General features: G+C 40.6%; 1 protein-coding gene, 1 non-coding gene and 1 pseudogene across 5 annotated transcripts; 2 read left to right on the top strand and 1 right to left on the bottom strand.

The window, feature by feature from the left end:
• The first annotated feature begins 47,322 nt into the window (after positions 1-47,322).
• LOC111750546 (small nucleolar RNA SNORA11) lies at positions 47,323-47,449 on the top strand. Its single transcript, XR_002785650.2, has one exon. It is a non-coding gene; the product is annotated as a small nucleolar RNA SNORA11 (small nucleolar RNA).
• A 12,717-nt stretch (positions 47,450-60,166) lies between these two features.
• Positions 60,167-113,475, top strand: LOC100656107 (zinc finger protein 14-like). Of its 4 annotated transcripts, XM_064282501.1 has the most exons (7): positions 60,167-60,651; positions 89,056-89,300; positions 93,823-93,882; positions 96,058-96,271; positions 108,455-108,581; positions 109,536-109,686; positions 110,043-113,475. In XM_064282501.1, exons 4-7 carry the CDS (start codon positions 96,263-96,265, stop codon positions 111,487-111,489), a joined length of 1,734 nt encoding a protein of 577 aa, XP_064138571.1. In that variant the 5' UTR covers positions 60,167-60,651; positions 89,056-89,300; positions 93,823-93,882; positions 96,058-96,262; the 3' UTR covers positions 111,490-113,475. The 4 variants fall into 4 exon arrangements, with proteins under 4 accessions (XP_064138571.1, XP_064138570.1, XP_023403176.1 ...); XM_064282500.1 differs by lacking the exon at positions 93,823-93,882; XM_023547408.2 differs by lacking the exon at positions 96,058-96,271 and having other exon boundaries at positions 60,168-60,651.
• A 7,024-nt stretch (positions 113,476-120,499) lies between these two features.
• LOC135230896 (KH domain-containing, RNA-binding, signal transduction-associated protein 3-like) lies at positions 120,500-121,288 on the bottom strand (annotated as a pseudogene).
• Positions 121,289-128,767: the final 7,479 nt, after the last annotated feature.

Below are 128,767 nucleotides of genomic sequence, written 5' to 3' on the forward strand. Positions count from 1 at the left end.
TTTCATAATCCCTCCCCTTCTCCTGGAAATCTCCACCCATCTAATGAATAAAGATAATGCCTTTTTCCCACCTAACAACTTTTATAAGCCCTACGGAATTGTTTGTTCAGTGAGAGACTGGAGGCTAGCTTAGGTGGAAACCCCTCTCCCTCTCTCCCTCACAAGCCTTTTACTTTCTATCACTAATAAACCTTTGTTCGTGTGGACACTCTGAGCCTATCCTGGTCACTCTTGGTCAGAAGAAGGTAAGAACCTAAGCAGGGCTTAGTCCCGAGCTGGAAGCCCTGCCATGTAATAGTTCCAGTCTTGGGCTAACAGAAGGTCTGGGGACCATGACCTCCAGGGTCTTTATAGTCTCAGTCAGACCATTAAGCCTGGTCTTTTTGTGAGAATTTGAGGTCTGCATCCCAATGCTCTCCTGCTCCCTCAGGCGTTCTCTGCTGTGTTCCCTGTCAGGGCAGTCATCAGTTATAGCTGGGCATCATCTAGTTTTCTGGTCTCAGGTTGATGTATTCTCTAGTTTATGTGGCCCTTTCTGTCTCTTGGGCTCATAATTACCTTGTGTCTTGGTGTTCTTCATTCTTCTTTGCTCCGGATGGGTTGAGACCAATTGATGTATTTTAGATAGCCTCTTGCTAGAATTTAAGACTCCAGATGCCACTCACCAAAGTGGGATGCAGAATGTTTTCTTAATAGATTTTATTATGCCAATTGACCTAGATGTCCCCTGAAACCATGGTCACCAGACCCCGCCCCTGCTACTCGTGGCCTTTGAAGTATTCAGTTTATTCAGGAAGCTTCTTTGGTTTGGTTTAGTCCAGTTATGCTGCCCTCTGTTGTGTGTTGTCTTTTTCACCTAAAATAGTTCTTGTCTACTATCTAATTAGCGAATACCCGCTTCCTCCCTCCCTCCCCACCCTCATAACCATCAAAGAATATTTTCTTCTGTGTTTAAACTATTTCTTGAGTTCTTATAATACTGGTCTCATTACAATATTTGTCCTTTTGTAACTAATTTCACTCAGCTTAATGCCTTCCAGATTCCTCCGTGTTATGAAATATTTCACAGATTCATCATTGTTCTTTATCAGTGAGTAGTATTCCATTGTGTGAATATACCATAATTTATTTATCCATTCATCTGTTGATGGGTACCTTGGTTGCCTCCACCTTTTTGCTATTGTAAATAATGCTGCAATGAACATGGGTGTGCATTTATCTGTTCATGTGACAGCTCTTACTTCTCTAGGATATATTCCAAGGAGTGGGATTGCTGGATCGTATGGTAGTTCTATTTCTAGCTTTTTAAGGAAGCACAAAATCGATTTTCAAAGTGGTTGTACCATTTTACATTCCCACCAGTAGTGTATAAGTGTTCCAGTCTCCACAACCTCTGACATTTATTATTTTGTGTTTTTTTGGATTAATGCTAGCCTTGTTGGAGTGAGATGGAATCTCGTTGTAGTTTTGATTTGCATCTCTCTAATGGCTAATGATCTTGAGCATTTCCTCATGTATCTGTTAGCCCCCTGAATGGCTTCTTTGGTGAAGTACCTGTTCATATCCATTGTCCATTTTTTAATTAGCTTATTTGTCTTTTTGTTGTTGAGTTTTTGCAGTATCATGTAGATTTTAGAGATCAGATGCTGATTGGAAATGTCATAACTAAGAACTTTTTCCCAGTCTGTAGGTAACCTTTTTACTCTTTTGGTGAAGTCTTTAGATGAGCATAGGTGTTTGATTTTTAGGAGCTCTCAGTTATCTAGTTTCTCTCCTAGTGTCTGTGCATTGTTAGTAATGATTTGAGAACTGTTTGTGCCATGTATTAGGGCTCCTCCTCCCTATTTTTCCTTCCATGATCTTTATCATTTTAGATTTTGTATTTAGGTCTTTGATCTATTTTGAGTTCGCTTTTGTGCATGGTGTGAGGTATGGGGCTTGTTTCATTTTTTTTACAAATGGATATACAGTTATGCCAGCCCCATTTGTTAAGGAGACTGTCTTTTCCCCATTTAGTTAACCTTGGGTCTTTGTCAAATATCAGCTACTTATATGTGGATGGATTTATATCTGGATTCTCAATTCTGTTCCATTGGTCTATGGATCTGTTGTTGTACCAGTTCCAGGCTGTTTTGACTCCCATGCCAGTATAATATGTTCCAAAATCAGGAAGTGTGAGGCCTCCCACTTTGTTCTTCTTTTTCAGCAATGCTTTACTACTCTGGGACCTCTTTCCCTTCCATATGAAGTTGGTGATTTGTTTCTCCATCTCATGAAAAAATGTCTTTGGAATTTGAATTGGAATTGCATTGTATCTATAGATCACTTTTGGTAAAATAGACATTTTAACAATGTTGAGTCTTCTATCCATAAGCAAGATATATTTTCCCACTTATGGAAAAGGTCTTTTTTGGTTTCTTCCAGTACTGTCCTGTAGTTTTCTTTGTATAGGTCTTTTACGTCTCTGGTTAGATTTATTCCTAAGTATTTTATCTTCTTGGGGGCTACTGCGAATGGTATTGATTTGGTGATTTCCTCTTCAATGTTCTTTTTGTTGGTGTAGAGGAATCCAACTGATTTTTGTGTGTTTATCTTGTATCCTGATACTCTGCTGAACTCTTAGTTTCAGTAGTTTTCTTGAGGATTCTTTAGGATTTTCTGTGTATAAGATCATGTCATCTGAAAATAGAAATACTTCCTTACCAATCTGACTGCACTTTATCTATTTAGACTAATTGCTCTGGCTAGGACCTCCAGCACAGTTTTGAATAAGAGTGGTGATAAGGGGCATCCTTGTCTGGTTCCCATTTTCGAGGAGAATGCTTTCAGACTCTCTCCATGTAGAATGATGTTGGCTGTTGGCGTTGCATAAATGCCTTTTATATTTTGCTGAGAGTCTTTGTCAAATGCTTTTTCTGCGTGAGTTGCTAAGATAATGTGGTTTTTGTCTTTTATTTATATGATCATTACATTAATTGTTTTTCTAATGTTGAACCATCCCTGCATACTTGGCATGAATCCCACTTGGTCATGGTGATTTTTTTTTTTTTTTTTTTTGATATGTTGTTAAATTATATTGGCTAGAGTTTTGTTGAGGATTTTTGCATCTAAGTTCATGAGGGATATAGGTCTGTAATTTTCTTTTTTTGTGGTGTCTTTACCTGATTTTGGTATCAGGGATATGCTGGCTTCATAGAACGAATTTGAGAGTATTCTGTCCTTTTCTATGCCCTGAAATACCTTTAGTAGTAGTGGTGTTAAGTCTTCTCTGAAAGTTTGGTAGAGCTCTCTAGTGAAGCCATCACGGCCAGGGCTTTTTTTTGTTGGGAGTTTTTTTTTTTTCCCTATATTTTCAACCTCTTCTTTTGTTATGGGTTTATTTAGTTGTTCTACTTCTGTTTGTGTTAGTTTAGGTAAGTAGTATGTTTCTAGAAATTCATCCATTTTGAAGTTGAGAATTTTTCCCCCAGATAAATTGTGTTTAAAGAGATTTTATTCAGCTGTCTAGAAACTTATTTATTTCTGTCATCACCTCTAAGATCTTTCATCCCACCTGACTGACAGGATACTTTTTGGAGAAAGGGAAGATATTTCAAAAGGAGAAAAATGTAAAACCTGATTAATAAAACAAAATGCATTAAAAAAAAAAAAAGATTATGGAATAGTGCTTGGTGCTCAGACAAGGTAGGAAATCATGCATGCTCCCACCAGCCAGACTCAGCTGTTCACAATTCAGGGGGCAACTGACAGAGTACTCTGGAAGGTTGTGCCTCAGTAGTGGGAAATAATCAGTCCTACACTGGTAACTATTCCTCTCTCACATAAAAAAAATCATAAAAGCAAAGACCCAAATGGATCAAACTGATCCCAAGTCACTTAATTGCAACACAGCACAAAATTCAAGAATATTTGTAGGAATACCAAAACAGAAAGTGACCAAGAAGGTAAAATTCCTAATGTCTGACATTCAGTCACAGAATACCAGAATACTAGGCATGTGAAGAAGCAGGAAAACATGATACTTAATGAGGGAAATCAGTTGAAACTGTTACCGCCAAGGGCACGGAGGCTCTCCGAACTCAATGGGTCCTTGTCTTTCTCTTGTAAGAATACACAGAGACAGTTGTAACAGGTTTATTTTACTTGTGACAAGTAAAAGGAGTCAGTGGGGGCTCATGCCACTCCAGAAGACTGACTCAAAAAGGGAAGCAAGGCGAGGGCTTATATGGGTTCAGTGGGGACAGTAGAGCAATGAATATTCAGTGGGTTTCTTTGAAGGGGTGGGCCCTTTCAGAATGGCAATGCATACTAATTAGGCTGCACATGCATCTGGAATCCAAGATAGAACCCGCTAATATTCAAGATGGAGTCTTCTCGACAGCCCTTGGCATCACTTATTATGGGATATAGCGCAGGCACACTGATCTTCTATGCTACATCGCCCCCATTGGTAGGCCAAGGAGGTCAAACAGCAATCACACTTTGTTCTTCTGCACATGCGGTGCTTGTAAAGGGGGAAAGGACTAGAAAAACACTAAGAAGGAAGTAGTAATTCACAGGTTGTTTTAACCTTATCTCATGTTGACAGGATGTGGTTCCTGTTTACCCAACTTCTAGGCGGTAATCTTTCAACAGCTCTTCTATTCCACCAGCACAGTTAACCCTATCTGTCTCAAAACCAAACCAGAATGGACACCACACTAAGATTGGCAGAGAATAACTTTAAAACAGTTATTATAACTGTATACCATATGTTCAAAGAGTTAGAGAGTGGAAGATATAAAAATAGTCCCAATCAAACTTTAGAGATGAAAACTACAATGCCTATGATGAAAAATGCACTGAATTGGATTAACAGCAGTTTAACATCGCAGAAGAAAAGTCTAGGGCAATTGAAAATACCTGAAATGAAACTCACAGACAAAAAGTATTTAAAAAAGGAACATGGCAGGAGTCAACTTTAGGACAACTTAAAGAGGGCTAATGTACAAGAAATTGGAATCTCTGAAAAAGCCAGAGGGAGAAGGAAAAAGTTTTAAAGAAATGATGGCGAAAATTTTACAATCATTCTGAGAATTATAAACGTACAGATTCGAGAAGGTAACTGAACCCAAACACAAGGAACATGAGGAAACCTACACTTAGGTATATCATAAACAAATTCCTCCAATTTAGTTAAAAAAGTGAAACATTTTAAATGCAACCAGAGGAAAAAGACATACCGAGGGGCAAAGGTAGAGATAACATCGGAGTTTTTGTTGAAAGCCATGCATTGAGAAGACAGTGGAGCAACATCTTTACAGAATTGAAGAAAAAAAGAGTCACCCTAGAATTCTATGCTGAAAAAATTAAAATAGTTCAAAGACAAAGGTGAAATAAAAAATCTTAAGACATGCAGAAACTGAAGGACCTCATCACCAGCCAACCCACACTAGAAGAAATGTTAAAGAAGTATTCCAGGCAGAAGGAAACTGACACCAGATGGAAATCTGTGTCTACACAAATGAGCAAAGAACAACAGAAATGGTATTTATGTAAGTAAATACGTAAGTTCCTTTCTTGCTATATAAATTTATTTAAAACGTTTGACCATTTAAACAAAAGTAATAACAATGTATTGTGGGGTTTACAGCATATGTAAAAGTAAATTGCCTGACAACAATAGCAGAAAAGCCAGCAGGGGAGAAAGATGAAGAGGTACAATATCGCTTGAAGGACTGTGAAAAGTTAAGGCTGTATACTATAAACCATTATAATATTAAAATAGCAAAAGCAGAAGTTATAACTAATAAGCCAAAAAAGGAGGTAAGATGCAAGCATAGAAAAACCATGTAAACACAATGATAGAGCAATTGCTCTCTGAAGACTCTACCCTATAGAAATATTTGCACAAGGGGCCAAAGATATGTGTACAAGAATGATGACTGCAGTATTATCTGTAATGATTAAAACCACAAACCAACTTAATTTCCAAATATATGGAAGGAGTTATATAAATAACCATTTGGTTTTATTATACACAAGGTCCCTATGATTTCAGGAGCTGACTGGATGGCACCTGCATAAGTAGTAGTACAAGCAAACGATGGAAGACAAATGGGTGTCAAAGGTACTTCAAAGGGTAGTGATGATGATCTTACTCTTTCAAGCAGCTCTTGGAACCAAACACCACTCAGGTTCTTGTCCTGTCCTATTAGCCGATTGAAATAAGATGGACACTAATTGCAAGGGAAACAGAAAGTGGCAAGTTTATTGTCTGCACGTACAAGGAGCAACCGGGGTCTGGTGACCATAAGGCCATATAGTCACTGTCTGAAGGGGCTGGGGAGCTTTTTATTTCCAATGGCGTCAGGGGTTGGGTTTGGTACCTGGAACTCTCCACCCTTAGCCCTCCCAAGCCCATATTTGGAGGTCCGGATGTTAAATCATCTTCCCTCGGATGTCTATGTGGTGGGACCCTTTGCTTCTAAAATGGAATCTGGTGAAATCAGGGGCTGGGAAATATTGTTCTTTCCGGTGACAGTCGGGTCCGGGGTTGGTTGAAGGACGTGATCTCTTCCATCTTCTCATGGTTCAGGGTGTAGCTTGGGCCAGTTCAGTGGATGGAGCCACTACCTGCTGCAACTTCCTAAAAACTGTTGCTCAAAACAAGCTGGTGGTTAGCAAGACAAAGAAAGGAGGGGAAGAGGTGTTGATTGGGGTTTCACTCCGAGTTCCCAAGCTATAATCCTAGATTGTTCTCAAAGGCTTTATGTGGGAAAATCTGAGAGCATCTAGGTTTAGGTCCTCCTGTTGTGGAGTAGTGAGTGCATCTAATGGTTTCTCAATTTTGTTGACATTTTCAATGAATCAAATTTTAGTTTATTGTTTTTCTAGTCTCTTTTTTATTTATCTTAACTCTGTTGTTGTTAGGTGCTGCCGAGTCGGTTCTGCTACAACAGAAGGGAACACTGCCCAGTCCTGCACTATTTTCACAATCATTGTTATATGCTTGAGCCCATTTGTTGCAGCCACGGTGTCAATTCATCTCATTGAGGGTCTTCCTGTTTTTCACTGACCCTCTACTTTACCAAGCATGATGACCTTCTCTGGGGACAGTTCCCTCCTGATAACACATCCAAAGTAAGTGAGACAAACTCTTACCATCCTTGCTTCTAAGGACTATTCTGGCCGTGCTTCTTCCAAGGCAGATTTATTTGTTCTCCTGGCAGTCCATGGTATACTCAATATTCTTCATCAACACCACAATTCAAAGGCATCAATTCTTCTTTGGTCTTCTTTATTCATTGTTCAATGTTACCTGATTAGACTCTGTGCCCTGGAGCAGTTGAGGCAAGGAAACATACTCCAAGTCAGAAGGAGTGAGAAAGTTTATTCAGGGGATGTATACATCACCGGGGACCCGGCAGTAACACAATCTGTCTCTATGGAGTCCCAAAGAGCAATTTTACATTAGACCTTATATAGAAGTTTACAAGGGTTAGAAGTGTCTTTGTAGTCCTCAGACGGCCTGGCCTGAGGAGTTATTCATTACAAGATAGTGACAAAAGATTCTTTATCAGGCTAAAAAATACATGCCTGGATATCTCTTTTATCAGGCTAAAGATAGACATATCAGACACCTGGGCTCTGATTTTCCTGTAGGGGGTTGTAGGTCACTGGTGGTCCATGTAACAAAACAAAGTTATTTGCATCAGATTAAACAAAGAGCAAAGTCATTAATGTTACCGCAAATTGTGGGCCGCAAAGCCAATACTGAGACAGGAGGAGGTAAGCAGTAAGAGGATTTTTTTGAATACCAGTATTCCAGAGACAGAGGGGGTTAAATTTCTCCCAAATTCTAATTCTAAAGAGCTAGCTGGAGAGTTTTATAGGGGGAAGGCCGGGGTTACCTGATGTTCTGAGCACGTAGTCTACAAATGGTCTTATACATCACAAAACAACTACAAGAAAATTTTATTAAACTAAAGATATGCCTGTCAGACATCTGGACTCTAATCAGTATGTTTGTAACAGGCTGAAAAAACTCACATAAGAATGTCTCGGCCAGTGGAACTGTTCTGCCAAGTCTACTCTGGCTGAGATAGGGAGCAAGAAAGAAAGTTATAGATTAAAAATGTCAGAGGCTTTTCTAGCTGCCATCTTATAGGTTGATGGCCATGTCTTCAAGAGAACAAAGAAGAGAAGAGAGACCAAGGCCACAGGAGCTGAGAGAGCTCCGCACCCCTCTGGAAGAGACCGGTGCAGTTGGTGCAATAAAAAAATGTTTTTAAGAAATTACTTAAAGCATCATTATGGCATTAGTTATGTCAGGTTCTCAATCACCCATTGTGAACAGGAGAAAACATGTTGTAAGGTATTAGTGTGTGTGTTAAGAGTGGAACAGGCTGCTCAGCTATATCTTGAGCAGAACCTGCACCATTTTCTGAAGACTAGAGATTAATCACAGCTTATACAACTATACTAAAACAAACGAGGAAATACATTCTCTCTACTTTAATATTAAAACACTGGAGAAAAATGTATTTTCTCTACTTCATTAATAGGGGTATGTGAAGGAGGAAGCAGGGAGAGAAAGGAGAAGTTATAGGTTCGTCATGGCTTTAGTTATGTCAAGATCTCAGTCACCCATTTTGAAACAGGAGAAAAGATGCTGGGAGTATTAGGGTCACGTATTCCCCCCTTTGAAACTTGGGTGACCACATACACCTATCCCAAGTTTGAAACTATTTTTTTTTTAGATCAGAGAGTTTCAGGCAAAGGATTAGGCCTCTGTCTGCGAAGAGTTTGAGCCATCAATTTGACGCTCGACTCAGGACACTAATGAATAAGGATTTTAGCCAGATAAAATCTGGCAGCCAAGAGGTCAGTCAAGAAAAACCAAATCCTTCATGAATCTTATAATGGGCTCCCAGCTATAAATATCAGAATATTGTAACTCTGTGTGTGTTTAAAAACGGTGAAATATCTCAGCCTCTAGGCAAGTACAAACCCCGAAGAGACAGGACTTGAAGGTCGAGTTGGCATGCAACCCCCTGTCCAGACAAAAATCTGTAATGTTAAACACTTCTCTAGCAATATAGTTCTAAAAATTTTTATCTTTTAACAAGGGGTCGCAGGACTTTTATCTCAGGGACAAAGATTCCCTGGCAAAAGTCTCTGGCTGCTAATAGGAAGCCCATCTAAGCTAGCATTTAAAAAAATTATACTTTTTGTTTAATCCTAGAAAGTCTTAACTTCAGGCTGTCAATGGGCTGGGCTTTCCACTCCGTCTCGTCACTTTAAACTGGGCAGGGCTTGACTAGGGAATGATGGCTCCATGGTTTGACTCCTGCATGCTTCACAACTGTGTCAGTGCTGAGTGGTACACTGAAGGATCCAGTCCACTTAGGCTGTAACAGAAGGTCCTTTTACTTTCGGAGTAAAGGTCACAGCTATCTTGAGATGGAACTTTTACCTGATGTAACTGGGAAAGAATTTTGGTTAGAGAAAGCAAATATTTAGACATCATTGCATTAGGTGGCTGGGTGGAGGATTGAGGGAGAGAGTTGGTTGAGACAATATGGTCTCCTAATAAAGTATCTTAAAAGGACTAATTTTAAGTTTTCCCCGGGGTGCAATATGGACTCAGAGGAGGGCCAGTGGCAAAACATCTGTCTAGGACACAGTTTACTAAGATGAAATTTTATGGTCTGATTCATTCTTACCCATTCCGCTAGATGGAGGTCTCCATGTTGTGTGGAGTTTCTACTTTATACTTGAAGCAGTGGAAACCTGTTGTACCTCTCTCTAGCTGTCTCTGTCTGGCAGGGAAAAGTCTCTACCCATCCTGAAAAAGAATCTGCACACACCGGTAAATGTTTTATCTGATGTTTAGTTTTGAACACTTCACAAAAGTTAAATTTGATTTCTCTCAAAAGCTGGGTTTGATATAGTGTTCGCCGATTGGAGGTGAGTCACAAATGTCATTTTTGTTCCAATACTATAGTCACTGCATGGGGACAAATGCAATAGTATCATGTTCCAAAGTAAATTTATTAGCCTCCTTTATGATAATGCTAACTGTGGCAACTGCTTGGAGGCCAGCCGGCCAGCTTTTTGAGACAGTGTCCAGATTTTTAGAGAAATAGGCAACAGGGCGTCTCCAAAGTCCCAACAACTGGGTTAATACGCTAACAGTTACTCCTCTTCTTTCATCTATACAGTCAAAGGGTTTTTGATAATCTGGCAGCCCTGTGTCTCGGACTTTCATCAACTGGGAGTTTAAGTCACAAAAAGCTTGTTGACACTCGGGAGTCCATTTGAAAGGATCGCTCTCTGCTCCCTGAGTAGCCTGAGACATTAGCTTGTAACTTTCTTAAAGACACTGGGTCCAAAAAAAATTTAAGACAGTCATAGTATTTGTAAAAGTCTTTCTCAGACTTGTTCCCTATCAAGATGTCCACATATTGCAGGACCACTCCTCAGTTGAAGGGAGGAAATCGCTGTATATCTTGGGCCAGCACTGTTCCAAGAATAGTGGGGGAGCTCTTAAACCCTTGGAGGTAGCATAGGCCAGAAGAGCTGTTTCTTTCTTTTGTCCCCTTCCCATTCTAAAGCAAAAATCAACTGGCTCTCAGCAGTCAGAAGGATACAAAAGAAAGTGTCTTTAAATCCAAAACAGGAAAATGAGTACTAGACGGTGGAAGTGAGACAGACAGGGTTAACTGTGCTGGCAGAACAAAAGAGCTGTTAAAAGATTACCATCTAGAAGTTGGGTAAACAGAAACCACACCCTGTCAACATGAGATAAGGCTGCAACAACCGGTGAATTACTATCTTCTTAGTGTTTTTCTAGTCCCTTCCCCCTTTACAGGCTCCAGCATGGCAGAAGAACAAAGTGTGACTGCTGTTTAACCTTCCTTAGCCCTCCAAAGACGGTGATGTAGTGCCAAAGATGAGTGCGCTTGCACTATATCCCATAATAAGTGATGCCAAGGGCTGCCGAGAGGACTCCATCTTGAATATCAGCAGGTTCCATCTTGGATTCCAGATGCGGCACACAACCTAATTAACATGCACCGCCATTCTGAGAAGTACCCGCCCCTTGAAAGAAGCCCGCTAATATTCATTACTCTATTGTCTCCACCGAACCCATATAAGCCCTAGCCTTGCTTCCCTTTTAGAGTCAGTCTTTTAGAGAGGCTTAGATCCCCACTGACTCCTTTTGCTTGACTCAAGCAAAATAAAGCTTGCTGAAGGTAAAATTTGTCTTTCTCGTGTATTCTTACTCAGGAAAAGACAAGGACCCTTTGTGTCAGATTGGCGATTGGTAATAGAAGGGCCGACAGTAGGGCATCTGGGATCAGGACTACCAGATTATAGACTCACATTATCTGAGATGGCCCTTCTGCAGTGGGGATTGGCACCTCCTAGAGTGGGTAAAGAGCTCCTGTGGGAACTGGGCTGAACTATACCCCACCCCTAGTATGGGGTGGAGAGTCCATATCTGTCCCACCTCCTCTGCCCCCCACCCCATTCAATGGCTTCCCGTCCTCATCTTTTGATACCACCAGGATGGGTCATGAATGGGTGCCAAGAGGGTTTTTCAAGGTGGGAAAATGAGAACATCCTCCAGTTCTTCATCTCTTATCTCGTTATCGTCATTCGCCTGCACAAGAGGGGCTAAAACAGAGGCTTTATACTTTTTTCATGCCATGAAGTCATAAAACATTTCTCATCCAGCTTTTCATCTCACTTGTTAGTTTGAGTACAGACCAGATCAAGCTTCTTAAAAGTACCAAAATCTCCAGAACTATTTACAGACCACACTTAATTACACAAAATATTAAGACGTCTCTTAGTTAGGGAATCACTTCCTAAGTAAGTTCAGTTCCTACTGGACTCTCAGCTTGAATCTTACCTTCTGGGTACCCACTTGCAATGGGGAAACTCACCAGTCTTTCCTCCAATCTCATGGGACCTAGTCACCATTTCTTGGAGGCAATCTATGAAAACCGACACCCCTACTGCTTTTACAAAGGATTTACCACCTTATGTCCCGTTACCTACTATGGCCAACAGAAAATTTCTCCCTCTGTCTGGAGCTCCATGCTGTAGAGTCATCCCGCATCACCAGACCTCTGGGCAACCACAGGTTGAGAGACCTCCGGGCCACCACAGGTTGAGAGACCTCCACAATTCAAGGAGGGGCACACCTTCTCTCTTCCTTGCTCCATCCCGGGGGCTCTGTCCTTAGAGAGACAGAACCAGGGCCCGAGTAATTTGAGCTCCATGTTGGGCACCAAAAATTTGTTACCTGATTAGGGTCCGTGCCCTGGAGCAGTTGAATCAATGAAACATACTCCAAGTCAAAAAGAGTGAGAAAGTTTATTAGGGGAATGAGGGGGATGTATACATCACGGGGGACCCAGCAGCAACACAGGCTGTCTCTATGGAGTCCCAAAGAGCAATTTTACATTAGACCTTATATAGAACTTTACAAGGGTTAGAACTGTCTTTGTAGTCAGCAGATGGCCTGGCCAGAGGAGTTATTCATTAAAAGACAGTGACAAAAGATTCTTTATCAGACTAAAAAATACATGCCGGACATCTTTTATCAGGCTAAAGATACGCATATCAGACAACTGGGCTCTGATTTTCCTGTGGAGGGTTGTAAGTCACAGGTGGTCAGAACAAAAAGTTATTTGCATCAGATTAAACGAAGAATGAAGTCATTAGCATTAGGTCAAAACAAAGCAACAGAGGTATGTGAAGGAGGAGGCACACAGAGGAAAGAGAGCTTATGGGTTCATTATGGCGGTAGTTACGGGAAGCTCTCAGTTGCCCATTTTGAAAAAGGAGAAAATATGCTGGAAGTATTAGGGTCACATCCAACTTTCTCAAGCATACTAAGCAACTGAAAACACCATGGCTTGAGTCAGGCGCCCCTTAGTACTTGAAGTGACTTCTTTGTTTTATAACACTTTACATAGGTCTTTTGTAGCAGATTTGCCCAATGCAATGAGCCTTTTGATTTCTTGACTGCTGCTTCCTTGGGCATTGATAGTGGATCCAAGTAAAATGAAATCCTTGACAACTTCAATCTTTTCTTCATTTGTCATGATGCTGCTTATTGGTCCAGTTGTGAGGATTTTTATTTACTTTATGTTGAAGTGTAATTCGCACTGAAGTCTTTAGTCTTTTATCTTCACCAAAAAGTGCTTCAAGTCCTCTTCACTTTCAGCAAGCAACATTGCATCGTGGGCATATGGAAGGTTGTTAATGAGCCTTACTCCAAACCTGACGCAGTGTTCTTTTTCATATAGTCCAGCTTCTATGGTTATTTGCTCAGCCTACAGATTGAATAAGTATGGTGAAAGGATACAACCATGACACTCACCTCTCCTGATTTTAAACCAAGCAGTATTCCCTTTTTCCATTTGAACTACTGTCTCTTGGCCTACGTACAGGTTCCTCATGAGTACAATTAAGTGTTCTGGAATTTTCATTCTTTGTAATGTTATACATAATCTGTTACGATCCACACAGTTGAATGCCTTTGCATAGTCAATAAAACACAAGTAAACATCTTCCTGGTATTCCTTGCTTTCAGCCAAGATCCGTCTGACATCAGCAATGATATCCCTCATTCCACATCCTCTTCTAAATCCAGCTTAAATCTGGCAGTTCTCTGTTGATGTACTGCTGCAGCCCACTTTTGAATGATCCTCAGGAAAATTTTACTTGTGTGTGATATTAATGATATTGTTACATAATTTCCACATTCTGTTGGACCACCTTTCTTTAGAATGGGCACAAATATGGATCTTTTCCAGTTGGTTGGCCAGGAAGCTATCTTCCAAATTTCTTGGCATAGACGAGTGAGCACTTCCAGCACTGCATCTGTTTATTGAAAAGTCTTAATTGATATTCTGTCAATTTCTGGGGCCTTGATTTTCACCAATGCCTTCCATACAGCTTGGACTCTAAGGTTCCTTTGGATCCGTTTTGACACATGCAAAACAAAGATAACTTCTCATAAGCTCAAAGAATCTCCCAGTGACCCCCTGCTGGCCCTTTCTGCTAACAGATGGAGAGGATGGGTGACAGTCTGAGGTAAATTCAGCTGGTCAGGCACCTCCTGCAGCTGCTCAGCATTTAAGGAGCTTAGTTTTGACACTCCCTATGTTAAGAATGCAATGGGTTCACTGCTTGCACTCTCGTTAATAACTAACAATCAAGCAGATTGAAAACAGACATAGTTTATTACTTTCAGCAAGTAAGGAGACAAGGGGATCAGTCTCAAAGCACTGTTTCCCTGAACAAAGGGCTGGAGGAAGTTTTTATGCTACATGGCAAAGGGGAACTCATGCATATTCATTAAATTCCTGGTCCAGACAAAGGGCTGGAGGAAGTTTTATGTTAGGCGTGAAAGGGGAAGTCATGCACACTCATTAAATTCCTGGGAAGTGGCATCTATATTTATTGTGGGGCCAGGTTAGGAATTAGCACAGAAGTAGCAGATATCTGGAACCCCGCTTCTGAAGTCCAGTGATTTTTAGCTTCTTGGTATGAGTCTCAGAGCTCATACCAAGGTCACTGATTGTCTAACTTCAGGTCACTGATTGTCTCACAGCACATGTGTGTGGGTTTGGTTTCAGCTGGTTTGCCTGAAAAACATTTGTAAGCAGGGAGATTAGAAGGAAACAGGATGGGGGGCCTCACAATCTTGCCTGCAATCTGCTGCCTAAAGTTGTCCTGCAAAATCCTTCACTGGCACAGCCCCCAGCTCAGGGCCTGTCTGTTTCCTAACTGGTCTCACCTGGGGGAAACTAGTTCTCTCTGGGTCTCCACCACTGCTGCTGATGGTGTGAGCTGAGGAGGAAGCAACCTATTCACACTGGGTGGATGTTCTGGAATGTAGCCCCTCACTGTTACTCACCTTGAAGCCTGGGCTTTGCCAAGGCTGTCCTGGATTCCTGGTGAACTTGGGACAGGGCCACGGAGGTTGAAGGAGAAGCAAATGCTATGTAGGCCCCTGATCCTAGATCAGATAGACTGCCCAGAGCATTGTGGATGTTGCCCAGGCCGAGGCTGGCCTTCTCCAAAAGTAGGGTGGAGGGGTTGCTGCACACGGGAGGGCACAGGAGTAGTCTTCCACTCCAGGATGGATAGGGAGCTGGCAGGTATGTCAGCTGTGTATCTGGCCTTCCACCCTGACTTGTGGTCCTCCTCAGACTACTTATTTTTCTGTGTTCTTTTCTCCCAATGGTAATTGTAGGTGGGAATGGCAGGCTCACTGTACCTACATTTCTTGCATTTAGCACAGATGGTAGGATGTACCTCACGGGATGAGAAAGGATTGTGACTGTGCAGTGGGCTGAAGGCTGGGGTTACAAGGTCCTGGTGTGGCTCTTCAGTTCAGATGCCACGTGGCCAGGATCAGATAGGTGGTCATCACATCACTGTACTTTTGGTTTGAATCTCTTCCCATGTGTAACACATGTTCACCATCACCTCAATGCATTGGGGGTCATTGTAATCTGGGAGTGGCTCCATACATGGATTTCGTTCTTTATCTTCATGGCCCGCCTTCGCCTATGGATGTCCTCAAATGTGCCAATCTTTCCAGAGTCATGAATGAAAATTTTCTCAGCAGGAGTTCACACTGCATAGATATGTGGAAGGGAATATGATGTTGGTACTTCAATACCTCCTCCTGCACTTTCATGAAGATATTTCACCAAAAGGCAGAGATACACTCACCATCAAACATAGGATGACTTCCAGGCTCCACACATCCATCAGGGGTCTATCATACTTTTTTCCCTGGAAAAGTTCTGGGGTAGAATAAGAGGGACTACCACAGAAGGTTCCCCGTGGTGAATTCACTTCTGAAGCCAAAGCCTGCAAATTTGATGTTCATTTCCTTCTCCAAAACTGGATTTTCTGTTTCCAGATCCCTATGAACAATACCTTCGTTGTGGCAATACTACAGCACAGACACTATCTGGTAGAATTTGGCTTGGGTCTCCTTTTCACACATCCTGCCATGAGCAGCTAGGTGATAAAACACATTCCTTTCACTTGCATAGTCCATCACCATGTAGAGAGTGTTCTCATTTTCAATGACTTCAAACAGCTTTACAATGTTTGTATGCTTGAGGGCTTTCATAAGTTTTACTTCTCAGGATGGCCTGTGGAGGCTAGAGGAGGTCTTTTGGGTCTCGTCAATTATGTTAGTGGCTATCTATTTGCCAATGATAATATGCCTGCCCAACCTAATCTTTGCAGAAGTCCTCTTGCCAGTGGTTCTAGGAGGGGGTAGTCTACCACATGGGTCTCCATTTAAGCAGCAATTGCTAAGAGGCTTTGCAGAATGTTGGATGTGGGGTCAAGGCCTGCTGGACATTGGGACAAGAGATGCATTTTTGGTAGGATTGAAAATTAAAAAAGACAATCACGGAGAGGCGGGGCCAAGATGGCAGAGCAGTAAGACGTCTCTGGTGAACACTCTTACAAAAAAGACCCAGAAAAACAAGTGAAATGATTATATTTATGACAAGCTAGAACTCCTGAAGATCAAAGGCAAAGTTAGAAAATGGGCTGAGCGGCAGGGGAAGGGAGAGACAGTTCAGAAGTGGAGAGGAGTTGTCAAAACTAAATCACCGGGATCCCTCAGGCACCATTCCCAGAGCAACTACTGTGGTAGTGGTAGCCTTCAGCCACAGTTTCCTCAGGAAGAAACAGACAGCCGCACAGCCTACTCACACTTCTGTAGTCAGAGAATAATGATCGTCTGGGCAAAATCTAAGTACTTGCGTATATTTTACTGCTCGCCCAGCCCCCAAGCAAGCTTCAGTAGCTGGCAATTTCCCTGGGCCTGAGATAGGTACTGCTGAGCACCCTGAGCTATTCTCCCAGCCTTGGAGAAGGAATAAATTCACAACTGGGAGAAAAGATAATCTGCCAGCTCCACTAAACTAGGGAGCTCAGGACAGAAGTGGCTCCAGCCTAGGCATAAATGGTCCATGGACTTTGAATAACTTTCAACCCTGCATGAACCTGTGTGGGCCTATTTCAGGAGAATAGGCCGTTGTTGGCAGACTGCAACAGCTTCAGCAGTGAGGTAGAAAGTTGGGTGTTTGATGTTTGACACCACTTTGCCTATTAAACAAGGTCCTCACCTACCCACATCAGGGGCCTAAGGACTGGTGGCTCCACTCACGTCACCCAGCCACTCACAACAGGGGTCCAGCGATAACTGGTACCTTCCAGTCCTTACAACCAAAAGGACTGGGTGCCCATGGTCCATCTGCAGAACCTACTCACCCGTGTGCTCTAGGGAACAAGGATGCGCTTTCCTCACAGTCACTCAGGGAACGGTTGTCAGCCCCCTGCCTTGTTCAGAGCATGACCTTCTGCTGCAACCAGATACTGGTACCTACACCAATCACCCCTGCCCCTCTAAGACTGTAGGACAGACCCTGTACAACACACTTGATGACCAAATAACTGGACACCTGAGCTGAATCAATAAAAGTAAAGAGAACGTTCTTCTAGGCTGATACGCCTGATAACAGTTCTAGCCATGTGCGGACAGAACTTCAATCAAGAGCTTCAAAGGCGAAAATAATCAACCTAGCTCACTCAAGCAACCTATTTGGACATATCAAAACAAAACACAGCAAAAAGCTGGGATACAGTAAGCAAACATAAAATAAAATAATACAACGACTTATAGATGGCTCAAAGACAGGAATCAATATAAAATCACATAAAGAAGCAGACTATGATGGTTTCAACAAGCTCTCAAAAAAAGTATCAAGGGATCTTCTGGATGAAGGTGTCTTCCTGGAATTACTGGATGTGGAATACAAAAGATTAATATACAGAACTCTTTAAGACATCAGCAATGAGATCAGGAAGGATATCAGGCAATGCGCAGAACAAGCCAAAGATAAAGCAGTTGAAGAAACTGAAAAGGTTATTCAAGAACATAATGAAAAATTTAATAAGCTGCAAGAATCCATAGAGAGACAGCAATCAGAAATTCAGAAGGTTAACAATAAAATTACAGAAATAGACAACTCAATAGAAAGTCAGAGGAGCTGAATTGAGCAAGTGGAAGGCAAAATTGGTGAGATTGAAGATAAAGCAATTGGCACCAATATATCTGAAGAAAAATCAGATAAAAGAATTTGAAAAAATGAAGAAACCTTAAGAATCATGTGGGACTTTACCAAGAGAAATAACCTACCAGGGATTGGAGTACCAGAACAGGGAGGGATAACAGAAAATACAGAGAGAATTGTTGAAGGTTTGTGGGCAGAAAACTTCCCTGATATCATGAAAGATGTGAAGATATCTATCCAAGATGCTCATCGAACTCCACATGAGGTAGATTTAAAAGAAAGTCACCAAGACATATTATAATCAATCTTGCCAAAACCAAAGATAAAGAGAGAATTTTATGAGCAGCTAGGGATAAACAAAAAGTCACCTACAAAGGAGCGTCAATAAGAATAAGATCAGACTACTCAGCAGAAACCATGCAGGCAAGAAGGCAATGGGATGACATATATAAAGCATTGGAGGAAAAAAATTGCCAGACAAGAATCATATATCCAGCAAAACTGTCTCTCAAATATGAAGGCAAAATTAGGGCATTTCCCAATAAACAGAAATGTAGGAACTTTGTAAAAACCAAACCAAAACTACAAGAAATACTAAAGAGAGCTCTCTGGTTAGAAAATCAATAATATCAGATATCAACCCAAGACTAGAACACTGGACAGAGCAATCAGATGTCAACCCACATAAGGAAATCACACACACACAAAAAAACGAGATAATAAAATGCTCAAAACAGGGAAACAGCAATGTCATTATGTGAAAGAAGACAACATTAAAACAAAGAAGAGGGACTAAGAAATATAGTCACAGATCTTTCATATGGAGAAGAAGACAAGGCGATATAAAGAAATAAAAGTTAGGTTTAAACTTAAAAAAATGGGGTAAATATTAAGGTAACCACAAAGGACACTAACAATCCTACCCATCAAAATAAAACACAAGAAAAAAATAGGGACTCAGCAGAAACAAAATCAACAACAACAAATCAGAGGAAAAGACAATATATAAAGATAAACTACTCAGCACAAAAAATTAAGTGGGAAAAAGAAACTGTCAAGAGCACACAAAAAAAGACATCAAAATGACAGCGCTAAACTCATACCTATCCATAGTTATGCTGAATGTAAACGGACTAAGTTCACCAATAAAGAGAGAGAGAGTGGCAGAATGGATTAAAAAAACATGATCTGTCTGCATGCTGCCTACAAGAGACACCTTAGACTTAAGAGACACAAACAAACTAAACCCCAAGGATGGAATAAAAATATATCAAGCAAACAACAAGCAAAAAAGAGCAGGAGTGGCAATATTAATTTCTGACAAAATTGACTTTAAAGTTAAATCCACCACAGAGAATAAGAAAGGACACTATATAATGATTAAAGGGACAATATACCGGGAGGATATAACCATATTAAATATTCATGCACCCAATGACAGGGCTGCAAGATACATAAAACAAACTCTAACGGCATTGAAAAGTCAGATAGACAGCTCCAAAGATCTAGTAGGAGACTTCAACACACCACTTGTGGTGAAGGACAGAACATCCAGAAAGAAGCTCAATAAAGATCAAAGATCTAAATTCCACAATCAACCAACTTGACCTCATTGGCATATACAGAACACTCCACTGAACAGCATGCCAGTATCCTTTCTTTCCCAATGCACATGGAACATTCTCTAGAATAGACCACATATTAGGTCATAAAGCCAGCCTTAGCAGAATCTAAAACATTGAAATGTTACAAAGCATCTTCTCTGACCATAAGGCCATAAAAGTAGAAATCAATAACAGAAAAAGAAATCAAACACTTGGAAACTGAACAATACCCTGGCTCAAAAAAAGACTGACTTATAGAAGACATGAAGGATGGAATAAGGAATTAATAGAATCCAATGAGAATGAAAACACTTCCTATCAGAACCTTTGGGACACAGCAAAAGCAGTGCTTAGAGGTCAATTTATATCAATAAATGCACACATACAAAAAGAAGAAAGGGCCAAAATCAAAGAATCATGCCTACAACTTGAACAAATAGAAAGAGAGCAACAAAAGAAACCCTCAGGCACCAGAAGAAAACAAATAATAAAAATTAAAGCAGAATTAAATGAAATACAGAACTGACAAACAACTGAAAGAGTTAACAAGACCAAAAGCTGGTTCTTTGAAAAAATGAACAAAATTGATAAACCATTGGCCAAGCTGACAAAAGAAAAAGAAGAGAGGAAACAAATAACCTGAATAAGAAATGAGATGGGCGATATTACAACAAACTCAACTGAAATTTAAAAAATCATATCAGATTACTATGAAAAATTGTACTCTAACAAATTTGAAAACCTAGAAGAAATGGATAATTCCTAGAAACACATTACCTACCTAACACAAAGAACAATTAAATAAACCCATAACAAAAGAATAGATTGAAAAATATAATTAAAAAAACTCCCAACAAAAAAGCCCTGGCCTGAGGGCTTCACTGCAGAGTTCTACCAAACTTTCACAGAAGAGTTAACATCACTACTACTAAAAGTATTTCAGAGCATGGAAAAGGACGGAATACTCCCAAACTCATTCTATGAAGCCAGTATATCCCTGATACCAAAACCAGGTAAAGACACCACAAAAAAAGAAAATTACAGACCTATATCCCTCAAGGAAAAAAAAAAAAAGAACTTAGATGCAAAAATCCGCAACAAAATTCTAGCCAATAGAATTCGACAACATATCCAAAAAATTCACCATGACCAAGTGGGATTCATACCAGGTATGCAGGGCTGGTTCAACAGTAGAAAAATAATTAATGTAATCCATGATATAAATAAAACATTTATATTTTATTTATATCATGGATTACTTTGGTTTTATCATATAAATAAAACAACAGACAAGAAACAGATGCAGAAAAGGCATTTTATAAAGTTCATGGTAAAAACTCTCAGCAAAATAGGAACAGAAGGAAAATTCCTCAAGGTAATAAAGGGCATTTATACAAAACCAACTGACAACATCATCCTAAATGGAGAGAATCTAAAAGCATTCCCCTTGAGATCAGGAACCCGACAAGGATGCCCTTTATCACCACTCTAATTCAACACTGTGCTGGAGGTCCTGGCCGGAGCAATTAGGCTAGATAAAGAAATAAAGGGCATCCAGATTGGTGAGGAAGAAGTAAATGTATCTCTATTTGCAGATGACACGATCTTATACACAGAAAACCCTACAGAATCCTCAAAAAAACTACTGACTAACAGAAGAGTTCAGCAGAGTATCAGGTTACAAGATAAACATACAAAAATCAGCTGGATTCCTCTACACCAACAAAGAGAACATTGAAGAGGAAATCACCAAATCAATACCATTTACGGTAGCCTCCAAGAAGATAAAATACTTGGGAATAAATTTTACCAGAGATGTAAAAGACCTACACAAAGAAAACTACAAGCCAGTACTGGAAGAAACCAAAGAGACCTACATAAGTGGAAAACATACCTTGCTCATGGATAGGAAGACTTAACATTGTAAAAATGTCTATTCTGCCAAAAGCCATCTATAGATACAATGCAATACAAATCTAAATTCTAATGACATTTTTTAATGAGGTGGAGAAACAAATCACCAACTTCATATGGAAGGGAAAGAGGCCCAGCATAAGTAAAGCATTACTGAAAAACAAGAACAAAGTGGGAGGTCTCACTCTACCTGATTTTAGAACCTATTATAACCACAGTAGTCAAAACAACCTGATACTGGTACAAAAACAGGTACATAGACCAATGGAACAGAATTGAGAATCCAAACATAAATGCATCCACATATGAGCAGCTGATATTTGACAAAGGCCCAAAGGCAGTTAAATGGGGAAAAGACAGTCTCTAACAAATGGTGCTGGCATAACTGTATATTCCTCTGCAAAAAAAATGAAACAAGACCCATACCTCACACCACGCACAAAAACTAACTCAAAATGGATCAAAGACATAAATATAAAATGTAAAACGATAAAGATCATGGAAGAAAAAATAGGGACAACGCTAGGAGCCCTAATACATGGCATAAAGAGTATACAAACCATTACTAACAATGCAGAAGAGAAACTAGATAACTGGGAGCTCCTAAAAATCAAACACCTATGCTCATCCAAAGACTTCACCAAAAGAGTAAAAAGATTATCTACAGACTGGGAAAATGTTTTTTTGCTATGATATTTCCAATCAGCATCTGATCTCTAAAATCTACATGATACTGCACAAAAGACAAAAAACCCAATTAAAAAATGGGCAAAGGATATGAACAGGCACTTCACTAAAGAAGACATCCAGGTAGCAAACAGATAAATGAGGAAATGCTCAAGAGCATTAGCCATTAGAGAAATGCAAATCAAAACTACAGTGAAATTCCATTGCACACCAACGAGGCTGGCATTAATCCAAAAAACACAAAATAATAAATGTTGGAGAGGTGTGGAGAGATTGGAACACTTACACACTGCTGGTGGGAATGTAAAATGGTAAAACCACTTTGGAAATTGATTTGGGGCTTCCTTAAAAAACTAGAAATAGAATTACCATACAATCCAGCAATCCCACTCCTTGGAATATATCCTGGAGAATAAGAGCCTTTACAGGAACAGAAATATGCACACCCATGTTCATTGCAGCATTGTTTACAATAGCAAAAAGAAGGAAGCAACCAAGGTGCCCATCAACAGATGAATGGATAAATAAATTATAGTATTTTGACACAATGGAATACTACACATTGATAAGGAACAATGATGAATCCATGAAACGTCTCATAGCAGGGAGGAATTTGGAAGGCATTATGCTGAGTGCATTTAGTCAGTTGCAAAAGGACAAATATTGTATCAGACCACTCTTATGAGAACTCGAAAAATAGCTTAAACGGAGAAGAAAATATTCTTTGAAGGTTAGGAGAGTGGGGGGGAGGGAGGGAGGGAGGGAAAGAGAGGGGTTTTCACTAATTAGATAGTAGGTAAGAACTATTTTAGGTGAAGGGAAAGACAACGTACAATACAGGAGAAGTCAGCATAACTGAACTCAACCAAAAGCAAAGAAGTTTCCTGAATAAAATGAACTCTTCAAAGTCCAGCTTAGCACAGGCAAGGGTTTGGGGACCATGGTTTCAGGGGACATCTAAGTCAACCGTCGTAATAAAATCTGTTAAGAAAACATTCTGCATCTCACTTTGGAGAGTGGCATCTAGGGTCTTAAATGCTAGCAAGCAGCCATCTAAGAAGCATCAATTGGCCTCAAAGGGGCAAAGGAGAATGAAGAACACCAAGGACACAAGGTAATTATGAACCCAAGAGACAGAAAGGGCCACATAAACCAGAGACTACATCAGCCTGAGACCAGAAGAACTAGATGGTGCCCAGCTACAACTGATGACTGCCATGATAGAGAACACAACAGAGAACCCCTGAGGGAGCAGGAGAACAGTGGGATGCAGACCTCAAATTTTCGTAAAAAGACCAGGCTTAATGATCTGACTGAGACTAGAAGGACCCAGAGGTCATGGTCCCAGACCTTCTGTTAGCCAAGACAGGAACCATTCCCAAAGCCAACTCTTCAAACAGGGATTGGACTAGACTACAGGATAGAAAATGATACTGGTGAAGAATGATCAAGTAGACACACGAGACTATGTGGACAGCTCCTGTATGAAGGGGAGATAAGAGGCAGAGTGTATCAGAAGCTGGCTGAATGGGCTCAAAAATAGAGTGGAGGGAAGGAGTGTGCTGTCTCATTTCGGGGAGAGCACCTAGGATTACATGGCAAGGTGTATCTAAATTTTTGTATGAGAGACTGACGTGATTCATAAACTTTCACTAAAGCACAATAATAATTTTTCAAAAAATAAAAAAGTTTTGATTCCTAAAGTTTTGTGACAACTTGGCTAGGCCATGATTCTCAGTGGTTTCTTAAGATATAGTTTGGAAGTCCTATAATGATTTAATCACTTCCATGATGAGATCTGATATAATGTGATCACCACCATGATAGGATCTCCTGTGAGTAGCCAATCAGTCGAAATGGAGTTTTCTTGGGGGTGTGGCCTGCATTCAACATAGGTAGACTTTCTGGCAAGGCTCATGTGATTTGCTCATTCTGGATCCTGTAGCTGACTCCTGTTCATATGACCTCTGGTTCTTGGGCCTTGAGCTAATAGCTTATCTGCCATCATACCTGCAGATCTTAGGATTCACTGGCCTCCTCAGCTTTTGAGCCATAGGCCTGCTATCTGATCTTCCGATCTTGGATTCACTAGCACCTGTGGCTACATGAGTAAGGAGAAGCCTCCAGCCTGACCAAAGGACTTGGGATTTTCCAGCCTCTAACAGTGTGTAAGCCATTTTCTTTATATAAATGTTTCTATATATTTACATGCTCCACTGGTTTTGCTTCTCCAGAGAACCCAGCCTAAGACAAAGGTGGTGACTAAAAATTTAATAAAACATGGAAAAGATGAGAAAGATAAGTTAAAGCATAATAAAAAAATTAAGTTTTAAAAAAAACAAAAACTTGTGAAAACTAAAAAATAACTAGAGAAAATAACAAAAAATCAAATGAAAGTGACAAAAATTAAATGAGAAATGTTGATTAAGAGTAAGGTTGCACGGCCAACTATTGCAATTGCTGTCAATAAGTGTACGTCTGTAAAAAGTTGAATTAGCAAAAGTTGTGTGATATATTTATAACAAAAAAAAAAAGGAAATAGCAGCTGCTGAGGCTGCTTATGTACAACTAAACTCCTCGTGGGATTTGGTCCTTTTGCTTGGAGTTTTAGGATCATGGTTTCATAGGACATCCCAGTTAACTGACCCAATAACAGGTTTAGTGCCTCTGTTCTACCTTCTAGTTTGATGTGTAGTGCTTTGGTATTAAAAGCTTGGAAGTGGTCATTCAAGGCACAAAAATTAGTCTCTATTCAGGTGGAACAACAGGGGAAGAAGGAGAGTCAGGAATAGGAGGAGGAAATGGAATGTGTGCCTAATTGCCTCCATGAACAACTGTCCCCTTTGCCTTGAGACCAGAAGAACTGGATGGTGTCCAACTACCATTACTGAACATTTTGATCAAAGATTCCATAGAAGACTCCTGATCAAAAAGGGAAACAGCAGAAAAGAATTTCAAAATTTCATGGACACCAGAATTCCTGGGGCCATGACGGTTGGATGAATGCTTGAAACTATTGCCTTGAGATAGTCTTTGAACCTTAAACCAAAAATATCCCCTGAAGTCTTTTGAAAACCAAACAATAGCTTGACTAGTAAAAAATATGTTTGAGCATTATGCTCATTTAAGAACTATGTATATGAGATCGAATTGACAATAGTAACTAGAAAGATTAGATAGGAGCCTCAGGGGGCAGTGAATTTATGTTAATAGGAGAGAAAAACTCAGAAAAGGAGGGTGAGAATGGTTACACAACTCAACGTAATCAATGTCTCTAAAAGGTACATGTAGAATCTGTTGAATTTGTGTATTTTTTAAAAGTGTGCTTTAGATGAAAGTTTCCAGAGCAAATTACTTTCTCATTAAACAATTAATACACAAATTGGTTTGACACATTGGCTGCCAACGCCATGACGAGTCAACACTCTCCCCTTCTTGACCTTGGATTCCCCATTTCCATTCGTCCAGCTTTCCTGTCCACTCCTCCCTTTTTGTCCCCTCCTCCCTTCTTGTCCTTGCCCCTGGGCTGGCGTGTCCATTTAGTCTCTTATACATGGTTGAGCTACAGGTATTATTGTTTGTTTTATGGGCCTGTCTAATCTTTGACTGAAGGATGAGCCTCAGGAGTGACTTCAGTACACAGATAAAAGGGTGTCTGGGGCTCATACTCTCGGAATTTCTCTAGTCTCTGTCAGATCAGTAAGTCTGGTCTTCTTTTGTGAGTTAGAATTTTGTTCTACATTTTTCTCCAGTTCTTCTCAGGACTCTCTACTGTGATCCCTGTCAGAGCACTCAGTGGTGGTAGCCGGGCACCATGTAGTTGTGCTGGACTTAGTCTGGTGGAGGCTGTGGTAGTTGTGGTCCATTAGTCCTTTGAACTCATCTCTCCCTTGTGTCTTTGGTTTTCTTCATTCTCTCTTGCTCCAGATGCGTGGGACCAGTGAAGTATCTTAGATGGCTGCTCACAAGCTTTTAAGACCCCAGACACAACTCACCAAAGTAGGATATAGAACATTTTCTTTATTAATTATGTTATGGCAGTTGTGCTAGATGTCCCCTGAGACCATGTTCCCCAGCCCTCAGCCGTTATTTGGTCCCTCGGGAGTTTGGATGCATCTATGAAGCTTCTGTGACTTTGCCTTGGTCTTGGTGTATGTTTTGCTATGTATATTCTCAACAATGAAAGAAAAAAGAAATAAAATAATAAACAAGAAACATGAAATAAAAAGTGACAAAAATTAAAAATTGACTTAAAATGAATAAAATAGGAAAATTATTTTTAAATACATTGAAAAGATAAAATTGAAAAGAATAAAAACCAAAAAAGGATATACCAGAGAAAAATATAATAATATAAAAGGATAAACAAAAAAGGAATAAATGACAAAAATAAAAAATATGGAAAAAGAAATGTGAACAATAACAAAGAATACAGAAATGAGAAAAAGAAAGTAATAAAAAATAAATAAAATGAGAAAAGGAAAAAATAAAATAAAAATGTAAGATGTGTATGAATTAGAAACAAATGAGCAAAGGAAAAGGAGGAAATGGAACATTAAGATTAAAATAGGAAAAGAAAAAATTAAAAACAATAAGATAAATTGAACACATAAACACAAAACAATAAAAAACGAGAAAAGTCAAGAAAAAAGAAAAAAATAAGGATTAGGAAAAATATAAAATGACCAAAGCAAAATAATAGTAAAATGATAAAGAAAAATATAAAAAACAAAGAATAAAGTGAAAAAGAAAAGAAATAAAGGAAAAAGAAAATAAATGAAAATGAGAAAAAGTCAAGACAAAAAAGAAAAAAGACAAAATAAGATAAAAAATTTAATAATAAAATAGACGACAACCCATGATTCAAAGAGAAAATAAGCCAAGTTTGGTCACAGACCCTCAGTTCACTGAAACAGCTTTCTGAGCTAGAAGAATCACAAATCTAGGTTGCCAGGGACTTATATTGTTGTTGTTGTTGTTGTTAGGTGCTGTGGAGTCATTTCCAACTCATAGTGACCCTATGTACAACAGCATGAAATGCTGCCTAGTCCTGTACCATCTTCATAATTCTTGCTATGTTTGAGGCCACCGTTGCAGCCATGGTGTCAATCCATCTTGTTGAAGGTCTTCCTCACTTTCAATGACCCTCTACCAAGCATGATGTCCTTCTCCAGGGACTGGTCCCTCCTGATAACATGTCCAAGGTACATGAGACAAAGTTTTGCCATCCTTGTTTCTGAAGAGCATTCTGCCTGTGCCTCTTCCAAGACAGATTTGTTTGTTTTTCTGGCAGTCCATAGTACATTCAATATTCTTCGCCAACACCATAATCCAAAGGCGTCAATTCTTCGGTCTTCGTTATTCATTGTCAAGCTTTCATAGGCATATGAGATCGTGGAGAAGACCATGGCTTGGGTCAGGCACATCTTAGTCCTCAAAGTGACATCTTTGCCTTGTAACACTTTAAAGAGATCTTTTGCAGCACATTTGCCCAATGCAATGCGTCATTTGATTTCTTGACTGTTACGTCCTTGGGTGTTAATTGTGGATCCAGGTAAAATGATTTCCTTGACAACTTCAATGTTTTCTCTGTTTATCATGATTTTTTTTTTAAGTTACCAGTTACCTATTGTCTATTAAGTGTTTTTCTATTTCTGCCCTTCTCCTCCCTTGAAACCATCAAAGATTGTCTCTTTTTGTGTAAACATTTTCATGAGTTTTTATAATAGTGGTCTCATACAATATTTGTCCTTTTGTGATTGACTTATTTCACTCAGCATAATGCTCTCCAAGTTCATTCACGTTGTGAGATGCTTCAAAGATTCATCATTGTTCTTTACTGTTGTGAAGTACTCCATTGTGTGTATGTACCATAGTTTATTTATCCATTCGTCTGTTGATGGCCATGTAGGTTGTTTCCATCTTTTCGCTATTGTGAACAATGCTGCAGTGGACATGGGTGTGCATATGTCTATTCGTGTGACAATTCTTATTTCTCTAGGATATATTTCTAGGAGTGGGATTGCTGCATCATGTTATTTCTATTTCTAGCTTTCTAAGGAAGCGCCACATTGCTTTCCAAAATTGTTGTACCATTTTGCATTCCCACCAGCAGTGCTGAAGCCTCCCCAACATTTGTTACTTTCTGGTTTTTCTTTTTTTTTTTATTTGTGCCGGTAATGCCGGGGTGAGATGGTATCTCATTGTGGGTTTTATTTGCATTTCTCTAATATCTAGTGATCACAACCAGTTCCTCACGTGTATTATAATGTTGTTTATTGGTCCAGTTGTAAGGATTTTTGTTTTCTTTATGTTGAGGTGTAATCCATAGTGAAGGCTGTAGTCTTTGATCTTCATCAGTAAGTGCTTCTTCAAGTCCTCTTTGCTTTCAGCAAACAAGGTTGTCTTATCTGCATATCACAGGTGGTTAATGAGTCTTCCTCCAAACCTGATGCGATGTTCTCCTGCATACAGTCCAGCTTCTCGGACTATTTGCTCAACATACAGATTGAATAAGCATGGTGAAAGGATACAACCCTGACTCACACCTTTTCTGATTTTAAACCACGCAGTATCCCCTTGTTCTGTTACAATGACTGACTCATGATCTACGTACAGACTCTGCATGAGCACTGTTATGAATTGAATTGTGTCCCCCCAAAAATGTGTGTCAACTTGGCTAGTCCAAGATTTCCAGTATTGTGTGATTATCCATCACGTTGTCATCTGATGTAATGTTCCTACATGTTGCAAATCCTATCTCTGATATTAATGAAATGGGGTTATCGGCAGTTATGTTAATGAGGCAGGACTCAATCTATAAGATTAGGTTGTGTCTTAAGCCGATCTCTTTTGAGATATGAAAGAGAGAAGTAAGCAGAGAGACATGGGGACTTCGCAACACCAAGAAACAAGATCCAGGAGAATAGTGCATCCTTTGAATCCGGGACCCATGCACTGAGAAGCTCCTCAACCAGGGAAGATTGATGGCCAGGACCTTCCCCCAGAGCTGAGAGAGAAAGCCTTCTCTTGGAGCCGGCGCCCTGAATTTGGACTTCTAGACTCCTAGACTGTGAAAGAATAAATTTCTCTTTGTTAAAGCCATCCACTTGTGGTATTTCTGTTATAGCAGCATTGGATGACTAAGACAACCACAATTAAGTATTCTGGAATTCCCATTCTCTGAAATGTTACCCATAATTTAGTATGATCCATACAGTGGAATGCCTTTGCATAGTTAATAAAACACGGGTCAATATTACTAATCACATGCAAATAAAATTTTGCTAAAGATCATTCAAAAGCGGTTGCAGCAGTTCGTTGACAGGGAACTGCCAGAAATTCAAGTCGGATTTAGAAGAGGATGTGGAATGAAGGATATCATTGCTGATGTCAGATGGATCTTGGCTGAAAGGGACTTATATTAAAAAAAAAAAAAAAAAGCCAAACCCATTGCCATCAAGTCGATTCTGTCTCATAGCAAACGTATAGGACAGGGTAGAGCTGCCCCATAGGGTTTCCGAAAAGCCACTGGTTGATTCAAACTGCTGACTTTTTGGTTAGCAGCCAAGCTCTTATCCACTGCACCACTAGGACTCCAAGACTTATATAAAACCAAACCCCCTGCCATCGAGTAGATTCTGGCTCATAGTGACCCTACAGGACAGAGTAGCACTGCCCTATAGGGTTTCCGAGGAGTGTTTGGTAGATTCAAATTGCTGACCTTTTAGCAGCTGAGCTCTTAACCACTGTGCTACCAGGGCTCCCCAGGACTTAGATAGGGGCTGGGAATTCCAAACAGTTGGTTGCTTATGAGGTCACAGAAGAAATGGACCAATCAAGACTGGGGATAAGTCACAGAGCTTTTTTTCACTTGTTGGTCTCAAGAATTCTTTACTCATTTTTTCGAAATGAAATATATACATGTGCATATATATGAAATATTGTACACATTAATTTGAATATATATACACACACATAGAGAAAATTCCAGACTTTTTCTTTCCTATTATTTTTTAATTGTGTTGAAAATATACGTAGCAAAAGTTATGCCATTTTAACAATGTACATTTCATTAATATTGATTATATTCTTCAAGTTGTGCAACCATTCTTGCTGTCCTTTTCCAAATTATTCCACTACCTTTAATATAAACTCAATGCGCGTAAAAACTGTTTCTTTCCCCCTCCCTCCTACCCCTGGTAACTGTGAATAAGTTTTTTTCCTATATATTTGCTTATTTCCTGTAAGTGACATCATACAATACTTCTCCTCTTGGAACTGACTTATTTCCCTCAGGTTGATGTTCTCAGGGTCCATGTATGCTGTCGTATGAATCAGGAATTCTTTTTTTTTTTTTTGGCTGCATAATATTCCATTGGGAGTTCCTAGGTGGCACTCAACTACTAGCCAAAAGGTTGGTGGTTTGAACCCACCCAGAGGGTTCTTGAAGACAGTCCCAGCATCTGCTTCTGAAAGGTCACAGCCTTAAAAACCATATAGAGTAGTTCTACTCTGCACACATAGGGCTTCCATGAGTCTGAATGGACTTGACAGCAACTAACAACAATAGTGGAGCTTTGGTGGCACAGTGATGAAGAACTTGGCTGCTAACCAAAAAGTCAGCAGTTCAAGTCCACCGGCCGCTCCTTGGAAACCCTATGGGGCAGTTCTATCCTGTCCTATAGGGTATGAGTCAGCATCGACTTGACAGCAGTGGTTTTATGTTTGTTTTTTTTTTTTTTTTTAACAGCAATAGAATTCCATTGCATGTATATACTACACTTTGTGTATCCATTCATCTGTTGGTGGACATTTTGGCTGTTTCCATCTTTTGGCTACTGTGAAAAGAGCTGCAGTGAACACTGGCGTGCAGGTTTCTGTTTGCATTCCTGACTTCACTTCTGAAATTGGGATTGCTGGGTCATATGGTAATTCTATGTTCAACTTTTTGAGTAACTGCCAAACTGTTTTCCACAGTGGCTATTCCATTTTGCACTCCCACCAGCAATAGACGAGGGTTCCAACTTCTCCCAATCCTTGCCAATACCTGTTATTCTTTTTTTTTTTTTTTTAAATCATTCTAGTGGGGGTGAGTTGGTATCTCATTGTGGTTTTGATATGCATCTCCCCAAATGGCTAATGATGTTGGGCATCTTTTCATGTGCTTGCTGGTCATTTGAGTATCTTCTTTGGTGAAATGTCTATTCAAGTAATAAGTTACATTTTTAACACCTATAAAGCTGAGTGGAAGATAGTTTTCATCATGTTTCATTTTGATGTTACACTTTTGCCCTGTTTCTTTAGAGTAGATTCCTCCATTCTACGAACCAGAGACTCACTATGTCCATTTCAGTACCTTTCAATGTAGAGTTTATAGCTCCGGGTCAAGAAAGCAAGTCATTTGTTCCTTTCTAACCTACCAATACTCTTGTGGGTCATGTCTCTCTTATTCAGCATGGGTAAACGGAGCCTAGTGCTAGACATGACATGGGTACCTCAGGTGATAAAACCGAGATTTCTCCTACACATTTTTTTTTTAAAAACTTCTCATTTAAGAGTAATATGGATACAGAAAAGTGTGCAAATCATCAGTTTACACCTTTGTGACTGTTTGAAAATGGAATTCACCTATTTAATTAGAATCTAGATAAAAAAACAGCGTTGTCAGTTCCCAACCCCTTCACCACCACTACCCCCTCCCCCCCCCGCCACCATTTCCCTTTACAATCACTTTCTCTGCAACTGGAACCACTATTCTGTCTACTAACAGCATAGATTAGCTTGCTTCTTTTTGAAAATTACTTAAATGGAATCACACAGTATTAAATTCCTTGTGTCTGCTTCCTTTGCTCAATTTTTTTGTGAGATGTGTCTATATCGATTACTTGTTGTTGCTGTTGCTAGGTGCCATCCAGTCAGTTCCGACTCATAGTGAACCTATGTACAACAGAACGAAACGCTGCCCAGTCCTGTGCTATCCTCAAAATCGTTGTTAGGTTTGAGCCCATTGTTGCAGCCACTCTGTCAATTCATTTCATTGAGGGGCATCCTTTTTTTAGCTGACCCTCTACCAAGCATAATGTCCTTCACCAGGGACTGATCCCTGCTGATAACATGTCCAAAGTATGTGAGACGAAGTCTCACTATCCTTGTTTCTAAGGAGCTTTCTAGTTGTACTTCCTCCAAGACAGATTTGTTCCTTCTTCTGGCAGTCCATGGTATATTCAATACTCTTTGCCAAAACCATAAATCAAATGCATCAATTCTTCTTCGATCTTCCTTACTCACTGTCCAGCTTTCACATGCATATGAGGCTATTGAAAACACCATGGCTTGGGTCAGGTGTACCTTAGTCCTCAAAGTGACATCTTTACTTTTTAACACTTTAAAGAGGTCTTTTGTAGTAGATTTGCCCAATGCAATGCATCATTTGATTTCTTAACTGCTGCTTCCATGGGTGTTGACTGTGGATCCAAGTAAAATTAAATTTTTGACAATTTCCAATCTTTTCTCCACTTATCATGATGGTGTTTACTGGCCCAGTTGTGAGGATTTTTGTTTTCTTTTTGTTACTTAGTTATTCTAAATGCTGTGTAATTTGTTTATCCATTTTACCATTATGAGCATTTGGATACTTTTTTGTTTTGAGATGTTAAGAATAGTGCTACCTTAAACATTCTCCTTCAGGTCTTTTTGACGAGTGTATGTATGCTTTGCTGTTGGATAAATACTTATATATAGAATTTCTGGCTTATAATATATGCATGTATTAGTGTTGGAAGATGAGCCCCTCAGGTTGGAAAATACTCCAGATACAACTGGGGAAGAGTTGCCTCCTCAAAGTGGAGTCAACCTTAATGATGTGGATGGAGTCAAGCTTTTGGGACCTTCATTTGCTGATGTGGCATGACTCAAAATGAGAAGAAACAGCGGCAAACATCCATTAGTAACAGGGAAGTGGAATGTATGAAGTATGAATTAGGAAAATCGTAAATCATCCAAAATGAAATGGAATGCATAAACATTGATATCCTAGGCACTAAAAAAAAAAAAAAAAGGCACTAGTGAGCTAAAATGGACTGGTATTGGCCATTTTGAATTTTGGACAATCATATGGTACACTGTGCTAGGAATGACAAATTGAAAAGAAATGGTGTTGCATTCATCATGAAAAAGAACATTTCAAGACCTATTCTGAATTACAATGCTGACAGCAATAGGAAAATATCTATACGCCTACAAGTACAACCAGGTAATACAACTATTATTGAAACTTACACACCAACTACTAAGGCCAAAGATGAAGAAACTGAAGATTTTTACCAACTTTTGCAATTTGAAATTGATTATACATGCATTGATCATTACCGGTGATTGGAACGCAAAAGTTGGAAACAAAGAAGATTGGTAGTTGGAAAATATGGCCTTGGTGACAGAAATGATGCCAGAGATGGCGTGATAGAACTTTGCAAGAACAATGACTTCTTCATTGCAAATACCTTTTTTCAATAACATAAACCGGGACTATACACATGGACTTCACCTAACCGAATACACAGGAATCAAATCAACTACATCTGTGGAAAGAAACAATGGAAAAGCTCAGTATCATCAATCGGAACAAGGCCGGGGGCTGACTGGGGACCAGAGCATCAATTGCTCATATGCAAGTTCAAGTTGAAACTGAAGAAAATTAGAACATGTCCACAAGAGCCGAAGTATGACCTTGAGTATATCCCACCTGAATTTAGGGACCATCTCAAGAATAGATTTGACACATTGAACATCAATGACCAAAGACCAGATGAGTGGTGGAATGATATCAAGGACATCATACATGAGAAAGCAAGAGGCCATTAGAAAGACAGGAAAGAAAGAAAGGACCTAAATGGATGTCAGAAGAGACTCTGAAACTTGCTCTGGAACATCAAGTAGCTAAAGCCCAGGGAAGAAATAATGAAGTAAAAGAGCTGAACAGAAGATTTCAAAGGATGGCTCAAGAAGACAAAGTAAAGTATTATAATGACCTGTGCAAAGACCTGGAGCTAGAAAACCAAAAGGAAGAACATGCTCCGCATTTCTCAAGCTGAAAGAACTGAAGAAAAAATTCAAGCTTCGAGTTGCAATATTGAAGGATTCTACGAGGAAAATATTAAATGGCACAGGAAGCATCACAAGAATATAGAAGGAATACACAAAAAGAATTGGTCGATGTTCAGCCTTTTCAGGAGGTCGCATATGATCAGGAACCGATGGTACTGAAGGAAGAAGCCCAGCTGCACTGAAGACACTGGTGAAAAACAAGGCTGTAGGAATTGATAGAAAATCAACTGAGATGTTTCAACAAATGGATGTGTTCACTCGTCTATGCCAAGAAATTTGGAAGACAGCTACCTGGCCAACTGACTAGAAGAGATTCATATTTGTGCCCATTCCAAAGAAAGGCGATACAACAGAATGGGGAAATTATTGACTATATCATTAATATCACATACAAGCAGAACTGGCTGATCATTCAAAAGTGGTTGCAGCAATGGAACAACAGGGAACTGCCGGAAACACAAGCCACATTCAGAAGAGGATGTGGAATGAAGGATATCATTGCTGACATCAGATGGATCCTGGCTGAAAGCAGAGAATACCAGAAGGATGTTTACCTGTGATTTATTTACTATGTGAAGGCATTTGACTGTGTGGATCTAACAAATTATGGATATCATTGCAAAGAATGGGAATTCCAGAGCACTTAATTATCCTCACAAGGGACCTGTACATAGACCAAGGGGTAGTCATTCAAACAGAACAAGGGGATACTCTGTGGTTTAAAATCAGGAAAGTTGTGCATCAGGGTTGTTTCCTTTGACCATACCTACTCTGTACATTGAGCAAATAATTTGAGAAGCTGGACTATATCAAGAAGAACCAGGCATCAGGATTGGAGGAAGACTCATTAATAACCTGTGTTATGCAGATGACACAACTTTGCTTGCTGGAAATGAAGAGGACTTGAAGCATTTACTGATGAAGATCAAAGACTACAGCCCTCAGTATGGACTATACTTGAACATAAAGAAAACAAAAATTCTCACAACTGGACCAGTAAGCAACATCATGATAAACGGAGAAGAGATTGAAGTTGTCAAAGATTTAATTTACTTGGATCCACAATCAATGCTCATGGAAGTAGTCAAGAAATCAAAAGATGCATTGCATTGGGCAAATCTGCTACAAGAGACCTCTTTAAAGCGCACCTGACCAATGCTATGGTGTTTTCAATTGCCTCATATGCATGCAAAAGCTGGACAATGAATAAGGAAGATCGAAGAAGAATTGATGCCTTTGAATTGTGGTGTTGGCGAAGAATATTGAATATACCCTGCACTGCCAAAAGAATGAACAAATCTGTTTTGGAAGAAGTACAACCAAAATGCACATTAGAAGCAAGGATGGTGAGACTTCATCTCACATACTTTGGACACATTTTCAGGAGGGACCAGTCCCTGAAGAAGGACATCACGCGTGGTAAAGTAGAGGGGCATTGAAAAAGAGGAAGATCCCCAACGACATGGATTAACACAGTGGCTGCAACAATGGGCTCAAGGATAACAATGACTGTGAGGATGGTGGAGGACCTGGCCATGTTTTGTTCTGTTGTACATAGGTTCATTATGAGTGGAAACTGACTCGACTGCACCTAATAAGGACAATATATGAATATTTATAATTTCTGTATATACTGCAGTTTTACCAATTTACACACCCACCAGCAGAGGATGAGAGTTCTCCTTCCTCTCTAATACCTAGTATTATCTGTTAAATTTGTCCCTTCTGTGGGTGTGCAGTGATGTGGCACTGTGATTTTAACTGGAACTTCCTTGAGGTCTAACAAAGCAGAGCACCTTCTCACATGTTTGTTGTCCACTTCCTTTTCTGTGACACGCCTGTTCAAGTTTTTGTCCTCTTTTCTATTTGGTTCCCTGCTTTTTTTCTAATTTGTTAGTAGGTATTCTTTATGTTTCAGATAAGATTTCTTGGTTGGATACAGCCCTGCATGCACTTCCTGTTTGTCCCACCCACCCCTATTTACTCTCTGATGCCACCTCCTACGTTCTAACTTAATGATGATTCGTTTTTAGCCACTGGACTCTTGCTCTTGGAACATGCCAGATGCACTCCCATCTCAGGGCTCTGTACCAGCTCCTAATTCTGTCTGGAATGTTCTTCCTTCAGAGAGTCACATAGCTCCCTTCCCCACATCCTTCAAGTCTTTGCTCCAATGTCATCTTCATAGTGAGGTCTCACCTGCAACTTCTTTGTATAAAGGGTGGTAGTTTCCCAAATAGTCCAACATATCACGACCCTTCAATTCGACTACTCCACTACAAGGAATTTATCACAATGAATCAAAATGTAAGTCAGTGAAATAAATACAATCCAAAGGAGGAGAAACAAAGACTACTTGTTCAAAGATTTCTATAGCAAGGGAGTCAGCCACCATTACTTGCATTTGGCAGAATCTCCAAAGCAGGCAGTGGGTAGGGAAAGTTTATAGTAAAAATGGGAAGGCTTCAGGAATACCGATACACATTGTTAGCCAGCAGCCACCTTTATTCCCCGCTCCACTGGGACAGTGGACCCTGAATCTATGAGGTGTCTTGGGAGGGTGGCTCAGGGCTGGAACACTTTCCGTGACAAAGGTCTTTGTCAGCCCCCCCACCCCACGCCCACTTCAGCTTCTCCCCTCTTCTCTTCTCCTTCCCCTCTAAGTCAATCACCAGAGTTGGTCCACCCCTGGCCTCAGACCTTGGATTTGATCCCTGGGAAGCTGTAGGATGAGCAAGGGTCAGCCTTGAGCAGGTAGGGATGATGGCTGCTCTGTGGCTGTACAAGTGAGGGTGAGGGGCTCTGAACTCCCTCCACACAGAACTCTTTGCCCTCCCTTCTTCCCCAAAGCTGGGCATTTCCTTCCACAAGCTGCTGTGCAAGTGGTTATTTGCCCCTTCTCAAGAGTCTGTGCCATGGCCTCTCCATCTTCCTCTCAGACAGAAGGAGGGGCTGACCCAGACCTGGTAATGGGGAATGAAATACAGGGGACTTTGGCTCTTCCAACCCCCCAGGTGGCTGATTAGGCTACTCTTCTCCCTAGTGACAGGGACTCTGAGCACTCTGTTCTAGGTGAGCCTTTGAAACCCCCGCCCTGCCATCCATCTCCCCACTTCTTCCCCTTTCTTGGAGTTGATCTGGGCACCAGTTGACTCCACAGCAGTGACTGCCTCCACCCCAACTAGCTGTCTCAGCTCTAGTCCTTGCTGTCCCATTCCTTAGCCCTGGACCCCCAGGCAGATAAAGGCCTCCCCCCACCCCTCAAGTCTCTCCTCCTGTCCTGTGGAACAGCCATCCTGCTCCTAGGGGCCCAGGAGGAGGACATGGTTTGGTTGCCTAAATGGTTTGGGGGCCCAGAGCACCCTAGCGAGGTGGTTCCTGTCTCCCCAACATTCGTCCTGTACTGTTTCCCCTACAGATCAAAGTCATAATGAAAGAAATGTCTGGGAAACAAACAGTTGTTGTCAAGTGGATTCTCACTCCTGGTGACCCCATATGTCACAGAGCAAAATTATTCCATATGGTTTTCTTGAGTGTAATCTTTATTGAAGTAGATCGACAGGCTTTTCTTCTAGGGCACCTCTGGATGGGTTCTAACCTCCAATCTTTAGATTTGTAGTCAAACATAAACATTTGTGTCACACAGGGACCTAAAGAATGTTTTGAGGGAAAAATATCTTCAGGACCTTTGTTGTTGTTGTCGTTAGGTGCTGTTGAGTTGGCTGACTCACTGTGACCCTATGTATAACAGAACGAAACGTTGCCTGGTCTTGTGCCATCCACGTAATAGTTGCTATGTTTGAGCCCATTGTTGCAGCCACTGTATCAATTCATCTCATTGAGGGTCTTCCCCTCTTTCACTGAATCTACTTTACCAAACATGATGTCCTTCTCTAGGAATTGGTCCCTCTGATAACATGTGCAAAGTACCTCTCACCATCCTAGCCTTTTAAGGGCATTCTGGCTGTACTTTTTCCAAGACAGATTTGTTCGTTCTCCTGGCAGACCATGGTATGTTCAATATTCAGGCCCCTGTAAAGACTTTTAATCTGAGAGAAGTAGGGTGGCATTGGAGGATTTTAACAGAGAAATAACGTGATGTGACTTATGTTTTAACAGGATCACTGTGTTTTGAGAAAGTGTAGGTGAACAAGGGCAGGAATCAGGTAGACACTAGGAAATATTGCCATAATCCCAGTGAGTGGTGATGGTAGCTTGGTCATGGCAGCAAGCGTGGGAAGAGGACAGTGTATCTGTGGCTGGCAACTTTTATCTGCTCAATTAACAACCAGTTGTCGGATTTATGGTAGACCTCCAACAGGGCTCTCTCTGCCTCCCAGGCTCAATGTGGCTTCACATCCTCTTCTCCTACCTTCTTCTCTCAGGCCTTCTCCTCCAGCTTATACCAGAAGATTTGACTAGCAGTGGTAAAGGGAGTGATATAAGATTTAACTTAATAAATATCAAACTAAAAGAGATACTACAGAAGAAGATAAGGCCATCAATTCATGTATTCTTCACCAACACTACAATTCAAAGGTGTCAATTCTCCGTTGGTTTTCCTTATTCGTTATCCAGCTTTTGCATGCATATGAGGCAACTGAAAACATCAAGGCTTAGGTCAGGTACACCTTAGTCTTCAAGGTGACATCTTTGCTTTTTAACACTTAAAGAAGTCTTTTGCAGCAGATTTACCCAATGCAATGTGTCTTTTGATTTCTTGACTACTGCTTCCATGGGTGTTGACTGTGTACCCAAGTAAAATGAAATCTTTGACAACTTCAATCTTTTCTCCATTTATCACAATGTTGCTTATTAGTTCAGTTGTGAGGATTTTTGTTTTCTTTATGTTGAGGTGTAATCCATACTGAAGACTGTGGTCTTTGATATTCATTAGTAAGTGCTTCAAGTCCTCTTCATTTTCAGCAAGCAAGGTTGTGTCATCTGAATAATGCAGGTTGTTAAAGAGTCTTCCTCCAAACCCAAAGCCCCATTTTTCTTCATATAGTCCAGCTTCTCGGATTATTTGCTCAGCATACAGCCTGAGTAAGTATGGTGAAAGGAAACAACCCTGATGCACACTTTTCCTGACTTTAAACCATCCAGTATCTCCTTGTTCTGTTGGAATGACTGCCTCTTGATCTATGTAAAGGTTCCTCATGAGCACAATTAAGTGTTCTGCAATTCCCATTCTTCTCAACATTACCTATAATTTGTTATGATCCACACAGTTGAATGCCTTTTCATAGTTAATAAAACACAGGTAAATATCTTTCTGGTATTCTCTGCTTTCAGTCAGGATCCATATATCCCTGGTTCCACATCCTCTTCTGAATCCAGCTTGCATTTCTAGCAGTTCCCTGTCGATATACTATTCGAATAGAGAACTAGGTTTTATGAAACACAGCTGGAATCAATGTCCACGACCCCATAGCACAACTCATCTAATGGAGACATCCCTAACACCACCACCAAGCCAAAGGCTCTACGGTTTACACTACCAATACTTTAGCCATGAACACCGGACACCTCTTGTACCCCTACTGGCACTACAGCCCTAGGAACTCAACTGGGATGAGGGTTCCCAGTGCCTATCTATTTGAGCCACTGGTTCCTGCTTCTACTAATTCTGCTGACTGGTTGGAAACCCTGGTGGCGTAGTGCTTAAGTGCTACATCTGCTAACCAAAAGGTTGGCAGGTCAAATCCGCCAGGCACTCCTTGGAAACTCTACGGGGCAGCTCTACTCTGTCCTATAGGGTCGCTGTGAGTTGGAATTGACTCGACGGCAGTGGGTCGGGTTGGGTTGTAGTATAATGTAACCTTCTTGACCATATCCTACCTCTAAGGCAGTACAAGAAAGCAAATGTTTGGCACTTTCATTTCCTATTGGGTGAGACATCCTCTGCATCCCAGTGTGGCTGACAAGGCCAGGAAAATTCCAAACACACAAGGGATTTCAGGTGCTAAGCTGACCAACAAACATCAAAAGTGTCCATAAGAAAGAGTATATCAGATCAGGACCGGTGAAGGTTGTATCATTATAAAAACATCAGACTGACTTCTTCCTGCAACTTTAATCCACACTACCAGGAGGAAATGCCAAAGGAAAATCACAAATTCCATTATTGCAGTAAATGATATATATAACCTGCTGATGGAATTACCTGAGATGAGAACAGTCATTTGGATACTGTCAAATATTACCGTAAACAGTATGATAAAATTTTTACAGAACGATACATTTGTGTGACAGGTAGAGAGATAGTATGTCACCAAGTATGAAGAACAAAACTTCAGACCATTGGTTTTGTTCTGTTTGTTCAAACAGTCAAATGGTTTGATATAACATTATATATTTTCCTATTTTTCGTCCTTTCCCTTCTACTCATCACACTTTAATGAACTGATTTGAAGATCAAAACAATCATCTTCCGTAACTTCAACTCTCTGTTTTTAAATATCTCCATTGATACAGTGACAAGTCTGTTTTCCAGGAGCTGGAACACAGAAAAGGGTCATCTCCTCTCTGGACTGGCGAGGCCCAGGATTGGCGGGGATTGTCTCTATCTGGAAAACCAGCTGCTGGTATAATCCATCTGGAATCTCATCCATGTTACTGGCAGCCCAAGCAGGTGGCACATACAGTTTATAGAGATGATTGACTCACCGGAACCACCAAGCATTTGCAGAAGGACAATAGGTAAGGTAGCAAACTCAGAGGGAAGAACTTGCCCCTGGGAACTGATTAATAGAAAAATCAGCACAGTGATGTAAAGTTGCTACTGAAGATGGCTAACACCCAGAGATTTTCTACTCATGAGTCTCCATCAGAAAACGGGGTGTCCTCACAGCCAGGCTTTGAGAAGCTCTCTACTTTTTAATTCTGATCACAAAAGGAATGTTTGGGAATTCCAGGCAAGGAGACAATATAAATATTAGCCAAGTGCGGCCCGTGCCCTGGAGCAGTCAAGCCAGTGAAACACACTTCAAGTCAGAAAGAGTGAGAAAGTTTATTCAGGAGATGGATACATCACCAGGGACCCAGGGGCAACATGGTCTGTCTCTATGGAGTCCCAAAGAGCAATTTTGCATTAGAGTTTATATAGAATCTTACAAGGGCTAGAAGTGTCTTTGTAGTCTGCAGGTGGCCTGGCTGGAGGAGTTATGCATTACAGGATAGTGACAAAAGACTCTTTATCAGACTAAAGAGATACATATCAGATACCTGGGCTCTGATTTTCCTGTGGGGGTTGTAAATCATAGGTGGCCCAACAGAACAAAACAAAGTTATTTGCATCAGTTTAAAACAAAGAACAAATCATTAACATTAGGTCAAAACAGAGTCTTTAACAGACGTATGTGAAGGAGGAGACAGGCAGAGGAAGGAGAAAAACTTACAGGTCATCTTGGCATTAGTTATGTCAAGCTCTCAGTCGCCCATTTTGAAAAAGGAGAAAACATGCTGGGGGAGTACTGGGGTCACAATATCAAGCTGTGTCATGAACCTGGTGTTCAAATCATAAGACAGAAGAAAAAAAAATAATGAATGCATATTCACATTCTCTTTGCCTCCTCCAACAATTCTTACATTGGCCCGCATTTCTAGCCACATCAATCTTGAGCTCTCTCGTCATTCAATTCCCCACACTCTTGTGACCCCAATACTCCTCAGCATGTTTTCTCCTTTTCAAAATAGGCAGCTGAGAGCTTGACATAACTAACGCCATGATCAACCTACAAGTTTTTCTCCTTGCTCCGCCTGCCTCCTCCTTCATATACCTCTGTTAATGACTCTGTTCTGACCTAATGTTAATGACTTTGTTCTTTGTTATAATCTTAGTTTGTCCACCTGTGATTTACAACCCCCCTCAGGAAAATCAGAACCCAGGTGTCTGATATGTATCTCTTTAGTCTGATAATCTTTGTCACTATCTTGTAATGAATAACTCCTCCGGCCAGACACAAAGACACTTCTAACCCTTGTAAGATTCTATGTAAGCTCTAACGTAAAATTGCTTTTTGGGACACCATAGAGACAGGCTGTGTTGCTGTCAGGTCCCTGGTGATGTATAGATCTCCTCAATAAACTTTCCCTGACTCTGCTGCTCCTGGGCACCAGAGTAACAATCACTATCTCTTGCTATGGATTATTCATTTCTGAACAATATCTTATTTGTCGTAATTCCCCCCCCCCAAATTACTACACATATTCATATAAAATATTTTTGCATCTTAGAACTACTGTAGCAATAAAATATATATGCCGATCGAATAATAACAAAGTTCAAACATTACTACTTTGACTTGTGCCTATGACCCCAATACTTTTCAGCATGTTTCCTCCTTTTCAAAATGGGTGACTGAGAGCTTGACATAACTAACGCTAAGATGACCTGTAAGTTTTTCTTCTTCCTCTGCCTGCCTCCTCCTTCACATACCTCTGTTAAAGACTGCGTTTTGACCTAATGTTAATGATTTGTTCTTTGTTTTAAACTGATGCAAATAATTTTGTTTTGTTCTGTTGGACCACCTATGACTTACAACCCCCACAGGAAAATCAGAGCCCAGGTATCTGATATGTATCTCTTTAGTCTGATAAAGAGTCTTTTGACACTATCTTGTAATGCATAACTCCTCCCACCAGGCCACTTGTAGACTACAAAGACACTTCTAGCCCTTGTAAGATTCTATATAAACTCTAATACAAAATTGCTCTTTGGGACTCTATAGAGACAGACCATGTTGCCCCTGGGTCCCTGGTGATGTATCCGTCTCCTTAATAAACTTTCTCACTCTTTCTGACTTGGAGGATGTTTCATTGGCTCGACTGCTTCAGGGCACAGACCTAATCGGGTAACACTCTCACCGTAACACTCTTGCAAAAGTACATAAAAGGTCAAATCACTTCCTTGTTTATAATCCTTTCATGAATTCTCTTTAGTTTTAGTTTTAGGAAATTTCCAATGTGGAGCTTTAACAAAAAACAAACCTGGGAGGTGGGGGTGGGGGGGTGAGGAGCTAAGGGGGGGCGGGGGAGTGAGGGGGTGGGGGGTGGGAGGGTGAAAAGCCAAGTGGCAGCAGCAACCAACGAAAGACAGTTTGGATTCAGTTTGAGCACTCTTCCACCCCTGACATTCTGCTAGTTATGACTATTAGAAAAGCTTACCCTCAGGGTTATAAGGAAAAATACCCATGGTCCCCCTGTGGCACCTCAGACGAATGAATTTAAACCCAGTATGAGCCCAAGGTTCTTAAACCACGAACCACGGCCTTGGGGGAGATCCCTAACCCTGACTATGCTAATTTGAAGTTTTCCAGAAGAAAAAAGAATATTATGAATAGGAGGAAGAAAAAGAGAGAGAGCCCCCATCCCATGGTATATCTGGGGACAGACGAACAGATAATAAAAAAACCTGGATACAACAGGAGAAAATCTTATATATGTATGCATATGATATTAAATTAAAACAAAAGTTCATAATCTGGTTCAACTGAGAATTCAAAACTGATTAGCACATTTTATTATTAATTTTAGATTATTGTTAAAATAACTTATACAACAAAAGATAAAGTGGCACTATTGGTTTTTGTGCCTCTACGACATAACTTATGAATTAATTTTAGTATATGCTAAAATACACAATTTGGCAACCATCATGAATTAATCAATACTGGAACTGAAATTAAAGTTATTCCTGGAGAGCTCACTAAGTTTAAACATGATACCCCCGATAATCTTAGGGTAGTTAGTGAATATAAAATAAATAATAAATAAATATGCCTCATCTTAACTATCAAAATTATTCTTACCTAAATTTCCTGTAGTCATAGCACCCGCTGCCATAAAATATCCCGTAGTTGGCATGGACCTTCTGACACAATGAGTAATAAACTGACATTAAGTCTTTGACACTTACAAATTGTCTTGACAAAATGGGACCCCACAGACTCCCAGTTAAAATAATACGGCCCCATATATGCTAAACAGGGCTTCAAGGATTAAAACTCATTATATAAGGTCGAATTAGTAAAGGGGTGATTATCCCCACTGCTTCTCCATTTAACAACCCAATTTTGCCCATTCTTAAACCTAGAAGGAATAACTTGCAACTCACAGTGGATTACTGAAAGCTTAATGCTGTGGTCCCATACCCAAAACTGGGTATTACTAAATTGCTGTCTTCATCCAATCAGCAACAGTAAATATTTTGCTACTACAAGTTTACTAATATGTCCTATTCACTGCCTATTTCAATAGCCTCTAGGCCACAGTTTCCCTCCACCTCTGAAAGAACACAATACACCTTTGCCACGCTACTCACAGGGCACCTCAGCAGCCTTGTCATCACACACAATATTTATGTGCAAGATCTTAACTGCATGCTCTTTCTACAGGAGCACAGGCACGACATTATATTAATGACATCCTCCCCTGAGGAGATCTGTTTAACACTCTAATTAACAACACGCAAGTCCAACATCTTTTTAGTCCTTTACTGAGTTCTAAAGGCAATATATCCCTCATTTACAACTTTTACTTAAACTCACCGATGCTGTTATTGACAAAACAGCCCACCCTGAATGGGGCCCCTCCATGAAGACGTTCTAAAATCTGTCCAAATTAAAATCCACAGGCACTGTAGTTAGTGCCCGCTGAAACTCTTTCACTGTCACACTTTAAAAATCTTTTCTCACCCCGAGAGTATGGCCCCCGGACACCTTTTTGGCTCAGCAATGAAGTCACTCCTGAGGTTCACCCTTTAGTCAAAGATTATAGACAGGCCAATAAAACAAGACTAAAGGGCACACCTGCCCAAGGGCAAGGACTATGGTGATTGGGATCCCAAGGTCGAGAAAGAAGAGTGTTGACATGTGTGGGGTTGGTAACCAACCGCAAAATAATATGTGTACTAATTGTTTACTGAGAAGCTAGTTTGTTCTGTAAACCTTCATGTAAAGTACAATTTTTTAAAAAATATGCCTCCTGGACTCTCTGGACCACCTATGATGGCCTTAAGTTGTCCATGGGCTCCTGATGCAAGAAACCATCCTTTTGATGGTAACGTTTCACTGGCAGTAATTTTCGGTCTCAAAGGCTTTTGTTTTGGCTCTGTTATAGATTGAATTGTGTCCCTCCAATATATCTGTCAACTTGCCTAGGCCATGCTTCCCAGTATTGTGTGATTTCCACAATTTTGTCATTTGAAATGATTTTCCTATGTGTTGTGAATCCCATCTCTTATGATCTTAATGAGGCAGGATCAGAGGCAGTTATGTTAATGAGGCTGGATTCAATCTACAAGATTAGGTTGTGTTTTAAATCAATCTCTATTGAGATAGGGAGAAGTAAGCAGAGGAACAGGGGGACCTCGTACCACCAAGAAAGTACTGTCAGGAGCAGAGTGCATCCTTTGTACCTGAGATCCCTCAGCTAAGACGAACCTAGACCAGGGGAAGATTGATGACAATGATCTTCCTCCAGAGCCAACAGAGAGAGAGCGAGCTTTCCCTTGGCGCTGGGGCCCTGAATTTGGACTTATAGCCTCCGAAACTGTGAGAGAATAAATTTCTCTTTGTTAAAGCCAAAAAAAAAAAAATCCTTCTCCATCCTATGCCATGTACCATTAGAACAATAATTGCTGACTGCATACTGAGCTCTCTTAGAAATAGAGGTTCTCATAGACCCTGAGGCTATGATCCTCCACACTCATCTGTCCATCGTGCCTTGGATCATGGGAGCAGAACCCTATAAGCTTGGCAGGGTTGCTGAGGCTTCCTCGATATGAGATGGAGCCAAACATAGGCTCTCTGGTATATTAAACCTGCAGGAAGGAGTGGCCTCCCCTGTTCTCAATCTCTTGCCAGGTGCCATGTTACTGAAGGAAAGCACCCCTCCTGCAGGCCCCTTGACTACCTGGAAGCCCCTTGGGATTAACAAGTGCACTGCAATGGGAGTTTGTAGATGGTATGTACAGCACTGTCCCCATCCTACAAATGATAGAACTTGGTGGAGTGGTGCTGCTTTCCACCCCTTAACCAGAAAGTCCCTGATAAAGAACAAGACCTTGGGGTCAGCACAATGGCCACACTTTAGGCAATCATCTTAGCACTAAATGCCCTGGCTAATAAATGGCCCCATCTACATATATACAAGACCTCTTTAAAGCATTCAAAAGCAAAGATGTCACCTTGAAGACTAATGTGCGCCTGACCCAAGGCATGGTGTTTTCAATTGGCTCATATACATGCAAAAGCTGACGATGAATAAGGAAGACCTAAGAAGAACCAGCATCTTTGAATTGTATTGGTGAAGAATACTGAATATCCCATGGACTGCCAAAAGAACAAATAAATCTGCCTTGGACGAAGCACAATCAGAATGCTCCTTAGGAGCAAGGATGGCGAGACTACATCTCACATACTTTGGACATGTTATCAAGAGGGATCAGTCCCTGGGGAAGGACATCATGCTTGGTAAAGTAGAGTGTCAGTGAAAAAGAAGAAGACTCTCAACAAGATAGATTGACACAGCAGATGCAAGAATGGGCTTAAGCATAACAATAATTGTGAGGCTGGGGCAGGACTGTGCAGTGTTTCTATTGTACATAGGGTCCCTACGAGTTGGAACTGACTGGATGGCACCTAACAACAATACATATTTTTTACGAACTCTGAGGACAGAGCCTGGGAGCTGTCACCTTCAGGGCATAAAAACTCTGGAATGCTTTGCCTCACAGATACCTGAAACATAAATCAAGGTCACACATTATCTATTCTATATATATATTCTAAGGTCACAACACAAAGTCTCACCAGGACACTCCTGCCTTTCAGAAAACCAGACATTACTGATAGTGACCAAGACACACATTTCGCTTCTCAAAATACACAGTGTTGGTGTACTCAGAGCAGGGGGCCTCAAGACTGGCTTCTCTGTTTACAACACACCCAAGAGGAATCTAGGCTCATTGTGACAAGGGGCACATAGCTCATGGCCTTCCTATGAACAACACCCACACAGGTCTTCCTGCACCTCCAGGTTGCTGCTGGGTAGGGCCAGTAGGAGAGGACTCACTATTGGAGGAAAAACTGCAGCATTTAGTTGGGGAGGTTGCCAGTCCATGCATGAGCCATGGGTGAACCTCTCTTTTCAAGGAAAAAAAAAAAAAAAAAGATTGACATGAGGAAACAACCAGACAAAGCCAGAGTATATGACATTCTAAACATCACTGGCCTGGATGCTTCAAAAAAGTCAGTGTCAGAAACTGAAAAAGCGGAGGTTGTTTTAAGAGGCTAAGGACACAACAACCAGACGTACTGCATGTACCTTGAACTTATCCTGGATCTAAAAAAAATTTCGCAAAAAACATTTCTGCAGTAATTGGGGAAATTTGAATATTGATCATATACTAGATGATACAGAATCATCAACAGTTTTCTTCTGTGACAATGGTATTGTGTATAGGTAGGAAAATGCTTACTGAAACATCGAGGAGTGACATGTTATTTTCAAACATTTCGGCAAGAAGTGTGCACATATGTATACATGTAGGTGGAGATAGAAAATAGCAAACTGTTAATAATTGTAAAACAATTTGGCAGTTCCTCAAGAAGTTAAACAGAATTACTGTATGACCCAGCAATTCCACTAAGTATATGCCCAAAAGGCTTGAAAGCAGGGACACTGGCAGACACTTGGGCACCAATGTTCACAGCAGCTTTATTCACAACGGCCCAAAGGTGGGAACACCCCAAGTGCCCATCAACAGCCGAGAGTGGATAAACAAAACGTATATACATCTCATGGAATACCACTCAGTCATAAATAGACATTAAGTTCTCATACGTGCTATGACATGGACGAACCATGAAAACATGCTGAGTGAGATAAACCAGGCCCAAGAGGACAAGTATTGAATGATCCCACTTATATGAAATGTCTAAAACAGCAGATACATAGACCAAAGTGTATTAGTGGTTTCCAGGGTCGGCAAGACTGGGAAATGGGGAGGTACTTGTTTCTGCTAAGGGTAACGGGAAAATTTGGAAATGGATCGTGGTGACGGTTGTACAACACGGTGAAAGTAACTGATGCCACTGAAGTGGACACGTAAAAATGGCGGAAATGGCAAATGCTTTGCTCTATGTATCCTACCACAATAAAATAAAAATTTTAAAAACACTGATTATTGAATCTACATGAAGGATATACAGATATTCTATGTTCATTATCTTGTTCTTTCAATTTTTCTGTATTTGAAAATTTTAAAAATAGTAACTTTGAGGCAGAAGAGCCACTAGTTTGTGGTCCACGGCCCTGGTGCTGATGGCTCACTTTCGCCCACTGCTTGGGCTGTGAACCTGTTAACAGCAGGCTTCCCGGCTTTCTGGGAACTGATTTTCAGAATACCAGTGGTTGTGTGTTATTTCAGTATCCACTCCCGCTTAGTTCTTTTTTTCTTTCATATTATTTTAGAATTAAAATAGAGATTTATTTTCCCATTCAATTTCAAGAAGTTTATACCGTACCTACGAAAGGAACGTGTTTTAGCTTTGAAATTGTACCACGTAACTCTGAAATAAAGCCAGGTTATGTTTCTTCAAAAAAAAAAAAAAAACAAACACAATGTTGGGCTTTTGAAAGAGGCATTCAATGGAACTTTCATGCCTTGGATCGGTATCAGACAGTCAGTTTGCTTGAGAGACAAATTGATCTCCGCAAAGAGCTCCTATTTAAGTTACGATACAACAAATGGATCCCTAAATGGGTCTCCTTTTGCCCCAAGCTTTGATCTCTTTTAATTCAAGGCTCTTTGGCTGACTTACACTTTATAGCAACTTATAAAAACAAAACCTCTTCTAGAGCTTCTTCGTATATTTCAAAGGGGATGTATCTCACTTCTAAAGGTACAAAAACTTATCCTACTAGGTATTATCCTACATGAGGCCCTTTTAATGTCTCCCCCTACCTTGATAGATTATCCATACTGCCCCATCCCGTAAGGTCTGGAGCCCAGATCACAGTTTCACACACTAACATTTCCAAAGGTGTATCAACGTGCCATGAGCATCTCTCAGTTGATACTGAAAGCCCCAAACCAAAGCCAACAAAAGCGTCAGAACTTTGCTCACTGCACTCCTATTGATCCTAAAAATATAAAAGAAATCTATAGCACCAGTAGCTACAGGGGCGAGTGCACAGACATCTTAGATCAGGCCACTCAAACATACAAGGCCCTACCCCCAAATACCCCAGAAGATAGCTGCTTGGAAAGGCTACCCTCTTCCTGGTGGCCCTCCACACCACATCCGAGGCATTGCCTCAGACCACCTCATCCCAGCCCAAGAGTTCACGATTGGAAACGACATCACCCAGCTCATGAACTCACCGAAGGAGATACCACCACCATGGACATTTTCAGCATTTGGGACTCCAGTCACCTTGGACATAATACAATGGATACTTCCTTAATCTCTCCCACACTCAGTGGGCATTCTTATCCATAAGTGCCCCCAGCAGACCCACGTGAGTTACAGTGATGCCTACCGGGTCCACTGAACCAAGAGGTACCAAATCTATTTTCCTGGTTGTCTCCCACTAAATGGGGTGCATGGCTATTAACTGGGTTTCAATCACCAGTCATGATAGTAGGAATATTCCTAATTGTTACCTTACTTAAACCAAAACCAAACCAAACCCAGTGCCGTCGAGTCGATTCCGGCTCATAGCGACCCTGTAGTACAGAGTAGAACTGCCCCATAGAGTTTCCAAGGAGCGCCTGGCAAATTCGAACTGCCGACCCTTTGGTTAGCAGCTGTAGCATTTAACCACTACGCCACCATAAAAAAATAGGTTAGCTTAATTGAACACTGTGTCTTTTGAAGATCTATCTATATGGGATCATTTGACTATACCAACTCAAAGGGTCAGAGAGTAAACTTAGGAGGGTCAGTGAGCTTATGTTAATGGGCAGGAACAATTAGGAAAAGGAGGGTGACAATGGCTGCACAACTTGAAGAATCTACTCAATTTTACTGAATTGTACATGTAGAAATTGTTGAATTGGTTTGTTTTGCTGTATAACTGAAGTAGCAAAAATGCATTTTCTTTAGTGTTTTAATATTAAAGAACATATTTTCTCATTTGTTTTAGTATAGCTGTATAAGCTACGATTAATCTCTAGTCCTTGGAAAATGGTGCAGGCTCTGTTCAAAATATAGCTGAGCAGCCTGTTACACTCTTAAACATAATAAACACCTTAATACCTTACACCATGTTTTCCCCTATTCAAAATAGGTGATTGAGAGCTTGACAAGACTAATGCCATAAGGATGCTCTAAGTAATCTCTGAACACTTTTTTATTGCACCAGCTGCACCCGTCTCTTCCAAAGGGGTGGGGAGCTCTCTCAGCTCCTGTGGCCTTGGTCTCTCTTCTTTTTTGTTCTCTTGAGAAATGGCCTTCAGCCTGAAAACCAACAGGAAGGCTCTCTGGCATTTTTAATCTGCAACTTTCTTGCTTCCTATCTCAGCCACAGTGGACTTGGCAAAACAGTTCCACTAGCAGAGAGATTCTTATGTGAGTTTTTCAGTCTGTTACAAATATACTGATTAGAGTCCAGATGCCTGACATGCATATCTTTAGTTTAATAAAGAGCTTTTTGTAGTTGTTTTGTGATGTATAAGACCATCTGCGGACTACATGCTCAAAACATTAGGTAATCCTGATCTTCCCCATATAAAACCCTCCCATCAGCCCTTTTAGGTAGACAGAATTTGGGAGAAATTTAACGCCCTCTGTCTGTCTCCTGAATACTGGTATTCAATAAAGCCCTCTTACTGCTTACCTCCTGTCTCAGTATTGGCTTGGCAGCAGGCGGCTCAAACCCACGATTTGCGGTAACATAATTTCAACGATAAAATTAAAAAAATAAAAACTTCTCCCTTTTTCCATGCTAAAGCACTAAAAACTTTTAAACTAACCAAAATATTCTCAGCACATGATAATCCTGAGACCCCACCATGCTTGCCATACATAAGCCCTCTCCGGCATCTCCGATTTGGTGCAGACTTGTCCCCGGGTACAGCCCCCTGTGTAGCCCTGTATGGAGGAATGTTGTAGTTTCCTCTCTGGGACGTGTGAGTACAAAATTCTATGTTTCTAGCCTTCCTGAATGAGCCTCACTTTCTTGTACCACACCTGACAGACCATCCATGACTCCCATAGACCTCTTTAGGGTCAAAACTAAAACATGCATTTTATAGCTCACACAGTATTTTAAAAAAATTAATCTTGGAGAATTTCCTCTTTTAGCTTTGTCACAGGTGCCACCAATTCATGCCATTTTACAAAGTTAAGTCTCTTTCCTGTCTCCTGTAGGGCTCTGAATCTTTGGTCTGTCTTCCCGACTAAACTAGAAGCTCCATTAGGTAAGGATGGTCCCTGTCTTCTACATCACTTTATGCCCTCTATCTTAATATGGCTGGGACATATTATGGTGCTCCTGAAATCCTTGTCAAATGAAGGATACCAATGAATGAACTGCCCTTGTCTCCATTATGAATAGCCTTTTCTCCCTTTGATTTTTATTCTATTTTTGATATTGAATACTATGTGGAGATATTGGAAACCTTGGTGGTGTAGTGGTTAAGAGCTATGGCTGCTAACCAAGAGGTCAGCAGTTCGAATCCACCAGGTGCTCCTTGGAAACCGTATGGGGCAGTTCTACTCTCTTACAGGGTCACTGAGTCGGAATCCACTCTACGGCAACAGGATGTGGAGATAAGTAGAGGGAAGTATCCATTTGGTGAATATTTCAAAACAAAATTTGAACAAACAGCACAAGACTCTGAGCTTTAAAGCAAACTTCTACCTTTTCTACTAATGGACTCATTCCAATATAAAATCATGTACAGGTGTATATGCTTAACATCTGTGGGGGCAACGTCCAACCGCATGCACTTCCATGGTCCCATACCAAAAACCCAAACCCGTTGCTTAGAGTCGATTCAGACTCATACAGCACACTACAGAACAGAGTAGAACTGCGCCATAGCGTTTCCAAGGAGCAGCTGGTGGATTCCAACGTACTAACCCTTATGGTTAACCGCAGAGATCTTAACCACTGTGCGACCAGGACTCCTAAGGTTATAATAAAAATAAAAAAAAAAATAGAGTTCAGAAATCCTGATGGGAGAACGTGCTGTAGCAAATGTACTTGGCTAAGTATGGCGATCCAATCTGTGTCTCATTAGCTCCTCGGCTTCCACATCCGCCCAGGCACTCAGGTAGCAGGAGAAGGGGTCCCAGCGCCCATCTGTGGCTGCTTGTCCTACCGCACTCGCCTCAGGCAGGGACCAAGCAGACACCACCGGAGATGCCGAAAGGGGTGCCCCGCCAAGGCTGCTGCCCCAATCGGCCAGGCGCCCTGCACAGGATCAGAGAGCCAACATCTTGGCTTCTTCCCGGGTGGGAGGAGGAGCAAGAAAAGCGGTGGGGAGGGGGCGGCAGAAGGAAGCCGAGGGGGGATGGGCAGGGCTGGAAGAGTTTAAAGCCCATGGTGGGGTGGGGGAGGGGGACAGTAAAGGCGGGGGCGGGGGGGGGAGAAGGAAGGGAAGGAAGCCGGAGGCATGGTGGGGCAGGAGGCGGCTGGCTGGATGGCGAGTGCACGCAGTGGCAGCAGGGGGCCGGATGTGGCTCTCGGAGACCTGAGGCGACCAAGCAGCACCTACAGCGGCAGAGCCAAAGTTTTCACGAAGTCCATCAGTGTGGTGACAGCGCGTCCCTGGTCCCACCAGTGACCGTCCTGCGCCCCTCTCTTTTTGTATATAGCATGGTGTTCCCATAGCACACAAATTGCATAACATCCTATTTTCAGGAACAAATCGTGAACATTAAGCAACGCATACCTGTATTTATAGTGTAGAATATTTTGTGAATGTTGCAAAACACTCATGGGCCATTCTATTTCTGCCCTCAAGGAAGGCACCTCATGGTCAACGCCCCCCAACTCCTCACCGTTTTTTTTTTTATCTCCAGTGCCTCCAGACTGGATGTTTTGCAAAAGAGTCTGACCTAACTGATGACAACACCAAAAGATAAACATGAATGACACTGCTGAATATTATTACTTCAAACACGGTTCTTAGTATAAATTAGGAATTTTAAATTTATGCCAATTATAAAACAAAATTGGAGCCCTGGTGGCAAAGTGGTTAAGAGCTTGGCTGCAAACCAAATGTCAGCAGTTGGAATCCACCAGCCATTCCTTGGAAACTCTATGGGAGCAGTTCTACTCTGTCTATAGAGTCTCTATGAGTCGAAATCAACGGCAACTTTTTGTTGTTGTTTTTGGTTATAAAAATTAAGATACAGCACAATAAAACGAACAAAGTCCCAAACTCATTGAGGATGAGTCGATCCTAGTGGATTCTGACTTACAAGACAGAGTAGAACTAATCTGTAGGGTTTCCAAGGTGGATTTGAACTGCCAACCTCCTAGTTAGCAACCAAGCTCTTAACCACGGTGCCACCAGGGTTCCATAGCACAATGAAACCAAAAAACCAAACCCATTGTCATCGAGTGGATTCTGATTCACAACAGTCCTATAGGATAGAGCAGAACTTCCCCACCGAGTTTCCAAGGAGCAGCTAGTAGATTCAAAGGGCCATTCTTTTGGTTAGCAGCCAAGCTCTTAACCACTGTGTCAGCAGGGCTCCACAGAGCAATTAAAAAAAAAACAAAAAAACCCATTGTCTTTGAGTCTATCCTGACTCATAGCAACCCTATAGGACAGAGCAGAACTGCCCCATAGGGTTTCCAAAGAGCACCTGCTGTATTCAAACTGCCGATATTCTGGTTAGCAACTGTAGCTCTTAACCACTATGCCACCAAGGTTTCCGACCCATAGAACAACAGGTCTATGTATTTTCAATATTTCATTTTTTATGTTTTCTATCCCAGTGGCACCATGATCAGGTGCTTGGCTGCTAACTGAAAGGTTGGTGGTTCAAACTCACCCAGTGTCTCTATGGGAGAAAAAGCTAGTGGTCTGCTTCTGTAACTGTTACAGCCTATAAATCCTATGGGGGCAGTTCTACCCTGTCACATGGTGTTACTATAAGTCAAAAATCAGTCCACAGCACCTAGCAACAACATCCCTCAAAATGGCAGAGGTTTGAGGCTTTGTATTTATTTTATTATCTAAAGTCCCAGATCTCCTCCATTTTGACAGAGAGGGCTGGGGATGAGTCACTTCTGAAAATTAAATTTCAGGTTCCCTGCTCTTGTACCGAGAGAGAGAGAGATCAATTTAAAAATTAAAATGTATGGTTCAAAATTGAAATGAAAAATGGACTATAATATTTGAAAAGTGTGGATGGAAAATATTTCCATAATCCAAATAGTAAGAATATTTGTTGTTATTAATACAAAGTAAATACCACTGATGTTCATGAAAATCAATCATAGATTTGACAGAACCAACGTCCAGGGTTTTTTCTTTTTCATCATTATAATGTCTCAACAAGCGTGAAAACCAAAATGTCAGACCACAAGTTTGGTTGTTTAAGAAGCTGAATGATTGCATGCAACATGATATAGATTCCTATTTTTTCTTCCTCTCCCTTCTACTCATCACACTTTGTTAAATTGATTTGAATATCGAAAGCAATGATATTCTGTAACTTCAGCTCTCCATTTAAAAACATCTATATTGGCCCTTCCATCAACTCATTGGAAAAACAAATCACATTCCCTAAAAGATATAAATTATGTGCTGATGTGGCTTTTTGTTTTTCTGAAACCAGTTTGTACAATCTGGTTCCCTTCAAATAAACAGCTTTAACAAAACTCAAAATATTTCTGAATTACCCGCACAATAGTTTTCAGATGATAAACTGTTCTGTGTTTCTATTAGACATCTCAGAAAATCCAAGTCCGTTCAATTCAGCCACAATAACATAATAAAATAATAACCAACAGTAGATATTACTGATCATTTACTCTCTACCAGTTAGTGTGTTAAGCATTTTAAATGTATAATCTCATTTTATTAATTTTTTAAAAAAGCACAAAGTATGAGGACTCACACTTTCCAACTTCGAAACATATAACAAAGCTACAGTAATCAAAACAGTGTAGTACAGGTATAAGGATGAACCATGGAATTCCTAGAGAAAGAAAATCCGGTCAGAGGAAATATGTAGTGCAAAGGCCATACAATCAATCAAACAAACGAAAAAACCAAACCCCTTGACACTGAATTGATTCTGATTCATAATGACCCTATATGACAGAGTAGAACTGTCTCCATAGGGTTTCCAAGGCTGTAAATCTTTATAGAAGCTGCCTGCCACTTCTTTATCCCACAGAGCAGCTGGTGGAACTGCCGGCCTTTCAGTTAGAAGTTGAGCACTTAACCGCTGCGCCACTAAGGGCTCCTTCGGCAAAGGCCATAAACCAAAAAATCCTGTTCCTATCTAGTCAATTCCAAATCATATAGGACCGAGTAGACCTGCCCCATTGGATTTCCAAGAAGCAGCTGGTTAGCAGCTAGTTAACCACTGTGCCTCCAGGGCTCCTGGCCTCATGGGAGAAAAAGATTGCCATTTTTGAGGAATTAAGAAGGAGAAAATGTGGTGAGGGTTTTTTATTTCAGAGCTATCACAGAAGATAAATGGGTGGCAAATAAGCTTATAGATATAGGCTCAATATTATTAGTCATTAAACCCATTAACCTGCTGCCTTCAAGTCAAATCTGACCCATAGCAACCCTATAGAACAAAGTAGAACTGCCCCCATAGTTTCCAAGGAGCATCCGGTGGCTTCAAACTGCTGACCTTTTGGTTAGCAGCCGTAGCTCTTAACCACTACACCACCACGGTTTCCCTATTAGTCATTAAAGAAGTACAATTTAGAACCACCTCCATCACCTGTTAATATGACTAAAGAAAAAAGAGCTGACACTTCCAAATGTTGGTGAGAATGCAGAGCAACAGGAACTTTCATTCACCGATTGGGATACAAAATGGTGCAGCCACTTTGGAAACTGCTTGGTCATTTCTTGTAAAGGTAAAGATGCACTTACCAGATAACAGAGTGATCCCACTCCTAGGTATTGACCCAAGTGAACTGAAAATTTATGTTCACACAAAAACCTGTATGGTGTTTTTATAGCAGCTTTATTCATCATTAGCAAAACCTGGAAACAACACATTCTTCAACAAGTGAATGGATTAACAAACTTTGGTGTATCAGTACAATATACACAGCAATAAATAGAGCTCACTATTGATTGACAGAACATGGAGAAATCTTAAATGCATTTCTGTAAGTTAAAGACGCCAGATAAAAATGGTAAATAACAGATGGTTCCATTTATACAATATTCTAGAAAAGACAAACTATATAGAGAAAAAACAGATCAGTTGGTAGGAACGAGGGAGGGAAGAGGAGTTGAGTACAAAGAGGCTTCACAAAGGCATTTTTCAGGCAACAGAACTGTTCTGTATGGAATTATACTGGTGTTTACATGACTCTAAGCATTTGTCAAAACCACAGAGTTATACGTCATGAAGAATGGACTATGCTATATAGAAATTTCTAAAACGTTTCAGATATGCGTGTATCCCAGAGTGGGAAGCAAACTAACAAATGAATCTAAGTCTATTACAAATGTAGGACATAATATCCATGACAGTGATGATGAAATAAGGACCTAACCTAAAGAACTTTGGAGATCGTGCTTTTTCTGGAAACTCTAAGAATAAATACAAGAACTTCAAAGAAATACTGCTTTAGTTGGTAAATCTGTTTCTCAGAGCAATATTGTTTAGCAATTGTAAAATTACACATTTACCAGAGTTGAACAAATACATAGATAAATTGCAAATAATGGGAACCAAGCTTCTCATCACCACTCAAAGACAATTATAATTAGCAAGGAGAGGGATAGACTGAAAATTAGCAGGGGTAAAGAAGGACGCTGCAAAATGATGAAAGGGAAATTCAATAAGATGACATAACAATCTGACATGCGTATATACCTAACAACAGAACTTCAACACATATAAATGAAACATGAAATAGAAAAAAAAAATCACAAGGATACGAAAGTCAGCAATCATATGGAAGACCTAACTACATCATCACCATCTTGACCTAACTGACATTTATTAAACACTCCACCCAACGACAGCAGAAGATACATTTCTAAGTGTTCATTAGGCATTCAGCAAGATAAGGCTGTATGCTGGGTTATAATACAAACTTTAACAACAGAATAAAATGAATAGACAAATGAATAAGAAAAAATGTTGTATATTCATCCATTGGAATAAAACACAGCGACAGAACAAATTACTGCTATACACAACAACATAGATGAAGTTTGACAGACATGTTGACTAGATGAAGTCATACAATATTATTCCAACTACATGAATCCAAAGAATAGGCAAATTTTATCTCTGGCAATAACAGTCCGAACATTGGTTATTCTTGGGGTGCCTATCGACTGGGAAAAGGGCATGAGGGAATCTTCTTATGTGCTGGGAAATTTCCCTAACCTGATGTCAGAGAAGGTTATATGGGGGTATGTTGCTGTTGTTAAGTGCTGTCAAGTCAGTTCTGACACATAGTGACTCTGTGTACAAAACCAGGCCTGTGCTATCTTCCCAGTTGTTGTTATGTTTGAGCCCATTGTTGCAACCACTGTGGCAATACATTTTGTTGAGGGTCTTCCTTTTTTTCACTGACCCCCTACTTTACCAAGCATGATGTCCTTCTCCAGGGACTGGTCCCTTCTGATAACATGTCCAAAGTAAGTGAGACAAAGTCTCTCCATCCTCGCCTCTAAGGCGCATTCAGGCTGTACTTATTCCAAGACAGATTTATTTGTTCTCCCAGTAGTCCACGTATATTCAGTATTCTTTGCCAATGCCATAATTCAAAGGCATCAATTCTTTTTGGATCTTCCTTACTCGCCCGTGCAGTTTTCACATGCATATGAGGGGATTGAAAATACCATGGCTTGGGTCAGGCTTAGTCCTCAAAGTGATGGCTTTGCTTTTGTTGTAGAGAAAAACTCGAATGCTGTTTCAAGTTAAAACAGAGAGGTTCAGTAAGGGTTTAAAACAACTGCAATTGGGGAACCACATAGCCTCTTGAAAATGGAACAAGGCAGTCCTGGGAGAGTTTCATTATACAAGTATTCTCATGGGGTAAAAAGAGGAGCCAAACCATACAGAGGGCAATTACAAGAAAATCAATGAATATTGTCATAATCACACTCTGGTTACTGATTATTAATACTATAGTTACTGATTACAGATAGCTTTACAGGCTGCTTATTTAATGGTCACTTTTTTTTTTTTAGATGCTTTACATGCATTTTATCTATCTTGCAAAAACATCTTGTTGGCAACATTACCCAGTCAGTACTCTTTAAGTACAAGTATTTTGAGGGGTGCAGATGGTCACTTGGTTAATACCTCTTGGGGCATATGATTTCACAGCCTGATTTTGACCAATGAAAAACATGTTTTTCTCAAAAAAACATAGCTGTTAGTCTAGATACCCAGATTAGAATTGGACAGGATGGTCAGCATATTATGCCCCTGTCTCATTGATTGCACTCAAAGTTTTCTTTTCCTAAGACACTTAACACTTTAAAAAGGTGTTTTGCAGATTTTCCAATGTAATACGTTTGATTTCTTGACTGCTGCTTGCATGGGTCTTGATTGTGCCTCCAAATAAAATATCCTTGACAACTTCGATCTTTTCTCTGTTTATCATGATGTTGCTTATTGGTCCGATTGCCAGAACTGTTTTCTTTATATACAGTGTATAAGCAGATGTAAAAATTGTGTTGTACACTTAAGACTAGTACACACTGTGCACTTTATTATATGTGTGAGTACCTGAGAAAAGTAAAAACTTTGTAATTGTCATTTTCAAAGGTACTTCGCCTTTTACCTATTCTCCTGCAAAAGGACTGGTATCTCCCTGCATCTCACCTTGGAAAATGCCTCCCTTCAGGATCCTCAGCTCTTGGAGAGATCAGACTGAGTTTGCACAGTCGGTATCCTTCTCCTAGGTAAAAATGCTCGAAATGCAAGAGATGACAGGCTACTAAACAGAAGCCAAACTAGACACTTCAACAATTCTAAAGATGGGCAAATATTTACGAGGAGCGGGCAAATCCTCTAAAGAACATGGTAAAAATTTTTCAAATGGCCAAATATGCGAACACTTTCTCTGCTCCCCAAAGGTATTAAACCAAAAAAAACAAAAAACCAAACCCGTTACCGTCGAGTTGATTCCGGCTCATAGCGACCCTAAAGGACAGAGCAGAACTCCCCTACAGAGTTTCCAATGAGCGCCTGGCGGATTTGAACTGCCAATCTTTTGGTTAGCAGCCATAACATTTAACCACTATGCCACCAGGGTTCCAAAGGGTATTAAAACCAAAAAGCCAAACCCAGCGCCGTCCAATCAATTCCGACTCATAGCGACCCTATAGGACAGAGTAGAATTGTCCCATAGTTTCCAAAGGGCGCCTGGCGGATTCGAACCGCTGACCTTTTGGTTAGCAGCCGTAGCACTTAACCACTACGCCACCACGGTCTCCTCAAAGAGTAGAGTATTAGAAATCTTTAAATACTTAAATCCGTGTTTGAGCTTATACATGCGTTTAAAGAAAAGCTACGTTCTTCTCTATAGAAGAAAGAAGGCAGCAGAGGACACAGCCAAAACCTAAAGGTAAGCCGCTGAATCCCACGTTCCTGGCTGGAACCCTCGGGAATCGCTCAGGGAGCCCCTCCCCTTCGGTACCGAGCATCCCAGGAACCGGAAGCGGAAGTGCGCGGCCACGGGTAGGCTGCCGGTTTCTACCGCACTCCTGTTCCGGCGTCAGGAAGGTTTTGCGTATTTAGGCATCCGGCTTGGTCCAGTTTTTGCTCACGCTTTCTTGCGCACCTCTGACCTCTCCACCCACGCAGAGCCGCGGGACTTTCTGTAGCCTGGCTCTGCCCGTGGTATCCCGCCGCCTCAGCGTCTGTGTTCCTCTTTCCTCCTCCGCCGCCGTCCTTCGCCCGCCGGAGTCTCCTCTGAGAGTTCGTCCCACCCCTCCAGTGCCCGCATGGGCTGCGATTTCTTTCTGCCCCGGCGGCTTCTGGACGGCGGAGTAGGTGGGTTGGACCGGTCTGTCGATGCATTAGCAGGTAAAATCGTGTACATGCTCGCTAAGGAAAAGTGTGTTCTCAGACCGGCAGTGTTAGCTTCACCTGGGAGTTGTGAGAAATGCGCAGTCACAGGCTTCATGGAAGCCCAGGGTTATTGGCCTGAGTCTAAAATGATCTGCCTTCACCCTCTCTAGTCCACCGCTCACATGCTCATCTTTGTATTCTGTGCTTCCTCAAGGCAGGACTTTTGTTAAGTATTGGTGATCATAAAAAAGTAAGGTTATAGTGAGGAATGTATCTTCCCGACTTTAATGGATATGTGTGTGTGTGTGTATATATATTTATGTATTTAAAATAGATGAAGAATTTAGAAACATGAGTTGCAACTAATAGGTACATTTAGGACCATATTTATCCTGAGTACGGGAGGAAAATATGTAGAGGCACACTTCGAGGAATTTTTTTGGCTGTAAGGCCGACATTTTCGTCATGATTGTTTGAGAAACAATATGGCCAGCCCTAGTTGGTCTGCCATAAGATGTGGTGTGGCTGAACAAGCTTAATATAGGCGTCTTAGTTATCTAGTGCTGCTATAACGGAAATATCACAAGTGGATGGCTTTAACAAAGAGAAATTTGTTTTCTTACAGTGTAGTAGTTTACAAGTCCAAATTCAGGGTGTCCGCTCCAAGGGAAGGCTTTCCCTGCCAGCCTTCTCATCAGTCATCCCCAGGACTAGGAGCTTCTCTGCGCAGGGACCCCAGGTCCAAAGGACTCACTCTGTTCCTGGCACTGCTTTCTTGGTGGTATGAGGTCCCCCTGTTTCTCTTCTTTCTTCTTTTGTATCTCAAGAGATTGTCTCAAGACACAGTCCAGTCTTGTAAGTTGAGTCCTGCCTCAGTAACACAACCAAAGTGGAATGCAGAACATTTTCTCAGTAGACTTTGTTATGCCAGTTGATGTAGATGTTCCCTGAAACTATGGTCCCCAGGCCCCAGCAACTCTGTCCCTCAAAGTGTTTGGTTGTATTAAGAAAAATTCTTAGGTTTTGCTTTAGCCCAGTTGTGCAGGATTGCGTGGTGTTCTTCCTTCACCAAAGCTGAGCCTTGTCTACTGTCTAGTTAGTGAATTGCCCTCCTTCTCCCTCCCCACCCTCGTAACCATCAAAGAATGCTTTTTCTGTGTTTAAACCTTTTCTTAAGTTCTTATAATAGTGATCTCATACACTATTTGTCCTTTTGTGACTGACTAACTTCACTCAGCATAATACCCTCCAGGTTCATCCATGTTGTGAGATGTTTCGCAGACTCATCATCGTTCATCGTTGCATAGTGTTCCTTTGTAGGCACCATAGTTTGTTTATCTGTTCGTCTGTTGATGGGCACCTAGGTTGTTTCCATCTTTTTGCTCTATTGTGAACAATGCTGCAGTGAACATGGGTATGCATATGTCTATTTGTGTGACGGCTCTTATTTCTTATTCCTAGAAGCAGGATTGCTGGATCGTATGGTACTTCTAGTACTAACTTTTTAAGAAAGCACCAAATCGTTCTCCAGAGTGGTTGTACCATTTTTCATTCCCACCAGCAGTGCATAAGTGTTCCAATCTCTCCACAAGCTCTCCAACATTTATTATTTTGTGTTTTTTGGATTAGTGCCAGCCTTGTGGAGCTGAGATGGTATCTCAGTGTAGTTTTGATTTGCATTTCTGTAATGGCCAGTGATTGTGAGGATTTCTTGATGTGTCTGTTAGCCTCCTGAATGTCTTCTTTGGTGAAGTGTCAGTTCATATCCTTTGCCCACATTTTAATTGAGTTGTCTTTCTGTTGTTGACGTGTTGCAGTATCTTGTATACTTTAAAGATTAGACCCTTATCGGATATGTTGTAGCCAGAATTTTTTTCCGAGTCTGTAGGTTCGCTTTTTACTCTTTTGGTGGAGTCTTTGGATGAGCATAAGTGTTGGATCTTTAGGAGCTCCCAGTTACCCAGTTTCTCTTCTGGCATTTGTTCATGGTTAGTTATGATTTTATACTATTTATGCCATGTATTAGTGCTCTTAGCATTGTCATTATTTTTTCTTCCATGATATTTATTGCTTTAGATTTTATATTTAGGTCTTTGATCCATTTTGAGTTAGTTTTTGTACATGGTGTGACATATGGGTCTTGTTATATTTTTTTTGCTGATGGATATCCAGTTATGCCAGCACCACTTGTTAAAGAGACTGTCTTTTCCCCATTTAATGGACTTTGGGCCTTTGTCAAATATCAGCAGCTCGTAGGTGGATGGATTGATGGTGATTTGTTTATCCATCTTGTTAAAAATTGCCTTTGGAATTTGGATCGAGATTGCGTTGTATCTGTAGATCACTTTGGATAGAGTTGACATTTTCACGATGTTGAGTCTTCTATCCATGAGCATTGTATGTGTTTTCGCTTAGGTGGGTCTCTTTTGGTTTTTTGCAGTAGTGTCTTAGTAGTTTTCTTTGTATAGGTCTTTTACATCTCTGGTTAGATTTATTCCAAAGTATTTTATCTTCTTGAGGGCTATCGTAAATGGAATTGATTGGGTGATTGCCTCTTTGAAGTTCTCTTTGTTGGTATAGAGGAGTCCAACTGATTTTTTTATGTTTATCTTCTATCCTAATAATTTGCTGAAGTCTTCTACTAGTTCCGGTAGTTTTCTTGTGGATTCTCTGAGTGTTTTCTGTGTATAAGATTGTATCATCTACAAATAGGTAGGGATAGTTTTACTTCTTCTTCTTTTCTTTTTAACCAATTTGGATGTCTTTTATTTCTTTTTCTTGCCTAATTGCTCTGGCTAGGACCCCCAGCACAATGTGGAATAGGAGTGGTGATAAGGGGCATCCTTCTCTGTTTCCCATTCTCAAGGGGGGAATGCTTTCAGACTCTGTCCCTTTAGAATGATGGTGGCTGTTGGCTTTGTATAAATGCCCTTTATTATGTTGAGGAAGTTCCTTTCTATTCCTGTTTTGCTGATATTTTTTTCTCATGAATGGGTGTTGGACTTCGTCAGATGCCTTTTCTGCATCAGTTGATAAGATAATGTGGTTCTTTTATTTATGTGACAGATTACATTGATGGATTTTCTAATGTTCAATCATCCCTGCATACTTGCTATGAATCCCACTTTGTCATGATGAATTATTTTTTTGATATGCTATTGAATTCTATTGGCTAGAATTTTTATTTTTTTATTGTACGTTAGATGAAGGTTTGCAGAACAAACTAGTTTCTCATTAAACATTTAGTACACATATTCCTTTATGACGTTGGTTAACAAACCACACAACATGTCAACACTTTCCATTCTCAACCTTTGGTTCCCTTTTACCAGCTTTCCTGTCCTCTCCTGTCTTCTAGTCCTTGCCGCTGGCCTGCTGTCTCCTTTTGTTTTGTTTATGGGCCTGTCTAATCTTCAGGTGAAGGGTGAACCTTGGGAGTGACTTCATTACTGAGCTAAAAGGGTGTCTGGGGGCCATACTCTAGGGGTTTCTCCAGTTTCTGTCAGACCAGTAAGTCTGGGCTTTTTTTGTGAGTTACAGTATTGTTCTACATTTTCTTCCAGCTCTGTCTGGGACCCCGTATTGTAATCCCTGTCAGAGCAGTTGGTGGTGGTAGCCTGGTACCATCCAGTTGTACTGCACTCAGTCTGGTAGAGGCCATGATAGGTGTGGCCTATTAGTCCTTTGGACTAATCTTTCCCTTGTTTATTTAGTTCTCATTATCCTTTGCTCCCGAAAGGGTGAGACCAGTGTTGTATCTTAAATGGCCGTTCACAGGCTTTTAAGACCCAAGATGCTACTCACCACAGTAGAATGGAGAACATTTTCTTTATAAACTATGTTATGCTAATTGAGCTAGATGTTCTCCAAGACCATGGTTCCCACAGTCCTCAGCCCAGTAATTTGGTCCCTCAGGGAGTTTGGATGTATCTGTGGAGCTTCCATGACCTTGCCTTGTACAAGTTGTGCTGGCTTCCCCAGTATTGTGTACTGTCTTACCCTTTACCAAAGTTACCACTTATCTATTGTCTTTTTAGTGTTTTTCCATCCCCACCCGTCTCCTCCCTGAGACCATTGAAGATTGCTTCTTTTTGTGTGTAAACCTTTTCATGAGTTTTCACAGTAGTGGCCTCATACAATATTTGTCTTTTTGTAATTGACTCATTTCACTCAGCATAATGTCCTCCAGAGTCATCCATGTTATGAGATGCTTCACAGATTCATCATTGCTCTTTATCGTTTTGTAATACTCCATTGTGTGCATGTACTATATTTTGCTTATCCATTTATCTGTTGTTGGGCACCTAGGTTGTTTCCATCTTTTTGCTAATGTTAACAGTGCTGCAGTGAATATGGGTGTGCATATGTCTATCCGTGTGACAGCTCTTATTTCTCTAGGATGTATTCCTAGGAATGAGATTGTTGGATCCTATGGTATTTCTATTTCTAGCTTTCTGAGGAAGCGCCATACCATTTTCCAAAATGGTTGTATCATTTTGCATTCCCACCTGCAGAGCATAAGAGTTCCCATTTTACTGCAGCCTCTCCAACATTTGTTATTTCCTGTGACTTTGATTGCTGCCAGTAATGCTGGGGTGAAATGTTATCTTATTGTGCTTTTGATTTGCATTTCTCTAATGGCTAAAGATCATGGGCATTTTCTCAGGTTTTTGTTGGCTGCTGGAATGTCTGTTCAGTTCCTTTGCCCATTTTTTAATTGGATTATTTGTCTTTTTGTTATAGAGGTGTTGGCTTTTCTTGTAGATTTTAGAGATCAGACCTTTGTCTGATTTGTAATAGCCAAAAAATTTTCCCCAGTCTGTAGGTTCTCTTTTTATTTTTTTGGTGAAGTCTTTTGCTGAGCATAAGTGTTTAATTTTTAGAAGATCCCGTTTACCTAGCATATCATCTGGAGTTTGTTTGTCATTGGGTATGGTTTGAATCCTGTTAAAGCCTTGTATTAGGGCCTTTAGCGTTGATCCTGTTTTTTATTCTATGAACTTTATTGTATTTGGCTTTATATTTAGCCTTTGATACATTTTGAATTAGTTTTTGTTTATGGCGTGAGGTATGGGTCCTGTTTCACTTTTTTGTAGGTGGACATCCAGTTGTGCCAGCACCATTTGTTAAAAAGACTGTCTTTTCCCATTTCGATGGACTTTGGGCCCTTGTCAAAGATCAGGAGACAGATTTACATCTGGGTTCTCAGTTGTGTTCCATTGGTCAATGTATCTGTCATTCTACCAGTACTAGGCTCTTTTGATTATCATAGCCGTATAGTACATTCTGAGGTCAGGGAGCGCAAGTCCTCTTACTTTATTCTTCTTCCTCAATAGTGCTTTGCTTATTATTCTGTGCTTCTTTCCTCTCCATATAAAGTTAATGATTAGTTTTTCCATCGTTTTAAAGAATGTTGTTGGTATTTGGATCGGGATTCCATTGTATTTGTAAATTGCTTTGGGTAGAATTGTCATTTTCACAGTATTGAGTCTACCTATCCATAAGCATGGTGTGTTTTTTCCATTTTGTAGATCTCTTTTGGTTTCTTGCAGTAGTGTTTTGTAGTTTTCTTTGTATAGGTCTTTTACATTCCTGGTTAGATTTATTCCTAAGTATTTTATTTTGGGGAGGGGGACTATTATAAATGGTATTGTTTTCCTGATTTCCTTTTCATCATATTCTTTATTGGTGTATAGGAATCCAACTGATTTTTGTATGTTTATCTTGTATCCTGCTGCTCTGCTGAATCTCTCTATTAGTTTCAGTAGTTTTCTTGTGGACTCTTGGGTTTTCTATGTATAGTATCATATCATCCTCAAATAGGGAGAGTTCAACTTCTTCATTACCAATTTGGATGCCCTCGATTTCTCTTTCTTGCCGTATTGCTCTAGCCAGGACTTCTAGCACAGTGTTAAATAGGAGTGGTGATAAAGGGGATCCTTGTCTTCTTCCTGTTCTCAAGGGGGTTGTTTTCAGCCTTTTTCCATGAAGAATGATGTTGGCTCTTGGTTTTGCATAGATCCCCTTTGAGAAATGTCCCTTCTATGCATATTTATTGAGAGTTTTTATCAGGAATGGGTGTTGGACTTTGTCAGATGCCTTTTCTGCATCAATTGAGATGATCGTGTGATTCTTTTTTTCCTTTTATTTATGTGGTGGATTATGTTGATTGATTTTCTAATATTGGATCATCCTTGCGTACCTGGCATGAATCCTACTTAGTCGTGGTATGTTATTTTTTGATATGCTGCTGAATTCTGTTGGATAGAATTTTGTTGAGGATCTTTGCATCTATATTCATGAGAGATATTGGTATGTAATTTTTTTTGTGGTGTCTTGCCTGGTTTTGATATCAGGGATATGCTGGCTTCATAGAATGAATTTGTAAGTATCCCTTCCTTTTCTGTGTTCTGAAATAGCTTGAATAGTACTGGCATAAATTTTTCTCTGAATGTTTGGTAGAGTTCACCAGTGAAGCCATCTGGGCCAGGACCTTTTTTTGTTTTTTTTGAGGAGGAAGGAGTTTTCTTTATTACCTTTTCAGTCTCTTTTTGTTATGGGTCTGTCCAGATTTTCAATATCATTTTGTGTTATTTTGGGTGGGTAATGTGTTTCTAGAGATTTGTCCATTTTTTCTCTAGGTTTTCAAATTTGTTGGAATATAGTTTTTCATAATACTCTGTTGTGATCCTTTTTATTTCATTTGGGTCTGCTATGATGTCCCCCATTTAATTTCTAATTTGGGTTATTTGCATCCTCTCATGTTTTTCTTTTGTCATTTTTGCCAGTGGTTTGTTGATTTTGTTGATCCTTTCAAAGAACCAACTTTTGGTTTTGTTGATTCTCTATTGTTTTTCTATTCTCTATTTAATTTATTTCTGCTCTGATCTTTATTTTTTCATTTCTTCTGGTGGCTGTGGGCTTCTTTTGCTGTTTCCATTTGTTCGAGTTGTATAGCTAATGTTTTGGTTTTGTCCATTTCTTCTTTTTTGATGTGTGGGTCTGTTCCTATAAATTGACCTTTAGAGAGTGCCTTTGCTGTGTCCCAAAGGTTTTGGTATGATGTGTTTTCATTGTCGTTTGATTTTAGGAATTTTTTGATTCTAAATCTGATTTCTTTTATTACCCATTGGTTTTGAAGCAGGGTGTTATTCAGTTTCCGTGTAATCGATTTTTTTTTTTTTCCTTATTCTTCCTGTTGTTAATTTCTACCTTGATGGCATTGTGGTCAGAGAAGATACTTTGTATTATCTCAAATGTTTTGAGTTTTGTTGAGGCTTGCTCTCTGGCTTAAGATGTAATCTATTCTGGAGAATGTTCCATGTGCATTGGGAAAGAATGTGTACTTTGCAGCTTTTGGGTGGAGTGTTCTATGTATGTCTGGGAGGTCAAGTTGGCTGATTTTGCTCTTCAGCTCTTCTGTATCTCTGTTGAGTTTCTTTCTAGATGTTCTGTCCTTTACTGAGAGAGTAGTGTGTTGAAATCTTCTACTTTGTTTGTGTAAGTGTCAATTTCTGTTTTCAGTGCTTGTTAGAGTTCGTTTTATGTGTTTTGGAGCCTTGTCATTGGATGCATGGGTGTTTATTATAGTTAAGTCTTAATGATGGATTGCCCCTTTAATCATTATATAGTGCCCTTTTCTGTCTTTTATGGTAGATTTTGTTTTAAAGTCTGTTTTGTCTGAGATTAGTATTGCCATTCCTGCTCTTTTTTGGTTGCTGTTTGCTTGGTACATTTTATTCCATACTTTGGCTTTTAATAAATTTACATCTTTGTTTCTACGTATGTTCTCCTCTAGACAGCATATTGATGAATCTTTTTTTTTTAATCCATTCTGTCAGCCTCTATCTATTTATGGGTGCATTTAGGCCATTTACAGACAGTGTAATTATTGATAGATGTGAGTTTGTTGCTGTCATTTTATAGTGCCTTTCTTTTTTTTTTTTTGTGGTGCTAACGTTTTCTTTGTTCCTCTTACTCTCCTGCACTGAATTCCTTTTGTTTGGATTTTTTTTTTTAGTTTATTTTTTTATAATTTTTATTGAGCTTTAAGGGAACGTTTACAAATCAACTCAGTCTGTCACATATAAGCTTATATACACCTTACTCCATACTCCCACTTACTCTCCCCCTAATGAGTCAGCCCTACCAGTCTCCTTCCGTGACAATTTTGCCAGTTCCTAACCCTCTCTACCCTCCCATCTCCCCACCAGACAGGAGATGCCAACACAGTCTCAAGTGTCCACGTGGTACAAGTAGCTCACTCTTCATCAGCATCTCTCTCCTCCATTGTCCAGTCCATTCCATGTCTGATGAGTTGTCTTCGGGAATGGTTCCTGTCCTGGGCCAATAGAAGGTTTGGGGACCATGACCACCGGGATTCCTCTAGTCTCAGTCAGACCATTAAGTCTGGTCTTTTTATGAGAATTTGGGGTCTGCATTTTTTTTTTTTTTTTATCCCACTGATCTCCTGCTCCCTCAGGGGTTCTCTGTTGTGCTCCCTGTCAGGGCAGTCATCGGTTGTGGCTGGGCACCGTCTAGTTCTTCTGGTCTCAGGATGATGTAAGTCTCTGGTTCCTGTGGCCCTTTCTGTCCCTTGGGCTCATAGTTGTCGTGTGACCTCAGTGTTCTTCATTCCCCTTTGATCCAGGTGGGTTGAGACCAATTGATGCATCTTAGATGGCCGCTTGTTAGCATTTAAGACCCCAGACGCCACATTTCAAAGTGGGATGCAGAATGTTTTCATAATAGAATTATTTTGCCAATTGACTTAGAAGTCCCCTTAAGCCATAGTCCCCAAACCCCTGCCCTTGCTCCGCTGACCTTTGAAGCATTCAGCTTATCCCGGAAACTTCTTTGCTTTTGGTCCAGTCCACTTGAGCTGACCTTCCATGTATTAGGTATTGTCCTTCCCTTTGCCTCAAGTAGCTCAGCATAATGCCTTCCAGGTTTCTCCATGTTATGAAATGTTTCCCAGATTTGTCACTGTTCATGATCGATGTGTAGTATTCCATTGTGTGAATATACCAGAATTTGTTTAACCATTCATCCGTTGATGGACACCTTGGTTGCTTCCAGCTTTTTGCTATTGTAAACAGAGCTGCAGTAAACATGGGTGTGCATACATCTGTTCATGTGAAGGCTCTTATTTCTCTAGGGTATATTCCGAGGAGTGGGATTTCTGGGTTGTATGGTAGTTCTATTTCTAACTTTTTAAGATAACGCCAGATAGATTTCCAAAGTGGTTGTACCATTTTACATTCTCACCAGCAGTGTATAAGAGTTCCAGTCTCTCCACAGCCTCTCCAACATTTATTATTTTGTGTTTTTTGGATTAATGCCAGCCTTGTTGGAGTGAGATAGGATCTCATCGTAGTTTTAATTTGCATTTCTCTAATGGCTAATGATGGAGAGCATCTTCTCATGTATCTGTTAGCTGCCTAAATATCTTCTTTAGTGAAGTGCGTGTTCATATCCTTCGCCCACTTCTTGATTAGGTTGTTTGTCTTTTTGTGGTTGAGTTTTAACAGAATCATACAGATTTTAGAGATCAGGCGCTGGTCGGAGATGTCATAGCTGAAAATTCTTTCCCAGTCTGTAGGTGGTCTTTTTACTCTTTTGATGAAATCTTTAGATGAGCATAGGTGTTTGATTTTTAGGAGCTCCCAGTTATCTGGTTTCTCTTCGTCATTTTTGGTAGTGTTTTGTTTTCTGTTCATGCCTTGTATTAGGGCTCCTAAGGTTGTCCCTATTTTTTCTTCCATGATTTTTATCGTTTTAGTCTTTATGTTTAGGTCTTTGATCCACTTGGAGAGTTAGTTTTTGTGCATGGTGTGAGGTATGGGTCCTGTTTCATTTTTTTGCAAATAGATATCCAGTTATGCCAGCACCGTTTGTTAAAAAGACTTATCTTTTCCCCAGTTAACTGATACTGGGCCTTTGTCAAATATCAGCTGCTCATACGTGGATGGATTTATATCTGGGTTCTCAATTCTGTTCATTGGTCTATGTGCCTGTTGTTGTACCAGTACCAGGCTGTTTTGACTACTGTGGCTGTATAATAGGTTCTAAAATCAGGTACAGTGAGGCCTCCCACTTCTTCTTTTTCAGTAATGCTTTACTTATGCTGGGCCTCTTTCCCTTCTGTATGAAGTTGGTGATTTGTTTCTCCACCTCATTAAAAAATGTCATTAGAATTTAGATTTGTATTGCATTATATCTATAGATGGCTTTTGGTAGAATAGATATTTTTACTATGTTAAGTCTTCCTATCCATGAGCAAGGTATGTTTTGCCACTTAAGTATGTCCCTTTTAGTTTCTTATAGTAGTGCTTTGTAGTTCTCTTTATATAGGTCTTTTACATCTTTGGTAAGATTTATTCCTAAGTATTTTATCTTCTTGGGGGCTACTGTGAATAGTATTGATTTTGTTATTTCCTCTTCGATGTTCTTTTTTTTGATGCAGAGGAATCCAAGTGATTTTTGTATGTTTATCTTATAACCTGAGACTCTGCCAAACTGTTCTTTAGTTTCAGTAGTTTTCTGGAGGATTCCTTAGGGTTTTCTGTGTATAAGATCATGTCATCTGCAAATAGAGATAATTTTACTTCCTCCTTGCCAATCCGGATGCCCTTTATTTCTTTGCCTAGCCTAATTGCTCTGGCTAGGACCTCTAGCACAATGTTGAATAAGAGCACTGATAAAGGGCATCCTTGTCTGGTTCCCGTTCTCAAGGGAAATGCTTTCAGGCTCTCTCCATTTAGAGTGATGTTGGCTGTTGGCTTTGTATAGATGCCCTTTATTATGTTGAGGAATTTTCCTTCAATTCCTATTTTGCTGACAGTTTTTATCATGAATGGGTGTTGGACTTTGTCAAGTGCCTTTTCTGCATCAATTGATAAGATCATGTGGTTTTTGTCTTTTGTTTTATTTATATGGTGGATTAAATTAATGGTTTTTCTAATATTAAACCAGCCTTGCATACCTGGTATAAATCCCACTTGGTTGTGGTGGATTATTTTTTTGATATGTTGTTGAATTCTATTGGCTAGAATTTTGTTGAGAATTTTTGCATTTATGTTCATGAGGGATATAGATCTGTAATTTTCTTTTTTTGTGATGTCTTTACCTGGTTTTGGTATCAGGGATATGGTGGCTTCATAGAATGAGTTAGGCAGTATTCCGTCATTTTCTATGCTTTGAAATGCCTTTATTAGTAGTGGTGTTAACTTTTCTCTGAAAGTTTGGTAGAACTCTGCAGTAAAGCCATCTGGGCCAGGGCTTTTTTTTGTTGGGAGTTTTTTGATTACCGTTTCAATCTCTATTTTTGTTAAGAGTCTATTTAGTTCTTCTACTTCTGATTGTGTTAGTTTAGGTAGGTAATGTATTTCTAGGAATTCATTCCTTTCTTCTAGGTTTGCAAATTTGTTAGAGTACAATTTTTCGTAATAATCTGATATGATTCTTTTAATTTCAGTTGGGTCTGTTATGATGTGGCCCATCTCGTTTCTTATTCGGGTTATTTGTTTCCTGTATTTCTTTAGTCAGTCTGGTTGATGGTTTATCAATTTTGTTAATTTTTTCAAAGAATCAGCTTTTGGCTTTGTTAATTCTTTCAATTGTTTTTCTGTTCTCTAATTCATTTAGTTCAGCTCCAATTTTTATTATTTGTTTTCTTCTGGTGCCTGATGGATTCTTTTGTTGCTCACTTTCTATTTGTTCAAGTTGTAGGGACAGTTCTCTGCTTTTGGCCCTTTCTTCTTTTCATATGTGTGCATTTATCGATATAAATTGGCCTCTGACCACTGCTTTTGCTGTGTCCCAGAGGTTTTGATAGGAAGTGTTTTCATTCTCGTTACATTCTATGAATTTCTTTATTCCCTCCTTAATGTCTTCTATAACCCAGTCTTTTTTCAGGAGGGTATTGTTCATTTTCCAAGTATTTGATTTCTTTTCCCTAATTTTTCTGTTATTGATTTCCACTTTTACGGCCTTGTGGTCTGAGAAGACGCTTTGTAATATTTCGATGTTTTGGATTCTGCAAAAGTTTGTTTTATGACCTAATATGTGGTCTATTCCAGAGAATGTTCCATGTGTGCTAGAAAAAAAGTATACTTTGCAGCAGTTGGGTGGAGTGTTCTGTATAAGTCAATGAGGTCAAGTTGGTTGATTGTTGTAATTAGGTCTTCCGTGTCTCTATTGAGCTTCTTACTGGATGTCCTGTCCTTCTCCGAAAGTGGTGTGTTGAAGTCTCCTACTATAATTGTGGAGGTGTCTATCTCACTTTTCAGTTCTGTTGAAATTTGATTTATGTATCTTGCAGCCTTGTCATTGGGTGCATAAATATTTAATATGGTTATATCTTCCTGGTCAATTGTCCCTTTAATCATTATGTAGTGTCCTTCTTTATCCTTTGAGGTGGATTTAAGTTTAAAGTCTATTTTGTCAGAAATTAATATTGCTACTCCTGCTCTTTTTTGCTTATTGTTTGCTTGATATATTTTTTTCCGTCCTTTGAGTTTTAGTTTGTTTGTGTCTCTAAGTCTAAGGTGTGTCTCCTGTAGGCAGCATATAGACGGATCGTGTTTCTTTATCCAGTCTGAGACTCTCTGTCTCTTTATTGGTGCGTTTAGTCCATTTACATTCAGCGTAATTATAGATAAGTATGTGTTTAGTGCTGTCATTTTGATGCCTTTTTGTGTGTGTTGTTGACAATTTCATTTTTCCGCTTTTTTGTGCTGAGACGTTTTTCTTTGTAAATTGTGTGTTCCTCATTTTCATAGTATTTGACTTTATGTTTGCTGAGTCATTACGTTTTTCTTGGTTTTTATTTTGAGTTATGGAGTTGTTATACCTCTTTGTGGTTACCTTAATATTTACCCCTATTTTGCTAAGTAAAAACCTAACTTGTAATGTCCTATATCGCCTTGTATCCCTCTCCATATGGCAGTTCTATGCCACCTGTATTTAGTCCCTCTTTTTGATTATTGTGATCTTTTACATATTGACTTCAATGATTCCCTGTTTTGAGCGTTTTTTTTTTTCTTTAATTAATTTTAATTCGTTTTTGTGATTTCCCTATTTGAGTTGAAATCAGGATGCTCTGTTCTGTGTTGTGCTGGTATCTGATATTATTGGTTTTCTGACCAAACAATTTCCTTTAGTATTTCTTGTAGCTTTGGTTTGGTTTTTGCAAATTCTCTAAGCTTGTGTTTATTTGTAAATGTCTTAATTTCGCCTTCATATTTCAGAGAGAGTTTTGCTGGATATATGGTCCTTGGCTGGCAGTTTTTCTCCTTCAGTACTCTATGTATGTCATCCCATTGCCTTTTTGCCTGCATGGTTTCTGCTGAGTAGTCTGAACTTATTCTTATTGATTCTCCTTTGTAGGAGACCTTTTTTTTTATCCCTGGCTGCTTTTAAAATTTTCTCTTTATCTTTGGTTTTGGCAAGTTTGATGATAATATGTCTTGGTGATTTTCTTTTTGGATCAATCATATATGGTGTTTGATGATCATCTTGGATAGATATCCTTTTGTCTTTCATGATGTCAGGGAAGTTTTCTGCCAACAGATCTTCAACTATTCTCTCTGTGTTTTCTGATATCCCTCCCTGTTCTGGGACTCCAGTCACACACAAGTTATTCTTCTTGATAGAGTCCCACATGATTTTTAGGGTTTCTTCATTTTTTTTCAATTCTTTTATCTGATTTTTTTCCACCTATATTGGTGTCAATTCCCTGGTCCTCCAGATTTCCCACTCTGCATTCCAACTGCTCGAGTCTGCTCCTCTGACTTCGTATTGCGTTGTCTAGTTCTGTAATTTTATTGTTAATCTTTTGGATTTCTGAATGCTGTCTCTCTATGGATTCTTGCAACTTACTAATTTTTCTACTATGCTCCTGAATAATCTCTTTGAGTTCTTCAACTGCTTTATCAGTGTGTTCCCTGGCTTTTTCTGCAGATTGCCTTATTTCATTTCTGAGGTCATCCCTGATGTCTTGAAGCATTCTTTAAATTAGTTTTTTATATTCTGTATCTGGCAGTTCCAGGATTGTATCTTCATTTGGGAAAGATTTTGATTCTTTAGTTTGGGGGGTTGTAGAAGCAGTCATGGTCTGCTTCTTTATGTGGTTTGATATCGACTGCTGTCCATGAGCCATCACTAAGATATTGTAGTGATTTATTCTATATTTGCTCACCGAGTCTTATCTTGCTTTGTTTTCTTTCAATATACGTAGATGGGCTACTAGATTGCGCTGTCTTGATTGTTGTAGCCCTTGACTCACTTATGTCCTGTTATCACCTGGTTTGGGCTGTTTCCAGATATATAAGCCTGAGTCCAGTTACTATTCTTGAGTAGAATCTGATCTTGGGTCATCAGGTGTGTGGTACAGACTGTCACCTATCCACCTAGGTGGGTAGTGGTGATAGTTGTGTGCATCAGATTCTAGTAGCAGCAGGGGTTCACACTGCAGGGGGGTCAGGATGCTGACAGGCTTCCCCCAAGTGTCAGTGAGGTAGGTGTGTCTCTATTCCTAAAGCACCTTGGTGGGTGGGCTTTGCAGCTGTACCTTAGGCCCCCAGTGCAAGTACCTCTACACATTGGTAGGTGTCACCGTGCTTAGACCCCTAAGGCAGGAGGCTAGGTGGTCTGAGGGGAGCTTCAGCCCTCAGTTCCCTGTTGTGGGTCAGTGAGGGCTCTGTTGAATATGCAGAGGTATCAGACCTGGGAAACTTGTCTTTCCAGTAATCCGCAGAAAACAATTACAGTCAGATCCCTATCAGAAATGCCTTTGCATTATAATAGCCACCTTGTTCCCTGTAGGGATGAAAGCTCAAGACTGTGGATCACGTATGCTTGGCTGGAGCTGGTTCTGTGTTTTTAGTCCAATTAGGGAAGGATTTTTGGTCCCTGGGTTTTTTGTAGCTGCTTCTCTCAGGCCAGGAGAAAGGGTTAGGGAAAGACCAAAAACAAAGAAAAACCTCAGTGCAGTTCACTCTCTGGCTCGGGAAATTCCAATGTTGATGAAGCCGCCTGGGAAAGGGAGGGGAGGGTTTGGATAAATAGGAGAGAGTAGCACCCCGGAATATAGACAAAGTTACTTATCTTGCTTGGGATGACTATTTTATCTGAGATTCCCGAGGGGTGCGTCGACTGTGTGCGCTGGCTGGGTAGAGATTGCCACCGAGGGTCAGGCCCGCGTCCCGTGCTTGCGCTGTCTCAGAAGCCGCAGTTTGTTCCTTCGCTCCCAGTCCAAAGCCTAGCGCCAAGGTTCTCCGGCTGGAACGCCACACCCCCGGCTCCAAAACCAGTTGCTGCCTCCCGGTGACTTCTCCTCCTGTCAGCCGCATCACTGCGCTGCCTGTGTGCACTGGCTGGGCTTCCCCTGCGGTCAGTTCAGGGGGTTAGCGCTGCGCCCTGTGTTTGCGCCATCTCAGGATGCTGTGCTCAGCTCCCCTGTGCCCAGTCCAAAGCCCGGCGCCAAGGTTTCCTGACTGGGAGGATGGCTCCAGGCTCCGAAAACAGTCACTGCTTCCCCGTGGTTATTTATTCTCAGTCTCTGTCACTCAGGTCAACTCTTTAGATCTGTGTTTGATGGTCAGGGTTTGTAGATTGTCATGTATGTGATCGATTCACTTTTTTTTCTGAGTCTTTGTTGCAAGAGGGTCCGAGGTAGCTTCTACCTAGTCAGCCACCTTGGCCCCACCTCCGAGTTTATTTTTGTAGACTTTGTTTTTACTGAGAATTTATGTTTTTCTTCTTTATGTTGATGAGTAGGTTTTTAAACTTTCTTTGTGGTTATCTTGAAATTTACTCTTACCTTCCTAGGTTTGAACCATTCTGTCATTACTTGGTATCATCTTGCATTCATCTCCATTAGAAACTTCTATACTGTCTTAGTCATCTAGTGCTGCTGTAACAGAAATACCATGAGTGGATGGCTTTAACAAAGAAATTTATTCTTTCACTGTCTAGTAGGCTAGAAGTCCAAATTCAGATCGTGAGCTCCAGGGATAGGCTTTCTCTCTCTCTGTCGGCTCTGGAGGAAGGTCCTTGTCATCAATCTTCCCTTGGTCTGGGAGCAGCTCAGCACAGGAATCTGAGGTGCAAAGTATGTGCTCTGCTCCTGGCACTGCTTTCTTGGAAAGAGGAGGTCCCCAACTCTCTGCTTGCTTCTCTTTCCTTTTAGCTCTTGAGAGATAAAAGGTGGTGCAGGCCACACCTCAGGGAAACTCCCTCTGCCTTGGATTAGGGATGTGGCCCTAGCAAGGGTGTTACATCCCACCCTAATCCTCTTTAGCCATAGGCAGAGATTATGATCTGTAACATAGGAAAATCACAAAATGGAGGTCAACCACACAAGGCCTAATCAAGTTGACACATATTTTGGGGGGACACAATTCAATCTATTATGTATACATACATTATTTATTGCCTCTTTTATTGTTCTGACGTTGTTCTCATTTACAGATCAACCTCTCTGGTTCCCTGTTGTAATTCCTTTGGTTTTGGATAGTCATTGAGAGTTCATTTCCTGGGTTGGTATCTGGCTGGTACAATCGTGTGTTCTAGATTCAGGCTGTGGTCTGATGTTGTTTGTTCTCAGACTGAAACACTCCTTTTAATAATTCTTGTAAGTTTGGTTTGGTTTTTACATATTCTCTTCATTTCTGCTTATCTGGAAATGTCCTAGTTTTACCATCATATTTGAACGAGAGTTTTGCACGATATATCGCTCTTGGTTGGCAACTTTTTTCTTTAAAGGTTTTATATATCATCCCATTGCCTTCTTGCCTGCCCAGTTTCTGCTGACTAATCAGAGCTTAGTCTTACTGTTTCTTCCCTGCATGCGAGTTCTCGTTTTTCTTGAGCTGTTCTCAGGATTCTTTGTCTTTGGTTTTATCAAGTGTGATTATGATATGCCAAGGTGTTTTTCTTTGGGGTCTATCCTACATGGGGTTCATTGAGCTTCTTGGGTGGTTAGCTTTTCATCTTTCATGATATTGGAGTTTTCTGTCAGTAATTCTTCAGTGATCCTCTCTGTGTTTTCCATGTTCTGTCCCTGTTCTGGAACTCTGATCAATTGCAGATTTTTGCTTTTGATTGTATCCCACATTATTCTCAGGTATTCTTTATTTTTCTTCGTTCTTTTTTCTGATCTTCCCTCAAGCAGAATTGTATCCAAGTGTTTGTCTTCACCTTCACTGATCATGTCCTGATTGTTTTAAACCTGCTCCTTAGCGCTTCTATGACCCTGTCCATTTCTGAAATCTTGTTGTTTATCTTCGGATTTCCAGTTGTTGTTTTTGTATGATTTCTAGTTGTGAATTTATTTTGGCGTTATGTTTCTATATTATTTTTCCTGATTTCTTCCTTTTTTTGTGTGCATTTTCCACGAATTTTTCTTTTTCATTTTTATCTGCTTTTTGCTTCAACTCTTGGATAGCTCTGGATATTGGAGATTTGAATTCCCTATCAGGTAGTCATAGTACCTTTTCTTCTACTGGAAAGTCATCTGGTATTTTATTTTGGATGCCTACTAGAAAAAAAAAAAAACTTTTTAGTTTTTTTACTAGAACCATCTTGCCCTGTTTTTTTAAATAGGTTTTGATATTGTCTGCTGCCTTCGGGACATTCAGTGTTATTTTCTTCATTTACTGATTGTTGATTATTTTGTTCTGTCCTTTTTTGTTTTATTTGGTTATGTCTGAGCAGGTTGGCTGTACGTTCTTTGTTGTTTGCTTGTCTGTGGGCACGATACTTTTCACCTCCTTGTCCAATGGGCAGGACCAGTTGCTCAGCTATGATGCAGCAGTGCGGGTCCAGCTGAAGGGAAGGGGCCGGGATAAGTTGTTTGTGGCGGGTAATAGGGCCAGCAGGGTGGGATGGGAATCATTGCAGCCCACGTTCTGATAAGCCATACCTGTGCTGCCTCGTGGTGTAATATTCAGCAAATAGTGCAGATAGGCAGAGATTGTGATGTGTAGAGCTGAGATGGGTATGGGAAAGAGGAGAGAGAAAAAGAAGCACCCCACCCCCCCAAAAAAAATTGCTAAGGGTGCTTGCCATTGGAGTGGAGAGATGAGAAATGGAGAAAAACGAAAGGGGAAAAGAAAGTAAATACAAGTTAGGGAAAAAGAAGACAAAAGCCTCCAGGCATCCCACTGGTGCAGCTGCGAAGACTGGGGAAGTGGCTCCCAGTCCATGCAGTACAGCCTGGCTAGAAGGGGTAGAGATGTCACACAGCACCACGTATTCAGGAGATAGGAAAAGAAGGTAAGTATGGAGAGACAAGAAACTGAGAAATGAAGAAAGACAAAGAGGATAAAAGAGAAAGAAAAAAAAAATGCCCCCAGAGAGCCCATCAGTGCGGCTTTGCAGACCAGGGAAGTGGCTTAAGGCCACATAGTACAGCCCTGCTACAAGGGGCTCCCAAGCATGGAAAAGAAAAAGAAAACAAACGAAGGAAAGCCAAAAAAAAAAAAAAGCCCTGGGATCCCACCAGTGTGACAGCAGGCTGGGGAAGCTGTTCCCTAGTCAAGTGGTGCTTCACAGCCTTTCAAGAAGCAAGGATGGCTCACGGAGCCAGGTGTTCGAGAGAAAGGAGGGGGAGGTGGTGAGAAGCATGGAGGAAATGAAAAGGAGGAAGAAAGCAACACTGGCAACAAACAAATGGCACTCCAGTAGCCAGCCATAATGGGTGGGGCAAATCCAAGTGGCAGGGGGCCGAAGCCAGGGTCTCTCAGCTCAGACTGTGTGGCCAGTGGGGTGCAGAGGAGGCTGAGCAGCAGAGGGGAGAAGGATCGGGTGTTTCTGTCTCCTGCTGGGGGTTCCTGGAAACTGTTTTCCCGTAATCCCTGTCTGCCATTCTCCAGAGTGGGTGGGCTGAATCCAAGTGGCACGGACCCTGCACTCCTTGACCAGCTGAGTGACCACAGCCAGCTATAAAGTGGGGGAGGTTGAGCACGGGGAGAAGAATGGGGGTGGAAGAGCGTATATTGCTGCTCACTGGGTGTTCTGTCTTTTGTTGGGAGCTCTGTGAAGCTGCTTTCCCATACTCCCTGTCTGACAAATCTGTGCTGTGTTAGCTGATAGAGGACCTCTGCACATGTATCTCCTCGGTCTCTTTCCTTCGTCAGCTTCTTACTCCATTCAGTGTTTAGCTGAGTTCTTTATTTCTTCATTTGACGCTTAGGGTTCAAGGATTGACGTTTGTCTTTGTTTTACTTAGTTTTTCAGGTCTTTGCTGTGGAGGGATGGCGTGGTTGCTTCTGTCTGTAGTGCCATGTTGGCCAAAAGTCCTGTATTGGCTAGAATTTTGTTGAGGATTTTTACGTCTGTGTTCATGAGGGATATTGGTCTGTAATTTTTCTTTTTTTGTGGTGTGTTTACCTGGCCTTGGTAATGAATGAATGAGTTTGGGAGTATTCCTTCCTTTTCTGTGCTCTGAAATACCTTAGTAGTACTGGTATTAACTCTTCACTGAAACTTTGGTAGAATTTTCCAGTGAAGCCACCCTGGCCAGGGCTTTTTTTGTTGTTAGGATCTTTGTAGTTTTGATTTGCATGTTTTAATGATTAATGGCAGTGTAGTGGATAGTAGTGGATAAGAGCTTCGGCTGCTAGCCAAAAGGTCAGCAGTTCACATCCACCAGGCACTCCTTGGAAACTCTATGGGGCTATTCTGCTCTGTCCTATACGGTTGCTATGAGTCGGAATACTCAAAGGCAACAGGTGTTTTTTTTTAGATGACTGATGGCATGGAGCCCTTTTTCATGTGTTTATTGGCCATTTGTAGATCTTTTTTGGTGAAATGTCTATTTAAGTTTTTTTTCCCTATTTTCAAATGGTTTGTCTTTATGTTGTTGAGTGGTAGGAGTTCTGTACATACCCTGGATGTTAAAGTCTTACCGTATATGTGATTCCCAAATATTTTCTTCCCTTCTGTAGGTTGTCTCTTCACTTTGTTGTAAAGTCCTTTGATATACGAGATTTTTAATTTATCTTTTTTGTCTTTTGTTGTTTGTGCTTTTGGCATCCTATCTAAGAATCCATTGTTGAAAAGTAGTGTGTAGAAAAAGTATATGTTCATATTATTTTAAATAGTAAAAATATTGCATATTTCAAAAAGTACAAAAACGTGTAGAGAGAAAATGATCATTTAACATCACATATAACCTCAGCATTGGTGAAAAACGTGATGCCTTTTATTTTTCCATTTCCTTTCCTAGAGATAGACATTATAGAAGTATACCCTTTTTGGACTGGAGTTTTTCTTGGAGACATGATTAGTGGTGTGGTCACTTCATGTAAAATTGAAACCTGCATTCACAACTACGGAATTTTCCTAGTTCAGAATCTTAAAGAGGTGTCTCTCAGATAATGTCACAATATTGACTTATATATATATCCTACTCTGTCCTATACGGTTGCTATGAGTCCGGAGTCGACTCGACGGCACTGGCTTTTAAAAGCCTAATACGTGCCAGAACTGTGGTCTTCCTTCATTTTAGCTGGAAGCTTCAGAACTTGGAATGGAACCTGTTTCAGAGGTCACAGTTTGATTCTTTGCAGTCAGGAGAAAGCAATCTACAGGTTGAGATAATGGGCTACTGGGTACCAGTTGACTCAGAGACCAAGCCCTTCCCATAGTCCACTAGGGGCATTAAAGACTGTATTGTTTTGAAATCTAACACGTCCAAGACAAAGCTTTTAAAATCTGACTTGAGCAAATCTTCTTCTCCCTTGCCTTTCCCATACCAGTAAATGCCATCAGTATCCATTCACTAGATTAGGAGAAATTGTCCAAGCTATTCTGTGAGATCTACCTTATGAAAACAGAGCCTGAACTTCTACTTTTTCTCTTGTCACAAGAATGTGTAATCTCCACTCAGCAGCAAGAGGCATATTTCAAAAATGTAAACCAAGTAAGCCTCCAATCACGTATAGAGTAAAATCCATGTATTTTTTGTTGGCCAACAAGATCTTACATGGTGAGTGTATCTAGTTGTCTAGTGCTGCCCTAACAGAAATACCACAAGTGGATGGCTTTAACAAAGAAATTTATTCTCTCACAGTCTAGTAGGTTACAAGTCTAAATTCAGGGCATCAGCTCCAGGGGAAGGCTTTCTCTCTCTGTCGGCTCTGGAGGAAGGTCCTTGACCTCAGCCGTCGCCTGGTTGAGGAGCTTCTCAGGCACAGGCATCCCGTGTTCAAAGGACATGCTCTGCTCCTTGTGCTCCTTTCATGGGGGTATGAGGTCCCTGACTCTCTGCTTGCTTTCCTTTTATCTCTTGAGAGGTAAAAGGTGGTACAGGCCACACCCCAGGGAAACTCCCTTTACCTTGGATCAGGGAGGTGACCTGAGTAAGGGTGGTGTTACAATCCCACCCTAATCCTTTCAACATAAAATTACAATCACAAGATGGAGGGCAACCATACAATACTGGATATCATGGCCTAACCAAGTTGATATACACATTTTTGGGGATCATAATTCAATCCATGACAGTCAGGCTTATGTATACTTTTCTGACATAAATTTATAACACTCATCCTCATGTTAAATAAGCTCTGGACACATTAAAAAAAAATTTTTTTTCCCAAAGATATTGAGATTTTCCCTGCCTCTCAACCTTCACACCAGATATTTCCTCTAATTAAAGGAAAACTTTTTGACCTTAGGAATGTGATAATTCTTATAATTCAGGTCTCACTTCTGATATTACGTCTTCAAAGAGTGCTTCAGTTATACCCATTCATTTCTATGTTTAAATGTCATTGCAGTTTTCAGAATGAGGTAAATCCAATTTAGGTTGACACTTAATCATTGTAAAAATGGTGTGGGGGGCGGGCATCTGACCTCCTCTAACTTCACTAGGGGGAGAGGGAATCAAGATCAACATCCCCAGGCTGATTCCTCTGAGGCAGAGGTCAGACATGTCTTCGTCATCCACTACCTTTACCAATTCTGACACCAACTCTTCCACGGTCTGTGCTCTTCAGGATTCGATAATTCACTCTAATGGCCACACAGGACTCACAGGCAATACTCAACGATTATGGGATTTATTAGGTAAGTAACAGGTCACAGTTCAGGTTGAGGAATGCTCAGGATATGGTTATTCCATCAGGACAGCCTCTTCCCAGCTATTCCTGCAGGCACGCTTCTCTCTGGCCCCTTGGCGCTTGCCCTGCTCAGGCAAGTGTCACAAAGTGTTACAAAGCCCTTTTTGGTCCACATAGCTCCACCAAGTGCCTGGAGGTACCTTACTCTACCAGCAAGACTCCTACCTGAAGGCTGTCAGCTTTCTTGCTCTGTAGGCTAGGGAGCCCACCAAACCGTCTCTTGCTGGTCTCTCCTGCCACCACTTCTCATCTTCAGTATTACAGCTCTCTTTCTTTCTTGGGTCCAGGAGGGTCTCAGCTCAGGGATCCCAGGTCCAAAGGACACACTCTACTCCGGGTTTTTCTTCCTTGGTGGTGGTAAGATTCTTACCTTCCCACCTCTGTGATGGCTCATTTTAAGCCTAGCAGGATAGCAAAATAACCATTCCACTTGGCGGGCCACAGTTAACTTATTTGTACAGTCCCACCCAATCACTTGAGTGAGAGTTTTAAGACCATGGCGAGAAACGCCACATAAAAGGGATCCATCCCACTGCAGACCACCCCCAGGCTTTTCTTTCATACTTGGAGGATAACTTCCCCCTCTCAGTCATTTTACCAGTCCAAAACAGTCATTAACAATTAACCCTTCTATAGAGCAAAGGGAAACCTTGAGGGTGTGGTGATTAACTGCTACAGCTGTTCACCAAAAGGTTGGCAGTTCGAATCTGCCTGGTGCTCTTTGGAAACTCTATGGGGCAGTTCTACTCTGTCCTATAGAGTCGCTATGAGTCGGAATCAACTTGACAGCAATGGGTTTTTGGTTTTTTGGTATAGGGCAAAGAGTCCTAACGTTGAGGTTTCTTGGGCACCAGCCATTCTGGTCTATTGCAGGTGTCCATCTGATGTGGTGAGGTTTTCCAGAAGTCATCTTGGCTTAACCCTTTCTGGTGCCTGATAAGATGTAACTGAAAGAAGATTATTCCCTTGCTCTGAACCTCACCACCAGGTATCAGCAGAGCAAAACCTTTAAGGGACTTCAGGGTCAGCCACTCTACTGGAGTTCAGCAGTGCCTCTCTCTTAATCCACTCTTTCCCATTTATAGCTTCTACAATTAACAGTTTTTTACAGTCACTGTTAACCATGTTAACAGTCAGCACTTACAACAGAATCATATAATCTTATCAGCATCTCCCCCGCCCTTCCAAACCCATCAGGAAAGAGGAAAGTATTCAGAGGGATCCTCCTCACTTTTCCAAACCCATCAGGAAAGAGTAGAGTATTCAGTAGGGGTCCTCTGTTGTTTCCCTCCTTTAATGTAAGCATACTCATGAAAGTGGAAGCCAGCCATTTCCTGCCTTTGTCTCCTTCTGTTTTAGATAGCCAATGTTTAAATTTCCTGTTCCTATCAAACCAGTACTCTGAGGAGGCAAGCACGTTCCTTGGTCTTGAAGAATCTTCTGTTCCAGTTGGAACTTTGAGCATCTGCATCGATAGAGTTCAGTCCAGAGCCAGCCAGCAAATCGCAGCAATCTTCACCAGCTCACGGTGTCAAACATCTTTCTCTTCATTCAGTCGAATTGTGGTCACCTCATTCCTAGCCATCCAAGCTAGGCCGCAATGGATAGCCCCTTCTCTCTTTCATCCCTTACCCTTTCGGGCTAGGTCAGTGGGCTCCACCCATAAACACAGCAGTCACTAGTGCTACTCCATGGACTTCTGACCAGCCAGCCATTCCTCTCACTCTCATCCCTAGCCCCCATGGGCTAGTTCAGTGGGTGCCAGTGGAACATGTCCAGACTCAACCTGTCTCTTTCATTGCTGCACTTTCCCCACTTCTGCTTCTGAGTGGATTGTGGTGCTTACCTCAGTCAAACATATCAAGCTGTCTGGTGGGGCTCACTTTAACTTCCAGTCTTGGAAGGGGTTCCTTCTGATGGGCGTAGACTTTTGCTGCCTTGATACAAGCAAAGGTAAACTGCTTGCTTGAAATTCAAAAAGCAAAACAGTCATTTTTTTTTTTTTTTTTTTACCCCACAGATCCTCCCTTCAAATCTGTTCTCTCAGCATTTCTGGGTAGGTCTGCGTGTCTTTTCAAATGTAAAATCTGGGTGGGGTCAGCCCCAACTGTGTACACAGGGCTAAACCAAAGCAGACCCCCTGCCTTCGAGTCATTCCGACTCATAGTGACCCTATAGGACAGAGCAGAACTGCCCCGTAGAGTTTCCAAGGAGCGCCTGGCGGATTCAAACTGCCAACCTTTTGGTCAGCAGCCGTAGCACTTAACTACTAACCACTACGCCACCAGGGCTACTGCATTCAAATCAGCAGACTGTGTTTCCTGCAGGCAAACCCTAGCTCCCCTTTTAGCATATCCAATCAAGTATTGCCTGAGGGCAGAGTTACACACTATCTGTAATCTATAGTACCGACTACCCATTTCTATCATACATTCAGGTCTGTTTTTACAATGCTAGATACGAGAACCATTTAGTATGGGTAAAAACCAAAAAAAAAAAAAATCATTAAACACCCATTGCCCTCAAGTCAGTTCCGACTCATAGCGACCATATAGGACAGGCTAGAACTGCCCCATAGGGTTTCCAGGGAGCACCTGGTGGATTTTAACTGCTGACCTTTAGGTTAGCAGCAGTAGCCCTTAACACTGCCCCACCAGGGTTTCCTTTAGTATCCATAGTATGTTCAATTAAACACATAATCCTAAACATATAACTCTTTTTAGAGAACATTCCAGGTTTATCTTTTCCACTCCTTGACTATCTTCCCATTCATATGCATGTAGCCTTGGACCTCTGCCTGGGTGGAACCAGTAGACCCTGGTGTCCTCTCCTTTTCTGGTCTGGTTTTTGTTCCTGGCCACTGCAGATGTGGTTTTTATCCCCTTAGCATAACTTTCCTTTTAGCCATTACAGGTAACAACAACGAAAGTAACCACCTAAGAATCAAAAAGCTTCACTACCCAGGCCCTTTTGTTCTTTCTCGTAGGAAGTCCCATGCCTGCATGAGTTTGGAGCCATTGCGGCAAATATTGCTTATGGCGCCAACTGTAAAAATGATATGGGGGCAGTGTTTGACTTTCTCTGACCTCACCAGGAGGAAGGAGAATCAAGATCAACAGCCCAAGGCTGATTCCTATGAGGCGGAGGTCAGACATGCCTCTTCTTTCCGCCATCTTTACCAATTCTGACACCAGTGGTCTCTTCCATGGCACTTTCTACTTCTCTGCTGGGTTTGATAATTTATTGCAATGGCCACATAGCACTCGTAGACAAAACTCCTGATTATGGGCTTTATTAGGGACGTAAAAAAGAAAAACTTAACGCATTGCCGTTGAGTCGATTTTGACTCGTAGCGACCCCAACAGGTTACAGTTTAGCCTTAGGAACACTCAGGATACAGTTCTTCTGTCAGGACAGCCTCTTCCTAGCCATGCCTGCGGGCACGCCTCTCTCTGGCCCCTCAGCCCTGCTCAAGCAAGTGTTACAAAGTCTTTTAGCTCTTCCGGTAGTGCCCAGAGGCACCCCCACTCTGCCAATAAGCCTTGGCCTAAAGGCACTCAGCTCCAGCTCCCTGGGTCAGCAAACCAAATTCCACCAGATGCCCGGAGGCACCGTACTTCACCAACAAGCCTCCCAGCCTAAGGCACTCAGTTTTCTCACTCCATGGGGCGGGAAGCCCACCACGCCGTCTCCTGTTGGTCTTTGCTGCCACCATTTCTCTGTCACCACTTCTCATCTTCAGTGTTAGAGTTCTCTCTCTGACTCTTGGGTCTAGGAAAGTCTCAGCTCAGGGATCCCAGGTCCAAAGGACATACTCCGCTCCGGGTTCTTCTTGGTGATGGTGAGACCCTCTCTTTACTGCCTCTGTGATGTCTCATTTTAAGCCTAGTGGGATGTCAAAACTGACCAATACCCTTGGTGGTTCACAATTACCTTATTTGCACAGTCCCACCCAATCACTTGAGTGGGAGTTACAAGACCATCGAGAGAGAAGGGCCACACAAAAGTGATCCATCGCACTGCAATCAGATAAATACAACCAATTGAATGGACTGTTACCTTTGCTTTTACCAGCTCTGTTTCTGTACATGACAGGCTTCGAACAAATAAAAAGCTGTGAAGCTCTGCATTGTGGTGATGGCAGCTTTCACACCCTCTCTGCTGTGTTGGTTGCTCTGCGTTCTGGTGAGCTCACTAGAACGGTGATGTCCAGTAGCCAGATGTGGCTATTTCAGTTAAAGTTAGTTAAAACTGAAATAAGTAATTCAGTTCCTTAGTTCCTTTGTGGTTGTTAGGTGCCGTCGAGGGGCTCCAACTCATAGCGACCCTATGTACCACAGAATGAAACACTACTTGGTCCTACGCCATCCTTATAATCGTTGTTATGCTTGAGTCAATTGTTGCAGACACTGTGTCAGTCCATCTCCTTGAGGGTCTTCCTCTTTTTTACTGACCATCTACTTTACCAAGCATGATGCCCTTCTTTAGGGACTGGTCCCTCCTGATAACATGTCACATGTTAAATTCTGAAGAGGCACATGGGGCTAGTGGCTGCCATATTGTACTGTGTACAAACAGAACATGTCCATCTTCACAAGAAAGTTCCATCGGACAGTGTTTGAATGATGTCAAGCTGGAGCTTGTTATGAAGAAGTTAAGGAAGACTGAGAAGGCCTAGACATGGAGATAGTGGGATGATATAATGTAGGTATAGATGGTTCCAAGGGTATCAGTTAATAGAATGCTCATTCCTTGAATTAAAGGCTATAGAGCAGTGAATGCTTCTCAGAGTTGAATGTGGATAACCAGGGGATCTTGTTAAAATGCAGATTTTGATGCAGCAGGTCTTCGGTGGGGCTTGAGATTTCTACATACCAAACAAGCTCCTAGTTTATGCTGAAAATACTAAGTGTAGGAATAAGGATGTGAATTAAAGTTAGATGGTGCTATTATGAGTTGGAATCCACTCGACAGCACTGGGTTTTGGGCGGGTGCTATTAAAACAGTACCCTGGTGGCGTAGTGGTTAAAAGCTACATCTGCTAACCAAAAGGTCAGCAGTTTGAATCCACTAGGTGATCCTTGGAAACCATATGGGGCATCTCTACTCTGTCCTGTAGGGTTGCTGTGGGTCAGAATTGACTTGATGGCAGTGGGTTTGCTTGGTTGTTTTTTTAATTAAGAAAATAATAAAAGGAAGGATAATGCTTAAAGAGGAGGCACTTGTATAAAGATTATGTGTGAGGGAGAAAGAGAACATTTACACTGAGAACAAGAAATAAAATAGTAGGAGTCAGCTGGGTGGGGAAGCAGGGTAGAAAGAAATGGCAACAGAGATGGGAGATGGTGCCTTAGAGAAAAAGCTTTTCTGATTTATTTGTTGACTGATTTACTGTAAGGTTGATAGAGTGTTCAGGAATCCTCAAGATTGCTCAAAGGCTTTAGAACTGGTGGTATCAAGGTTTGAGAATGAAGGGAAAAAAAACCTCAAGGGGAAGAAAATGTTAATTACAAAATGAAATGAAAAATACTGATCACATTTTTTTTGTTGTGCTTTAGATGAAGGTTTATAGAACAAACTAGTTTTTCATTAAACAGTTAGTACACATATCGTTTTATGATATTGTTTAACAACCCCATGACATGACAACACTCTCCTCAACCTTAGGTTCCCTATTACCAGCTTTCCTGTCCCCTCCTGCCTTCTAGTCCTTGCCCCTGGGCTGATGTACCCCTTTAGTCTTTTCTTTTATGGACCTGTCCAATCTTTGGCTGATTACTGATTACATTTTACAATGCTATAAATGAAATGAAAGTAAAATTTTTTTAAAAAAGTACAACAGAAGGCTTTTAATTGTACACCATTTAAAATCTAGACAGATCAATGAGTTCATTGACAAAACTTGAAAAATACGTTCTTCCTGAAAATTCACCCAATTTGATATCAAATAACTGATCTGTAAGAGAAAAAATTAAATATGTGAACCCACAGCCTCAACCTTGAGCCCATGACTCCCTGGAGAAAATCAGGTTGAGGTTTTCTAGCCTGTCCAGGCCTAGATGCTTCTCATGCTCTGCCAGAAGGAAGAGACCTGTAGAGCTGTGTGAAAAACACTAGTGTGTGCACCAGGCAGCTGGAGCCTTTTCTGCCTTAAATGCAGATGCTTTCAGGGTAGAGCATTGCCTTGAGCCTGGGAGGTAGCCCTGCCCAGGGAAAGAGCTGAAGGCCAAGAACCTGTCACTCCCTCCTTACTCAACAGTGTCTCCTCCCCATTCTTCTTCCATTTCAGGTCGCAAGTGTGGCACAGGGAGAACTAGACCAGTCTAGACAGCCAGGGACCTAGGGCGACCATCTTGCCCGTCCAGAAATCACAGGGATTGCAGCTGTTCTGACTGGTGTGTGGACCAAACATTATTCATCTGCCTCCAAACTGCCTAGTGACTCTGCTTTCATTCCCATCCCTCTTACTGAAGTGGCTCCTTGGACTTAGAGAAGACACTCACTTGGACTTCCAGAAGCTGGAGCAAGGAAATGGTGAGTACTGTGGAAAACTGGATTATTCTTATCCCCCCCACAAAAAAAAAAAAAAAATTTTTTTTTTTTTTAAGGGGAAAAAGCTTGGTATGAAATGTGGGGAGACCAGCTGGGTACTGTGGGCTCTGTGGTTCCTCAGTGTGGTCAAAAGTGGCAGAGAAGGCCAAGGGACTGGGCCCTAGAAGGCATCCTTAGGCCCTGTTTCACTTCATCTGTACACATGTTGTTTTTCAAGATTCGGATGCCAGTGGTTATGTCCTTTATGTGACCCTCAGAGCTAGCCCCGTGGAACGTTAACATCCACCCTGGGCCTTGCTCCTCTGCGTTGGAGTGGCAGAATCTCCTGAGCAGAGCCTGAAGATGGTGCAGCTCTGGCTGAGGAGGCTGAGCCCCAGGCCCTCCAGAGCCATCCTTGTCCCATAATTGAGGTTTTCTTGGCTTTCACCAGGCACTGGAGCCATTTCTGTGCAGTTCTAAAACTACAGCTCCTCCTCTCACACTCTATGATGGCATAAGAAAGGAGAGAGTTGGCAGGCAAAGACCTTGACTGTTTATGGGGTCCTGGGTGGGGCTTGGTGCACTCATGCCCTTACCAAAGTATTAGGTTGGGGAGAATGAGTCCAGGTGGATCATGCGTGGGGTCTCTAAACCAGTGGGGAGTGCTTTTGCCTTGAGGCTTTCAGGTGTGTGAGAAGCATGAATAAATACCCAGTATAGGCCCTTGTCCTCCCACCTACCTGTGCCTAGAGCTGATCTTAAATCCCTATCGTTTTCGACTGCTTTCCACACGCTTGAATTAGGATCTAAAATTAAAGTGTTCTCTTTGCTAGAGAAGTTCAAAATATGATATGTGTGTATTTAAGTCCTTGGGTTTACAGTTTTCACTGAAAGAAAATTTCCAGATCATTTGGTGTATTTCTACTGAGAACTTTTCGGTTTAATGGATGTAAACTTCTCAAACACAGAGTAATGCCTTCTTTATTGATGTAAAGCTATTCTAAGGCTTACTTAAATCTTGAGAAAGTTCTTAAAGACTCCTATTACATTTAGCAAGTCATGCCAGAACCCCTAATTTGTTAAATATTTTAGCCATTTTAGAAACGTTCTGGCTAAATGGAAATAAAGTGGATATAGACTCTGATATCCCTGGTTACTGTGTTTAGAAAGAGAGCCCTAACGTATACTTTTATGATTTGCAGAAGTGTATTAGACTATTGAATAAATATTAAATTTATTTTAATATTTATTAATGTAGATGTTAATAAACATTTAGTATTTAATATTTAAATACTAAATTCAGAGGGCCCTGAATATTAAATTTAATGGGTTTTATTATTAGGAGTGTGCATTCCTGGTAAAAAAACACTTAATACCTCATTGGATTTGTATCGTGTTTCTAAGTACAATATAGGTTAGTGAAATTGCTTTTCTAGTTGCTAGCACCTTCAGAGTCCAAAAGTAAATATGAACTTTGAAAGTATACTTAGGAAGATGTGTTTCTATTCATGTCCTCATCCAGCCAATTCCCCTTCCCCCAGCTTCTTTAAATAGCAGGCTTTATTAACTTTCTGAAGCATCTTGCCAGTGTTTATGTAAAAGCGAGCAAGTAGAAATGAGATTTTTATTTCCCCTACTTTGTTATACAAAAGGTAGCAAGGAATTTACACTTTTTAATGAACGAATTATGCTGATGATCTTTTCATAACAATACATAAAAACCAAACCAAACCAAACCTGTTACTGTTGAGTCAATTCTGACCCATAGTGACCCTATAGGACAAAGTAGAACTGCCCCATATGGTTTCCAAGGAACGGCTAGTGGATTCAAACTGTCTACCTTTTGGTTAACAGCTGAGCTCTTAACCACTGTGACGCCTTAAATCTTAAGTTCTTATAAAACTCTGGAATGCTACATATATGTGGTTGATCTTAGTTTTGTTGTTTTTAACTGTGTTACCATGAATGGACACCTGAATTGTGGCCAATATTTTGCTGTTACAAAGCTTGTTCTAGTGAGCATAAGTGTAAATTTCTAAGATCCAGGTATCGATAGTTGAGGTATAAAAGCCCTTCTGAACTAAGACAAGTTAAATCAAAACAAAGGGGTTTTCATATGATTGTAAAACTAATATATGAAAATTTCATTTGTTTTGTGTTTTTTTCATAATTTTTATTGTGCTTTAAGTGAAAGTTTATAAATCAAGTCAGTCTCTCACACAAAGACCCATGTACACCTTGCTACACACTCCCAATTACTCTCCCCACAATGAGACAGCCCGCTCTCTCCCTCCACTCTCTTTTCGTGTCCATTTTGCCAGCTTTTCGAATCCGCCAGGCGCTCCTTGGAAACTCTGTGGGTCAGTTCTACTCTATCCTATAGGGTCGCTATGAGTCGGAATCAACTCGAGGGCACTGGGTTCTGGGAACCCCCTCTACCCTCTCATCTCCCCTCCAGGCAGGAGATGCCAACATAGTCTCAAGTGTCCACCTGATCCAAGAAGCTCACTCCTCACCAGCATCCCTCTCCAACCCATTGTCCAGTCCAATCCATGTCTGAAGAGTTGGCTGCAGGAATGGTTCCTGTCCTGGGCCACCAGAAGGTCTGGGGACCATGACCACCGGGGTCCTTCTAGTCTCAGTCAGTCCATTAAGTCTGGTCGTATGAGAATTTGGGGTCTGCATCCCACTGCTCTCCTGCTCCCTCAGGGGTTCTCTGTTGTGTTCCCTGTCAGGGCAGTCATCAGTAGTAGCCGGGCACCATCTAGTTCTTCTGGTCTCAGGATGATGTAGTCTCTGGTTCATGCAGCCCTTTCTGTCTCTTGGGCTCTTATTCGCCTTGTGTCCTTGGTATTCTTCATTCTCCTTTGACCCAGGTGGGTTGAGACCAATTGATGCATCTTAAATGGCTGCTTGTTAGCGTTTAAGACCCCAGACGCCACTCTTCAAAGTGGGATGCGGAATGTTTTCTTAATAGATTTTATTATGCCAATTGACTTAGATGTCCCTTGAAACCATGGTCCCCAGACCCCTGAACTTGCTACACTGGCCTTCGAAGCATTCAGTTTATTCAGGAAACTTCTCTGCTTTTGGTTTAGTCCAGTTGTGCTGACCTCCCCTGTATTGTGTGCTGTCTTTCCCTTCACCTAAAGGAGTTCTTACCTACTATCTAGTTAGTGAATGCCTCTCTCCCACCTTTCCTCCCTCCCCCCTCAACCACAAAAGAATGTTTTCTTCTCAGTTTAAACTATTTTTCAAGTTCTTATAATAGTGGTCTTATACAATACATTTAAATAATGTTTTAAACTGTTGTAAAGTATATCATAAACCAGGAGTGCATAAACTTTTCCTGTAGAGTTTACATAGTAATATGGGTCCTGATAATAAATAGACTTGGGTCAGTTTTTATGACCTCCCAGTATGTCCCACCTTGGTCTCATCTCCTGTTGCCTGGTGATTGTTACTGTCTGTATTTTAGAAGTTTATGACTATTTAGTATTGCTAGTATTGCAGCTTTACCACCCAAGTTTTAATCCATAAACTCTGTTGTGTAGTTTTGCCTCTTTTGAGCTTCCTGTAAATCCAGTTATTAGTCTGTGTGGGTTCTTCAGTGACTTGTTTTCCTCAGGAAGCTTTTGAGTTTTATACATATAGCTGTAGTGTACTCATGTGTCTATGTATGTATGTTTCCTGTGTTGTATGAATGGATTTGGGTGGCTCAAGTATAATTTTTGCTCTTGTGAGTATTGCTGCTTTTCTTCTGTTTGTTCTCTTTCCAGGCTGCATTTGCTTCTGCAGAACAATGTTGCAGTGAGGGAAAATGGTTGAGTTGCAGATCATTAAAAAAACCAAAACCCAAACCCGTTGCCATCAAGTTGATTTCAACTCATATCGACCCTATAGGACAGAGTAGAACTGCCCTATACAGTTTCCAAGGAGTAGCTGGCAGATTCGAACTGCTGACCTTTTGGTTAGCAGCCACAGCTCTTAACTACTGTGCCACCAGGGTTTCCATTTGCAGATCATAGCCATGTTCAAATTTACTATGAAATACTGATGCATTTTACAACCTTTTCCTCCCACAAAGTAGGCGTAAGTATTTTTATTTCTTCCATCTGTTTATCTAATGAATTAATTTTTTCTCTTGGAAAGAGTGGAATGGTATCTTACTTCATTTCATGGTGACACCATGTGTTTCAGAGTAAACTACACTCTCTAGTGCTTTCAGTGGCTGATTTTTTTGGGAAATAGGTCACCAGACCTTTCATCAGAGATGCCTGTGAGTGGATGCAACAACCTTTCCTAGTCGCTGAGCACTTAACCCTTTGCACCACTCAGGGACTCCGTTTAGTTGATATTAGCACACATATTGAAGTGTATGTACTTCTATCACTGCTGTGCGTTGCCTTCTGTGTCATGAATCAACTTTATATAATTTGGTGGGTCTTTCCCAGGGCTGTGTATTTTTTTCCATTGGCCTATTTGTTCCTACGCTGATACTGTACTGTTTAATATGGTTTTACAGGTACTCTCCAGCTTAGGACAAAGTTCTGTTCTGATGACTCTGTTGTGAGGTGGTTGTAATGTAAGTCGAATACCTCATTTTTTTTTAGTTTTTTTTTATTATTGCCCTTTATCATCAGTCTCTTTATAAATCTGCCTTTTATCATCAGTCTCTTTATAAATCTGATCCTTATTTGTCTTTGGGAGTTGGAAACATTAACACATGAACTTACAGATGTATTTTAATGTATGTCGTTGTTGTTGTTAGGTGCCATCAAGTTGGTTCCAACTCATAGCGACCCTATGCACAAAAGAACGAAACACTGCCCGGTCCCACGCCATCCTTACAATTGTTGTTATGCTTGAGCCCATTGTTGCAGCCACTGTGTCAATCCACCTGCGTCGTTTAATGTTTTCCCCATGGAATTCTTCAGTATTGCAACTTGAGGCTTGAATTTTTTCTTCAGTTCTTTCAGCTTGAGAAACGCCGAGCGTGTTCTTCCCTTTTGGTTTTCCATCTCCAGGTCTTTGCATGTGTCATTATAATACTTTACTTTGTCTTCTCTAGAGGCCCTTTGAAATCTTCTGTTCAGTTCTTTTACTTCATCAATTCTTCCTTTTGCTTTAGCTGCTCGACGCTCAAAAGCAAGTTTCAGAGCCTCCTCTGACATCCATCTTGGTCTTTTTCTTTTCTGCCTTTTCAGTGACCCCTTGCTTTCTTCATGGATGATGTCCTTGATGTCATCCCACAACTCGTCTTCGGTCGCTAGTGTTCAATGCGTCAAATCTATTCTTGAGATGGCCTCTTAATTTCAGGTGGGATATACTCAAGGTCATATTTTGTGATTTTTAATGAACGTTTGCAGCCGTTTCTTCTCTTTTTGAGTCATGCCACATCAGCAAATGAAGGTCCCAAAAGCTTTACTCCATCCACGTCATTAAGGTCGACTCTACTTTGAGGTGGCAGCTCTTCCCCAGTCATCTTTTGAGTGCCTTCCAACCTGGGGGGCTCATCTTCCAGCACTATATCAGACAATGTTCTGTTGCTATTCATAAGGTTCTCACTGGCTAATGCTTTTCAGAAGTAGACTGCTGGGTCCTTCTTCCTAGTCTGTCTTAGTTTGGAAGCTCAGCTGAAACCTGTCCTGCATGGGTGACCCTGCTGGTATCTGAATACCGGTGGCATAGCTTCCAGCATCACAGCAACACACAAGCCCCCACAGTACGACAAACTGACAGACGTGGGGGATTTTAATGTATACATGCATACACAAAAAATACACAAATCATAAAAATTTACTGTGACGAAGATTTGGACAACATTGGCATTTTGTCCATATGGTGTTAACTCCACTGTGGAACATTCTGGATTATCCCTGGGAATGTGGCTGGCGTTTCTAGTCAGAAAGTTAGTGAGAGCTGTCCGGTCCTTTTCTTTTCCTCATGTATTTCTCGGTAATGTCTCACTGCTTCCTGAACCTGCCTGTCGATGTTAGCAAAGCAATCAGCGTTTGGGCCCATGTTTTCAAGCAACTAAAGCACCTGATTTAGTTTTTTTAAAAACTCAGGCTAATCCTTTCACTGTAAATTTTCTTGACAATTTCTCTCCTTCCTCTTTCTCATTCCTTCTTCTTCAGCATTTCTTTCTTCTCCAAAATCCATTTAAAACTAATCTGTCAGTTCCCCTTCTTTGTGATTTATGAGCTGTTCTACATCAGTAATATCAAGTTCTAAATTCAGTGTTGTCATATGGACGATTTTTCCACTGGTCTCTTCCATCGTATTATCCTGATCAAATGCTTGGAGTGTGTTCACACCACTCAGTAATTTTTTTCTATAGCCCCTGCATTTATTTTTTGTAACTTCCCCCCAGGAAGACGCAGTGTTCTAGATATACTAACAGTGGTAAGAACGGTTCGTCGTAACTTGAATATGTTGTAAGTTGGAGACTACCTGTATTTCCAAAATAAATGTATAAAAATATTACTGTGTTTGTGATATGTTTGGGCACGCCCTCATGCCTTTTTCTTTAGAACATTTTGAGGATATTCATGGACATTTGCACTTATAGATGCATTTTTCAATGTATTTTTTGTGAAGTTCTAAAAAAAATTAAGCTGGTTGGTATTTTCTGGAAGTGCATTGGATGTAACAGTCTCTTTGGGTAGAATAGTTTTCTGAGTGCGTGCCCTATGTTATTATTTCAGTCTGGATGCAATTTAATAGTATTTTATCATTTTTTCTTTGTTACTGTTAGGTGCTGTCGAGCCAGTTCCCACCCTGGGTACAACGGAATGAAACACTGCCTGGTGCTGTGCCATCAGCATAATCGTTGTTGTGCTTAAGCCCATTGTTACAGCCCTTGGCTCAGTCCATCTCATGGAGGGTCTTCCTCATTTTTACTGACTCCCTACTTTACCAAGCATGATATCCTTCCCCAGGGACTGATCCCTCCTGATAACATGTCCAAGGTATGTGAGTCATAGTCTCGCTGTCCTTGCCTCTAAGGAGTATTCTGGCTGTATTTCTTCCAGGGCAGATTTGTTTATTCTTTTAACAATCCATGGTATATTCAGTATTCTTTGCCAGTACCGTAATTCAAAGGTATCAGTTCTTTGGTTTTCCATATTTATTGTTCAGCTTTTCCATACATATGAGGCGATTGAAAACACCATGGCTTGGGTCAGGCATACCTTAGCCTTCAAGGTGACATTTTTGCTTTTTAACACTTCAAAGAGATTTTTCCGACAGATTTGTCCAATGCAGCGTCTTGATTTCTTGACTGCTGCTTCTGTGAGTGTTGATCGTGAATCCAAGTGAAATGAGATTCTTGACAACTTCAATCTTTTCTCCGTTTGTCCTAATATTGTTTATTGGTCCCGTTGTAAGAGTTTTTTTTTTTTCCATGTTGAGGTGTAATCCATACTGAAGGCTGGAGTTTTTTGATTTTCATCAGTAAGAGTGTCAAGTCTTCACTGTCAGCAAGCAAGTTTGTATCATCTGCATAACGCAGGTTGTTAATGAGTCTTTCTCCAACCCTTATGCCCTGTTCTTTTTCATATAGTCCAGCTTCTCGATTATTTGCTCAGCATACAGATTGAACCAGTATGGTGAAAGGATACAACCCTGACTCACACTTTTCCTGACTTGAAATCGCTCAGTATCCCCTTGTTCGGTTCGAACGACTGCCTCTTGATCTATGTACAGGTTCCTCATGAGCAAGGTTAAGCGTTGTGGAATTCTCATTCTTTGCAGTGTTATCAATAATATGTTATGCACACAGTTGAATGCCTTAGCATAGTCAATAAAACACAGGTAAACATCTTCCTGGTATTCTCTGCTTTCAGCCAGGATTCGTCTGACATCAACAATGATATCCTTCGTTCCCTGTCCTCTTCTGAACCTGGCTTGAGTTTCTAGCAGTTTCCTGTCAATGTACTGCTGCAGCTGCTTTTGAATGATCTTCAGCCAGATTTTACTTGCGTGTGATATTAGTGTTATTGTTTGATAATTGCCGCATTCGGTGATCACCTTTGTTTGGAATAGGCATAAATAGGGATCTCTTCCAGTCAGTTGCGAGGTAGCTGTCTTCCAGTTTTCTTGGCATAGACAAGTGAACAGTTCCAGCGCTGTAGCTGTTTGTTGAAACATCTCTATTGGTATTCTGTCACTTTGTGGAGTCTTGTTTTTGCCATGCTTTCAGTGCAGCTTGAAACTCTTCCTTTAGTACCATGGGTCCCTGATCACATGCTACCTCCTGAAATGGCTGAATGTCAACCAGTTCTTTTTGGTACAGTATTCCTTCCATCTTTTGATGCTTCCTGTGTCGTCTAATATTTTCCGCATAGAATCCTTCAAATTCAGCTTGAGGCTTGAATTTTTTCTTCACTTTTTTCGCTTGAGAAATGCCGAGCATGTTCTACCCTTTTTGTTTTCTTACTCTAGGTCTTTGATATTTCATTATAATACTTTACTTTGTCTTCTCTAGCTGCCCTCTAAAATCTTTTCAGCTCCTTGACATTCAAGAATAAGTTTCAGAGTCGCTTCTGACATTCATTTTGGACTTTTCTTTCTTTCCTATCTTTTTAATGACCTCTTGCTTATCAACACGTCAAGTCTGTCCTTGAGATGGTCTCTAAATTCAGGTGGGATATTTTCAAGGTCGTACTTTGGCTCTCGTGGACTTGCTCTGATTTTCTTCAGTTTCAGCTTGAACTTGCATGTGACCGATTGATGGTCTGTTCCGCAGTCGGCCCCTGGCCTTGTTCTGGCTGATGATATTGAGCTTTTCCGTCATCACTTTCCACAGATGTAGTCGATTTCATTCCTGTGTATTCCCTCTGGTGAGGTCCATGTGTATAGTCGCCGTTTATGTTCTTGGAAAAAGGTATTTGCAATGGTCCTGAAAAATTCTGTCATGCCATGTCCAGCATCGTTTATATCACCAAGGCCATATTTTCCAACTACCAATCCTCCTTTGTTTCCAACTTTTGCATTCCAATCACCAGTAATTGTCAGTGCATTTCAGTCAATTTCAGACTGCAAAAGTTGGTAAAAATCTTTAATTTCTTCATCTTTGGCCTTAGTGCCTGGTGTGTAAATTTGGATAAGAGTCGTGTCAACTGATTTGCCTTGTAGACGTATGAATATCGTCCTATCACTGACAGTGTTGTACTTCAGGATAGATCTTGAAATGTTCTTTTTGACAGTGAATGCAATGCCATTCCTCTTCAAGTTGTCATTCCCGTCATAATAGACTATATGATTGTCAGATTCAAAATTGGCCAGTATCAGTCCGTTTCAGCCCACCAACACCTAGGGTATCCAATTTTCCTAGATTCATACTTTGTACATTCCACCTTCTGATTATTAATGGATGTTTGTAGCTGGTTCTTCTCATTTTGAGTCGTGAGACATTAGCAAATGAAGATTCCAGAAGCTTGACTGCATCCATGTCATTAATGTTGACTCTCCTTTGAGGAGGCAGCTCTTCCCCAGTTGTATTTTGAGTCCCTTCCAACCCGAGGGGCTCATCTTCTGGCACTATATCAGACAATGTTCCACTGCTGTTCATAAAGTTTTCGCTGGCTAATTCTTTTCAGAAGTAGACTGTCAGGTCTTTCTCCCTAGTCTTAGTCTGGAAGCTCAGCTGAAACCTTACCGCCATGAGTGACTCTGCTGGTACTTAAATACCGGTGGCATAGCTTCCAGCATCACAGCAACACTGAAGCCCCCGCAGTATATGGGGTTTTTTTTTTTTTCCCCCTTTGGATCTTGTATTTAACACTCCTTCTTGATACTTTTTATTTTTTTCTTTTTATGGGACCTCTTTTTTAAAATTGTGCTTTAAGTGAAAGTTTGCAGTTCAAGTTAGTTTTTCATACAGAAATTCATGCACACATTGTTATGTGACCCTGGTTGCTCTCCCTATAATGTGACAGCACACTCGTTTCCACCCCAGATTTCCCATGTTTATTCAGTCAGCTCCTGTCCCTTTCTGCCTTCTCTTCTCACCTCTGAACAGGAGCTGCCCATTTAGTCTCAGGTATCTCCTTGAGCTAAGAAGCACAGTCCTCACCAGTATCATTTTATGTCTTACAGTCCAGTCTAATCTTGGTCTGAAGAGTTGGCTTCGGGAATGGTTTTAGTTTTGGGCTAACTGAGAGTCCAGGGGCCGTGTCTTCCAGGGTCCCTCCAGTCTCAGTCAGACCATTAAATCTGGTCTTTTTACTAGAATTTGAATTCTGTGCCCCACTTTTCTCCCAATCCATCAGGGACTCTCTTGTTGTGCTCCCTGTGAGGGTGGTCATTGGTGGTAACCAGGCACCATCTCGTTCTTCTGGTCTCAGAGTAGATGAGGCCATGGTTCGTGTAGGCTATTAGTCCTGTAGAGTAGAGGCAGTCCCCGATTTTCAACAGGGTTCTGTTCCATCAGCTGTTCTGTTGTATATTGAGTATTTTTTTTAGCTTTCATTACTATTGGCATTTATAATCAGTATTTTTATAAATATGATCTTTATTTGTCTTTGGGGGTTGGAAAAATGACATATAAACATTTTAATATCATATGTAGTACATATTACTAATAATAAGATGTAAAAAGAAACACCAGACAGTCTTAAGTTCAGTTCATGGTAACTCGAATATGTTGTACATCAGCTCAATATGTTGTATGTCGGTGACTACCAGTGGTTCCTTCTTTGAGTCTTTTGTTTCCTTTTTTCTCTTTTGCTCCAGACAAGTAGAGACCAGTAGTTGTGTCTTAGATGGCGGCTGTAAGCTTTTAAGATTCCAGATGCTTATCACCAAACTAGGGTGTAGAACACAGACTTTATGAATGGTATTATGACAGTTGATCTGGTTACCCTACAAGACTATGTATGGTTCTGTGCCTTCAAACCCAGTAAATCAATCCTCTGAGGTGTCTGGTTATGTCTAAGAATTATCTGTAACTGTGCCCCTTACGTGCTTAATTACGTATATGAATATACATGCAGCACACACATACATGTATATGTTGTTGTTAGGTGCCATCGAGTCGGTTCTGACTCACAGCGACCCTATGCACAATAGAACACTGCCCAGTCCTGAGCCATCCTTACAGTCGTTGTTATGCTTGAGCTTGTTGTTGTAGCCACTGTGTCAATCCACCTCGTTGAGGGTCTTCTTCTTTTCCACTGACCCTGTACTCTATCAAGCATGATGTCCTTCTCCAGGGACTGATCCCCCCGACAACATGTCCAAAGTATGTAAGATGCAGTCTCGCCATCTTTGCTTCTAAGGAGCATTCTTCTAAGAATGCTAAGGAGCATACTTCTTCTAAGACAGATCTGTTCGTTCTTTTGGCAGTCCATGGTATATTCAATATTCTTCGCCAACACCACAGTTGAAAGGCATCAGTTCTTCAGTTTTCCTTATTCATTGTCCAGCTTTCACATGCATATGATGCAATTGAAAATACTGTGGCTTGGGTCAGGTGCACCTTAGTCTTCAAGGTGACATCTTTGCTCTTCAACACTTTAAAGAGGTCCTTTGCGCAGATTTACCCAATGCAATGTGTCTTCATTTCTTGACTGCTGCCTTCATGGCTGTTGATGGTGGATCCAAGTAAAATGAAATCCTTGACAACTTCAATCTATGTATGTACGTATATATATACATATCCCTGGAGATACACCAGGACTGGAGTCCTCATGCCAGAATGGTTAACGGAAAGGTTGGTAGTTCACATCTACCAGCTGCTCTGCAAGAGAAAGATGTGGCAGTCCCCTTCTGTAAAGATTCACAGCCTTGGAAACCCTATAGGGCAGCTCTACCCTGTCCTGTACATTGGCTATGAGTCGGAATCAACTCAAGGGCAATGGGTAATTGTGGATAGATACATCTATACATGTACACGTATATATACTCACCTACCTACCTGTGTAACCATAGTTTTTTGGCTGTTGCAAAATTATATATGTTTTACCATTTACCAAAAACATGCATTATTCTTGTGTACTTGTTAATGACATCATTTACCTTGGTTAGGTTGTGCACGTTTCACCCACCTTCAGTGTTACCTTTTCCTTCATCAGAAATAACATGTATCTGCTATCTGGAGAGTGACTCTTCCTCCTCCCCCCTCCCATTCTTGCTAAGCACCAGTGAACATCTTTTTCTGTATGTATACTGATTGTTGTCTTTTTGTAATAGTGAGGTCATACAATATTTGTCTTTTTGTGATTGGCTTATTTTACTCAGCATAATGTCCTTCAGATTCATTCACATTATAAGATGTTTCAGGAACTCATTTTTTATGGCTGTATAGTATTTGATTTTATGTATGTACCATATTTGTTTATCCATTCATCAGTGGGCACTTAGGTTGTTTACTTCTTTTTGTTGTGAATAGTTCTGCAACGAACAGGTATGTATGTTTGTGTCACTACTGTTAGCACACTTGGGCATATACTTCTGAGTGAGATGACTGGATCATACCGTGATTCTGGTGGCATAGTGGTTAAGTGCTACGGCTGCTAACCAAAGGGTTGGCATTGTGAATCCGCCAGATGCTCCTTGGAAACTCAATGGGGCAGTTCTGCTCTGTCCTGTAGGGTTGCTATGAGTTGGAATCGACTTGACGGCACTGGGTTTGGTTTGGTTTGGTTTTGGTTTTATGGTGATTCTATTTCTAGTATTTTCTGGAAGTGCCGTGCTATTTTCCACAGTGGTTGTGCCATTTTGCATTCCCACCAGCAGTGTATAAGAGTCCCAGTCTCCCCACATTCTTGCCAGTATTTGTTGCTTTCTGGTTTTTTGGTCAGTGCCATTTTAGCATAGGTGAAATGATATCACATTGTAATTTTGATTTACATATCTCTTAAGGCTAATGATTGCAGACATGTCCTCATGTATTTATTGGGCGCTTGTATGTTCTCTTTGGTGAAGACTCTGTTCATATCCTTTTCCCATTTTTTATTTGGATTGTTTCTTTTTGTTGTTGAGCTGTTGAAGTTTTCCATTTATTTTAGAGATTAGATCCTTATCTGATATTTCATTCCTGAAGATTTTTTCCAAGTCTATAGGTTGTCTTTTTACATTTCTCATAAAGCCTTCTGATGAGCATAAGTATTTCATTTTTATGAGGTCCCAGTTATCTAAATTGTCTTCTGCTGTTTGTGCATTTATAGTTGTGGATAGTTTTTTTTAAACGATTATGTCCCATAGTTTTGTCCCTATGTTTTCTTCTAAGAACTTTATACTTGTAGGTTTAACATTTAGGTCTTTGATCCATTTGGAGTAGTTTTTATGTATGATGTGAGGTATCAGAGCAGTTGACTTGTATATTAACTTTTTGTCCAGCAGCTTTGGTATGAACGATTATTAGTTTCGTAAGTTTTTGTTGTTGTCGTCGTCAGTTCTTTGGGATTTCCTATATAGACAGTCATTTAATCTGTAAATAAAGATGTCATTTCATCCTTAGCAGTCTGTATGCTTTTCCCATTTTATTGCATTACCTAGGACAGCTAGTACACTGTTGAGTAGGAGTGGTGAGTGGGAGCATCCGTGCCTTGTTCCCGATCTTAGCAGGAAAGCATCTAATGTTCTTGCCAATAATTCTTATGTTAGCTATAAGTTTATTGTAGATATTCTTTATCAAGTTGAGGATATTTCTGTCCTTTCCTAGTTTGCTGAGAATGTTTATTCTAACTAGGTGTTAGATTTTGTCAGGTATTTTTTCTGCATCTGTTGGTATGTTCATATGGTTTTTCTTGTTTAACTTGGTGATTTGATGTATTACCCTAGTCGATTTTCTGGTGTCATACCACTCTTGCACACCTAAAATAAATCCCACTTGGTCATGGTGTGTAATTCTTGTTACACATTGTTGGATTCAATTTCCTAATGTTTTGCTGGGGAGTTTTATATATACGTTCATGAGAGATAGTGGTCTGTAGTTTTTCTTTTGTGTAGTACCTTTATCTGGTTTGGTATTTGGGTAATGCAAATTAGTTTGCACATATTTTCTATGCTTCTGATTTCTGGAAGAGATAACAGAAAATCGGTATACTTTCCTGATGAAATGTGTGGTAGAATTGATCAGTGAACCCATCTGAGCCTAGTGCTTCCTGTTTTGGGATGTTTTTACTTACTGATTTAATTATTTAGCAGATGTAGGCCTCTTCAGATGATCTATTTCTCCTTGTTTAGGTAGAATTTATCTTACAAGGAATTGATTCATTTCATCAAGGGTATCAAGTTTATAGGCATAGAGTCATGCATAATAATCCTTTATTATCCTTTTAATGTCTTTGGGATCAGAATAATGGCCTCGCTTTCATTTCTGGTATTAGTCATTTATGTGTTCTGTCTCCTTTTTTTCTTAGCCTGGCTAGAGGCTTATCAATTTTACTGATTTTTTTTTTCCAAAGAACTAGTTTTTGGTTTTGGTGACATTCTCTTTTGATCGCCTGGTTTCCGTTTTGTTGATTTGTTTTCTCATTTTTATTATTTTTTTCTGCTGACTTTGGATTAATGTGTTTTTTTTCTAGTTTCCTAAGATGGAAGCTGTCATGGATTGAATTGTGTCCCCGAAAAATACGTGTATCAACTTGGCCAGGCTGTGAATCCCAGTATTGTGTGATTGTCCACCATTTTGTTATCTGATGTGATTTTCCTGTGTGTTGTAAATCCTATTACTATGATGTTAATGGGATGGATTAGCAACAGTTATGTTGACGAGATCTACAAGATTAGATTTTGTCTTAAATCAGTCTTTTTTGAGATAGAGAAACAAGCAGAGAGACATGGGGACCTCATACCACCAAGAAGGCAACACTGGGAGCAGGGTACATCCTTTGGACCTGAGGTTCCTATGTAGAGCAGCTCCTAGAACAGGGGAAGATTGATGACAAGGACCTTCCTCCAGAGCCCACAGAGAAAGAAAGCCGTTCCCTGGAGCTGATGCCCTGAATTTAGACTTGTAGCCTACTGTACTGTGAAAGAATAAATTTCTCTTTGTTGAAGCCACCCACTCGTGGTATTTGTGTTACAGCAGCACTAGATAACCAAGACAGAAATAGGTTGATATTAGATCTGTCTTCCTTTATAATATGTGCATTCAGTGCTATAAATTTCCCTCTTAACGTGGCTTTCACTGTAGCCAACAAATCTTGACAAGTTGTATTTTCATTTATTTTAAAATATTTTCTAATTTCTCTTGGGACTTCTTTGTCCCATGTATTATTCAGAAGTAAGTTGTTTAATCTCCATAGATACTGAGATTTTCCATCTATCTTTCTTTTACTGATTTCTAGTATAATTCCACCCATTGTGGTCGGAGCACATACTTTATATGATTTATAATCTCTTAAAATATTTAAGTTGTGTTTTGTGTCCCAGAATGTGTCTTATCTTGAATTTTCCCTGTGAGCTTGAAAAGAATGTATATTGTGTTGTTTGTGAATGACATATTCTATAATTGTCAATTAGGTCCAGTCTCTTGGTAGTGGTGTTATTTCAACTCTGACCTTACTGATTTTCTGTCTTTTGGATCTGTCAGTTGCCTATAGAAGGGGTTGAAGTTTCCATTTATAATAGTGGATTCGTTTATTTCTCATTCTAGTTTTTGCCTCACATATCTTGGCACTCTGTTGTTGGGCACATACACTTGAAGGATCGTTATGTCTTTTTGAAGAAGTGACCTTTTATCATGTAATGCCCCTCTCCATCCCAATCATTTTCCTTGTTCTGGAACCTGCTTTGTCTGTAATTAATATAGCTACTCCATCTTTCTTTTGAGTTCTTTTACTTTTAATCTGTTTCTTTATATTTTAAGTAACTTTCTCGTGGACAATACAGTCTCTCTCTTTTAGTTGGTATGTATAGACTCCTGATGATTAAAGGGATTGTTGATACAGTTGGGTTAATGTCTTCATGTGTCTTCCCGTTTTCTATTCATTGCCCTTGACTTTTGTTTTCATTTTTGACTTTTACTCTTTCTCTACCTCCTTTGGTTTTAATTGAGATTTATATATGATTTTGTACTCTCCCCTCTTAGTATATCAATTATACTTCCTTCCTTTTTTTTTAATTTAGTGTTTGCTGTAGTGTTTGCAGTATACATTTGCAACTAATCGCAGCCCACTTTCAGGTAATACTCTGTGACTTAATGGTTAGTGTAAATGTCTTATAAACTGTATTCTAAATTCTTCCCTCCTGTTGCTGTAACAATGCTGTCATCCATTTCACTTATCCATAAACTATAACCAGGAACTATATTGTTGCTGTTACTATTTTGAATAAACTATTAACCATTAGATCAATTAAGAATACGAAAGATACAAGATTTTATATAACCTTTATTTATTCATTCTGTAATGCTCTCCCTTTGCTTCTGTAGATGTGAGTTTCTGATTCGTAACATTTTCCTTCTCCCTAAAGAACTTCTTTAATCATTTCTTGAAGGAAGTTCTCCTGGTAACTAACTTACTTCATATTTGTTTGTCTGGAAACATCCTTAATGTCTCCTTCATTCTTTTAAGATTTTTTTAAATTGTAGTTATATGTGTTCAACAGTTTTTTACATCTGTAGTTCAGCAGGTGATGCAGATTCTTAAGCACTCAACTGCTAGCCGAAAGGAAGCTAGCTTGAGCCCCCCCTCCACAGGCACCTCAGAAGACAGACCTGGCAGTCTGCTCCTGAAAGGTCACAAACCTTGAAAACTCTGTGGAGCAGTTTGTACTATGCACACATGGGGTCGCAATGAGCCATAATCGACAGCAGCTATGAACAACAATAATAATGTAGTGACATTGATTACATTCATCTCTTATGCAGCTATTTCCACTGTCCTTACCCAACTTATTCCACCACCAGTAACATAACATAAACTCAGTGCCCCCTATGCAGTGAACCCCTCTTTTCCCCTCTTTCCCATCCCTGGTAGCCACTAAGTCACTAAAGATAAATATGCTTGGGTTTCTCACGCTTATCCCCTTACCGTGCTCCATTTTCCATTGAACTTATTGCCATTTTCATTGTATTTCACTCTTTTGTTTACTGTCCACACCCAAAAAACACACGATCCATGTGCATCTGGATATTTTTGTTTTCTTCACTGTTGTGTCTGCTTTGCCAACATTAAATAGGCTCTTGTTTTATATTACTCAAATTAATTTTAATAAATTGAAGGAGCCAGAGGTAAGGGCCTGAAGGGAAGTAGCCTTACCTGAGGCACAGGGCTTTGCCAGGAGAAGGAGCCCCAAGTTGTCTGAATTGAATAGGATGTTTCCTTTGTCACTCTCCCTAGCACCCAACAGGGCTCTAGGTCATCTGTGGTCTTATTGGAGAATAACAGCCAGAATAATAACAAAACTTATGCATATGAACAGAAATGCTGTTGTCAGAAATTTAGGCTTCAAAGACAAGTTGACCTGCATTCTGACCCTGCCTCAGCAACGTTCCATGTGGGCAACATGGAGCATGTGATTAATCTATTGTCTCTAACTTTACTCAGCTATGAACTGTTTGAAATAATATCTGCTTAAAAGAGTCATGAGATAGAAATGAGTTAGTATGTCGAAACTTTCTGCACAATATTTCACATATTGTAGTTGCTCAATTCATGGAACATTTTATTATTAATATATTGTATAATGAATGTTAGGGTTTTTGATGACTTTAAAATTAATGTAACCTGGCCCACTGCAGTGGAGGAGACTTAGATTTTGGCTTTAGCTTAGAGTTACTTGTGCTACCATCATAACAGGGTGGATTAGAGATGACATAGGCAGCTCACTTCACTTTTTCCCTGACAAGTCTTACTCTACAGCTGCTTTGTTTTTCAGTCTGATTTTAGCATCCAAAGTGGAGTTTATCAGCCTTTTCTCCTCGGTACATGAAGAAGCCAGTGGGTTGATAATATTTCACAGAACAGGGAATTCCAGTGTCAGGGTTCTGGTAGTCCTGTGTGTGTCTCCTAGGGGCTGTAAATGTGAGAAGATTTTGAAGTGGAGCCTCTAGAGGGCTGATGTGTAAGTCTGTTTCCTAGGCTTCATGGGAAATCTAATGGCTAAACATTCTGCACTCCAGCTAACTTCCAAAATTAACTTTTTAGTGGTAAAAAAATACATATAACAAAACATTTGCCAATTCACAGTGTTTACATGTATAATTTGGTAGCATTGATTACATTTATCATGTTGTGCAATTATTACAAAATGAGAATTGTAACCTCTTCTCAGCAAACACAAGGGCATGTTATTCTAGTTTCTACAGGGGTAGGGCTCTTTATCATCTCACAAATTAGAATGTGCTTGTGTGGGTATACGCATTTATGCTTGCTGAGGGTAGCAGTCACTAATAATTGGTGTACAGTTGCCTCAGGTATCAAAATTTGAGAATTGTGGGGAGATCTGGATTCTCATGTTTCCCGTCTCTCACCTGAGGTCTTTTTAACTTCTAAGTACCTTTGCCTATGTCTATGAAAGGGATAGAGGATGACAGGACAACTGCTGAGCTTTTGAAAAATAGGTGACTGACATGTAAATAATTTTCCAAAAGATTATTATTTTTTCAGCAGGTGGACCTGTCACCTTCTCATCTCTTGGAGTTCTTCTAGAAAATATAACTGGCAGGACCTTGGACTTGCCAGTTTGTTTGTATGGGCCCCTGGTCCTTTTCATGACTGTAAGGGACAAAAGGAAAAAGTGCCATTCTGCAGTGTTCCCCAGTTGTTAATATGTCCTTCTGCTTTTTCCCTGTGCTTCATGTTTTGTTGAGTGTTCTAGCGGGTCTTATGGAAGGAGGTAAAATTGTTCCCAAGGAAGTGATGATCTGAATTAGAACATTTCTCTAATTTCTATTTTCACTAACTGTTCTACACCAAAGATAGAGGAGTAAGACTGGAAGTGTTGGAAATCAAACTGTGGAGAGATGATTTCCCTGTGTTGGAAGTCTATGGGACAGGATGTAATCAGTGAGGAAGTGAATGTAGTCAGTGAAAGGAAGTGGCTGATGGCTGTAGCCTAGAGTAGACCTTTGTAGACACAGAACCTTGTGCGAAATCCACATGAATTCTTAGTTCTCAGGACTGTCAGTCTCACCCTTTCTCTTGTACGCATTGGAGTACATGGTACCTTGCTGATCCAGAATGTGTGGAATGTTTTAGGACACACTGGTCATTGAGGATGTGGTCCTAGACTTTACCCAGGAAGAGTGGGCTTTGCTGGATCTTGCTCAGAGGAAGCTCTACAGAGATGTGATGACGGAAACCTTCAGAAACCTGGCCTGCGTAGGTAAGATTGACATCATTTTTTTATTTACTCTTCTAGTGAACAGAAATACTGTACTCACTGACTTTGGGTTAAGAATTGGAATAAATTGTTAAAAACAGGCATAGTCCCTTATTCAGTGGAGCTCACATATCCTGGCTTTGTCATGAACACAAAGTTACACAAAGTAACTTTTCATTTCTCTTGAGATTAAAAGACTTTAGGCGCCTTAACTGTTGTAAGTGTAAGCATTGGCTTCAGGAGTCACTTTGGGGCACTGACAGATTTGTGATTTAGAACCTTGTAGAGAGTTTTACTGTGTTCTTTACAAGTTTGACATGATTATTTTGTTGCAAATAAACTCATCTTCCGAGACCCTGAAGATCAAAGTATTGGCTAAGTGTCAGGGAAATGTTTATTGCTTGCACTGTCTTCCCTCACGCTATACATTTTTCCATGAGCACCATCTCAGCTATACCATTTGTCTTCCCAGAGAAGCAAGGGAAAGATCTGATGAGAGTGGAGATAGGACTCATCCAGGGCCAGTGTGTCAGGGAACACCAGGAAAGCAAGAATTTTTTGAAGGCCCAGCCTGGCATGGAGGGAATTCAGTTTCAATCAGTCAGCTAGAAAAAGGGTCTCTCTTGGGTTGAAGAGACAACTTCATAGACATCTGAGCTTGCTTTTCTGACCATCAGTCCTCTCACACCTGTGGTCATGGGGGCCATTTTCCTCTTTTAATGTTACGTGCATATTGTGGCCAGTATCTTTCTAACTAGTCCCAATCACAACTACTACATATCATCACTCTCAATCCTCACAGAAGTATTTCTTAGTAAAATGCTTTTTGACCATTGCCAGAGTCCTGAAACTGTGAAATGTAGTTAATCTTTCTTTGTTCACAGAGGCTTTTTTTCCCTAATAAATTCTTTCCACTTTGTTTCATATTGTGAACCTCAACTTGAATCATTGGGTCAGTATCTCGAAACCTTAATGATGGAGAAAAGTTGTCCAGTGAACATATAATAGTACAGTTAATGAAGAATAACACCTGCTCCTCCATGTTAGGAAAAATCCTTGAATCGCATGTCAATAAAGATCAGCACAATAACCAGTGGAGATATTTGAGGTGAGTATCGTTCAAACAACAGAAAACAGTGCCTCAGGAGAAAGGCCTAAGGTGTCATTAAAATACACATACGTGTGTGTATTTATATATTTATAAATCTAGTTCTAATTTATGTGTTCAGAGATTTTTCGCAAGATTTTTATAAATGTGAGTCAGATATTGAGTATTTGAAACATATTTTGTACACAATTATCAGAAAGACTATTTCAGAAAAACTGAATATATTAGTATCTCTGCTAGAAGATTTAACCTATGAAACATGAGACAAGTCAGAACAAAAACCATGCACGTTTACTTTGTTAATGGTAAATGGGAACAGATTTATTTCCAACACCGTGTTGCCTATTTTTTAACAGAAGGCATGCCGTAGAGAACCTCCATGAAAGTAATGAAGGCAATCAGCATAGAAAAGCCTTCAGCTGGATTCCAAATCTTACTGTGGTGAAAGGAAAGCCTTCAGAAGTAAATCCTTTTACATGCTGTGAGTGTGGAAAAGCCTTCAAGGATCACTCGTCATATGAGCATCATACCAGATCTCAGACTGGTTGTAATACTTATCAGTTTAAGAAATGTGGAGAAGCCTACAGTTGTCCCTCTCACCTGAGCACTCCTGTGACAACTCTTACTGGAGAAAAACCTTTTATGTGTAGGGTATTTGGGAGAGACTTCGTTTGTACTTCAGCCCTTGAAAGTCCTGTGACAACACTCACTGATGAGAAACACAGTGAATGTAACAAATATGGGAAAGATTCCTGTAGTTTCTCATCCTTTCAAACACACGTGACAGGTCATAAGCAAGAATGTGAAGAATGTTGTAAAACCCATGGTCCTACATCCCTCTCTTTACATAAAAAATCTCATAACACAAATAAGCCTTATCAATGTAAGGAATGTGGAAAAGCCTTTAGGTATGCCTCAAACCTCACTAAACATACAAAAACTTACAGTGGACAGGGGCCTTTTGAATGTAAGGAATGTAGAAAAACATTTACTTGTTACTCATTCTTTTCTAAGCATTTAAGAATTCACAGTGGAGAGATGCCTTATGAATGTAAGGAATGTGGGAAAGCCTTTAGTCTGTCATCACACCTCTCTAAACATAGAAGAACTCACAGTACAGTGAAGCCTTACGTATGTGAGGAATGTGAGAAAGCCTTTAGACATCCCTCATTGCTCACCCTACATACGAGAACTCACAGTGGAGAGAGACCTTATGAATGTAAGGAATGTGGGAAAGCCTTTAGTCAACCATCATGCCTCTCTAAACATAGGGGAACTCACAACAGAGTGAGGTTTTATGAATGTAGGAAATGTGGGAAAACCTTCAGTTCTTCCTCACTGTTTACTAACCATAAGAAATCTCACAGTAGAGAGAGGCCTCATGAATGTACAGAATGTGGGAAAGCCTTTAGTTACATCTCAGACCTCACTAAACATAAAAGAATTCACAGCGGAGAGAGACCTTATGAATGTAAGCAATGTGGGAAAGCCTTTAGACATGCCTCTCAGTTCACTAAACATAAAAGAATTCACAGTGGAGAGAGGCCTTACGAATGTAAGCAGTGTGGGAAAGCCTTTAGTTACGTCTCAGACCTCACTAAACATAAAAGAATTCACAGCGGAGAGAGGCCTTATGAATGTAAGCAGTGTGGGAAAGCCTTTAATTATGTCTCAGACCTCACTAAACATAAAAGAATTCACAGTGGAGAGAGACCTTATGAATGTAAGCAATGTGGGAAAGCCTTTAGACAGTCATCACACTTCACTTACCATTTAAGAACTCACAGTGGTGAGGCCTTGTGAATGTAAGGAATGTGGGAATACCTTTAATTGTGCCTCATGCTTCACTACACATGTAGGAACTCAGTGGAGAGACTGCTGTATGTCCAAAGTGAGATATTTCATTCTTACTGCTGTAATTGCAAACAGCAAATATCTGAGTCTGTGGTTACAGAACAAAGCAAGATTAACTGAAAACAGGGATCATTAGAGGTACTTTGTGCCTTTGGGAGAAATGACAGTTTCATTGTAAATGTGGGGCTGTCCTTGTTGGTGTTATGTTCTTAGTTCTAGCTAAATTTTACTTAAGTCTTTGGCTGTTACAAATAAGGCTGCAGGGAATAGCCTTGAGCAACTGTTGTTTTATATATTTTTTAATGTTTTTATTGATTTTAGTTTGCATGCAATAAAATACACTGATCTTGTATTTGGCTTCACAGTGGTTTGGTTTGTTTTCATATTTAATGTGTTTTCTTCCTTTCTTTCCTACTATAAAGTTAATTTTTTGACCCTTTATAATTAGTAAGTATGGTGTAGTTGATTACTTTTGTGTGGCTTTTCTAGCCGTGGTCTTGTAACTCCTACCCAGGTGATTGGGTGGGACTGTGCAGATAGGGTAATTGTACCCCTCCAAGGGGATTGGTCAGTTTTGTCATCCCACTGGGCTTGAAACAATCCACCTCAGAGGTGGGAAAAAGAAGAACCCACCACTGCCAAGGAAGAAGAGCCAGTGGCATCCTTTAGACCCAGGATCCCTGTGCTGAGAAGCTCCTGGAAGCAGGAAAATGAAAGAGAGAGCAACCTGTAATCCTGAAGATGGCGGGAAGCAGTGGCAGCAGGAGACGGCACAGTGGGCTTCTTAGCCCACGGAGGGAGAAGCTAGGCCTAGGGTTAGGGAGAGGCATGCCTGTGAACACAGCTGGAAACAGGCTGTCCTGATGGAAGAACTATATCCTGAGTGTTCTTGAGCCTGAATTATAACTGTTACTTCCCTAATTGGTGTAGTGGTTAAGTGCTACAGCTGCTGACCAGAAGGTCAGCAGTTCAGATCCACCAGGCACTCCTTGGAAACTTTATGGGGCAGTACTTCTCTGTCCTATAGGGTTGCTATTAGTTGGAATGGCCTCGATGGCAATGGGCTTGTTCCCCCCCCGCCCCAATAAACCTCATAATTGTGAGTATTGTCTGTGAATTCTGTGTGGGTGTTGCAATGAATTATTAATCTCAGCAGAGAAGTAGAGAGTGCTGTGGAAGGGACAGTTGGTATGAGGATTGGTAAAAATAATAGAGGAGGCACCTCTGACTGCTACCTCATAGGAATTAGCCTTGGGCTGTTGATCTTGAGTCTGCTTTCCACTTGTGAAGTTAGAGGAGGTCAGATACTTCCCCTAAGCTGTTTTCACAGTAAGTTTATCCTAGGGTGATACTTGGAGACTGCAGACATTTTGTTTTTTTGTCGTACTTTGGCTTATTAATTTTAGAATTCATTGATAATTATTAACTACAGTGATTATTACTGTGGTGGTTTCTGTTCCAATCATTTTTTCTATGTTTAGTAATTGGAATTCTGAAAGGAACACCTTTCCCTTCTCCGTCTTTTAATTATTAAACTGTTTATATCAGTATAGGCTAATCAATATTACTGTATTTTTTTTCTTGCTCAAATTTTCACGTTTGTTTATTAGGAGCTCCCTTAAGAGTAAGTTCCTGTTCTTTTTGACATGTCCCCGTCATAATCTGTACATTACTTTCTGTCAGACTTTGAGGCTCATCTTGTCCTTTTCCTCTTCAGCCCTGAAATCAAGCCTTTCTTCAAGAAAACCTGGTTCTTTTTATTAGAGAATTTTTAGAAACAAAGATTTGGGCATTCAGTGTGCTTATTGTTACTGGATGCTCAGTGGACAGAGCTAGGAAATATATGTATGATTGCACATTCAACAGACATATTTTTACCTATTTCTGTATGTATCTGTATATAATTTTAAAACCATGAGATCATACCCAGTCTTTGATTCCAGGGTTTATTTTAATCTTCCCTGTTGCCTTATTTGTTAGTCCTTTCATTGATAGACTCCAGGCTCTTGTTATTCTCAATACATTATGTACTGAATCAGAGAATATGTATACTTTGAGGTTTGTTTCTGTGAAGTGATAAACCACCTTACAGAAAGCAATTTGGTCTTGTTCGTTGTACCTGAGAGCTGAACCACACCCGAGGCTAATGAGTTGGGGTAAGCAAGACCAGAGGGACTACCTGGTGGCCCGATGCTAACCTCTTGAGTCATAATTTAGCTTACCATGTAGGACTGGCCAATATAAGCCCAGAAGTTAGAGGCTCAAGGGAGCTTCCCAGTTGGTGAGAAACATGCATCTATGCCGGGAGGGTAGCATGTCCTGGGGACTTGGAAGTTCTGCAGTGAGACCATCCCAGACATCATCTCATGCATGTTTTTGTTTGTATTCTTTTTAATATTAAAGCTGTTATCATAAGGGTGGCCTTTTTGTGAATTAATGTGATTCATTCCAGTGAACTACCGAACCTAAAGAGGAGCAGGAGACAGCAGGTCAGAAGTAAGGGGGCTTGGGGACCCCTGAACTTGAGGCTGGTATTTTAAGGGGCTTTAGTGGGAACCCGCGGTCTTTTAGCCAGCAGGTCAGAGGTTGCGAATTGTTCAGACTCCCAAACTTGAAGCTAGTGTCTACCTAGTATGTAGTTTGGTAGATGGTGTCCTTGTCATTTGTGAGGTCTGGCCTAGCCCCAGGTGGGTAGAGTCAGAGGCAGAATTCTCCATGGGCAGCTAGTGTCAACTGAACAAAGATGGGAATCCACGTAGGAGATTTCCACACAAAGCAGTTGACTTGTGAAGTGGCAGTCTTAGTCTCCTTGGCGCAGACAGTAAGTAGTTGAAGCTATTAAGCTCCATGTGACTAAACCTGATGCCTCAACTACTGTATTACGTGATTAGTTGCACTGTTGGTGAAAGTTGGAAGATGGATTGAACCAGACTGGTGTCTGTGTACCTGATGTCAGTACATAGTAAGTATTCATTACATAATTTTTAATGACTGAATGAATACGTGAATCATTTAGAGGCAGTTAGGGGCTTTCTCAGTTTCCTCTCTCTCTCCAGAAGTTTTTGCTCCCACACCCATCAATGCGTCCATACTTCATATCAGTGAAAAATTTGGCCCTCTCCATGAGCTCTGTATCCTCTCCCTTCTTTCCTTGTTTGGTCCATCACATCATCAGTCATTTACTCTCTCTTCAGCATCTTCAATATCTCCTGCCTCCTGGCTGCTGTCAGTATCAAATTTCTCCAACCTAGTTTCAGCTGTTTCCACAGTCTTCATATTTAAGCTTTTTTGAAAAGATGCTGTAACCACCTATGTTCTTGGCTTCGACCATCAACCCCATTTACTCCCCACATGTCCATATCTTCAACAGAGGTCTCTTTCCCAGGATTAAGCCCCAGATAATCATTACAACAGCCTCCTGAGAGTTTATCTTGCCATAATCTCATCCTTTAGCCACTTCTTCATTGCTGCCAGTAAAATATTGGTTTTAAAACTTAGCATTTAATTATATCGCTTTCCTGCTTACCATGTGTATTTCTACCTCATCTGTCTGGAATTCATTTCCTTCTCTATTTCTTTAATTGTACAAGACTCTTCTGCAAGGCCACCACTCCCATTAACGCTTCTGTCGTTATACTAACTGCTCTTTATTTATGCATGTTTCTCTCTGCTGATCTCTGTGTGTGTCATACAAAAGGCCCTCAAACAAGAGAAGCAAAGAATGGATGGGTGAACTAATCACTTATGACACATCAGGTTTATCTTGTATCACTAGCACAAAGAACAGGGCCTGTCACAGAGCAGGCAGGCAGGCAGGCATTTTTTGAATGTGGGATTGGTGAAATTAAAAAGATAATGAAGAAATGGAATTTTCAGATGACTGGTGTCATGAATTATGACCCCTATAATGTGTGTATTAACTTGGATAGTCCTTGATTCCCCGTATTCTGTGGCTGTCCTTCATTTTGTGGTTGTAATTTTATGTTAAAGAAGATTAGGGTGGGATTGTAACACCTTTACCAGGTCACATTCCTGATCCAGGGAGTTTCCCTGGGGTGTGGCCTGTACCACCTTATATCTCTCAAGAGACAAAAGGAAAGGGAGGCTATCACCAAGAAAGAAGCACAGGGAGCAGAGCTGTCCTTTGGACCTGGGGTTCCTGTTCAAAGAAGCTCTTAGTCCAGGAGAATATTGACAAGATGGACCTTTCTCTAGAGCCCACAGAGAGAGAAAGCCTTCCCCTGGAGCTGATGCCCTAAATTTGGACTTCTAGCCTACTAGACTGTGAGAAAATAAATTTCTCTTTGTTAAAGCCATCCACTTGTGGTATTTCTGTTATAACAGCACTAGATGACTAAGACAACTGGTAAGTGGAATAAAAGAAGTCTTGCAGGTAACTACTAGACATCTTTGTCAGGAATAGAATTTTTTTTTCCCCTTTGTTGCTTTATGGAGCCCTCATCTGCACCACAATTCCAGAATAGTTCTAGACCACTGGATGGATGTGGATCCAGCCTGAATCAGAAAAAAAAGCTTTTTGGAAGGAGAATCCTGGGAAGGTAGTGGTGGTATCCTTAGTGCTTATCACGGCTGAATCTTGTCAAATGTCTGTCATTTATTTTCTAAAAGAAAGTGATTCAACATGGTAGGACTTCTTCTTCTTTAAATGGTATGCTCTTACAGCAGACTTCCTTATCTAGAAGCCTTTCCCATAAGTCCTACATCTGCCTCCTGGGCATACAAAAAGTAAATATAATCCCTTTTTCATACGGAATACTTAAATAGTCAAGTACTGTGACATGTGTTCCCCAGGTCTTATACCTTGTAGGCTAAATGCCCTCATTTCTGTACCTGTAAAGATTGACCTTCTGGTCCTTCAGCTTTTTGTCTATACATTTTAAGGACAGTGTCCTTGTGGGATTAAAGCCAGTATTCAAGATTAGGATATGCTCATTAAATAATACAGTCAAACTAGTTCTACAGGTTTTCAGAATGATGTCATTCTGTAAATACAGACCAAGCTTATACGATTTATAATAATGCTGAGTTCATAACCAAAAATATTTTAAATGTTCCATTTCCTAAGTTTTCTACCATATACTTCCTTTAATTTAGAAAGAAAAAAAATGTGCTTTTTAAAAGTTGAACAGAGATTCCTTAAGAAGAAAGCATTCACAGTAAACTTGGTGTCTTTATCTTTTATACAAAGTTCACTGGTAAGTAGCAGGGGGCTGTTCATGGACTTCCAGGGAGATAATGTATCTTGATTTCAAAAAATCACTGGAAACACGACATCATCATATTCATAGTATCTGAAAGGAGAACCAGGACTACACTGAGAAGGAGAAAAGGAAGAATTACATGACTATATTTTATTCAACCAAGAAATAGATGTGAGTCAAGCTCTAGGGAAGTGTACAGATGTTTCGAAGAGTCACTGATTTCAGAGGCACAGAGCACTTTTAGGTGAGCACAAGTCCGTGGAATTGGTTATTTGGAGTGGCTTAGAGTAGAAAATCCCCAGCAATGAGGTCAATGGAACTGGAAGCCAAAGTAGTAGAAAAAAATCCATGCAGACACTGAGTGATGTAGAATTTAGGAGAGAAGGTAAGGATAAGGCAGCTTCCAAAGCCATTAATCAGTGGGGTAAATGACTGGGAGGTGGGCAAACATCAGTAATGAGGATGGAGAGAAGCTAGTGTAGCTGAAAGGCAGTAAAAGGAACAAGGGGTTTTACCCGAGAGTGGAGGAGGCTGAACCCCCAGATGGTACAACGGATTGAGAGTTAACTCCTGGAATCAGATGTACAGAAAGTGTGAGAGGTACAATCAAAAGTGTTGAATAAAAAAACTCCAGAAACAACTTGGAGAAAGACTTTTTCTACACAGAGTAGATGGTTCACAAACAGAGCTGGAAATTGCCAGAAGAGGGGTTTGCCCACTTCACCCAACCTTCTTGTTCCTTACCATGAGCTTTTTATCCCCTTTTGGTTTCTGTCCCTTCAGTGTCTTCCAACTTTTGTACCTCTGCTTCATTCTGCAGAGTGTTTATTGGTTTCTCGTACCTATCTTTAATTTCATGAAATCATCTCTCTGCTGTATATCAAATGGTATTAAACTCACCTACCCCTTCTAATTTTGTAGTTACACGTTTCAGTACAGAATTTCTGGCTGATTTCTTTCCAATATACAATGTCTTTTTTTTTCAATTTTCAGTTTCTGCCTTTTCATGAACATGGTAATCGTAGGTGTTTTATAGTTTGTGTGTCTCTTTCTGTTGACTGCTGGTTGATTAACTGTGCCTGATGATGCATTGTTCTCTGGTAAATATATTCATTAGGTTTTCTTTTGTTAACACTTTTAAACATACACAAAGTACAACAACTTTTCATATATTTGTTGTCAAGGATCAACAACTCTCAACATGTTAGATGTTTTACTTTAAAACTTAACTGAAGATTTTTCTTCTTCCAAAGAGGATTTTTTTTTTTTTTCCACGTCAGTTGTACAATCTCAGAAACCTTAAATTCAGAGCTTGAGATTTCCATTCGGATAACTTAGAGTTAGTCTTGTGTTATATTTGCATGGCTCCCACTTTTGGGAAGCCTGGGCTCCAACTTCTGCCCCTATATCTGAACGTTCGTACATTTCTAACTGAATCAGCCTTGATTAGCAAAATTCATCACAAATGCTTGACTCCTTTCTCTAATTCCATATTATTCTGAATTGTGTCCAACAATTTTTGAACATTTTATTTCTTTATTTTTAGGAACGTCGATCTTATTTTATCCAGACATTTTAGATGTCTTCACTGGAAAACTTGGTCCTAACTACTTACAGTGGAAATCTCATTTGTCCTTTGAACATTTGTTAAAATTCAACATATCTATCTATATTAATGGAAACCCTGGTGGTGTAGTGGTTAAGAGCTTGGCTGCTAAACAAAAGGTTGGCAGTTTGAATCCGCCAGGCACTCCTTGGAAACCGTATGGGGCAGTTCTACCTGTCCTATAGGGTTACTCACTATGAGTTGGAATCAACTTGTCGGCAATGAGTTAAGTTTTATCTCTATTAATATCTTTATATATAGATAGATAAATATGTGTGTATATGTATAAACTTGTAAGATGTGAAGAAATCTCCCAAACGTTATATAAATGGGGAGACAAACATGCATTTCAAAGAGTCAGAATTGAAAAGTGAAATCTCTGTAAATTGAACTTTAAAATATAGCCTCTTTAATACCTTAATAGCACTTTGTTTCTAAGATGTATCTGTAGGTTAATTCAAAGAGAAATATAAAAGACTCGATAAAAAAGAAGACTCTAATAAAAATCTGTGGTGGTTAAGTATGGCATTGGCATAAAAGTAGATAAATCTACTGAGAGCTTGGAATTTAAATTTTCATTTTAAAAAATCAATGAGTAAACATTAATTGTTGATGTGGCATCTGGATATGCATTTGAAAAAATCGATTTACATATTTGTTAAAAAATTCCAAGTCTATTAATATGCACAGGGTAATTTGCCACACATGATGCTGGTTTAAATCACCATTAGTGAGTGTTGTAGTCTGGGTTTTTTAATGGAGCAAAACCAGTGAAGCATATATGTATATATAGGGAGAGAGATTTATCTCAAGGAAATGGCTCACACGATTGTAGAGGCTGGCAAGGGTCAGGTGTCAGGCTGGAGGCTTCTCCCAATTCACGTAGCTGCAGGAGCTGATGAACCCAAGATCCTCAGGTCAGATGGCAGGGTGCTGGCTCATGGACTGAAGGCGGAGGGATCCAAGATCAAGAGGTAAGACCTCAGGCTACTGGCCCAAGTCCCAAGAACCGTAGTTGAGATGCTGCGGAGCTGAATGCAGGATCCAGAGCAGAGCAAGAGCCAGTGAGCTTTGCCAGAAAGTCTGCATATATTGGATACAGGCCACAACCCCAAGGAAGCTCCCTTTTAACTGATTGATTACTCATAGCAGACCTCATCATGAAGATGATTATAGCACTTCTCATTATGGAGGTGATTATGCTGTTACATGACTAACAAACTACATCATAACTGACAAGCCACAGAATATCATGGCCCAGCCAAGTTGACACAACCTTAACGATTACAGTGGCCGTGACATAGGAAAATGGAGAATATTATGTTATTTTGATTGAAAATTTTTGGGGAAAATTCCACCATAAATTAGAAATAGCCACACATAAAATGGCATAGTATAAATGCCATGCCAAAACTTGAAAAATCACAGATAAACACTAACCTGTCTCCACCTTTCACACCCATATATGTCTTCAATGTACAGACTTGAATACATTTCAGAAGTCTCAGTTTTCCTGTCCTGAGACTGCACAGTCACTTCCATAATCACCTCCTCTTCTTTTTCTCTCAGTTTCAATTTTGACATGTTTTTATACATCAACAATGCTGGAAAGAGTGAAAGAAAAAAAGAGGCCAATATTGACCAACTGTCTGGGTGGGCAAGAATCCCAAAACATGAGCCAATGGCACATTAGAAAGAACAATATGTATGTTTTTTATTTCAAAAGTTTTAGTATGAAGAGATTTTCCTTAGGACTAAAGAACATTTCAGGATTTGTGTTAAAAAAAGATTACCACAGTATTTGCACTTTTAGTTGGTTTTCCTTTTGACACATGTTGGCAAGAGAAAAAGAACTACACAAAATAAGTAAACTCAGTGGAAACCTTTAAAATCAAAGGTAAGGCTTAAAAGAATGGGTTAACATTTAGTAAAGGTAATTTTTGGTTTAAACCTTTTTGATAAAAGCTTTTGTCCTTGTTGACCTATTTATTATATACAGACAGGAAATAACATGATTTTGACATGTCTTTTTCTTTCTGCCCAGTTGATGTTTCAAAAAAGTAGTTTCCATTGCATCCATTCAGATTTTAAGCAATTTGATTTACTATAAAGGGAGTATTTATAGAAAAAAAAAAAAAACCACTTTGAACAGTATACAGGACTGGTGGAGACTGGATATTTCGCAGCTTCAAATAGTAAAACCAGTATATGCCAAATCAGTATATGCCATATGAGCTGTCTCTGTAGACTCCCGTAGTTGTCCTCACTGAAGGTGACTTATGTCTTGAGTTAGTCCACTCTTTTTGCCCATAGGAATCTTAACTCCTCACTGAGTCCATCCCCGTAAGCATAGTAATCAGCACCATTTTGGGCTGCGGTGCTGTAGCTGTTATAGGAATCATAACTGTTCATCATAAGCAGCATATTCGTCATAGTTATATTCTGCTTAGGTCTCTTGTGCAGAAGATGGTGGTGGAGATCTGTACCCAGTTTAGGCAACTCCTCTTACTCCAGGAGTGAGAAGTCGTCTTTCCTGAAAAACTGGCCCTCAGGTGGGAAGGACTCCCCTGGCAGTTGTTCATTGTGGTGCATGTACTAACTCTAATGGGCAGGCTGTGATTCCTCCTTGCCCCTGGTTATTGTTCAGTTTGGTACACCTCTTGTACATAAAAGGGGTTTCCCTCAAACCACTGGAACATCTGCATTCTCTGAATCACCATTCAAATAAGTTAATTCCTGGAGCTGTGCTTGCCTGAATTCATCATTATAGTCAGGGTGAGGAAAATATTTCTTCCAAAGCACTTCCAGGCATGCACTTATGCCTGACGGGTCAAAAACTTCATTTGAGAACATGGAGGTTATCATGTCCTCTGTGCCCTGAATGCCTGTTTGTTTGGAGAACAACTGGTATATTGTCAAGGTTGGGAGAAAAGGGATTGGGAGGCACTAAGGAACACAAGGGCAAAGAGTCTGCTTCAGCTAATGAGTAAATGAACTTTTGGTAGGTTCAAGCCAAATCTTGGACCAGAGACCTGGGACTGGAACAGTTTCTGCTGTTTTTCTATAAAGATCTGTTATCCAGTTATTGCCTATTTCAGAATTAGGCTATTTCGAGTCATATATTTTGATTTGAGTGCTAGAATTTCATAGTGTTGCCTGACGCAAGCTCCTATGCAAGCTTTTGCACGGGATGTCTTTTGTTGTTGTTAGCTGTGCCTTCCAAAAAGAACACTGTGTAAACCACTTTTACAACTAATTTTTCCAAATTATTCCAGAGGCTTTCTGATTAAACCTAGTATAACACGCAAAGAGGAGGCATAGGTGGTTTAGTGTTTGAAGTTTCTTCTCCATACGGAAGATCCAGGATTGATTCTGGGCCAGTGCAGGGGTTTTTGTCCTCTACTCTTCTATGTGTCCAGTGCCTTCTTTGGTGGATTCTCCACTGCATAGACAAGTCAGATCATTTTAGGGTTCTGGCTTCCAGAAGCAGTGGTGATACATGGAGGAAAGGGGGAATTATGCCCCCGGAGTTAATTTCAGAGAAAAAGAGCTTAAGGAATTGGTCTAAACAGGGACTTTGCAGGGGTCTGGGGCCAGGAGTGATGCGCATACAGTGCAGGAACCACCTGAGGAGATCATCTCTTCAAAGATGCAAGCGTGTCTGGTGCGTGTATGTGCTTTTTAATATTTGAGACCCAATTTTTTTTTTTTACTTTTACTAGGTAGCCTGGCAGATCCCTATACTTACCTTTGATGATTACTTCCACCTTTAGCTAGACTTAATGTATAGAGGTGGTGAGAGAGAGCGGAATCACAAGATCTCTCTATAGAAAAAAATTGAAATCGCCACGCTTAAACCACTTAAGAGGAATGAGTAAACAAGGGAAGGGTGAAAGAACAGAATTGGAAATTCATAGGATGACTGTGATAGGGATGATCTCTGGGTGTTTGTGAATCATTAATTACTAGGTTAAGAGGCAATCATGGTGTCTTAATAGTAATTTCATTCAACCCTTTGGGTGGCAATGTCCTTTGTGTTGAGAACCTCGAATTGCTTTACTTGCCCAGCTTCCAGTGGTCACCCTTCCTGCACTCCCCACAGACCATTACCTCCCTGCTTCCTTCAAAAGAGGAGCCTGCACACGGAGGCTGAGCAGCTCTGCTCAGCCAGTGGGTGCCTGCCAAGCCCATCAGGCTCACAAGTCTTGGAGCGAGTTGCCTCATCCTACCTGCCAGACCTCAGAACTTACCCAAAGATGCGCTTTTGCCTGTGTGCAGAAGTGATGGGAGGAGCCAGGCAGTGGACAGGGTTGACAACAGGAGGCTGCAGAGGAGCCGCCCTGGCTGAGAAGGATGCCGAGCTAGCATTAAGACCTCCTTCCAACATCAAAAAGGATTCAGACAGAGGCAGGGCCAAGATGGCGGAATAGATGCTTCCAGCAAGCCCTCTTACAACAAAGACCCGAAAAAACAAGTGAAACCAGTATATTTATGACAAGCTAGGAGTCATGAACATCAAAGGCAAAGTTAGAAAACAAACTGAGTGGCAAGGGGAGGAACAGATGGTTCAGAAGCAGAGAGGAGTTACCAGACCTCAATCGCTGGGAAACCTCAAGCACCATTCCTGGGAGTGCCTGTGGTGGGCCGGTAGTAGCATTTGGCTGCAGTTTCCTCAGGGAGAAGCACGAGCCACATGGCCTACTCACACGTCCAGAACCAGAGAAGAATGGCGCTCTCAGCAAAAGCCAAGTACTTGCGTATATTTTACTGCACCTCTAAGCTGACTTCAGCAGCAGTTGAGTTCCCTGGGCCTGAGATAGGCCGTGTTAAGCCCCCAGAGCCATCCTCCCGGCCTAGGAGAAGGAATAAATTCACAACTGGGGGAAAAGATAATTTGCCAGCTCCACTAATTGGACAGAAGTGCCTCCTGTCCAGGCATAAATGATCCATGGGCTGTGAGTACCTTTCCCCCCTGCATGGATCTGGGCATATTTCAGAAGAATGGGCCCTTGTTGGCAGACTACAAACTGTTTCAGCTCTGTGGTGGAGAGGTGGGTGTTTGATGGTTGACACTGCTTTGCCTATTAAACAGGGTCCTCAACTACCCACATCAGGGGTCTAAGGACTGGTGGCTCCACTCAGGTCGCTCAGCCACCCATGACAGGGGTCCAAGGATAACTGGTAGCTTATAGTCCTAACAACCAAAAACATTGGGTGCACATGGTCCGTCTGCAGAACCCAACCCCTCCCTGTATACTCTAGGGAAGAGGGATACGCTTTCCTCAGACACTTGGGGGATGATTCTCAGCCCCCTGCCTTGTTCAGAGGGTGACCCCCTGCTGCAACCAGATACTGGTACCTACAGCAATCACCCCTGCCCATCTAAGACTGTAGGACAGAACCTGTACCATAAACTTGATTAGCTACCTGGACACCTGAGCTGAATTCATACAAGAGAAGTGAATGGACTCGTAGACTGATATACCTGATAACACCTATAGCCATTTGGGGACAGGACGTCAGAGCTCCAAAGGCGAAAATAAGCTAGCACACTCAAGCAACAACCCATTTGGTCATATCAAAAGAAAACAAAGAAGCTATGATACAATAAGTAAACATAAAATTAATACAATAACATAAATGGCTTGGAGACAACAGTCAATATCAAGTCACATAAAGAAACAGATGATGATAGCCTCAACAAGCTCTCAAAACAAAGAAGGGATCTTCTAGATGAAAGTGCCTTCCTGGAATTACTGGATGTAGAATACAAAAGATTAATACACAGAACCCTTCAAGACGTCAGGAAGGAAATGAGGCCATATGCAGAAGAAGCCAAGGAACACAAAGATAAAGCTGTTAAAGAAATTAAAAAAGGTTATTCAGGAACATAATGAAAAATTTAATAAGCTGGAAAAATCCATAGACAGCAATCAGAAATTCAGAAGATTAACAATAAAATTACAGAATTAGGCAACTGAATAGAAAGAGGAGCAGAACTAAGCAAGTGGAAGGCAGAATATGTGAACTTGAAGACAAAACACTTGGCACCAATATATTTGAAGAGAAATCAGATAAAACAATTTTAAAAAATGAAGAAACCTCAAGAATCGTGTGGGACTCTAGGAGGAGAAATAACCTATGACTGATGGGACTACCAGAACAGGGAGGGATAACAGAAAATACAGAGGGAATTGTTGAAGACTTTTTGGCAGAAAACTTCCCTGATATTGTGAAAAATAAGGTATCTATCCAAGATGCTCATTGAACTCCACACAAGATAGATTTTAAAAGAAAGTCACCAAGACATAATCAAACTTGCTAAAACCAAAGATAAAGAATTTTAAGAGCAGATAGGGATAAACGAAAAGTCACCTACAAAGAAGATTCAATGAGAAGAAGCTCGGACTACTCAGCAGAAACCATGCAGGCAAGGAGGCAATGGGATGACTTATACAAAGCATTGAAGGAAAAAAATTGCCAGAGAAGAGTCATATATGCAGCAAAGCTGTCTCTCAAATATGAATTGGAAATTAAGACATTTGCAGATAAACAGAAGTTTAGGAAATTTGTAAAAATCAAACCAAACTACGAGAAATACTAAAGGGAGTTCTTTGCTTAGAAAATCAATAACATCAGGTATCAACCCAAGACTAGAACACTGGACAGAGCAATCAGATGTCATCCCAGACAGGGAAATCACAAGAGTAAATCAAGATGAAAAAATGCTCAAAACAGGGAAACAGTGATGTTATTACATAAAAGAAGACAACATAAAAACAAGAGGGTCTAAGAACTGTAGTCATAGATCTTTCATATGGACAGGAAGACAAGATGATACAAAGAAATAAAAGCTACATTTAAAATTAGAAAAATAGGGGTAAATATTAAGGTAACCACAAAGGAGGCAACCTATCTTACAAATCAAAATAAAATACAAGAAAAAAATAGAGACTCAGCAGAAACAAAATCAACAACGAATATGAGGAAAAGACAATATAAAAGGATAGACTACTCAGCACAAAAAATTAAGTGGCAATAAGAAACTCAACAACACACACAAAAAGATATCAAAATGATAGCACTAAATTCGTATCTGTCCATAATTACACTGAATGTAAACGGACTAGTTGCAGAATGGATTTAAAAACAAGATCCGTCTATATGCTGCCTACAAGAGAGACACCTTAGACTTAGAGACGCAAACAAGCTAAAATTCAATGGATGGGGGAAAAAAATGTATCAAGCAAACAACAATCAAAAAAGAGCAGGAGTGACAATATTAATTTCTGAGAAAATAGACATTAAAGTTGAATCCATCATAAAGAATAAGGAAGGACATTATATAATGATTGAAGGGACAATATACCAGGAGGAAATAATCATATTAAGTATTTATGCACCCAGTGACAGGGCTGCAAGATAGATAAAGCAAACTCAATCAGCATTGAAAAGTGAGATAGACAGCTCCACGGTAATAGTAGAAGACTTCAACACTCAACTTTCGATGAAGGACAGGACATCCAGTAAGAAGCTCAATAAAGACATGAAAGATCTAAATGCCGCAGTTTACCAACTTGATCTTATATACTGAACACTTCACCCAACAGAGACAAGTATACTTTCTTTTCTAGTGCACCAGGAACATTCTCTAGAATACACCACATATTACATCATAAAGCAAGCCTTTGCAGAATCCAAAACATTGAAATATTACAAAGCATCTTCTCTGAGCATAAGGCCATAAAAGTAGAAATTAATAACAAAAAGCAGGGAAAGAAATCAAACACTTGGAAACTGAACAATACCCTGCTCAAAAAAGACTGGATTATAGAGGACATTAAGGAAGGAATAAAGAAATTCATAGAATCCAATAAGAATGAAAACACTTCCTATCAGAAACTTTGGGACACGGTGAAAGCAGTGCTCAGAGGTCAATTTATATCAATTAATGCACACATACAAAAAGAAGAAAGGGCCAAAATCAAAGAATTATCCCTACAACTTGAACAAATAGAGAGCAACAAAAGAAACCCTCAGGCATCAGAAGAAAGCAGAGAATAAAAATTAGAGCAGAATTAAATGGAATAGAAAACAGGAAAACAATTGATAAAATTAACAAGACCAAAAGCTGGTTCTTTGAAAAAATCAAAAAAATTGATAAACCATTGGCCAAACTGGCAAAAGGAAAACAGGAGAGGAAGCAAATAACCCGAATAAGAAATGAGGTGTGCGATATTACAACAGATCTAACTGAAATTAAAAGATTCGTATCAGATTACTATAAAAAATTGTACTCTAGCAAATTTGAAAACCTAGAAGAAATGGATGAATTCTTAGAAGCAGTGTCTACCTAAACGAACACAACAGAGGTAGAACAACTAAGTAGACACATAACAAAAGAAGAGATTGAAAAGGTAATAAAAAAAAAAAAACTCCCAACCAAAAAAAGCCCTGGCCCGGAGGGCTTCACTGCAGAGTTCCACCAAACTTTCAGAGAAGAGTTAACACCACTACTATTAATGGTATTTCAGAGCGTAGAAAAGGACGGAAGACTCCCGCATTTATTCTATGAAGCCACCATATTGCTGATACCAAAACCAGGTAAAGACACCACAAAAAAAGAAAATTACACACCTATATCTCCCATGAACTTAGATGCAAAAATCCTCAACAAAATTCTAGCCAATAGAATTCAATGACATATCAAAAAAATCATTCACCATGACAAAGTGGGATTCATGCCAGGTATGCAGAGATGGTTCAACATTAGAAAAACAAATGATACAAAAGAAAAGAATCACATGATTCTATCAATTGATGCAGAAAAGGCATTTGAAAAAGTTCAACACCCATTCATGATAAAAACTGTCGGCAAAATAGGAATAGAGGAGGAGGTGGGGGCCAAGATGGCTGACTAGGTAGACGCTACCTCAGATCCCTCTTGCAACAAAGACTCGGAAAAACAAGTGAATCGATCACATACATGACAATCTACAAACCCTGACCAACAAACACAGATTTAAAGAGTTGACCTGAGTGACAGAGACGGAGAACAAACAACTATGGGGAAGCAGGGACTGTTTTCGGAGCCTGGAGCCAGCGTCCCAGTCAGGTAACCTTGGTGCCGGGCTTAGGACTGGGCGTAGGGAAGCTGAACACAACATCCAGTGTTGGCGCAAACACGGGGCGCAGCCCTACACCCCTGAACTGACCCCAGGAGGGGGCCTAGCCAGTCCACGCCGGCAGCGCGGCGACGCGGCTGGCAGGAGGAGAAGTCACCGGGAGGCAGCGACTGTTTTTGGAGCCGGGAGTGCAGCGTCCCAGCCGGGGAACTTTGACGCTGGTCTTTGGACTGGCAGCAGAGGAACTGACCGTGGCTTCTGCGGGCCTGACCCTCGGGGGCAATCTCTACCCAGCCAGCACACATAGGTGACACGCCCCTCGGAAATCTCAGATAAAATAGTCATCCCAAGCAAGATAAGTAACTTTGTCTATATTCCGGGATGCTACTCTCTCCTGTTTTTCTGAACCCTCCCCTCCCCTCCCCTTCCCAGGCGGCTTCATTAACACTGGAATTTCCTGAGCCAGAGGAAGAACTGCTCCGTGGTTTTTCTCCCCCCCCCCTTTTTTTTTTTGGTCTTTTCCTAACCCATTCTTCCGACCTGAGAGAAGCAACCACAAAAAACCCAGGGACCAAAACTCCTTCCCTAATTGGACTAAAAACACAGAACCAGCTCCAGCCAAGCATATGTGATCCACAGTCTCGGGCTTTCATCCCTACAGGGAACAAGGTGGCTATTATAATGCAAAGGCATTTCTGATAGGGATCTGACTACATTTTTTTTTTAAGCGGATTTACTGGAAAGACAAGTCTCTCAGGCCTGATATCTCTGCATATTCAACAGAGCCCTCACTGACCCACAACAGGGAACTGAGGGCTGAAGCTCCCCCCAGACCACCTAGCCTCCTGCCTTAGGGGTCTAAGGAGGGTGACACCTACCAATCTGTAGAGGTACTTGCATTGGAGGCCTAAGGTACAGCTGCAAAGCCCACCCACCAAGGTGCTTTAGGAATAGAGACACACCTACCTCACTGACACTTGGGGGAAGCCTGTCAGCATCCTGCCCCCTGCCCCCCGGAGTGTGAATCCCAGCTGCTACTGGAATCTGGTGCACACAACTATCACCACTACTTCTCAAGGGGGATAGGTGATAGGGTGCATCACACACTTGATGACCCATAATCAGATTCTACTCAAGAATAGTGAATGGACTCAGACATATATATCTGGTAACAGCCCAAACCAGCTGGTAATAGGTCATAAGTAAGTCAAGGGCTACAACAATCAAGACAGCACAATCTAGTAGCCCATCCACGTATATTGAAAGAAAACAAA

This window comes from Loxodonta africana, chromosome 3 (assembly GCF_030014295.1).
Source record: "Loxodonta africana isolate mLoxAfr1 chromosome 3, mLoxAfr1.hap2, whole genome shotgun sequence".
Taxonomy (NCBI): Eukaryota; Metazoa; Chordata; class Mammalia; order Proboscidea; family Elephantidae; genus Loxodonta; species Loxodonta africana.

Coding starts and splice junctions, on each gene's coding strand:
- LOC100656107 (XM_064282501.1), top strand. Junction 108,582..109,535: donor CAGAAACCTGGCCTGCGTAG/GTAAGATTGACA, acceptor TCATTGGGTCAG/TATCTCGAAACCTTAATGAT. Junction 109,687..110,042: donor AACCAGTGGAGATATTTGAG/GTGAGTATCGTT, acceptor ATTTTTTAACAG/AAGGCATGCCGTAGAGAACC.